Source organism: Cornus florida, unplaced genomic scaffold, assembly GCF_030987335.1.
Source record: "Cornus florida cultivar Cherokee Brave unplaced genomic scaffold, ASM3098733v1 CherokeeBrave_3.0.0_Hap2_Chr11, whole genome shotgun sequence".
Lineage (NCBI taxonomy): Eukaryota > Viridiplantae > Streptophyta > Magnoliopsida > Cornales > Cornaceae > Cornus > Cornus florida.
This window is the reverse complement of record NW_026775581.1, coordinates 7474592-7618770: the sequence shown is the minus strand read 5'-3', so window position 1 is coordinate 7618770 and position 144179 is coordinate 7474592. Positions and strand designations below refer to the sequence as shown.

General features: G+C 36.7%; 3 protein-coding genes across 4 annotated transcripts; 1 reads left to right on the top strand and 2 right to left on the bottom strand.

Moving 5' to 3' along the window:
- Positions 1 to 65837: 65837 nt before the first annotated feature.
- On the top strand, positions 65838 to 76865 carry LOC132283086 (casein kinase 1-like protein HD16). Of its 2 annotated transcripts, none has more exons than XM_059784981.1 (16): positions 65838 to 66636; positions 70004 to 70135; positions 70288 to 70361; positions 70455 to 70524; positions 70643 to 70698; positions 71818 to 71889; positions 72402 to 72496; positions 72593 to 72659; positions 72784 to 72913; positions 72999 to 73217; positions 74894 to 75024; positions 75337 to 75511; positions 75664 to 75754; positions 75836 to 75993; positions 76075 to 76263; positions 76359 to 76865. In XM_059784981.1, the coding sequence occupies exons 1-16, from the start codon at positions 66280 to 66282 to the stop codon at positions 76416 to 76418; spliced, it is 2076 nt and encodes a 691-aa protein (XP_059640964.1). In that variant the 5' UTR covers positions 65838 to 66279; the 3' UTR covers positions 76419 to 76865. The 2 variants fall into 2 exon arrangements, with proteins under 2 accessions (XP_059640964.1, XP_059640963.1); XM_059784980.1 differs by having other exon boundaries at positions 65840 to 66636; positions 74882 to 75024.
- A 2750-nt stretch (positions 76866 to 79615) lies between these two features.
- LOC132283088 (protein SAWADEE HOMEODOMAIN HOMOLOG 1) lies at positions 79616 to 103073 on the bottom strand. The gene is made up of 9 exons (XM_059784982.1): positions 102835 to 103073; positions 84172 to 84257; positions 83983 to 84028; positions 83740 to 83875; positions 82964 to 83027; positions 82728 to 82779; positions 80860 to 81003; positions 80492 to 80611; positions 79616 to 80033 (listed from the first exon to the last, which is right to left on the bottom strand). The coding sequence occupies exons 1-9, from the start codon at positions 102895 to 102897 to the stop codon at positions 79992 to 79994; spliced, it is 753 nt and encodes a 250-aa protein (XP_059640965.1). The 5' UTR covers positions 102898 to 103073; the 3' UTR covers positions 79616 to 79991.
- Positions 103074 to 110106: 7033 nt separating this feature from the next.
- On the bottom strand, positions 110107 to 112809 carry LOC132286141 (jasmonate-induced oxygenase 1). Its single transcript, XM_059788407.1, has 3 exons — positions 112049 to 112809; positions 110970 to 111333; positions 110107 to 110445 (listed from the first exon to the last, which is right to left on the bottom strand). Exons 1-3 carry the CDS (start codon positions 112576 to 112578, stop codon positions 110215 to 110217), a joined length of 1125 nt encoding a protein of 374 aa, XP_059644390.1. The 5' UTR covers positions 112579 to 112809; the 3' UTR covers positions 110107 to 110214.
- Between the last annotated feature and the right edge of the window lie 31370 nt (positions 112810 to 144179).

Sequence of the window (144179 nt, the reverse complement as noted above, 5' to 3'; positions counted from 1 at the left end):
AGGAAAGAGTCTCAGAAACCATTCCCGAGCACTCAAGATGACACTAAGTGATGAGAAACCAAACTCAGAAAAGAAAAGATCAACGGAAAAAAAAAATATCCGTAAAATTTTGAGAAAAGGGAAAAGAAGGAAAATTACTGGGTCATTACAACCTACCCCCCTTAAAGGGATTTCGTCCCCAAAATTCAGAACACACAAAGAGAAACGAACCAGATTAAAGTAAGATCAAACCAGAGGACAGACCATAAGGTGTGAAAGGACAACTTCAAAAGCCTGAAGGCCATCCGAAGGAACGTAAAAACCAAGAACTGAGTAACACTCCCCAAACGAATTGATATATTAACCCAATGTCAATCACTGAGAGAATCCTAAGATGACGACAAGCCAAATCAAGACAGATGGCTAAAAATGATATGACAGTACGAACAATGACCAGAACCTACCCACACTTACTCGTTAGCAAGGTAACATGACAGTATAAGACACTAGTTCATAACATGCCCTCAACAGATCAACTTAGAAAGAAACTTTTCGATACAAATGACATCAATGTCAAAAATGATCATTACGAAAAGTACTACGAAAACCAGGCATCTGTGAGAGTTGGGGTAGCTAATCCCAAAACTCTAACAACAATATCATTAGCACCGTTACACTTAAGGCCTTAAATCCCTAACGCTAGCGTAACAACGACTCCCATAACTGAAAACGTGACAACAACAACACCTGTCCCGAATCCACAGTCTGACAAGTCTGTGCCCTCAAGCCAATGGATTGGACCCACAAAATCGAAAGCCTAAGCACTAATCTGAAGTAGACCTACCGTAAGGCTACATACAGAAGACAAAATGTTGGGTCAAAATCCCTATACTGGACAACTAAAACCTCAAAACACAAGTCTAGACATCCCGACAACCAAGGTCACAAAACCCCAACATAAGTGCAAGAAAGATGAAACAGTATAAACCAAATACTCACATGGTGCATACTCACAAAATGAAATGACATAAACCAAAGAATACCTTATTACTAAGCACACAGTACACATAAGGTAAACCAAATAAACCACCTATTACATAGGGGTCAAACAAACGATAACACGCTATACATCACTAATGGCACTAGCATGTGAAACGGATACAATATATGAAAACGTATCATCTATATCCTCACATGAATTGCCACATAGTCATATATCCTAAACATGTTTCTAAGGTATGCCCGAAAATAATGGGGCTCATAGACATGTAAAAGTGATTTTACAAATAGATTTTTCACAAAATAAGAAGAAATGAATGGAATGCCTCTCAAAAGGACAACCTCTCAGAAAACGTAACACAAAACCTGGATGAGTCCAATCTCCCACTACGAGGAAAGGAATCATTACCCCAATGACCACTAAGGCCCTCGAGACATAGGGTCAACAAGTCATTCCCAAAACCATCTTATACCCTGATGGAATCCCAACACAACACGAAACAAAACACAACGAAATGGATAGCCCCAATGCTAACCGTTATGAGACATCAACAAGAAAACCCCAATCCAGGATACCAACGAGTTCGATAGGAACTGTACAGGATTCTACCAGAACCCTAACACAACGCCCCAAGTCTCCAAAGATAAGGAAGAATAATTAATTGCACCAATGCAATTAATTACATAAAACCACTCACATCCCAACTACAGCTCGCAAGAGATAACCAAGGCAACACAAGAAGGATCCTAGGTCAACACACCCATCCAAATCATGAAACCATCGCCCTAAGAAGGTAAGACACAAGAACCTCGCCCTGAGGCTCACAAGGTAACTTTTGACTCCCTAAGAAAGAACTCGAGTCAATCCTGACTCATCGTCTCATGACGCTAGAAACAAATACCTCAATGACATCATAACGTCAAGAATACTATGAAGTCCTAAGAGATAACACCGATACCTCCAACACCACCATGACTACATCACGAAGAGACAAAAGAAAATGAGACGAAACGGTGCCTCTGTGGCCTACGTCTCATCTCGCCAGACGGAGACTACAACACTACGCTTACCTGAGCCCTAACGAGAAGACTCTCCGTGTGTTGAGACTGTGATGCTAGATGTGTGAAAAGGAAACGAGATCAATAATAACACGAGTTATTATGATTGATTGCAACTTGCACTATGAATGCACGAAACACGAAGCAAAATAAGGTATGCAACAAATGGTCAGGCTAAAGCAATCAAAGAAAGCCCCTTAAACAACTAAGCACTTAAGTAAATAAACATACATGTCAAACAAGGATACTTTCAAACATATAAGCATATAAGCATAAAGACATGTCATAATATCAAGCGTGTTATCACGAAACATGTAAACATGTTATAACCCCAAAACATGTTATCAAAAAGCATGTAAATATATCAAAGTAGATCAATAAAAGCATGATATGCACCCAAAACTTATCGTCCTAAGGTATTCAAACCAAGGAGTTCATATACCACCTATGACGGCCCTGGTTTTTAGGCCAGTGTGTCCTGTGATGAACTGAACGTAGATCCGATAACGAATCCAGAATGCGGAAACAAAAGATAAAACAACGGTCTCTAGAGATACAACACGTCTCTAAGACACCAATATGACCCTCAATGAGGTCATGGAACCCAAAGAAAAAAAAGGCAAAAGCGGCGTTTCAAAAACAGACAAGAATGAACCTAGGGGCAAAAAGGTAATTTCTAAAATAAAAGTGGGTGCCACCATGCACACCATTGGAAAAAAAACCGAAAAATTAATAAACTTAGACTCAAGAATCATTTGCTTCGGAGTCCGAACGCAGAAGATATGACTAACGGAAGAAAAAAGGGATAAAAAGGTCAAAATAGTCAAACCCAAGACCATTTAACTAGTTAGGATACCTTTCTAACCAGTTAGGAGGCAAAAATAGAGGTGACCATATTCTGCCCACGTACAGGTAACCGGTTACGAGATCCACCACCCGTACACTTGACCTGTACACTTGTACTACAGTTCAGCAAAAAACTGACAGCATGGGGTTTCCCAGGAAAAAAATGGGTTTTCGAGGGCCAAGATGACATTTTCTAGAAAAACACGAAGAAGAAACCCCCTCCCCCCCCATTTGAGTTTTCTACCTGATTATGTCGAACAAAATGAAAAAAAACTCACTGTGAAATGCCCAAAATGCCCTCCCAAGAAATCAGGTCAAGAGGGTTAAAAAGCTGCTAAAATATAAAACTAAAAGCTAAACTTCGCGAGGGATTTCCGGTACCAAGATGACATTTTCTGGAAAAACACGAAGAATAACACCCCCCCCCCCCTCCCAAAAAAAAAAAAAAATCACGTTTTCTAAATGACCATATCAAGGTCGGAATTTATTTCTCGATGGAAAACCCCAAAATACCTAAAACCAAATTATGCAATAAAAATGCAAAATGAGTCTATAAAAGGCTCAAATCACCAAGGAAGAGGTTTTTCTTGAAAATGATCATGCACGCAAATGTAACCTACCAATTAGAATGTCCTACAATGATCCCTAGCTTAAAAATACCGCCGATGCAAAATTCGACCCCCCAACGGCTAAAAAGGCGAAATGGACAAGAAATTTAAAAACCAAAATTAACAAATGATTTCAAATTACCGTTTGGCCCTTGGCCACACTTCATACATGATTAATGAGACCTTATGAAAAAAAAAATGGAATTCCCACACCCGATGCAAACATGGTGAAGTAATGACTTGACATTTTTTAATATTTCCATAATAAACCTTGAAAGTAAAAATGCATAGAATACAATTTAGGTGTCATTAGCCTATGCCCTCATCTCATACATGTCAAATACATTGTAAAGAGTGTACTTATGTACACATTACATGTTTAGAATCAAATATACACATATTGACATATAAGGCTACAAGCGGCATTTCAAGCCAACCTTTACAAGAATGGAAATCTTAAAGTCCACAAATCGTCCAAGCATAATGAGAATCTCAACCTTGATTCCTGTACCTGAAAAATGTCCCCGGTAACTTTGGGTTGAGTAACATAAAGTTACTTGTAGGAGATGAGCACCCAAAGACCTAACGTTTTACAAGATTATCACATTAATGTAAAACAATTCAAAAGGTTATATCACCTAACGTCTAAGTCAAAGGTGAGACTCAGGGAGCATCCTAAGCTACCATAGATCATTTCTAGCATAAATCACATCATTCATGCAATTTAAATAGCATAAAAAGCATGTTTTACAAGGCAACAAGATATAGATTCTCAAAGCCATCAACTTGAAATCTAAAACATGAAAACAACTAAAGTGGATCATGCCACCTAACATCTATGTTTCAAATGAATTTATAGGATCGTTCTTAAGCTACATTTGAACATATAGCATAAATGTACTTAACAACATTAAAAACATGTGATGATTCCTTAAAAATCATAAATCATAAATGTACTTAACAATATTAAAAAAAATATGCGATGATTCCTTAAAAATTATAACGCATAAATATACTTAACAACATTAAATCACCAATAACCAAAACCACAAGTCACAATTAAACATTATTGTCAACTTGGAATTGAATGCGAAATCAAATAGTGGAAGACTTAGACATCAAATCTCGGAGTAAACCAAGACCTAAACGGTTTTTCCGGGCACTAACCCGCTGGGAATACCACCCCGTGTGCACAAATGACTTAGAGGACTTTTGTCCCCGTACTAGAGCCAAACTCTAGCCATCTTAAAGTAACAATGTCTCAAGTGACTCCAAAAATAAATAAGTTAACAACTTATATACGAATTTAAATAACGCATAAAACTACCTTCCATGCACAAGTAGGTTGTAACCACACAACGCATGCTCTAAATTCACAACTACTATAGGATGAAAAATGTCAAATCTTCAAAGTGCGATTCGTTACATGCTATAACAACATCACATGTCGAATCTTCAGTGTGCGATTCGTTACACGCTATAACAATATAATTCAACATTGAAAACATAAACTCATGAATCCATTACAAGTCTAAAATCATGATTTAAATATACTACCAATGTCAAACACATGATTAAATTAGTAATGCAATAGAAACGGAAATTAATTAAATAATTAATTAATTTATCTAGGTTTCATATCTCAATCAAATGATTCCCAATTAATATATGTTAAACAACATAGCAAGGTCATTACATATATTCTTTTAAAATCTTAATTAGGCCAATGCTACCATTAAATAGATTTTTATTAATTCTTTTAATTAAAATCTCTAGATTTTCAAACTCATCCAAATGCTCTCAAATTAAAGTATGTCAAAGAACATGCCAAAACTTTATTTAATAGCATATCACAAGTTAATTCCATGTAAGGTAGGACCATGAGAATTAAACTTTCACAAAAGGACATTATTAAATAAAAGTTGCAATTCTTATTCAAATAATCCCAATTTAATATATGTTAACTAACATACCAAGGTCTAATTTATTAGCATGCCATAATTTAATTCTAAGTTGCATACATCATGAGAATTAAATCTTAAACATAGAAAATAATTAAATTAATTTCTAGAACTTAAACTAAAGCATGCATACAAGTTGTGTAAGCTTCTAAAACAATCAATAGAACATTAATATAAACCTAAGACACCCCTACCTCAATTTGAGATGAAAATCTCAAAAGCCACCAAAATGAAACTGCTCTGACTCCGACGATACTTCGAGGTTTTGTCGGGGACAACACGGTGAACAATAAACCCCAAGGATGACATACCAAAATCCTAAATTGGCTTCAAACCTGAGCTCAAAAAATGGCCAAAACGGAATTCCAATCGGTTGGAATCGAAGGCTGTGATACCCCCTGATTTCGGAACACGGGTTGATCAAGTCCACGCACAAAATCAGGGGATATCAAAACAATTAAAGTATTTCAAATAAGCACAGAGTACAAAAAGAAATAAAAATAATAAATAATTCGTTGAAGTAAAATCTATTAATAATTCCAAAAGTTACAACTCGGGAATCCCGTAAGTCAAGGACATCTGATAACATAATCCAATACTCCAATGGTCTCTAAATAAAATCCATTATCTACAATAAGAAAATATCCAACATTGAAACATGAAGAAAGAATAGATAAGTCCTCCAGCTGCGGATCCTCAACCTTGAAACTTGAACTTCTAATAACCTGAAAAATAAATCGCGGGTTAAACCCTACGAGCAAGTTCTCTCTACCAGACCTCTGAAAACCAATAAATAGATCATCTATGATCAAAACCAAACCTAACAAAGTCTTTATCTTTAATGTACATAATTATATACAATATAACTCTCACAACTATTACCAAGTTCATTAATTCCAAACCCATTATCAATGATTAATTAATAATCATACCTAGTCCAATCCACAATTTCTTTTAAAGAAACTCCTCTAACCCTAACTCCATCATAGACAGCAATTTAATAATTTAAACCATAAAATATAATTATAAGAACATTATATTTAATTCCAAAACCAATAATGATTTTTAAGTATTTAAATCACATAGTCAATATCTAGACCTTGACAAATCATCCGTGTCACTACCAGTATTATTTTATTAATATGTGTAAAATAATACACTAACATGTAAGTACTAGACTATTCTACTTTAAGAATATCTAATCCTAATCCAACTTACACAAACAGTAACCATAGATGATATATTTTAATCATCAAACACACAATAATATAATTACACTTTGGCAAATCAGCCATGCCATTATAAATATATTTATTTATATATCGGCAACTCAACCACGCCTCCTTAAGTATGTTTATTTATACATTGGCAATTCAACCATGCCTCCACAAGTATAATTATTTATACTTTTAATTAGCAACTCATCCATACTTTCTATGTATGTATTTTATTCATACAAATATTTAGGTAATATATTTAACCCTTTGGCAATTCATCTATGCCTACACTTTAACCATGAATCAATTTTAAACTTAACCATACGCTAAATCATACATAACCATCTCATGCATATTCTACGTATATCATTAATTTAATAATCAACCTATCAAGATATACCAAATAAGAATGATAATATTAATCATCTTAAATGATATATATATACATACACATATATCATACAATATATATATGTATATTACCTTCCATAATAATTCTTAATTATTTACAACATATACATATATATCAATACATATATATACATATATATGTATATATATTTCCCTCCAAACCAATCACATATTAGTTAATTCATATATATACATATGTAAAATAAATATATATATGTATGTAAAGTTCCTTCCATAACTAATATATTAATTAATTATAATTATGCTAATTAAATGCCTAGTTATCGTAGTAGCATCCTATAACCCTCAAACACCTAAAACACATCCCCTAGTAATTAATTTCAACATTTATAAACTTGAAATCAACTCTGAGACATTACCGAACTCCACAGTATTTTTCGGAACCCCAAACACGTCCACACGCGCCCCCACTTGCCGCCAAATGTTCCTACGCTTGCTGCACGCGCTTCCACGTGCAACCACAAATAGCCACGTGGCCTCACGAGCCCCCATGCGCTCTCACGCACTGTCCACGTGCCTGATTATTCCTCTTGCTGACGTGGTATCTTCTAACTAGCTGTTTTTTTGTGTTCTAGTGCACTCACCCATAGTGGATCAATTTCCGTTGACCAGACCTCATCTACGGTCTAGATGCATCCGCACATCCGATCTCTATGCGTTGCGATGCACTGGATTATTGTGCACTCAACCACTTCACCCAGCGGCTCAGATCATCATCCGCACCCTCACTCCATGCATTGCACCACACTGAATCTTCCCTTAATTATCAGGACCATCCTAAGGTCCTGATTTAAAGCGCATTGTAGCGCTGTATGCCGCGCCGCACAGTAGAACACCTCTTATTAGAGGCGCCGAATTCCCCAGCGTGTATATATATATATAAACCATATATATATTATATATATATATATACAATGTAAATTTCCACATAATTTAATAAATAAAAAAAAAATCAACCTAATTAATTCCAGAAAAATATAAAAAAATACCAGAAAATTTCAAAAAAATACCAGAACATATAGGAACCCTAATTAAACCTCTTGGGTCACAAATTCACCTATACCTTGATTTTTTAAAAAAATATACAACACATAAGTACACCATTAAAATCCAATAAATCCATAAATCAAATATAATAATTTATATTTTTTTATTTAAATTAATTTAATCTAACTATGGTTTAATCAGTAAATTTAATTTAAAATTATGATACTCAAGGTGATAAACTTATGGGTCCTAAGAGGAGAGTTAGAAAATAACTTGTCTGAAGGTTTCGAAACGAGACCGACGCTTCAATCTTTGATTGTCTTTTCAAATTTCGGCACCCTCTTTCTCAAATCCGGCCTACTCCTTGTCAGCTTTTCCTTCTTTTTCTCTCTCTATCTCTCTTATTTTTCTAACGTGTAAAATTTTTTACAATAAAACCTTATATCTATATTTATACACATTAATTACCCTAATCCTATTCCCACTAGGATTACCAAATAAAAAATAATAATAATTATCTTTTAAATAATATAATATATATAAACGTATATTATATTACCTATATATATATATATATATATATATATATATATATATATATATCTTCCATAATTAACTATTGGTTAATTAAATCATGTATCCTATATATGTCCTTCTATAACAGTAATTAATTAATTAATTATATTTATATATAATTAAATATCTAATTATAATTATACCAAAATGATTATTTAAATAATCACAAAACCATGGGCTTAATTAATTAACCCAATAAAGTTTAATTCAAGCCCAAGACCATATCCTTTGGTCCAATTTCCCTTAAACCCAGTACAATTAATTTAAATAAATAAAATAATTAAAAAAACACTTAAGAATGTACAACTAAGTCACATTATACCAATAACATCAACATGCCAACAATTCAATCAATAATTAAACACACAAACAATCAATCATCATACATAATCATGAAATATAACTTAATTAAAATAAGATAATTAATCTAGCACTCAATAAAATAAAATAAATCATTGAAAAATAAAATAAAATAATTAATCCTAACTAATAAATCCTTTAAAAATATCAGGGTATTAGAAAGGCCTCGCCAAGGCAAACATTAAACACTAAGGCACTGCGGCGTTTCACCAAAGGGAGAAGGTTCAAAAGAGGAGGGAGAAGGTAGTAGCCCCTTGGCTGCCATGGAATCTAGCCAAAAGAGGGGTGAGGGAGAGAAAAATCTGATTATTCGTTTTAAGACCCCCTATTTATAAAAAAAACTCAAAAAGTGCCCCGAACGGGCTCCGTTGGGTCTGAAAAAGTGAAATTTAAGCAGACGCGCTCAAACGGGTAAAACTCCATGAACAAAAAGAACTGAGATGAGAAAATATGAACAATGAAAGAAACAACATTGAAAACTGAGTCCCGAGCAGAAAGATATACCCCAAACAAGTTCAGCAGCAACTTGGGTCAGAAACACTGAAATTGGGGAAAAATGACCAGAATGAAATTCTAAGAGTACATAACTCAACAAAAAGTGAAAATGAATCCCATACGAGAATCCCGACTCAAAACGAGGCATTTTTGCAATAACTTTCATTAATTGCACAATAGCCCTTACAAAAAGTGATAACTTCACTAATAACCCAGAATGAAAATATCTTCTAAAAATATTTTCTTAAAATCCCCTGAAATAAAATATCTTCAAAATATATTTACGAAAAACACCCTAAGAAAAAGAAAATGTTTCTGAAGAACTATACATCCATGCCCCTATGGACACCGGGAGTAACTAGAGAGCTTTTTTACAAAAGTAAAGATGCGTATTTTATAGAAACCACTTAGAATGAAGGTACATGAAATCAAAAACCAACTCTGAACACAAAAACTGAGGTTGTGCCAAAAAGTGACCAACAGGGAAAAAGACGAAAAGTGAATAGTGTCCGAAAAGTGAAAACGTGGAAATGACGCGGTCCTTAAAAGAAGTTGTCAATCTACAGGAAAAAGTCTCAGAAAGGAAGGAAAATGACCGAGTCATTACATATACACTCTATTCCAATTATGCTTTTAGTTGGGTTTATTTTTATTTTTAATGTTGTGTTGGACTATACAGGTAATATGATAATAAAATTGAAGCAGGTTATTGCAAAGAACTTGTAAATAGTTTATTTCAATTTTTTTTTTAGGGCTTTTATAGCCACTTATTATATAGTTATATATGAAAAAATATTGATAATATTTGAATTATTAAAATGTACTTTGTAGACATTTTTGTAAATAAATTATAAAATTTAATGACTATTTATACAAATTTACCATTTTATAAAATGTGACATTGAGTTCAAGTTTGAACAAAAAAATTTACAAATGTTGACTCTCATGTAGTATAGTAAAATGTGACTAGAGATGTTTTTATTTTTAATATTGTGTTGGACTATACAGGTAATATGATAATAAAATTGAAGAAGGTTATTGCAAACGACTTGTAAATAGGTTATTGCAAAAATTAATATATATATTATAAATATATATGTTTGTGTGTTCAAATTTCTCCATATCTATTAAAAATATGATAACTATTTATAAATATACTTAATATTTATAAAAACAATGATAACCAAATATGTTTTTTTGTTTTTTTTTTTTTTTTTTGGGCTAGTCCCGAAGAATCTGTGTAATTAGGTGGGCATATGGGAGGAACTTGGGCCGTTGCGGGTTGCTCTTGCTAGTAAAATCATCATACAGCTTCATCATAACATTTTAGTAGAGTGTGGGAACTAAAAACCAATGCCTCGTATCGATGGCATATAAAGCTGCAAGGAAATCTATTCGACGTTGGGTCTTGTGCCCAGCCATGTATACATTTTAGTATAAAATCTAATCAAATAACCATATACTATCATGCAGATAAGTCTGAGTGGCATAAGTGTTGGCGGCAGTAATGGTGCCATGAAGAGCTATGGCCATATCGACATATGATGGCCGCTACAAAGTAGGATAATTAATGCCTAGAGGACAGAGATGTGGGCACTGAGACGTTATCTAGATAGTAATACTGATAAGATGCCCATCAATGGTAGTCCGCAACTTTGCCAGGTTACTCAGAGTTGGCCTGAGGCTCTGGTAGAACAGGCGAACGAGTCTCGGAATACTAGATTGGCCACTGGGGCCAAGATAGGAGAAAGACGGCGGCGGTAAATCTCGTTATTCGACCACTTGGTCGTGGCCGCCTGTGAAAAGAAGTCCTTGTTGAATATGGACTCATGTGCCACGGAGAGGCTCACAAACTTCTGAGTCACTCTATCTTGGATAATCCCAGGCTGAGCCTGTGGTGGCACGAGAGCAGGTAAAGGAGGTGGCGTGGGCTCACCCTCCTGAGATAAAGAAGATGGAGAAGAGGAATGCTCAAACTGTGTAAGAGCTGGCTCCTCTATCCGCTGCCTCACTCGGCGCTCATATGTCCTGTTAACTGTAGTCTTGTACCTAGTCATGGCCTGCAAAAAGAAAGACACTTGCAATTGTAATCAGTAACAGGAAATGGTATGTGAAATATGGAAATGAAAGCACAACAGATAGAAACATATTTGTCAGATTAAGATAAACAACATGATGCTTAAGATGAAGCAAATATCACAGTATGAAAGCATATGAATCCATCTGTGCAGGTGGTAATACAGCTAAGTATAGACAGTGAATGATCAAATAATGTAAAACATGCTAGATATGATAGGCAAAGATTGCAACCAATGTGGAAAACACAGGCATTGGGCACATATATGATAGCATGAAACACGGGAGAGGGTAAAGGGGTATCAATATGCAAAACAATGCAGTTCAAATGATCATAAAAAGAATGTGATTGATGCAAGTTGGATCGATTATGACATGCGTTGGATCGATCAGGCTTTGAACGATCAGAGCAGTGGTGTGATCGATCGAACCTGCTAAAAAACGAAAAGTCACTGATTCATGACGTGGAAGAGGGTGCATCCCAATGGTCACTTCAAGGCTCATGACCCCCTATACACCTCAACAATGCACATATGGTCACTTAAAATGTCATGTTACCCCCGATTCAATTTTGGAAATAAAAACTATATACAAATATATACATATATATACACATGCTTGAAAATTCTAAAGATGGAAACAAATTTAACTTTAAAAACATGGAATCTAAGCATGAAGGGAGAGTATAACATAAATCAACAAAAAAATGAAAATGAAATTCAAAACATTACAAAAATGAAGGAGATAGAGGACCGAGAGAGAAAAGTGGGGAGATCGAGATCTGAGATGGAGTTGTGGAGCTTGGGATCTTGCTAGAGTCTCGCTGGAGATGAGGAAGATAAGTGGAAAGTTCCTGGAGAAAGAGAGCAAGGGCTTTATATTGATGAAATGAACAATCTAAATAACCCTTGGGTCATTTTTTAAAAAACGGTCCGGACATGTGTAATCGATCACATAGTTCATCATATCGATTGAACCTGGATCGATCATGAAGGTGCTCAGATCGATCGAACCTACAAAATGAAAATATTTTTGAAAATTTTTGAATTTTTTAAAATTTTAAAATCTTTTTGAATTTTTTAAATTTTATATATATATAAATTTGAATTTTGAATTTTGAATTTTGAAAAAGTCAAAGTCAAAAGAGAGAACACTGATCGATCAAAGAATGATCGATCGGATTTCGATCAATCCAAAGACTAAAATCCTGCAGAAAACTTCGAACAATGGGACAGAGAGATGAAATTTTCCAAGGATTCAAAAATTTTCTAAGTATAAAACTGTGATCGATCATAGGGATATCCGAATCGATCGAGGTAACTTGGAACGATCGGAGCGATGGTTCAAAAGGTAGACAGACAGAGATCTGAAATATGCAGAGAATCTCGCACGATGGGACAGAGAGGTGAAAATATGTAGAGATAATGTTCAATCGATCAAATCTCTTCTGTGATCGATTGAACAGGGCACTAAAAGCCTAATTTTTAGCTGAAAGTGCATGCATTCCCTATCAAAGTCTCAAACAACAAGTATGATCCTAGATTGTATCTAGACGATGCAAGAAAAGAAAATAAAATAGAAATGAGAGAGGAATAGGGTTGTGAACCCTACGAAGCACACTAGTCTTTAACGTCTCTAATAAGACGTTGGGTTCTTTTAGTCTGGGTCAAAGATATTGTTATGCATCCCCTCCTTAATGGGGTGATTGGAATTTTGAATCCCACCCAATAAACCATTCCCGAAGGAATTTGTTGGATTTGATTTAAATGAGATCGAAGGTCCTTTGTCAACAAAACTTTCGGGCTTCCATGCCTTTTTAACACTTGGTTTAAAAACATTCTTCTTTGAAATCTCTTCGGAAAACAAACCAATGGAAGTTTCAATATCAAGCAAAGACTCATATTTTTCAAATTCACTTTTGTAACGACCCGGAAATTTCCCTCCTTTTCTTTTTCGGTAAATTCATTTTTTCGTCTTTTCCCTATTTCGTCTTTTAGCTGTTTTTTCGTTTTTCCTTGCATAACCTCACTCTTTGTACTTGGATTTGATTCCGGCTTTGCATACATCCATGATTTCATTTCCATGATTTCTACATTCTTTGTAAAAGCCGTGAAAACAAGACTTTTTGTAATTATCCTAAACTTGAGGGGTTTTAGTGTTATTAAGAAAAGTAATTATTTTTCGTCTTAGGGACCATTTAGCAATGTAATTTGGAAGATATTTTCAAAAAGGACTTTTTTGCAATTTTTGAAAATGTGACAAGTGTCACTTTCCCAAGGTGCCATTTGTTGATTTTATAGTGAAGCCACTTGTGGGCTTAATCCTTTAACACATGGAAGGTGGAGATTCAACCATTTGTTGGCCTAGGATTGGAACACATGTTAGTATGGATGGTTGACAAGTGTAGGCTCAATATTTGATCTTGGAAGCTCACTTAGATTCATTACAAGTGTAGGCTTCACAATTAGTCTTGGAAGTGTGTGTGTGAGAGGTAGTGCAAGAGCACCTAGTGAGTGGAGATCCCCACCACTTTTACTTAAGGTTTTCTAATACATTTTAATTGATTCACCACCTTTCTTCTAAGAACCTTAAGAAATCTCTATTGAAGCTAAGCTTGAACTAAAGCTTTGAGCTTCATTTTGAAAACCTTCCACTCACCTTAGAACTTTGAGCTTGGAATACAATAGTATTCTCTCACTCTCCTCTATATAAAACCTAGCTTGGTTTTCCATTTTGAGCTTGTTGCATAGGATTATAGAGATTCTATTCTCTATTGAGGTAGGGGGTGTTATAATTTATCTCCCAATTGATTTAATTGTTCTTATAGTGATATCCATGTTGTATGCATGTCTTGTATTGAAATAAGAAATAAATGAATGAATTGATTTAAATTCTACTTAATTGTACCCTGCTTAAATTCTATTTTTGACTTGATATATGGCATGTCTATGGGTTACTACTTGTCATATATTTAATTGGAATCATTTGGACAACTCTTGAAATCTAGACAAATTACTTAATTAGTTTAATTAATTTCTATCTTATTGCTCTAATGATTTAGTCATTCAATTCATGGAACTTGTTATGTTTTATCACATATCATGACTAGTTGCTCTACTTGTTGATTTTGGAAACTTGGGATATTATCAAGAACATGACTTGGCTAGGACTTGGTTCTAGTACGGGAGATAGAGAGCTCCCTACATTATAGTGCGCACTAGGGGAAAGGTACCCATGGGTTAATAGCCCTAAAGTGATCTCAAGAGTACGGTTTTAATCCGGGCAATATCCAAGTATCCACTTTGGTTTGATTTTGCATTTAAATTCCAAGTTGTTAACTTTGTGAATTTACATCTCATCATGCTATGTTAAAAGTTTTAAGCTCACTTTAATAGCATGGATTAAATTGTATTGAATTGTAAACCTTGTATAAAGATAAACCTATGCATTCCCTACGAGTAAACTTATTTACTCACCCAGAAGTTACCGGGTGTTTTTCAGGTAAGAAGGCCATATTGTGGGATGCACAACAATCTTAGACTTACTAGACTACTTGGAGTATTTTTGCTAAGTTAGAATATGCACTTGTTAGCATATCTTGTTTCATTTTGCTTACTATGTCAAAACTTGTAATTATTGTTCAAGACATGTAATATGCACTTAAGTGCACCTTTTGATACCCTTTAGATGTGTGTGTAACAAGGCCAAGGCTAGACATGTTTAATTTAACACTTATAGTCATGTGGTACCATCTTTTGCTTAAGAATGTATTTTTAACTAACCATGGAGGTTTAGCATATGAAAATCTTGTAAATGATGTGTATGAGGCTATGAGCCGATGTTTTGTATTCATTTAATCATTTCAAGGTTGTCGGCATGTTCACATACTCAAAATCTTCATGAAAATCAGTTTTGAACACTCAGTTTTGAACCAAATCATCATGGGATTCAAGGTAGAGGTTGAACCTTAACACCTAAGACTCATAGCAGCTTTTTCAGCAGGTTTTCGAGGTGTTTCGGTCGACCAAAACTTCATTTCGGTCGACCGATGGCAATTGGAATTGTCATTGCACCAAAAACATCACTTTCCAGTAGCCAAAAGTACTATTCAAGCCTATTTCGGTCGACCGAACCTCTATTTCGGTCTACCGAAATAGCCAACACTTAAAAATCATGTTTTCAGCTCTCAGCACATTCATTTTGGTCATCCGAAACTCCATTTCGGTCGACCGAAATAGCCTGCATACTCCAGTTGCTTCAGTTCAGTTTCAACACTACTGTTCCGACTTTGAAAGGCCATAAATTATTCATTTCTAATCCAAATAGAGTGATTCTTGAGCCTAAACTCAAGGATTTTGAGTCAGCTTTCCAATGGTACCAATACCATCCGCAGATTCAAAACAAAATGAGAGATATTTATGTTTTAGTGAGGTAGGGTCAGTTTTTGCTTAAACCGGGAAAAGGGCATTTTGTGGGATTCTTACCCAAAGTTCTTAGAACCTCTTGGAATGTTAGGAAATGGTTAGATTAGGTTGTATTCACCTTGTTTGACTTGTTTGGAGTCAATTTTCCCCTTTTGATTGTGAGTTGACCATTTTGCCCTTAGTTGACAGATTTGATTCGTTTTAACTCTAGTTCCCTCTTTTGCCTTCTTTAGCTTCCATGACCACATGGAATGTCACATTGGAGTCTTAGAGATGATTTATCTCTCAAAAGACAATGGTTTCATCTTTTGCTTCTGCATCTGGATCCGTTAACGGGTCCATCATCGGTTCATAACTTACCCACCGGGTTGAAGAAAACCCGGGTCGTTACAACTTTTAAGGCATTTTTCAACAACATATACATCTTCATGCTTGTCCATTGAATTCAGGGTTGGATTAAAAATGTTTAACTTCACTTTGATGTGACTGAATGAAATTTTCATTATCCCCGTCCTACAATTAATGTTGGTATTAACAGTTGCCAAGAAAGGATGGCCAAGGATAACGGGAATTTGGCTCTTAGGATTTGAGACTGGCTCCGTGTCAATGACAATGAAATCAACCGGGAAGAAGAACTTGTCAATTTTAATCAATACATCCTCAATAATACCCCGAGGCTTCTTAATTGATAGGTCGGCTAGTTGCAAAACTACCGACGTCGATTTCAAATCACCCAAGCCCAATTGAACATAGACCGAGTAAATGAGAAGATTCACACTCACTCCCAAATCCAAAAGAGCCCGATTAATAACATGATCACCAATTGTGCAAGAAGTAGTAGGTGAACTGGGGTCCTTGAATTTGGGGAGGGTGTTGTGTTGTAAAATTGAGCTTACTTGCTCAGTCAAAATGACTTTCTTTGGTGCTTGGCTTTTGTTCTTCCTCTTAAGGGTGCAAAGATTTTTCAAAAATTTGGCATTGGCCAAAATATGTCGAATCGCATCCAAGAGAGGAAGGTTGATTTTCACTTGCCTAAACACATCGATGATCTCATTGGCTTTGTTTTATTGCTTTTCAAGAGAGGTGGATGCCTTCAAAGCATCCAGAAATGGAGCCTTAGGCTCAAAGACTTTTTTAAAATCATTTTTGGCAACATTTTCATTAAAGATTCTTTCATATGCAATGAAGGAGGAATAGGATGTGAGACGGGACGAGTGTCAATTTTTGGTTGCACCGGTTCACTCTCTTCATTGGGGACACCAACTTGATTATCAACAATTTTTCCACTTCTCAAAGTGGTCACCGCATTCACATATTCAAATGTATGACCTTTCGAAGAGGAATTGGTCTTTACAATAAATTGTTGCTTTGGTGGTGGATTCAAAGGCATTTTTCCTTTTTCCCTAGCATTCAATGTACTAGCTATTTGCCCGACTTGGGTTTCTAGCTTTGCAATCGATTGGGAATTAGAATGAAGTAATTGGGTATTTACCTCCAAAGTACCCAAAGTGGTTAGAACTTTCTCTTCAAATGTGGGACTCCTTGAATTTCCTTAAGGATATGAAAATTAATTTGGAAAATGAGAGTTTGAAAATTGGTTTCCATTTGGTGCTTGGTAGGATGAACGATAACCTTGGGAACCATGGCCTTGCATTGGGGGCGGAACATATTTTCCTTGAAAACCACTTTAGGGAGGGTTTGAGCCTTCCCCTTGGCTTTTCCAAGAGAAATTTGGATAGTTCCTCCACCCGGTATTATAGTGAGTGCCATAAGGATTATTCCCTTGGTTGACAAAGGCGGCATTTACTTGTTCATGGTGTTTATTTTGCACGTCCATGGGGATAATTGGAAGTATAATGTAAAATACTAGAACAAGTCATGTATGATTCATTGGAAGGATAATGAGTATGCTTAGGGGAGGAAGACATTTGGCTCACCGAATTTTGGTTGATCAAACCTTTGGGATAAATATTTCACTTCGGTGACGATATCATTAGAATGGTCAACTTGATATAAGCCGACATTCTTCCTTCCACCAAAATTTCTACCATTTTTAGATGATAAAGATCGATGCATTGAATTCTCACTCATGCTCTCATATAAGCGCCATACATCATCTTCATGCCTATCAAGATAAAAATCACCCATAGAAGCATCAATCATTCCTTTATAAGTATCCGACAAACTTTCAAAGAAGAATTGAAGTAATTGCCATTTAGGGATGTCATAGTGTGGACACTTCCTAAGCAAATCATTCAATCGCTCCCATGCCTCATGAAACATTTCCCCCTCCCCTTGAGAAAATTGTCGAATTGAAGTTCTCATTGCATTGGTCTTTGATACCGGATAGTACTTTTTCAAGAACTCTTAATGCATCTCTACCCAAGAAGTTATCTAAAAAGGCCTCAAATTATTAAATCAGTATTTGCTTTATCTTGAAGGGTGAAAGGGAAGAGTTTTAGCCTCAAAACCTCTTCCAGCATGTCTGTGTATTTTACAGTGGAACACACTTCAAGAAACTGATCCAAATGTTTATAAGGTTCTTCACTTTGCAGCCCATGGTAATTGGGAAGCATTTGAATTGTTTCTGGTTTAATCTCATAATGGTATCTAAATGGAGGTACTTGAATAGATGTTGGTGCATTATACTCATTTGGTACATAATGATCTCTTAAAGCAAGAAGGGGATTCATAACTGGTAACTCTACACGTGCACCATGATTTGTTTGAACAACGAGAGGTGGAGGTTGAACAAAAATTAGCCGAGACATTCCTAATAGAACTTGGCCTTGTTGTTGTGGAATGAAAGGTCTTGGCATGCCTAATGGTACTTAAATGTTATCATGATGCACATTAGGGTGCAAAATACCTTATTAGTCAATGTGACCAAGGTCCTCCACATGGTCCTCATTTTGTTCCTCCATTGATAAAATGGAGTCACTAGAATTACCCCTTCCCCTAGGACTACGAACAACCTATTCAAGATTCAAATTAAGAGGGACAAGAGTAGGATTTAACGACCTAAGACCATGCATGCATAATCAAAATAACAACTAGCAACAAGAACATAACAAATAGCAATCACTTCGCCTCCGCAAAAAATCAATCAACAAATCTCCATATACATTATTCCCATACTTCCATGCTTTCAACAATATGTAAGAAAAATAAATTGCCTCCACGCGGGCTCATGATTTATCTAAGAAATTAAAACTTGCCACCACGCGGGCCGACAATTTAACTAGAGAGAGAGTTAGAAAAGCTCACAAAGGGTCCTTAAGCAACTTCAAATTATTTTTCAATTTTTGCCTTGCTTTGCTTTGCAATTTATTTTATTTTTAGCCTTTTTCTATGCTTTTGCTTAGCTTAGCTTGATCATTGCTTTAGAATTTCCCTTTATTTCACTTACCTTGCTCAATGCACTTAGTTAATCAAGAACAAACACAATAAGTAACCAAAATAAAATAAAATAAAGACACAATCAAAAGAGTACTAATTCCTAATTGGTTCCAAAATATGGTGTTGCCAAATCCCCGGCAACGGCGCCAAAACTTGGTGTCGCTCGAACCTAGTTGCACAATTTAGTGTAGTGTGGCCAAGTTTGAATTTATAGAATGCCACTACCACTACTAATTATTAAAGTAGCTAGAGTAAGTAAAGATCGTCCCAAGGGATTAGAAGTGTATTTTGGAGTCAATGACGGATTAGTAGGTCGAATGATCAAAAGATGGTTTGTTGGTTGAATTATACTACAAATTAAGCTAAATAAATGCAATGTAAAACAACTAAAACAAATGAGGTGTAAAGAATATGAGAGCGTAGTCTTGTGTCATAGAGTTCCCCACTAAGTATTATCTTCTTAGACATTCAATGTTTGATGGATTAAATGGATTGTGTGTTGTAAATGAAAGTGTGTGCCATTAATTGAAATATTAGCATGGATGGTCAAGTAAGTATACATTGTCTAGTCAATCTAGTGAATAGCACAACATATCAAATTAAGCCATAAATCCTTCCATAAGCCCACAATTAATGCACACTCAACAAATTAGAGAAATATACTACTTGCATTCATAAGCATGGAACATTAAACAATAAGAATGGATTGTCCACCTATCTAAGAAAGTAAGGCAATTACATTACGACTAAGCTAGTAACATGAGAATTAAACTAATTAAACTAAGGAGGTGGCACAATCTATCAAGAAATAAGTATGAACCATCAAATAAACTACAAGAGTATTCCATTTAAACACCATACCTTGACTATCACTAGATTCATAATATCAACACACATAGATATGCATCAATGTCACAAAATCTAGAGATAAACACATGAACATCCATTTTAGTATACATAGATATATGGATAGAATTAAATAATCAATTGGAAGTATTAAACTACACCAATCATTGTACAAACAAGATTTATATATAAAAGATGTCAAGATAAGAAATACAACACTAATCCCCATAAATTACAAAACATCAAAGTCTATGAGGCATGCTTAGGGCTATCTCTAGCCCCAAGAAGGTGGTTTAGCCACTTATTAATGTTGTCATCCAACCCTCAAGGGCTATCTCCATGGTAGAATTCATCTTCCTCCTCTTGTGTTCTTGGTAGAAACCCTAGATGAGTAGAAGAACTTTCCCAAATTATATGTTTTCTCTCTCTAATCTCTAGCCAAGTCTCTCTAACTAACCAACTTCCTTACTAAAAATAGCCAAAATTCTTATATAGGTAGCTCAAATGTCACACCCAATGGTTAGACTTCGAGATAAGGACCTCCAAGTGATTGCACCATGAGCACACATTTAATTTGGCTTGAAATCAGCTTTTCACGCAATTTGAGGCAGTTTAGCGATCACATGGTTGCTCGGATTGATCGAACCATGGTGGGGCACTTTTTGTATAAGGACAAGACTAAGATATTTTTGGGAAAAGGACAAAAGTGGTTGGTGAGGATAAAGATCAAAAAGGAAAGGTTTGATCGATTGAACAAGATATTATCCTATGGATAAGGACAAAGGGCTCGATCCATCATGGTAGGGTTGGAATGATCAAAAAGGGTCGGATTGATCGAACCATGGTGTGCTTGGTAGGACCCATATCCTTCTAGAAATTACCATTTTGCCCCTAGAGCCAAACTTATTAGTTTTTAAAACGTCGTTTTCGCACTTTGTTTATTTGTAAGTTCCCTGGCTTCATGAGAAGTCATGTTTTGTGTCTTAGGGATGACGTACATCTCTTGGGAATTTATTTTCGCGTGGAAAGACCATTTTGCCCTTGGGGGCATACTTTATCTATTTTCAGTCTTTTGTTTTCGCTTTCATTCTGGTCAAGTTCTGTGACTTTATGGAAAGTCACCTTGGCATCTTTGGGATGTTGTATATCCCTAGAGACCTTGTTTTTGTTTTTGCTTCTGCATTCTGGATCTGTTATCGAATCAACTTTCAAGCACATTGACACATCCGGGTTTGTAAAACCAGGGCTGTCAGAGATAGTATCAAAGCATCCAGGTTCAAAAACTTTGGACGACAGGGTTTTGGGTGCATATCATGCTTTTGTTGCTATACTTTGATATGCTTACTTGCTTCTTGATAACATGCTTATGTGCTTATATGGCAATCTATTTAGAAGATTTACTTTAACTGTTTTAGCATAACGTATATGCCTAGTTGTTTTAACATGTTGTGTATATTTGTTCACTTTAGCACGTTATATATATGTTGTATGTCTTAACATGTCGTATATTCTTTCTTATTTTAGAATAACTTATGTGTTGCATATATTAATGTGCTATGTATTACATGCATTCATGGTGTGAATTCCCAATAATCGAAATAACTTGTGTTATTATTGACCCATTTCCTTTAATGCGTTCAGCATCATGGTTTTGACATGCGGGGAGACTTCTCACCACGCTAGTGGAAATGAGCAGGTGGCAGACACAGAGGTTGTCAGGGGTCCTCCTAGGGGAGGCAGAGGCCGTGGTCATGGTGCGGGTGCTGACCTACCACCAGTGCTTTCATTTGAGGAGAAGATCACTAATTCTCCTCAAGGGTTGGTGGACCGATAGGTGGCTAGAGTGCAAATTCCAGTATAGCCACCCCCATAGACTCTTATTGCCAATGAGGCACTGGATTATTTTATGCGTCGTCAATGAGTGAAGATTGACTTATTCACAGGCAGTTCAGACCCACTTGTCTCAGACACTTGGCTTAATCTAATAGTACGCAAGCTTGATAGCATGGCAATGTCTATAAACCGATTGAGGATCTCTCTGACAGCCTCTATATTTATGGCAAGGCTGACATCTGGTGGAAGTTTATGACCAACACTCATGACATTGAGACTATAACTTGGGCTGAGTTCAGGGAGTTGTTCTTTGACCGTTTCTTTTTTAGGGCGATGAGGCAGGATATAAGGACGTAGTTTTCTAGCATCCATCAGGGCATAATAAGTGTCATTGAGTATGCGACACGATTCACTTCTCTTTCCCGTTATACTTAAGAGATTGTGGCTACAGATGAGCTCAAGGCACGGAAGTTTCATAATGGACTACATATTGATATCAGGCCTACGGTTTTGTTACTTGACTTGAGGACCTACAGAGAGGTCGTACAGAGGGCCATGCTAGTTGAGGCTGAGGACAGGGATCAGCTCATGATTCGAGGTTCTCAGAAGCAGTTACAGGGAAATGGTTCACCATTTGTTTGGGGATCGTGAAAAAAGGCTTGGACTGGTGATGGTTCTCATTCTCAAAGGCAGCTGCAGCAGGCTAAATATGTGCCTACCATTCCAGTTTCTTTGGGACCAGCCTAAAATGTGGTTTGCCATCACTGCCAGCAGCGAGGACACATCAGGTCTCGCTACCCACAGCTTCAGCCTCAGGGCAGTCGTCCACGGGCTAGTCAGTCTCAAACCAGTAGGTCTTCTACTATAGCGAGGGGTATGCCTAGAGCTTGCAACTATTGCAAGCAGCCCGGGTATTTCAGGAGGGAGTGTCCACATTTACAGGGTAGGGCACCTAGTGGTAGAGGTTCACAGGCAACACCGGCATAGTCTACAGTGGTTCAGTACAATTTTTGGGTTCCATAGACTCCACAGCCAGTGGTATCAGTTGGTTCACATCTCTAGTTAGAGGCTCTACGCCTTCTATTTCTCATCAGTCAGGCTAGTAGGGTAACTTACAGCATATAGGGACTTAGGGATGAGTCTATGCATTGCCTCAGGTCGATACCTCTACTGGGACTTTGACTATACAAGGTATCTATCTAGTCTTCAGTTCTTGGGATACAGTTCTTCTTGATACGGGTGCATCACATTCATTCATTTCTACTTTATTTGCACATTCTTTGGGTCTGGAGGTTACACAGCGGGATAGTTTTCTCTCTGTTGACACACCAGTTGGGGTTCAGTGTCTTTGGACCTTGTTTGTCGGGGTTGTGCTATTAAAATAACTGGGCGGACCTTAGAGTTCAATTTTGTTATTCTCAACATTAAGGGCTTTGACATCATTCTCGGGATGGATTAGTTATCCTTCTTTCATGCTACGATCGATTACTTCTGCGGGAGGGTGACTGTTTGTACTCCTAAGGGAGACTGTTTTCATTTTGTGGGAGATCAGAGCGATTCCCACGCTACGATGATGTGCAGCATTGGTGACTGGAGTCACCACAGGTCCTACTTAGCCAGTCTGTTAGCCGAGGAAGATGGTGGTTTGGACCGTATCTTTCCAGCAGTTGATGAGGAGTTTGTTGATGTATTTCCAGAAGAGTTGACAGAGTTACCTCCTTTACGGGAAGTTATTTTTGCCATTGATGTCATTCCCGGTACTGCGCCTATCTCTATGGCACCGGAAGAGCTTAATTAGCTGAAGGCTCAGTTGGATGATTTGAAAGCCAAGGGCTTTATTTGCCTTAGTGCTTCACCATAGAGAGCACCAGTTCTATTTGCAAAGAAGAAGGATGGGTCTTTGAGACTTTGCATTGATTATTGTAAGTTAAATCATGCTACAATCAAGAATAAGTATCCATTACCTAGGATTGATAACCTGCTTGATCAGCTGAAGGGGGCTACTTGTTTCTCGAAGATTGATTTGAGATCAGGTTATTATCAGTTGAGGGTCAAGGATGAGGATATATCCAAGACTGCTTTTCGCACATAAAATGGACATTATGAGTTCCTGGTGATGCTATTTGGTTTGACCAATGACCCAGCAGCTTTTATGGACTTCATAAATCATGTATTCAGTGATCACCATGATCAGTTCTTCGTGGTCTTTGTTAATGACATTCTCGTGTATTTAGTTACGATGGAGGAGCATGAGTATCATTTGAGGATAATGTTGCAGATCCTTAGGGATAACCGTTTATATGCCAAGTTTGAGAAATGTGAATTTTGGCTACCAAAGGTGAAGTTGGTCCGTCGAAGATTGAGTCTGTGATGGATTGGGAGCATCTGAAGAAAGTGTTTGAGATTTGAAGTTTCCTTAGCCTAGTAGGCTATTACCGGAGATTTGTTCAGGATTTCTCTCGCCTAGTAGTACCTATTACTCGACTTACCCGCAAGGGGGTCAAGTTCGTATGGAGCAAGGCTTATGAGTTGCCATTTCAGGAGTTGAAGGTTAGGTTGACATTGGCTCCAATTTTGATCATACCTGAATGTGGTTTGGGTTATGTGACCTTTTACGATGCTTCTCGGGAAGGCTTAGGTTGTGTTATAATGTAGACAGAGTGGGTAGTTGCTTATTGGTCTAGACAGTTGAAAACTCACGAGTTGAACTATCTGACACATAATTTGGAGTTGGCAACAGTTATCTTTGCCCTGAAGGGATGGAGATATTACTCGTACGGGGAGAAGTTTGAAGTTTTCTCCAATCACAAAAGTCTCAAGTATCTTTTCTCTTAGAAGGATTTGAACTTGAGATAGCATAGATGGGTTGAGTTCATGAAGGACTATAACTTTGAGTTACAGTACCATCCGGGTAAAGCCAATATGGTGGCCGATGCATTGAGTAGAAGGTCACCGGGGACTCTGGCCAGCATTTCCGTTCATAGATGGAAGATGCTAGAGGAGCTTGTTGATCTTAGATTATAGTTATGTGAGGATGATTCTTCGACTATTTTGTTTAGTCTTATGGCCCAACCAGCTCTTGTTAGTAGGGTTATTAAGGCATAATAGGAGGATGAGGAGATAAAATCCATCCACGCATGGATCTCTCATGGTGAGGATATAGAGGGTTAGACCTTACATTCAGACAGTGGTCTCAGGTACAAGGGCATGATGTTTATTCCTCTGTCTTATCATGATGATGTTCTTCAGGATTTTCACCATTCTCGTCTTGCCGTTCATCCTGGTGGTACGAAGATGTATCACAACTTACAGAGACAGTTTTGTTGGAAGGGTATGAAGCGCGATGTTTCACAATTTATGGCTAAGTGCCTTACTTGTCAGCAAGTGAAGGCAGAGCATCAGAGACCGACAGGATTGTTACAACCACTATCAATAGCAGAATGGAAGTGGGAGCATATCACCATGGATTTTGTGACGGGACTTCCGAGATCCAAGGCAGGGAATGATGCCGTTTGGGTCATTGTTTACAGATTGACTAAGACAGCTCACTTCTTGCTGATAACGATGACAGATGGCGCAGAAAGACTGAGTGGACTGTATGTGAAGCAGATTGTTAGGCTTCACGGGGTTCCAATATCCATTGTTTTGGATAGGGATCCCAGGTTCACATCTCACTTTTGGCAGGGCTTTCAGGAGGCTCTTGACACAGGGCTTCATTTCAGTACAGTACTCTATCCTCAACTGATGGTCTGTAAGAATGAACCATTCAGATATTAGAGGATATACTAGAAGCTTGTATCTTGGAATTTAGGGGTAGTTGGAAGGACTACTTGCCTTTGGTTGAGTTTGTCTACAATAACAGTTACCCGACCAGTATTGGCATAATACCTTTTGAGGCGTTGTATGGCAGGCATTGCAGATCTCCAATTAGGTGGACTGAGGTAGGTGATACAGTTGCCTTGGGTCCCAACATAGTCATTGCGACTTCGGAGAAAATTAAGTTGATTCAGCAGCGATTGGCTACAGCTCAGAGCAGACAGAAAAGTTATGCCGACCGGAGGAGAAGATCCTTATCATTTGATGTAAGAGACCATGTCTTTCTCAAGATTTTTCCTCGTAAGAGGCTTCTAAGATTTAGACAGACCGACAAGTTGTCTCCTAGGTTCATTAGACCATTTGAGATTCTGGAGCGCGTCGATGAGGTTGCTTATCGCTTGGCATTCCCGCTAGACCTGGATAGGATTCACGATGTCTTCCATGTTTCTATGCTGAGGAAGTACAAACCAGATCCATCACATGTTTTATAATGAATAGATGTGGTTGTTGATGAAGACGTAACTTACGATAAGGTCCAGTCCAGATTCTTGACTCTCGAGAGCAGGTCTTGCGGACCAAGACTATTCCATTAGTTAAGGTTTTGTGGAGGCATCACGGGGTTGAGGAGGCTACCAGGGAGCTCGAACAGGAGGTTTGCTCTTGGTATCCCAGTTTGTTTTCACTCTCAGGTATGACTTGATTTTGGGGACGAAATCCCCTTAAGGAGAGGAGGTTGTAATGACCCGGTCATTTTCTTTCCTAACTTTTTTCGAGTTTTCTTTTTCCATCATTTTTTTTTTCACTATCTTTTCATTTTGCGTAACCTATCGGGTCATGCTTGGATTTGATCCTGGCTTTGCATACATCCCTAATACTTGATTTCCATGTGATACGCATTTTTACTTTTGTAGAAAAGCATGTTAGATGTTTACTTTTAACCGTAAGGGTGTAAATGCAAAGATTATTAGAAATTGTTTTCTGTACTTGGGGTGTTTCTCGTAATTATATTTTAATGATATTTTATATTTAGGGTAATTATGAATGTATCTTTTGAATGATATTTCATTTTGGGCGATTCACTTTTTGAGTTATTTAGTGGAGGGGTCTTTGCGTAATTATTGAAATGTTTTAGAAAATTTTCTTGTTTCGGGTTCAAATCTTTGTGAGGAGTTCCTTTTCACTTTTTATTGACTTTGGCACTCCTGGATAATTTTTTGGATTTTTATTTCAATTATTTTGGAATTTCTAACCCCGTTAGTCTTCAAACTTGTCCGAGGCATATCTCCTCGCTCGGGACTCGGTTTTCGACGCCGTTTCTTTGGTTGATCTTATAATTTCATTTAAAAACTTTTTCATTTATGAACCATCTTCATTTGAGCCCATCTTGATAGTTTTCACTTTTTGGACCCGGGCAGAGCCCGTTCGGGGCCTCTTTTTGGACTATTATAAATAGGTGGAGGAGAGAGAAACCACCTTTTTCATTTCTTCTCCCCCACTCCAGCTCCAACCGCCATTAATGAAGCTTGGGGATGTCTCTCTCTCTCTCTCTCCTCTTTTGATCATCTTCCTCTATGATTCTCCCCTCACCGATGAAGACTTTTTTTATGGCCTCGATAACGCTGTGATTTCTATTTGTCCGGATTTTGATTTGGAGCACTTTAAGTTTTGGGGTATTGGTTCAAGCTTGGATTTGGGTGTTGTCGCAAGAGGACTTCTTACTTTCCTCGTTGTCCCCGTCATAACCCCGAAGTTTCATCGCATTCGAAGTAGTTTGATTTTGGTCTGATTTGAGGTTTTCACATCAAAGTGAGGTAGGGGTGTTTCATGTTTATAATCTTAGTGTATTGTATATTTTTGAGGTTTATATAACTTGTATACATGTGTTTAGTTTAGATCTAGAAATGGGTTTAATTTTAATTAAATGATGATTTAATTACATGGTTGTAACATGCTTAGATTAAACTAAAAATATGTTATTTAATTAGCCCATCACTTGTTTAACATATATTAATTTTGGAATTTTTGGATGAATTTTGAAATCTAGAGATTTTAATTAAATAAATTAATTAAAATTTAATTAATTGTTTTAGTGGCATAATTAGACTTTTGATTTGATATATGTGATAATCATGGCATGTTTCTTGACATATATTAATTTCATGTCATTTGACCCTATTTTTTAATTTGGAGAAATTAATTAATCTTGTTTAATTAATTTCTATTTAATTGTTCTATGGTTTAATTATATCTTTGATGTTGTTTAATGCTTATTATATTGCATGCCATGGTAGTTGAGGACTTAAAGCATGTCTTGTGTGTTTCCAAAACTTGATTATGCATGGTACTTGGTTAAGTGCATTTGGTATATGTGTATTTACATTGTTGCACAATTGGTTAATTTTGGAAACTTAAGGATGTCGTTATGATTGATTATGGCTAGGGCTCAACTCTAGTACAAGGGATATGAGAGCCTTTATAGTGTGCACTTAAGGGAAGGTACCCACGGGCTAGTAACCTAAAAGTGGCCTTATCTGTCCGATTTTATTTCGGCGTGACATCCAAGTATCCATTTGGTTGATTTTGCATTTTAAATTCCAAGTTGATAACTTTGAAAATTTATATTTCAATGCATGGTATTGGATGTTTCAATGTTATTTAAATTGGATAATTATTTTGGTTTATGATGCGAATGTTCTAATGTAGCTTAGGATGATCCTATAGTCTCACTTTGATTATAGACATTAGGTGGCATGACCGACATGGATTGATTTATATCAATTTGTAAAAACTTGTAAAACTTTAGGTTATATGCATTTTCATTTCCTACGAGTAACTTGTTTACTCACTCTCGTTGTTTAGGATATTTTTCAGGTAAAGAACCATGTTTACAACATCCTTGAACTTGCCTTGTAGCTTGATGAGATTACATGCACTTGTAACATGTTTTCGCTTTATTTCGGTTAAATATGTCAAAACTTGAAATTTCTATTTGGGATAAGTATTAAGTACTTAAGTACATCATTTGAAACCTATTTGACTTGTATGTAATGAGGCCAAGGGCCAAATGCTTTATGTTTTACTTTTATGCTATTTGACTATATGCTTAACTATGAAAAATTAGGAAAATGCGAGGTTTTAATATATCGTTTTCTATTCAGGTTGTGCAAAGTATGCATAAGCACACTCTTTAGTTCTCTTTTAATATATATGATGTGTAGCCAAGGGCCAAACGGTCTTTTGAATGCATTTTTGTCCGGTTGTTTCAAGATTTACTTTTAAATGTCATTTTTAGGCAAATTTGAGGTTTAATAGGTCATATTTTGCATCAGGCATATTTGGGGGTCACGAACCATTCCCACACACTTTAAAACACTTATTACGTTTGCATGTATAATCATTTTAGCACACAACTTCATATTTGATCATTTGAGCACTTGAAGCAAACTTGCATTTTTAGTTTTTTTTGTCAAAATGATCATAAGGGCTTTTTCAAGATTTCACATCAAAAATAAATTTTTCTTTCGATATGGTCAGCTATAAAATATGATTTTAAAGGGGGTTTCTTCTTCGTGTTTTTTCAAAAAATGTAGTTTAGGGCCCCAAAACAGTACACTATTTTCAAATTTTCTATCAAAAAGCACCTAATGTCAGCACACAGTGCCCGCGCGCACAACGCGCATCACGCTCGTGCGGCATCCAACAGGGAGCTCGTGCGCATGGGGTGCCCCCCCTCGGCCGCGACGACGTTCGATTTTGTTTTTGCCCTTTCTTCTCCATCCGGACTCTAAATCAAATGATTTTTAAGTCTAACTTCGTTAATTTTTCGCTATCTATCCAATGGTGTGCTTGTTAACACCCATATCCTTTTGGAAATTACTATTTTTCCCCTAGGACTAAACTTGTCCATATTAAAAATGTCGCTTCGGTACTTTGTTTAGTTTTAAGTTCCGTGACTTCATGGGAAGTCATGCTTGTATCTTAGGGATGACATACATCTCTCAAGACTTTATTTTCGTGTGAAAAGACCATTTTGTCCTTTGGGGCATACTTAGTCTATTTTCAGTCTTTTGCTTCTGCTTTCGTTCGTGTCGAGTTCCATGACTTCAGAGAAAGTCACCTTGGCGTCTTAGGGATGTTGTATATTCCTAGAGACCTTGTTTTTGTTTTCGTTTCCGCATTCTAGGTCCATTATTAGATCAACTTTTTGGTCACATTAACGCATCCAGGTTTGTAAGACCAGGGCTGTCACAGTAGAACTCCCGAATGTCATGGAATGACTAAGACGATCATCATAAACCTTATTTGACTAGCTTAATGTTAGATTATCCATACTTATTGTAAAATGACCATTTTAAGATGACAAGTATGAGGAGTATGGTGACGGCAAGTGGTAGGCATGGTATGTGCATTTTTATTTTAAATGTTAATGTGGAAAATAGTAAGCACGGTATATGTAAGCATGTTTCATATAGTATTGTGACGGTTATTTAGGCATGGTTTATGCATGTATTTTTTTTAAAGGGAAATATGGGGAGTTTAAATTTTAAATGAAGGGACATGATTGTATCATAGTAAGGGGTTTGGTTGTTATATATATGTATATGTGTGTGTGTGTATGTGTATTTATGTGTGTATATACGGTTCAGTATGGGATGGATGCTAGTATAGTAGAGTACTTGTTACGGCATTGATAGTTGTGTGAGTTTTGACCTGAGTAGGCAAGGACCTCAGTTGCTCTAGGATTGTTTGGGTGCCAGTTCTTATTGAACGAATGGCTTGGACTTCTAGCTCGTGGATTGAGCTATTTGGTCTATAGTCAATCTGATCTTCTTGTTGTATTTTGTGCGGTGCGTATAGCACTACTTTAGAATGGGTTTGTATTTCATAGCACGGTGTCTATGTTGTATGTGAGTTTTATACATTGGTGTATGGGTTCTTGTAATCATAGAGGTCAGGTGTACGAGATGGATTTTTTGTGGGAGAAAGGTATGACCTATGGAAACTAGGGTTTGTAACTAAGGTCACGGTTTGGTAAGGAGGTTCTTTTCAAACTGGTTTGCGATAGGTGTAACGGGGATTGCACGATAAGGTAGGTAGTATGTGGTTATTAGTGTGTTTGGTCATTTGCGAATGAAGTGATGATGGTAGTTACGGTGTTACCGAATGGATTGTGTTTTAGAAATTGAAGGATATGGACTAGAGTTGTATTTTAATTGCATCTAAGGTATCAGGAGATAATGCTGGTTATTTGAGGATCCAAAGGGATAGACTGATGATTAGAATGATTAGGACGAGGGTGATCTCGTAGGCCTAGTTGGTAGCCCTATTTGACTTTTTTCGGGGCCAAGAGTATTCTGAGGAACGATGAAGAGGGGTGGTAACGATGTTGAACATAGGGTGTGAAGTTTTCTTGTTTATGCACATAGATTGCCTTAGAAAAAGTGGTTCGAGTAACCAGTTAAGTGGTAATAACTGATTGTGTTGTAGATGGTTTGAGGAGACTGTTGGGTGTTGAGTATTCTAGTTTTGTGCTCATTTTTCCTTTGGGATTTGTTTGCATGACATTGCCGTATAGAGGTTCTTTTCTAGTGGTAAGTAGTGGTCATTGTGAGGAGTATTGAGAATAATGCTTATTCTCTCGTTATGATGGTGTTATCTTAAGGATGTTTAAGGAATAATCACTTGGTAGTGGCTTGATGGTCCGTTGGGATGATAGGTTTGAACTGTTGTTTGGAATGAATGGCAGTAAAGGTGTTATGGAGTGATGTTTAGTGTGGATGATCCAAGGGTGGATTAGAGATGGTGAGTTGTTTGTTGTGTGTTAGCAGGTAGGTGATATGGTTATGCACCAGTTTAGGCGATTATGGATGGTTTAGTCTCTAGAGCCAGTACAGGCGATGTTGCTATATAGGCACCTTTTCTTTTGACAAGTCATTGGTTGCTGTGACTGAGGTCACAGGTCTTGTGTTCACGGTGATCGAAGCAGTGTCACCTAGAAAGGTAGAGATGGAATGGGTGATTATGTGTCATTAGCATAGAGGTTGTCATTTGGGGAGTGACGGGTTCCAAATGGAATGGGACGCGGTGTCTAAAGGCCTGTGATTGTTTCTAGTGTTGGTATGCCATGAGCGTTGATGCTCTTATTTGATAGTCATATTATAAGACATACCCTAGTAGTTGATGAATGGGTTGTATGAATCTGACTTGGTTTAGCTAGTATGGGTATCACGGTATAGCTTATACAAGGTTCCAGTGTTCATGGTGTATGATGGTTCGTTAGTGGCGAGGTTGCCTAGATTTAAGTTCGTAGTTCTGTACGGGTATCCAGTTGGATTCTTCTCCTTGTGTGAAAGGAGTTTAGTTCATCTCGGGTGAGATTGGTGTCTACGGTTGGACAATTAGCCAGTAGCGTGTGAGAGGGTGTCAGGTGTATTCGGGTACGAGTGTCAGTCTCTAGTAAGAGCAGGGTTCATTACCCATCCATTTGTTCTGGTCCTGATAAGGACGTCATTGTCGTATGTTTTGTCCTCCGTCTAAAAGTTGTTTGCATCTGTGGATGGGCGAACCTGTGTGTGATTTTTTTTTTTTTTTTTATGCTATTAGAGTGCACCGGTGGAGGTTTGGTTGTTTTGGTTGACTCACTCCCAGGGAGGGAGGTGGAGTCTTAGGCTTTAGTAGTTCTTATTCTCAGAGTGGTTTTGACCGATGGTGTGTGAGGCACGAGTTACTAAATAAGGATTGTGTGTTTTCGGTGTCTGGTATTAGCAGTGATGGCTAAGGGATGCTTCGTGAATTGGGAGTTCGAGGATAAATAGATGATGTGATGTGAATCATGTACTTGGATGTTTTTATATATGTTTGATTTGAATAGTGTCTTGAGGACAAATGTCGATGTCGCCTTAGAATTACGTGATTAAAGAAGGTGAATATGGGATTTCGTTGAGGAATAATGGGAAAGATTGACCTTGGTTTTGTGATCTCAGGCATGAAATAATTGCATTATGTGTTTGGAGGGTTATGAGGAGATTAAAGATCTTTTATGCTGGTTGATGATTGTAACGTTTGGTGCCGTGTTGTTTTTAGCTTGTTATGGGTTGTGTGATTAAAGCATGATTGGGATTTTTAGAATAGGTATGTGACTGTATAGTCGTTGAGGTTACGTAGAACGATGGATTGGTAATGAGTGGATCTTGTGGTTATCTTGTGGGCTGTGTGAGATTGTGTTTGAGGTTTGGACCCGAGGACAAGAATGGCATCTGTGTTGAGACCGGATCGATAACGAGAATGGCCTGGCTAACCATTTATTCTAAATTAGTCCCTTTCTAACACAATGTTGGGTCAAATGTTAATAATTTTTTTGACTTGTCACGGTCAATGAGAGTATGGTTTTGTGCATTGCATCGGTGTGGTAATGAGGATTCAGGAAGTTGTTTTGGGAGACCAGGTGTGTTAGGTGATAAGTGCTCAAATGTTGCACATTTTAGCACCTAAGCTAGGGTATTTTAGTCCATTCATCTATCTTATTTTCTTGTTTTAGTTCTAATCTTTATTTTTGTCTATTTCAGGTCAATAAGGTTCAAACAGGCTAAAAAGAGCCTATTAGCTCCTTTTTAGAGTTAAGAAGAAAATCCAGAAAAAGTAAAAAAAAAAGTGCACTGGAGTACTTTCGATAAATAGAAGACATAACCACAATTGATTGAAGGTTCTCGATCCATCGAAGTCACATTAGCATACCAACTCAATAAAGGATAAGGCCAGTAGAAGATATTTTCTTGCCACGTCATCTTCGATCCATCGAAGTATCCTTCGATCAATTGAAGCCCCTGCTGGCAGTGAGCTATTTAATTCCCGAGCACGCCCGAACTCCACCTAACTTTTGGCTACGGTATTAGACCAATGAAATGCCTATTTTCTAACTTGTTGCCTACTCAAAAAGGCTTGTATTTAAATCAAACTAGACCATTTTTGTGAGGTTCCTAACTTTTAGCTAAAAGTTGTTGATAGTTTTAGACATAATTTTCTCTCTCTAAATTAGGGTTTTTGGAGCAAAAAGAAGAGGCAAAAAAGGGGAAGAAATGAACTCAACCATGGAGATAGCCCTTGAGGGTTGGACAACAACAACCATGAGTGCCTAGATCACCCTCTTGGGGCTAGAGATAACCCTAAGCTTGCCTTATAAACTTTAGTATTTTGTTATTTTTAGGGGATTCTTGTTGTAAATGATGTTTTGACCTATGATTATATATATAGATCTTGAGTTTCTATATGATTTGTATGGATGAATTTTTCCAATTAATCTTTCATTTTATTCATATGTCTATGTATGATGGAATGGATGATTATGTCTTTACATTAGATTCTACAAATTTGATGCATGTCTATGAGTGTTAGAATTGTGAATTTAATGATGGTCAAGGCATAGAGCTTATTAGTTACTTTTGTGATTTGTTTGATGGATTATACTTATGCTTGAAGGGTTGTTCTACCTCATTAGCTTAATTAGTTTATTTTCCTTGTCATTAGTATAATTGTAGTCTAGTATCTTTAAACTCTAAGATAGGTAGACAATCCATACTTGTGTTTCATGATCCATTCTTATGATTGCAAGTAGTACATTTCTCTAGATTTTTGTGTGCATCAATTATGGGTTTATTGAATGGTTAATGGCTTAGCTTGTTGAGTTGTGCTACACACTAGCTTAGGTAGACAATTTATGCTTGTTTTGTCATCCATGCTTATTGTTTCAATTGTTGGCGTGCGCGAGCGCACGCACACACACACACACACACTTGTTTTACAACATTGAACCCCCCTAAATTGACAAATGTTAGATGTTTAGAAAGGTGTAGCTTAATGGTGAACTCTATGCCCTAAGACCTCTCTCTCATTCTCTACAACCTAATATTTTTAGCTTATTTACTTTATATCTTTTTAATTGAATTGTAGCTTAATTCAACCAACCAAACCTCTCTTTGATCATTCTACCTATTAACCCAAATTTGATTCCAAATACCTTATAAATCCCTTAGGACGATCCCTACTCACTTTGTGCTTCGTTAGTAGTATAAATAGTAGTGGTTTTTATAAATTTAAACTTGACCTCAAAGGTTACTTGAACCACTCTCACACTCATACATTTTGACGTATGCAAGCGGCCTCGTCATTAAGTAGGACCAAGTGTCCAATCCATTTGATTATTAAAGATCTTGTTTTAAGGATTTGTGTCCTAAGTACAAGATAGAACGTTTTATTATTCTGGTGACTCATGATTAGGTAATCTTTGGGAGATCTATTGTTTAGTTATCTTGGAGTTGTTTAGCATGATGATTGATGTATAGTGCAGATAGTAGTCATTGGTGCAGTTATGCGATCGTATGGTTGTGCAGTAGATAGAGAGCGTTTGGTCTAACAGGAATGTGTAAATTTGGGTTTGACCTTGATTGTGAGATGAACAGGGTTCCTTGTCTGGGGTTTTGTGTGTCCTTTAAAGGACAAGTTAAGATCGAACGTTGTCATGTTCAGGTGTCTTGTGACTGTTCTTCTTTCGGGCTCCGAATGCCTTGCATGGCAGTGTAGAGTGGACCGATGTCCGTTTTGAGTCGGGTAAAAAATCCAGTTGGTTTTGTGTTCTAATATTGTGAGTGATGCATACCCTCATAGGGTGGTGAGCATTGTGTTTTAGTGGTAGCGATGTGATGGCCTATTGATGTCCGGTGTCAAAGGCAAGAAGGTTAGCAAGTTCATATTCTTGTGATTTTATGAGGTGTTTCTCAAAAAGGTGTGTGGCTGTGCGCCTCTTTCTTTGAGGAAGGTAGATTTCGGGGATGAAATCTCTTTAAGGAGGGTAGATTGTAATGTCCTGGATTTTTCTAATTTTTTTTTAAAAAAAATTATTTATTTATTTTTCGTACCTCATTTTGTGTGCCACGTAAGTCCCAAGGGTCGTTTTAGTCATTTCTTAAGCCGAGGGTTTTAAAGGTTTATTTTTAATTATTTTGAGTCAGTTAGAGTTGACGGAATCATTTTTAGAATTTTTTGAAAATTGGGACGATTTTCAGACTCAGGAACCTCTCCCAGTTTTGCCGTTTGTATAGAAGGGCATTGTGGACCTTTCATATGCATGTGCACATATGTGTATCTATATGTTGGGAGATATTTATGGGACATAGAGGGAATTTTAATGAAAGATGAAGGTCGTAATTTAGCAAAAAGGTGGAACCTACCAAGTTTTGACAAGTGGCACACTTTTGGCCATAGAACAAAAAGGTAAGACCACCCCACCACCCCCATCCTTCCTCATTTTTTTCGGTAGAACCTCTTCCCTCTCTAGAATTTCTCTCTCTATATATCTATATGCAAACACATATACTTCCATACTTTAATCTAGAAATTGAGAGGTTTAGAGTGAGATAGGGGAGAAGGCCAAGAAGAGAGTTTTGATCTTCACAACAAGGGCTATCATTTGAGACCATGGTTGCTAGGGTTTAGAGGACTTCGGTTTTAGGCTAGGTTTAAGGTCTTGTTTGGCTAGCTTCATGAGGTAGGGGTTTTCTAAGCCTTCAAACTTTGTCTTTTGTTGAGTAATTTCTTCCATAACATCTTAATTATCTTATGTTGAATGTGATTTATGAAAAAAAATGGAAAAGTTGTTTTCTATGATAAATGATAATTATTGAAGTGTTGAGATTATGTGTTTAAAGAATGCTATGTGGAATAAATGGACTATGTTGTGTTGAAAAATGAATTGCTAACATGAGTTGTGATGGGGTGAATTATATAAAGAGCATGCATGTTGTTTCATTGAGAGAAAAACTTTGATTATAATTGGTTATTATAGAATGTTATGTTTATATTCACTGAATTGGACATGCCATGTTGATATTATTATTGCTATTTTGATGAGTTTAATGATTAAGAGAGTGTGAAATGTTACATTGCATGACATGGCAAGGAAAGGTGTTTAAAAAGGTTTTGGAAAGGAAAGTTTTCACAAAAAGAAAGGTTTTTTCCTGAAATGGGAAGCTTTTCTTAAAACGAATCGAATTTCGCGAGTCCAAGGCTAGCTTAACCTAGAAGGAGCATGGCCCGGTGTAGGGTGTGAAAAAGTTTATGCTAGGCCCATTAACGGTTGCCAGGCATTGCTAGAATTGGAACCGAGGATAGCTATCAATCTCGCCTTGTTAAAGTCAATTAGTAATTTTTGAAAAATGGAAGTTGGGTCGGTAGAGACCGAGCCCGGGAAAGGGTGCATTGTATTTCATATCATACATGGACTTTGTTAAAATATGTTGTATGGTTGGGATTAATGCTTGTTTGAATTGTAAATGTTATATGGACTCCCAATGCATGTTCCCAACTTCTGTTATTCTTTTTATGTGCTATGTAGCTCAAGGGAGTCCAAAGTTGATGCCTTAGGCGACTTCTACTGAGCCTAATGCTCATCCCTTAATTTATCATTTTTAGGACATGGAAAAGAAACAGCAAACGACAATCCACCACTAGCTTAGTCGGGTTGCAAGTGACTTGAACATTTGTTTGAGATCAATGTGTATATTACCTTTTCTTGTAAATTATATTTAGTGACATTTTATATCTAGTTCATGGGTGGAAATGGTCCTGAGACCATCCTCTTGTATTTTGTGGTTTTATTATGTTTTCGTTATCGTGTGGTCATAACTTATTCGTTCCGAACCAAAATAAGGTCATTCTTGAGTCTATTCTCGAGGTTTTTAAGTCATCTTTCCAATAACACCAACCTTATCTTCAAATTCTATTTTTGCTAAGAGATATGGTTTTTTAGTGAGACAATGTCGGGATTTCCCTTGAACCGAGTAGGGGCATTTTCGGACAATTATGACCAATGACAGTAGAACTTCCGAATGTCATGGAATGACTAAAATGATCATCATAAACCTTATTTGACTAGATTAATGTTAGATTATACATATGTGGAGGGAAAAAATCCCCCCTCCAGTAAGAATCATCCACGTTATCACACTACAAACTTATATTAGATACAGCAAGGGCCCGATCAGTATTAAGTCCAGATTGGGAAAATCCAATCTGAAACAAGCCCAGGCAAGGTCATTCTTTCATCTAGACTACTGACTTAGGGCATTCGGCCCATTTATTAAGCCCAGATGCATACAATCTCATTTAGGCCCAGTGAAGACATCAACTACCCGGGGGCACTATGGTTAAACTTCAAGCCCAGTTACCGAATCGTCTGGATCGGCCTACGTTCAGCCCAATCTCAATTAAAGGTAAACCAGTCCTACTAGACAAAGGATTCAGCAAAGAGAACAAGTTCTGTGTAAGGAAAGTTTTGCATGGAAAGAATTGTAAAATGGAAAGGATTATAATTGTAAAGAATGTCATATATGGAATGGATTGGAGGACAAGCCAAGCGAGTCCTACCATAATTCCACCACCTTGTTTCTTATAAAAGCATCGAGCATTATACGCTTTTCTTTGAGTATTATAATTGCTTATTTTTTAGTGAGTTGTATTTTTCTTTTTATTTATTTTAATAGAGAGAAATTTTGCACCTACACTTTGGCGCCGTCTGTGGGAATCGTATAGAAATATACTCCCACTTTTGTTTCAAATTTTTTCTATTACTACGATCCGGAATGTCGAACGGAGAATCTGTAACGACAGTTGGTTAACAGATGGAGTTGATGCAAAAGATGCGAAAAGAGTTCTTGCACCCATTTGAAACACTTCGTCAGGCAAACAAAGCCAACGTAGCCCAGATTGCATTGCTTCAACAGCAAAACGACACCCTTCAAATGGCTATAGTTCAGTTGACACCTCAGCCACCACCAGTTGATGTGGCTGCGCCTCCTCCTAACCAAAATGCTCCTCAGGTCAATGGGGTGCGGCCTAATGAAGCTCGGCCCAGCGAAGTTTAGCAAAAGCAGAGGACAAGGTCCAAGGCGGTCGCTTTCGGAAAATCTTCCTCATCGCACGCAGGACAAACAAGCTGAGTCCAACCGTAAGCTTACAGTGTGGTCTAATGGTGTTCCAGATGGTGCAGGAGTAAAAGAGGCCTTTGACGAGAAAAGACTCCTGAGAGTTCAAACGCTTGCCGAGATGGCCAAGGAGCATAAGAATTCTCTAATAAAGACCCTATTCACTGACGATGTATACCTTGTTGACAGACCTAAGAAATTCACCATGCCTTCCTTTACCCAGTTTGATGGTATAAGAGATCATTCTTGGCACCTAGATCACTACGCACAAAAAATGGCTCTCACAATGATCCATGGATGTGCAAAGTTTTCCCTACCAGTCTAACAGGAGCTGCGTTGGAGTGGTTCAGGAATAGGCCACATAAATCTATTCCAGACTATGAAACTCTATGCACTATGTTTCTGGCGTAGTATTGCGGAAATAAGAAGCAAAAGAAGAGTATTGCTAGCCTCTTCACTATAATGCAAAAGAAAGGCAAAACATTACAGGATTTCTTGTCCAGATTTAACATGGAGGCTTCAGAAATAGCAGATTGCCATCCTGCTACCGCAATAGAAACGTTCAAACTTACAATGATTTAGGGAACCAAGTTCCATACATCCCTAGTCAAATATTCCCCTCTGGATATGCAAACTCTCAATGCTAGGGCATAGATTTACATCCAGCTTAAGGAGAATGTAGCCCACCGAGCGCAACATGCCACCCTTGTCACAGTGGAGAACAAGCCTCAAGAAAGGGTTTCAAATCTAAAAAGCCAAAAAAGCCAGCACACTTCAACACCAATCATTTAGGTACCTGAAAAAGGCAAAGGACAAAGGAAAGATTCACAACTCTTTGCACAACCTTGGCTCAGCTATTCCAAGAGAATAAGATGAAGTTTGAAGCCCCTCAGCCAATAAGGCAACCTTTGGAGCAGAGAGACAAGAACAAGCACTGCGCCTACCATAAAGATTACGGGCATACAACTAATGATTGCAGATCCCTTAGGTGGCAGGTGGAAAATATGATAATGAGAGGTGAATTGGCAGACTACCTCACAACAAAGGAGTACTTGAAGCCCCGAGAGGTCAATCCTTGGAAAGTCGAAGGTAATCAAGTGAAAGTCATCCATGCAATACATAAAAGATTGGAGGATGATTAAGAGTCAAAGGAGGTATATAGATCCCAACTGAGGACAGCCCACAAGCTAAGAAGGTTATCCTCAGTGAACACTATCGCTTCGGGAAGCGTCAATATTGGGTTTGGCGATGAAGATCTATCTAGAGTTTAACTCCCCCATGAGGATCCGTTGGTCATCAGTCTCTTGGTGGCGAATTACATGATTAAGAAGGTTTTGATAGATCCAGGTAGTAGTGCCAATATCATCACAAAGGCGGTCTTTAAGCAGCTGGAGATTCCGTCATCATCAATTTGGCCCATCTCCAGCCCCTTGATAGGGTTTGATGGCACAAAGGTGGACCCCCATACTGTAATTAACCTATCCGTGACCGCAGCAAAGAGGACACTGAAGGAGAACTTTGTTCTAACAGAGATCCATCCTTCTTATAATCTTATTATGGGAAGAGGTTGGATCTACCGAATGAACGGGGTTCCATCTACCCTTCATCAAGTGATGTGATGCTTGTCTCCGGACGAAAAAGAGGTTATTGATCTTAGGGGAGATCAAGTCGCTGCCAAAGAATGCTACATATTGACACAGAATGAAGCAAATAAGATAACAAAACAGTCCCAACCAATCGCACCTCCTGGGAGCATGTCTAAATAGCAATTACAGAACCCTCTGCCAAGGTATTTGGAAGCAGAGGATGAAGCCGAAGCTGTAAAGCCTACTGAGGAGTTTCTGGAGGCTGTCGAAGTAATCCTCAGCGATCCTCAGAAGGTCACCTATATAGGTTCTTCCCCCACAGCCGAAGAAAAGAAAGTGTTAATTGATGTCATTCGACGGCACGCAGATGCATTTGCTTGGGAACATTCAGACATGGTGGGAATCAATCCTTTAGTCTCATACCATAGCTTGAAGGTGAATCCGACGTTCAAACCAGTTAAGCAGAGGCACAAAAGGTTCGCTCCTAAGTGCAACCAAATTATAGTTGAAGAAGTAAGCAAATTGCTTCAGGCGGGCTTCATTCGAGAGGTGCACTACCCACAATGGCTCTCTAACGTGGTGGTAGTTCAGAAGAAGAATGGAAAATGGAAGGTGTGCATAGATTTTACCAATCTCAACAAAGCCTGCCCTAAAGATAGCTTTTCATTATCCAAAATAGATGATCAGATGGTTGATGCTACTACTGGTTTTGAAAGGTTCACATTTCTTGATGCATACTCCGGCTATAACCAAAACCCTTTGAGTCCAGCAGATGAAGAGAAAACTGCATTCATAACAGAGAAAAGCACCTACTGTTATAGAGTCATGCCCTTCGGACTCAAGAATGCTGAGGCAACTTACCAGCACCTTGTTAACATGATTTTTGACTAGATGTTAGGAAGGACGGTTGAGGCCTATATCGATGACATGGTGGCCAAAAGTGTGAAGAAGGATGAACATCCTAAGCACCTCCAAGAGGTCTTTGACATTTTGAAAAGATATGATATGAAGCTAAACCCTTCAAAGTGCTCTTTTGCGGTTTCTTCAGGATAGTTCCTCGGCCATATTGTAAACAAAAGGGGAATTGAGGTGAGTCCAGCTCAGGCTCAAGCCCTTATACAAAATCAAGAACCAAAAACCCGCAGGGAATTATAGGTTTTGACTGGTCGAATCGCAGCTCTCAGTCAATTTATCTCTTGATTGTTAGATAAGTGCAAGCCATTCTTTGATGCAATAAGGTCTAAAAATAAAGACATATGGGGACCTCAATAGCAGGCTACTCTCAACCAACTAAAGTGCTACATGGCTGAACCCCAATTCTGTCAGTTCTAAAGCCTGGTTAAACTCTTATTATGTACTTAACAATCTCCAGCATAGCCACGAGTGCAGTGTTGATTAGATAAGAAGGAAGAATCAGTATCCAGTCTTCTACACCAGTAAGACAATGATAGATGCAGAAATATATTAAAGCAAAGCAGAGAAGATCATACTAGCATTAGTGTATGCAAAAAGAAAGCTTCGACACTACTTTGAGTCACACAGCATCAAAGTTCTTACCAACTACCCCACGCGAGTCATTCTTTCTAAGCCAAACTTATCCAGAAGAATAACTAAATGAGCAATCGAACTCAGTTCATTTGATATATCCTACGAACCAAAGGTGTCACATAAAGGACAAGCACTGGCTGACTTCCTCTTGGAGTATGAGGATAAGCCCGAAGAGCCAGGTCTTTCTGAGCCATAATGGGAGCTTCAGGTGGATGGTTCCTCGAACCTGATTAGTGCTAGGGCCGAAATCGTTATCATAACCCCCGAAGGCACCAAGCTACAGCAATTAATCCGTCTGACTTTTCTTGCCACTAACAACGAGGCAGAGTACGAGGCCTTACTCGTAGGGCTTCGGTTAGCAAACCAACTCCAGGTAAGGTGTCTAAAAGTTTTTAGTGATTCTTAACTTGTTGTGAATCAGGTAATAGGCTAGTATCAGCCTAAGAAAGATAGAATGAAAGCCTATAGGGAGGCTGTGGAGAGTGTTACGCGAGGGTTCAATCAAATCGAATTCCATCAGGTACTTTGTGAAAAGAATTCCGAAGCAGATCAGTTGGCTACTGCAGCGTCTTCTTTAGATAAAGATTTGGTCTGGATAGTACCAATTGACATCCTGGACGAACCAAGTAGAAGCCCTCAGCAAGAGATAATGGTGATCCCAGATGTTCCACGTGAACCATGTTGGTTGGATCCATTAGAAGCTTACCTCAAGGAGGGAACTCTTCCGAACCAGAAGGCCGAGGCATGGAAACTCAAGCTCACAGCAGCCAAATATTCTATCATCAATAATCAGTTATATCGGAAGTTATTCTTAGGTCCTTACCTGAAATGTTTAAGTCCCACTGAGGCCCTCACGATTCTAAAACAAATTTATAATGGGGATTATGGCAACCACTCTGGCAATAGATCCTTGGCACACAAGGTCCTGACTCAAGGTTATTTCTAGCCATACTCAGCTCGGAATGCTAAAGAGTATGCCAGAAGGTGTGACAAATGCCAGCGACATGGTCCAATGAAACATCAACCCACCAAAGATTTACACGCAATGGCGAATCCATGGCCATTCACTCAATGGGGGATTGATATGGTCGGTCCTTTACCCAAAACTGTGGAGCAAAAGGAATACGTGTTGCTAGCCATAGATTACTTCACAAAATCGGTTGAGGCCGAAGCTTATTCAAGCATGACCCATGAACAAGTAAAGAGTTTTCTATGGAACAACACAATCTACCAGTTTGGGGTACCGAAGGTTATCATGATGGACAATGGCCCGAACTTGGATAATCGAAGCACAAGAAAATTCTTCGCCGAACATGGGATTAGGCAGAAGCTGGCTGCAGTTAGCCATTCTTAGGGAAATGGGCAGGCTAAAATAACTAACCGAACCATTTTTAGCTGCCTGAAGAAAAAGTTAGAAAAGCTCAAATCAAAATGGTACGAGAATCTACCTCAAGTGTTTTAGGCATATCGAACCACCCCACGAAGACCAACAGGAGAAAGCCCTTTTGCCATGGCCTATGGGTCTGAGGCTGTCATCCCTACGGAGTCAGCAGTACCTACTCTTCGGACCCATTTGGTGCTCGAAGGGAACAATAATCAGCAGCTCGAGCACAACCTTGACCTCTTGGAAGAAAAAAGGGATGCTGTAGCAATTAGACTCACTTCATACCAACAACAGTTATGTAATAGTTATAACAAGCGAGTCCCGTTCAGAAGTTTTGTGGAAGGTGATTAGGTGCTGAAGCAAGAGACAGCCCATGTTAAGAAGTTACAACCAAATTGGATTGGACCTTACAGAGTCACAGAAGTAGTAGGGAAAGGAGCTTACCGGTTGGCTAAAGCTGATGGACGTTGGTATGTCCATCGTCGGGACTGAAGCTTGCAAAGTAGACTAAGATGAGTGTAACCAAGTTTTACATTTATAATTTGCCACTACTACCTTTCATTAAAAATAGAGTTAGGGCGAGTAGGGATCGTCCCAAGGGATTGCTGGGTCGTATTAGGTTGTGGAAGTGAGACTAAGGTAAGTAGGTCGAGTGATCAAAAGATTGGTTGGTGATTGAATTATACTAAGATACAATTTAAACTAAAGTAAACAATTAAATGCAATAAAGAAAAAATAAGATAGAGAGATATTGGGGTTTAGAGATCACCACTAAGCATTGCTTTTCTACACCCTTAATGACTGATTAATGAAGGGGAAAACATGTATTGCAACAATAGTGTGTGTGTGTGGTTGTTTCAACAAGCATGGATGACTAATTAAGTATATATTGTCTAAGCAACATAGTGGATAGCACAATATATCAAACTAAGCCATTAATCCTTTCTTTAAGCTCACAATCCAAACACATCACAAGGTTAGAGACATATGGTACTTGTTTTCATAAGTATAGAACATGGCTGAGATCTATCGAACTTAAGCTGGATCGATCCTCCCATGGCAGCGCCTTTTTAGATAAGGACAGATTTGAGATATTTTGGGGAATGAGACAAAAGTGGTAGGTGTGGTGGTACAACTGGATAAGATGGAATTTTTTCGATCGATCAGAAGAAAGTTGGATCGATCGAACTTTGTGGGATCTTTGTATAAGTGCAAAATAGTTCAGATCCATCTTGAAGTACTGAAATCGATCAAAGTTGGATCGATTGAATATTTCCTGAGATCGATCAAACTTGCTGAATTTCCACCACTTGCTTCCTTTTGCTCCTTTCTTTGATTCATCTCAAGATTACTTCAATTATGCTCTTATTTAGCTGAGTTAGCTTATTTTGGGGATAAGCACCTAAAATGGGCAATAACATGAAAGTAGTCTAAAACGAAAAAGTAAGATAGATAAAGGTCCTAGAATACCTAAGCTTAAGGGGTTTAAATGCGCACTTTTCAGCGCTCATCACACCCCCAAACTCAAATATTGCTAGTCTCTAGCAATGAACTACAGAGTAAGGAAATGAAATGAACAACTATACAACTATGAATTAGAAAGCAATAAATGGATAACACCATTTTCGTAGGGAACACGATTACATTTAGCATATGCAATAAGCCTTTTAAACCCCTAGCTTACCCCTAGTGGACGAGTGAAGTCTCATGAGGGTTTCCAGAAATGATACCCACAAATATTAAGCTCATTCTTTCAAAAGAGGCACCAATATTGCAAACAAGTAGTGGGAGAAAACTACCTCAAGTATGCAATTTTTTAAACATTTCCAAGTAATCTCCCAAAATTTCAACATCAAGCATGCAAGTATGGTCTTCCACACATCAAGAAAATGATCATGTAAATTAAAACAACACTAGAATCCTTTTGAGTGGATCGGCATCAAGTATGTTGCTATCTTAGCCAACTAAAGAAATGATCACATCCTTACCCTCAAACTAGCACACAAATCTAGTACCGATCATCAAGACAAAGAGTGGACCTTTTATTAAAGTTTTATTGTTCTAGGTGCGCTTATTCTTTTCACTCGATTTTTTTTTTTTTTTTTTTTTTAGCTATCCCTAAGGATCAAAGATGGAAGCATAGTGTAATGTGTTGATCTATTAAGCTTTCTAGCGATTCATGAGGTCGAGCGTTAGGTCAATGACTCCCAAACCAAATGGCTTTAGGGCACTGGGTGTTAAAACACCTCTAAGGACTTACAAGCTCAAATCAACTAGGCTACAAATCAAAACAACCTCCATCTAATCATTTCCCACTTTTCACCTTTTGGGAGACGTCCTCACCTTTTTTATTACTTTTTTCAACTTTTTCTTCTTCTTTTTTTTTCAAATTATTAACCTAGAGTTCGGGCCCTCCACCTTTCGGCGCGAGAAATTCAGTGCCTGATGAGGCTAGAATCCCGGCTACTCAATGAAAAGGATTTGTTATCCACCTTTATCAAGAATGAAAGTTTTCAATGCACTACTAGCCCAATTGGGATATAACCAATTCAATAATCAACAAAGCTTGTACCCCACAAATGAATGCTAGTGTGCGCCTATGCTAGTGTAGAATCCTAGAGTGAATCTCAAAATAATCACAAAATCATGATGATATGGGCCACATGTGCAAGCATGATATCGATCTTTCAAAAAATTTACTCCTAAATGGCATCCACAAGGCATACAAGGAGTATTGGACTCTCAAGTCAAGCAATTTTTAAATTTTAAGCAATATAGTCTTCAAAAGATCAAAATTATAGCTAGTTATGGACCAATCATAGAAAATTCCTCAAATACACCAGTCATGCTCAAAATTTTGAATTGAAAGCAAATACTACAATTAACACCATTACCACCCCCCCCCCCCAAACTTAAATGGCACAATGTCCTCAATGTGTAAAGAGAACAAAGGAAAGACTATACTAGTGCAAATAAAACAAAGAATGGCCGGGACAAAAGTATCTGAAGTGGGTGGTGTAATCCCCCCAAACTTGGGATTAACTGTGGTCCTGAAAAGATGGCACTAGATAAAAGTTCATTAGACAACAAAGGAGATAATAGTAGTGCACAATGGACATGCAAATGTAAATGGGATAAGAAATTGAAGTAAAGAGAGAGGAAAAAGGGTGGTCCTGAAAAATTCGGGCAGCACTCTCTCTCACTGAAGTCACTGGGATGTACCTGATAAATGGAGTCAATCACAAACAGATATATCAATATAAAATCCAGATATCCAAAAATATCAAGCATAATATAGAAAATGGAAACAGTATATATAGTACATCGCAGGAATAGGGTCGATAGGCTGGCCTAAAAAATATAACAGTATCAGAAATATAACAGTCAAATCACAGATATAAAATGAGAAGGAGATATAAAAATCATAAAGAGAAGGTAGGACTATAACGACCCAGTCATTTGCCTTCCTTTCATTGTTTTTAAAATTTTATGAATGAATTTTTTTCGTTTAATTTTCTTTTCTGAGCTCTGTTTTGTGTCGCTTAGTGTCATCTCGAGTGCTCAGAATTGGTTTCTGAGACTCTTTCATGTGAATTGACAACTTCTTTTGAGGACCGAGTCATTTTCTCATTTTTCGTTTTTTGGACACTATGCGTTATTTCGTCCTTTTCCCTATTCTGTCTTATCTCCGTTTGTCAGTTTTGGCACAACCTCACTTCTCATACTCGGAGTTGGTTTTTGACTTCACGTGCCTTCATCTTGAGTGGTTTCCTTGAAATACGTATCTTTACTTTTGCAAGAAAGTACTCTGGTTGCTCCTGGTGTCCATAGGGGCATGGATGCACAATTCTTTAGAATCTTTTTCATTTCTTGGGATGTTTTTCATAAATATCTTTTGAAGATATTTTATTTCAGGGGCATCTAAGAAAATATCTTTTGGAAGATATTTTCATTCTAGGGCAGTTGCGCAGTTAACTCTTTTTGTAGGGGCCATTGTGCAATTAATGAAAGTTATTGCAAAATGCCTCGTCTGGAGCTTGGATCCTCATATGGGATTCATTTTCACATTTTGTCAAGTCATGTACTCTTGGAATTTCCTCCTAGTCGATGTTTTCTAGTTTCAGGGTTTTTGGCCCCGGTTTGCGCCAAACTTGTTTTGGGCATAACTTTCTGCTCGGGACTCGGTTTTCAACGCCATTTCTTCTGTTATTCATATTTTATCATTTTGAATCTTTTTTGTTCACAAATTTTTGCATTTGAGCGCGTCTACTCAAATTTTATTTTTTCGGACCCGGCGGGGCCCGTTCGGGGCACTTTTTGAGATTTCTATAAAAGGGGGGTGAGATATTTCATTTTTCATCTTCTCCCCTCTTCATGCACGACCTGGAGCTCCCATGGCAGCCCAAGGGGTGCTTCCATCTTCTCTCTCCTCTTTTGGTTCACTTTTCCTTGATGGAAAGTCTTCGGCCTTAACGTTTGTTGTTTCCCTCGCCGTGCTCAACCTTTCCCCCTTATTAGAATTCAGTTTTGACCATTTCTTAAGTTTGGTTTTGAGGTCAAGTTATGATTTTGATGGGGCTTTCATGGGGGTTATGTTCACGGTGTTGTCTCCGACAAAACCTCTCGGTATCGTCGAATTCGGAGCACTTTTATTTTGGCGGGCCTTTGAGATTTCATCTCAAATTGAGGTAAGGGATGTTTTAAGTTTAAATTCTTGTTATATAGCATGCTTGTGATGCTTATACAACTTGTTGGCATGATTAAATATAAAATCTAGAGATTTTATTATTTATTTTTCTTGTACGGGATCTAATTTTCCCGGTTGCTCATGACTTGGTTTAAACAAGTAGCATGATTTTATATTGCCCCTTGATATGCTCATTGTCGTGTATTAAAATTGGAACATTTGAATAACTATTAAAGATTTTATTTAATATTTATCTTAGGTGAAAGATTAATTCACATGGCCTTAATTAGCTTGAAATTAATATGTGTTAGCATATTATATTAGGCCTTAGTATTCTCTTCAACATAGTTGAATTTGAAAGCAATTGGAGGTGTTTTGAAAATTAGTAATTATTAATTAATTTGATTAATTAATTTGCCCCGAGTGCACTATTCACTCTATTTAAATTCTGACTTGATATTCTTGACTTACATGCCATATAGCTTCACATATATTTGATTTAGAATATTCGGTTAGGTTTTCAAACCATTCATTTAATTAAATTCCTTGTTTAAGGTTTAATCCTCATGGTGATATAGAACTTGGAATTGTATTGTGACATGCTAGAAAATTAAGATTAGGTATAGTTGTTCACATATATTAAATTAGGATTAATTGCATGAGAATTGCAACTTTTAATTTATATTTAACTTTAGTAAAAGTTTAATTCACATGGTCTTAAATTGAATGAAATAAACTTGTAATGTGATATTACATTAGTTCTTAGCATGTTTTCCAACATAGGTTAATTTGAGAGCATTTGGTTAAGTTTTAAAATCAAGAGATTTTAAATCAAAAGAATTAATTAAAATCTATTTTGTGGTCCCATTAGCTTAATTAAGGTTTTAACTTGATATTTGTATTGGCCATGACTTGTTTACTAGTATATATTAATTTGGGACTATTTGAAGTTGTTTTAGAACCTTGGGATTTAAATTAGCATGATTTAATTAAAGTTCTACTTTGTTGTTCTAATAACCTAATTGAGTTTTAGAATGGATATAGGTGATGACCTTGCCATGTCCTTTAACATGTGTTAAATTGAGGTTAATTGGAATTGAATCTGAATCTATAGAATTTAATTGTGTTTATCTATTTAAATTCTATCAATTTGTGTAACGACCCAGATTTCTCAACCCGGTGTGTCGGTGATGAACCGGAAGTTGACCCGATAACGGACCCGAAATGTGGAAGCGAAAGAAGCCAAATGACCTCAAGAGATGTACGTCATCCCTAAGGCCCCAAAATGACTCTCCATGAAGCCACGGAACTCAAATGAGCCAAGCAAATGAAGCAAGAATGCCTAAACCGAAAAGAGATGAACTAAGGGCAAAATGGTCATTTCTCACTGAAAAGGGTGCCACCGTGCACACCATTGGAAGGACAACGAAAAATGAACAAAATTAGACTCAAGAATCGTCTGATTCTGAGTCTGAGCAGAAAAGATATGAAATTCCAACACCCGATGCGAAAGTTATGAAGCAATGACTTAACATTTTCCAATATTTTCAGAATAAACTTTGAAAACAAAAGTGCATAGAAAATGAGATACATGCCATTGGCCTCCGGCCTCATCTCATACATGTTAAATACATTGAAAAGAGTGCACTTACGTACACTTTACATATACGAATCAACGAATACAAGTTTAAACAAATAGAGCTACAAAGAGGCATTTTATGCTAACACTTGCATAAAATAGAAACTTAGAAACTGTAAGCCATCCAAGGAGCAATGGAATCTTCAAATCAGGAGTCCTGTACCTGAAATATACCCCAGTATCATAGGGGTGAGTAACATAAAGCTACTCGTAGGAGATGAGCATGCATTGACCTAGCATTTTACAATTTTATCACCTTATGGTGAAACATGTTAAAGGGGCTCATGCCACCTAACATCTATGTCAAGATGAGATCCAGGGAGCATCCTAAGCTACCTAGATCATCTATATCATAATCATATTGTTCATACAATTCAAACAACATGGAAACATGTTATACAAGGCAACAAGATATAGATTCTCAAAGTCTTCAACTTGAAATCCAAAATACGAAAACAACAAGTGTGGGTCATACCACCTAACGTCTATGTTCAAAATGAATCTATAAGGTCATTCCTAAACTACATTTGAACATCAAAACACAAATTATGATATCGATGCAATTTAACCAACAATGGAACTTCTAATACAACGCATGAAGCATGCTTTCACAAAGCTACATCTTAAGCTCAAAATAGGAAATCAAATAAGGAACAAGAAGTTACGATATCACCTAGTTATCAACTTGAAATGAAATACGAAATCAAACAAAGTGGATACTCGGACGTCACGCCGGATCAGACCGACAACATAGTTACTTTAGGGTTACTAGCCCATGGGTAACCTCCCTATGTGCGCACTAGACTGTATAGAGGGACAATCCCCCGTACTAGAACCAAGTCCTAGCCGTAGCCAAACAACGACATCCTGTGGAGAGGGGAGAAGATGACTTTTTAATTTTAAGTCCCCCTATTTATAGAAAATCTCAAAAAGTGCCCCGAACGGGTCTCGCCGGGTTCGGAAAAGTAAAATTTGAGCATACGTACTCAAACGGCGGAACTCCATGAATGAAAAAGGTTCAAAATGAGAAAATATTTAAAATAATTAATGGTTTAAGTGTAATTGGGTTAATTAAATAGTTTTAATTTTATTATATATTTGTGTTATTTTAATTACTTAAATTAATTGGTTGGGCCGACTATAATTGTAGCTAGACCTATAGTTATGCATGGATTAGGGTTTAATGTCAAAGCCTATAAATATGCATAATACGGTGGGTTAGGGTTTAAAACAAAATAAAACAAAACGTAAGTTGTTCTGTGGAGGCAAAGTGAGAGCAAGCAGAGAGTTCGCCGAAGGATTTTAAGAAGACGTCGGTGTAAGGTAAGTTTTATTACTAACTCTATCTCTTTGGCCTGTGTTCTTTGCATCTCTAATTCAGTTCCAGGAAGAAATAAAGCTAAATTAATCTGGTTGTAATTATTTGTTTCAAACAGTATGGGTTCTTGTATGTATTTTCCGTTCGTGATGAAACTGTTTGTGCTTACTTTGGGACTTAGTTTTAATCCATAGGAAACTTAGGTTGGAGGAACAAAGTTGCCGGAGTTGGAGTAGAAGTTGAACAGTGTTTCCTTGTAGGTGCATGTTAACCATTTTTAAATTATTTTGTTTAATTCCTGTTCCCACTAAATGTGATTATTAGTGAAGGAAGTTAATTAACTTTTGAACACCCAAGGACTTAATTTTAATCAGCAAGAAATTTGGTTTGGAAGATCAACACAGCCGGACACCGCCGGAATTGGAAAAACGACGCACAGGGGAAGGAGCCTGCTCTATTTCAAGTAGAGCAGGCTCAATTAAAAAGTGAAGCAGGCTCTACTTTGTAGTAGAGCCGGTTCTACTTGGTAGTGGAGGCGGCTCCACTTTGGGTGGAGCCAGCTCCTTTGTGGGTTTCCAGTTTTTCCATTTTTCTGAGTTTTGGGCAACCGTTTGGGCTACGAGACTTGGATTTTGGTAATTTCAGATTCTGTTGGAGGCTGTAATGGAGTGTTTAGTGATGTTCTAAAAGCTTATAAAAACTTCAGGGAACAAACTAAAACAAATTAAACAAGTTGAGGTTCATTCTTGAATAATGGGTAAAGTTTAACTAAACTAGATTACAGTTTTCGGATGTAAAAGATGTTAAATTGCTAAGTCTTTTTATGGCAATTCTTGGGAATTGAATACAGATATTATGGTTCAGAAATTCTATATAAGCATGCAAGGTTACAAATATTTAATTTTGCTTACTGTGGATAGATTGACAGTTGCATACATTAGATGTGTTGTCAATTATGAGAGGTTGTTAGAGTAGACTTAAATCAGTATGTTTCTATATATATACTCTGCTCTAGCATGTTTTGTGGCGATAATTGATGTTTGCATGTATGTGATAAATTATCAATTATTGGATCTTGGAAAGTATTAGTTATAAGCCTGTTAAGTTATAGAATTTTAACATGCTTATTATGGAATCATTGATGCTTATACTTGATGTATTATTATCAATTGTGGACTTTCTGGAATAGTTGTATTTTACATATATATGTATATTATCAATTCTGGATGGATGTTTTTGTATGCACCGGTATGGGACGGTGACATACCAGGGGGATTAGCTTAAAAATGCTAAGTCCTACCTACTCTGGAATAAGGGATGGATTAACTACAAAAGTTAAGTCCTACCTGTCTTCTGTGTCAGATCAATAAATAATTGAGTGACACTTTGGTTTGGAATGGAATTTAAATATATTTTTATGATGCCACGATATGAGCCTGAGTCTCAGAGTCGTTGGTTAAGGAGCGTATATGCATTGGGATGCATAGCTGGCTATGATGGTTGGATGTGTACCCTGCTAGGACTAGGTAGTCATGCCCACCTTTTGGGTGCGCTTTCGCATGGTGCCTACTAGTCAGGTTGAGACAGGCCTGTAGTCCAGTGAGAGTCCTGTAGTGTGATTATATATATATATATTTATCTACGGACTATTAGCTATTGTTGGATTGGTTAGGATGTACATGCGTATCGGGTCTCTGCTTGGGTAGTAGTAGTATAGAACTTGCATGTGGGCCTGACCCACTCATCATTTTTTAGATATCGGACATTTCTAGTCTAGAGCTTGTTCGTGCTGAGCAGAGACGATCTTCCATTCTACCGACGACGTAGGACTTCTTTCCAAATATTAGATTTGGATTTTATTTTTCAGTTTTTACTTTCATTTAGTTTGGGATTTTTATTAGGGGTCCACTAGAGATGGATTCCCGAGTTGTTAAACTGATGGAGTTTTGGATTATCAGATTCTAAGTATTTAATTATAAAGGATTTTACTTTTAGTTTCTTCCAGCTTTAATTTCATTTTTTAATTCATTTTGTATTCCGTGTTCATTATAAAATATTAATTGTTTGATATTCCCTCGGATCTGTGCTCGGACTTGATCACCCGTGGCTCTAGAATCGAGGGGTATCATAGTTTAACCTTCATATTTCCAAAAGAAATATCCATCACCCTAGTTCGGTAATTAATTGAAGCATTATTCATAGCTAAGAAAGGCCGACCAAGGATTATGGGCATGTGTTTCTTAGGATTGTAGACCGGTTCGGTATCTAAAACCAAGAAGTCTACCGGGAAGTAGAACTTGTCTACCTTGATGATTACATCTTCAATGATAAGTTGCTTGACAGATCTATCCACAAGTTGCAAGGCAAATGAAATGGGTTTTAGTTTACCCAAGCCAAATTATAAGTAAACTGAATGAGGAATCAAATTTACACTCGCTCCTAAGTCAAAGAGGGCCTTTTTAATCTCGTTGTCTCCAATGACACACGAAATTGTCAGGGTACTTAGATCCTTGAATTTTGGAGGTGTATTGTACTGAATTATGGCACTCACTTCTTCAGTCAACCTCACCTTTTTAGGAATGTTGGTTTTGGAAATGTGTTTCTGTATACACAAATCCTTAAGAAATTTTGCATAAGGTGGAATTTGCTTTATGGCATCGAAAAGAGGAATGTTGATCTTTACTTGCCTAAAGACTTCCAACATATCCTAAATTTTGTCGCCCTTGTTCCCAAAGTGAGTAGACTCTTTGAGATGTTGAGAAAAATATAATCTTAAAGAGTCAGAAAATGAGCCCCTAATTGGTTCAATCTCGCAGCCACTTGGTAGGTAAAATTCAAGTGAAGCCTGGAATAAACCAGCTCACTACCAGTAGAGTTGCGATCGATCGTCAACTTCTGCGATCGATTGTGAATGACGTGGTAATCTTATCTTGACAACTGGCAATCCTATCCGCTGAGCTGGTGCTGACGTGGCATTGCGAACGATAGCAGTTGGTTGCGATTGATCATGAATTGAACGAACGGCAACGTGGCATCCCTATCTAATGCTGATGTGGCTGCGAACGATGACGTCGCCTGCGATCGATCATGAAGAATCTGCGATCGATCGTGAATGCTCTAGTACAATTTTTTAAACTTTTTTTGGATTTTCTGCTTAACTCCAAAAAGGCTTTGATAGGTTGTTTTTAATCCGTTTGAACCTTATTGACCTGAAATAGACAAAAGCATAAATTAGAACTAAAACGAGAAAGTAAGACAGATGAAATGACTAAAATACCTTAACTTAGGTGCTAAAATGTGCAACATTTGAGCACTTATTACCCACCATTTTTCTTCTTTCTTCTCCTTCTTCTTATGTCATTCTTTCTCTCCTCCTCCTCCTCCTCCTCCTCCATTCTTATCTTCCGTTCTTCTCCTCCTTCTCTCTTAATTTCTTTCATGCTAGAGGGAGATTCTTGAGAGGCCGTAGTTAAGGAAGTTGTAGATCTTTGCAAGAGGATCATTTTGACATCGGTCTTGCAAGCTTTTAGGTGGATCTCGAGTTTGGCTCTTGAGCTACGAAGTCTCCATTTGAGGTAGGGAGGTTTAAACTATAAGGTCTTGGGTTTTTGTGAGTTTTCTTTATACGATTTTGTGAGTAGCATATCGTATGGAAAATGTGTTCTTGTTTATATAAGATTTGTTTGCTTCACTTGAGTTCATGCAATATGTATGGGTGAAAATGTATGAGATTATGTGGAAAAGCATGCTATTGTGGTGTTAATGATGTGTATGTCTTATTTTCCTTAAGAAATCCCATGATATCATATGTTGAGTTTCTTGAGAATTTCTATATTGATGATGATAATGCTCATGCTTAAATTCTTGAATAAATGATGTTGAGAAATGCATAGCACGCATATCATGGCCATTAGTTGGGATAGGTTAGAAAGGATGTTTTATGGTTTCCAACATTTTCAAATGATTATTTTGAAAAGTTTTAAAAATGGTTTGGAAATGGTTTTGAAGAAAACGGATGCCATGGAGTCGCTATATGATTCGGGGTTAGCCAACCTAAAAGGGGGCACGAGATGGGTTGGATGTGTATAATTGAACTACCTGGCCCTGAATAATGCTAGGAGATGCCCTAGGTCAGGGATAGCTAGTCAATTCCCTTCGTGATGCCTAGGAGATGCCTAAGGTTGGGTTGTGTTAACATTTTCGATTTGGGTTGTGTTATGATGGAAATGGTTTGGGGAAATGGTGAAAGTGCATTCATGGTATTCATCTCATCATTTAAAAGCATGGAAATGTAATATAGACGCTTACTTATTATTTTCCCCCAATTCATGTATGATCTCTTCCTTCTTGTACCATATGCCTTATATATGATTCATAGGGCTACAAGAAATATATTTTAGGGTATTTCTACTGAGCCATAGTGCTCACCCTATATTTAACATATTTCAGGAAATAGCAAGGATGTGATAGATGATGTGCCACCACAAGCTTAGTTTTAGCTTGACATTACCTTTTTGTAATCATTTAGTAAAGGCATTCTTTTTGGATAGTATGACATATAATGACCTTATTCTTTTGCCAGTTCCAAGCGAAACCGTTGTAATTGTGGCCACGGAGGCCTTGGCATAGAATCCTATTCTTTTAAGTACATTTTATCACGCCAAAGATGTATGAATGTTTAAATATGGATTTGGTTAATGATGAATGTACAAAGTTATTTTGATGATTCAATGACATGTTTCTTGGTTGATGATGTCCATGGAGCTTTATTTACATGCTTAGATGTAACGTCCCGAACCCAGAGGTCCAGACCGTTAACCGGGTCCTTACCCGAACCCGAGATCACCTACGTCTATCCACATCACTTTTAATGTCAAAGCGTCAACATCACACCTCAATTATACTTTAAGAAGGTCTAGAACAACTTCCCAAGACTTAGAATGAATAATACCGGAGAAAAGGGCAAAGAATACCTGAACAGCTTCATTTAGATCGAACAAAGTGGAGCTTCGGTTGGCCAAAATGAGCTCCCTATTCCAGTCGACCGAAGTGGCCAACCGGTAGGCCGAACCCCAAAAGTTCTGAGAGCAAGCAAAGAATCGGTCGACCGAAATGGCTCTGATGAGCCCTGGACCTGATCCTAAGATGTTGCACTTGTAGGAATAAAGATTTATCGTAAGGAGAACCAAAAAAATAATTCAAATCTGCTCTAACAAGTTGTAAGATAACTTTCCACATACCATTCAATTAAAATACAGTTTTTACATGCCCAATATATGATCCCAATATAGTTTACAAGTGTTCTACAACATCAGCTATCATGAAATTACAAATACAACCACAAGTTACAGAAATTACACTTGCTATATAAAGCTCTGCAAAATGGGATTTAATTACAAAAAGGTAGTCAAAATGTTCTTTTAATCCAAGCTAAGGTTGTGGTGGAGTATCGTCCGCCACTTCTTTTCTATGACCTGAAAAATGTTAAAAGGAAGGGGTGAGCAAAAGCTCAGTAGGGGGTGCCTAAGGCACACCTCTTGAGACCCCATGAATCCACACAATGAAGAGGGATAAAGGAATTAGGATCATGCCGCTTCCGGGAAGAATACAACTATATTAGCAATGTCAATAATCCAAGTCATGAATGAACATGTCGTGCAATGAAATGCAATGTTATGCGATGTCGCTCCCTATTTTCAAAACCATTTCTATCATCCTTTCCAAACTGTTAGTGAAACCTATCCCATGGCAACTCCATGGCGGCACAAGAGGAGGACTGGCCACTGTCCCTAACCCATGGCAACTCCATGGGGTCATTTGGGGCCCAGGTGACTCAACCATGCTAAGTAGATCTCCCTAGTCCCCTCTAGGTATCACTAACGCCACGGTCCCTAGGCAACTCCTAGGCGACCGGGTTTTCGTAAAACCATTTTCAAAACTTCTTTCCCAAAATCACACTGTTATTTCTTTCAAATCCATATTCCTATTTCTTTCCCAATGAAGTGCATTGATGCTTCATGCCATGCCAATATTTATCGACACACATCTAATTTCAAGCTTGAATTACATAGCATACTTTACAAGAAATTCAATGAAAATTATCATGCTTTCATTAAACAATAATCTAACATAATAAGCATATAAAACATGAAATTATATATCATACGAGCATGCTATTTCATGTAGTGTCAATTGAAGCACTTAGTCACATACTTAACTCACAATAATTTGATCATTTTAAAGGAAATCATCATAGTTTAGCATGCTAGACAATTAATCAAGTAGGATGATTCACAAAGGAGCAAGAAAAAATGAATTAAACACCCCTACCTCTAAAGATGCAAATATCCCCAATTAAAGCCCTAGAATTCAAAATCCTTAGGGTTGGCCAAAGCTGAAATTGCTTATATCAACTTGAAGATCTCGCCGAGCTCTTCAATTTGCCACAAACGACACCCAAAAATTCCAAGTGGTTAGAGATTAATTGAAATTTGAAGTCTTAAAGCAAAAAGGAAAAAGAAAAGCAAAAAGAAGAGGGGAAGAGAGGTACAGCTGGGGAGAGAGAATGAGAGAAAGAAAATGAGACCAAATGTGGTCTCTTGGCCACTAAAGTGCAATAATGGTGGGTCCCACCACAAAAAAAATCCCATTTTGACTTTTCTTTTCTTTTTCCACCACACACACATGTACATAAACCAAACAAATACTACATAAAGCACATTAATTAAACTAAATAAAATGCAAATGGAACCAACTGACACCCCAGTGCGTGACAATTCCGGTGGCGGGTCCCACACGGAACCATCCAGCCCGAAAAATGAAAAAATGCAAAAATGATAATCCTTGCATTTTCAAGAGTCCTAAACTCAATAGAATGCCTCAACCAACTCTTGGACGCACCCGGCACACCCTACGGTGTCCGGTACGTAAAACGTGAAAAGACGAAAATACCCTTGCCAAAAATAGAAAATTCCAGAAAATGAAAAATGACGGAACATTACATTAGATGCTTAGAGTTACGTTCAAAAGGGGTTTGGGAAGCTTGTATTTCGACCATTTCACCATTGGGCATCATCTAACCGGTTAGAAGGGGTTATCTACCCAGTTAAATGAATGGGGCAGTGAGGGGTTTGATGGATTCATCCATTTAACTAGTTAAATATGCTCATATAACCAGTTAAAAGCTCCTATTTACCCTGTTAGATGAGTGGGGTAGTGAATGGGGTTAAATTGGTTCTTCCATCTAACCGGTTATAAAAACATCTAACCGGTTAGATGGCTATCTACCTGGTTAGATAACCCTATCTACCTGGTTAGATAGCCACTCTATTTTGTGATGTACACTGGACTAGACATCTAACCGGTTAGGGGATTCCCGATTAGATGAACTGGTATTTATTATTTGACCCCAGATTTTTGTATAATTACCTAATGACCCCCAAACTTCAACCAAAGCATAAAATGACCATGGAAAAGACTATTTTACCCTCATTGGGTTCTAAACTAATATTTGACCACAATAAATGACCATTATGCCCCCAGGAACTCTAGAATTATTGTAATGATGTGAAATGAGATGCTTATACAACTTATTTACTTCTTGTAGTTGTGAATGAGATGGTTATGCAATGGTTTTTCATTGAATATAATCTTAGGGTTTTAATAGATTATACTTAGAAAAGATAGACCATATTACACCATAGAGTAGAGCAGTTAGTAGATGGTTTATGCTAATCAAAGATAGTCCATGCTTAGCTTTAATTTTATATTTTCTTCTAAACGAATTAATATGTGCTTGTAGCCATGATTAATTTCTTATGCATGTTTCATATCTCTCTAATAAATTGATGCAATTGACTGGTAATGCAAGTTAGTGGTGAAATCATGTCCCTAGTCTCTTCTCTCATATTTTTCTCATCTAATTTAATTATTGCCTTTAATTTAATTTTTTATCTAGTTTATTAGATTAAATCATCAAAACTTGTTTGTCCTACTTCAAGTTAATTTAGAATTTAAGAAATTTGTTAACAACTTAATTAATACAATTCTATTGGGTACAACACCCCTACAAGAAGCCCTATCTGCAAAGATTCGTGCGCTTGCGAGTTGTTACATCTAAGGTTACAACACAATTGGCTAAGTGCCTCAACGTCATTCGACATACTCATAGGCAAGAAATGGGTTAACTTGGTTAATCTATTAACTATGACCTAAACCGTGTCGTTACCCCTCACTAACCTTGGAAGTCCTGTCACAAAATTCATAGTAACATGTTCCCACTTCCACTATGCTACCTCTAATGGTTGAAGTAAACCAATTGGCCTTTGGTGCCTGGCCTTGTTAACAAGTAAGGCATCTGGCCACAAATTGTGCCACATCATTTTTCGTCCTTTTCCACCAATACTGTCGCTTCAAGTTATGACACATTTTGATACTATCAAGATGTACTGCAAAACGAGAAGTATGAAACTCCCATAAAATATCCTCACAACAAGGCATAGGAACAACTGTCAATCCCTTGAACTGTAATACTTCATCCAAATACAAGGTCCAACCTTCAACTGTCTTACCGCCTAAAATCCGTGACCGGATAACATCAAGATCTTCATCTTACTTCTATGCCTGAATGACTCTACTAAAAAGTGTCGGTTAAGTCACAAGACTAAACAATGTGGCGGGCTCGCCACTATCACTGAAATACAATCCCATTGCTGTGATATCCTCCATCATCTTCCATTCCCGAATAGCAAAACAAACCAAATCGCTACGAGACTTTCTACTCAAAGCATCTGCTACAATATTCGCCTTTCTAGGATGATACTGTTAATCGAAATTATAATCCTCCATAAACTCAACCCATCACCTTTGCCTATTGTTCAAATCCTTTTGCACGAAAAGATACTTGAGGCTTTTATAGTCCAAGAAAAATTCAAATTTCTCACCATACAAATAGTGCCTCCAACTCTTCGAGGCAAAGACAACTGCCATTAACTCCAAATCGTGAGTGGGGTATTTGAGCTCGTGAGTCTTCAACTATCTAAACCCATAAGCAACAACTCTTCCCTCCTACATCAAGACACAACCCAAACCATCATGGAAAGCATCACAATAAATGATATAACCAAAGCCACGCTCGGGTATGACCAGAATCAATGTCATAGTCAACCTCGTCTTCAACTCCTAAAAAGCGGATACACACATTTCATTCCACACAAACTTCACACCCATGCGAGTAAGCCTCATCATAGAAGCGGCTAAGCGAGAAAAATCTTGCACAAACCCTCGATAATATCCCGCTAAGCCCAGAAAGCTCCGTATCTCAAACACATTCTTTAGACTTTCCCAATTCAAAACAGCTTCAATCTTAAAAGGATCAACTGAAACTCCTCCTCCCAAAAGGACATGTCCCAAAAACTTCACCTTTAATAACCAAAACTGATATTTCTCATACTTGGCATACAATCGTTGCTCTCTTAAATTCTACAGTACTGTTCTCAAATGCACTTCATGTTCCTCCTTAGACTGTGAATACACAAGTATGTCATCCACAAACACAACAACAAACTTATCAAGATAGTTGTAGAAAACACGATTCATTAAGTCTACAAATGTCGCTGGTGTATTTATCATACCAAATGGCATGACTAGGAACTTATAATGACCGTACCGTGTACGAAAAGCAGTTTTCGAAATATCCTCCTCTTTGACTTTTAACTGATAGTAACTAGATCTAAAATATATCTTTAAAAAACAACAAGCATCTTTTAGTTGATCGAACAAGTAGTCAATCCTAGACAACAGATACTTATTTTTTATTGTGGCATGATTCAACTTCCGATAATCAATGCACAACTTTAAGGAACCATTTTTCTTCTTCGCAAACAAAACCGGTACTGCCAACGGTGAAACACTAGGTAAAATGAAACCTTTTATCTTCAAATCATCTAACTACTTCTTCAATTCCTCCAACTCCGCCGGTGTCATACAATACGACGCCATAGAAATGGGCGATGTACCAGACATAAGATCAATAGCAAACTCAACTTCCTATTGTGGTGGTAAGTCCGTCAAATCTTCTGGAAACAAATCAAAAAAATCACAAACTACTGCCAGATGCAATTTCCCATGAAACTCATCATCTTCGGCTAAAAGACAATCCAAAAAGAAGTCATGACAATCACGCCATTTAACGCTGTAAAATGATGAAACAAGAGAATCACTCTGATCTCCCACAAAACAAAAATAATCTCCTTCAGAAGTGCAAACCGATACCCTGCCCCTGAAATAATCAATCACCACCTGAAATGATGCAAGCCAATTGATTCCAAAAATGACATCAAAGCTCATCATCTCAAGAAGGAGGAGATCTATAATGAACCGGTCATTTTCTTCCTTTCCTTTTTCCTCAAATTTTGCGGATAAATTTTTTCCGTTGTCTTTTCTATTCTGTGTTTGGTTTTTCATCACTTAGTGTTATCTCGAGTGCTCGGAAATGGTTTCTGAGACTCTTTCCTTTGGACTGACAACTTCTTTTAAGGATCGAGTCATTTCCACATTTTTCGTTTTTCGACATTATTCACTTTTCGTCCTTTTCCCTATTTTGTCTTTTCCCCGTTTGTCACTTTTTGGCACAACCTTTGACTTCACGTATCTTCATTCTAAGTGGTTTCCACGAAATACGTATCTTTACTTTTGCAGTAAAGTACTCTGGTTACTCCCGGTGTCCATAGGGGCTGGATGCATAGTTTTTCAGAATCTTTTTCTTTTCTTAGGGTATTTTTCGTAAATATCTTTTGAAGTTATTTTATTTTAGAGGTTTTTAAGAAAATATTTTTGGAAGATATTTTCATTCTGGGTCATTAGTGTAGTTTTCACTTTTTGGAGGGGCCATTGTGCAATTAATAAAATATTTGTAAAAATGCCTCGTTTTGAGCCTGGATCCTCGTATGGGATTCATTTTCACTTTTTGTCAAGTCGTGTACTCTTATAATTGTCTTCTGGTCGTTTTTCCCCATTTTCAGGGTTTCTGGCCCTAGTTGCTGCCGAACTTGTTCGGGACATATCTCTCTGCTCTAGACTCAGTTTTTTACGGCGTTTCTTCTGTTGTTCATATTTTCTCATTTTGGCTCTTTTTCATTCACGTAGTTTTGCCATTTGAGCGCGTCTGCTCAAATTTCATTTTCCGGACTTGGCGAGACCCTTTCGGGCCACTTTTAGGGTTTTCCTATAAAAGAGGGGTGAGACATTTCATTTTTGTTTCAGGTACGAATACTTGGTTTGTGATGCTTATTATTCCTTGGATGACTCGTAGTTTTTAAATTTCCATTTCATGCAAATGTTCACATGAAATGTCATTTTGTAACCTTGTATATCAAAACTTGTATCTTTGATTCCATATTTGTAATGTGTACATAAGTACACCTTTTTCAATATATTTGACATGTATAAGATGAGGCTAGAGGCCAATGACATGTATCTTGTATTCTATGCACTTTCATTTTTAAGGTTTACTATGAAAAATGTTAAGTCCTTGTTTCACCATGTTTGCATCGGGTGTGGGAATTCTATTCTTTTTCTTTCATAGGGTCTCATTAATCATATATGAGGTGTGGCCAAGGGCCAAACACCATTTGTTATAGGTTTTGCAATTTTGTTTCATTTATTATATTTTAAGGCATTTTTGGCCGTTGAGAGGTCATATTTTGCATTGGGGTTTTTTTTAGGCCGCGGACCATTGGGGCGCGTCTTAAATATCTTTTTACGTTTGTGTGCATGTCCACATTTCACAAAACTCTTAAGTTTCAACTAAGGAACTATTTTTGGGTGATTTTATGAATTTTTATGAAAAATTCATGCATTAGGGTGTCATTTAAGTTCCTCTTTGTTTTGGCATGTTTTGGCTGCTTGCATGAGGCAAGGGAATGTTTTGAAACTTGTTAGGATCATGTAGAATGCATGCATAGCCTTAGAGACGGACCGGACACTTTCCACAGTCATTGCAGCAGTTTTTCATTGCTGCAACAGATGTGTCAGTCGGCTGATGAGGGTCCATCAGTTGGCTGACAAGCCTTGAGACTCAATTCCAGTAGGCTTTTTAGGAAAAACCTCATTTCGTCCGGCCGATGATTGGGCTTCGATCAACCGATCCTTTCTGTAGCCTTCTAATTTTAGCTTTTCTTAGACAGCTTTGTTGCATCAAATTTGAGAGATCATATCTCTTTCATTTTAAATCCAAACTGGGTCGTTCTGTGATCTAAATTTAAGAGTTTGAAGTTAGCTTTCCAATGGTACCAACCACTCATCAAAACTCCATCTATAGTGTGAGTTATTCTAGTTTTAGTGAGATAGGTTCGTGGTAACTCTTAAACGGGGAAGGTCGCTTTGTTTTGATTTCATATCTTTTTCATTCGGACTCAAAATCAGATAATTCTTGAGTCTAAATTTATTCATTTTTTGTTGACCTTCCAATGGTGTGCACGATGGCACTCATTTTAGTATGAAATGACCATTTTGCCCTTGGTACGTTTCTTTTCGGGTTAGGCATTCTTGCTTCATTTGCTTGACTCATTTGAGTTTCATGGCTTCATGGGAAGTCATATTGGTGCCTAAGGGATGACGTACATCTCTAGTGGCCATTTTGTTTCTTTCACTTCCGTATTTTGAATCCGTTAACGGGTCATTCTTTCGGTTCATCATTGGTGCATCGGGTTGAAAAACTTGAGCCGTCACAAGATCAAACTCGAATATCCATGCCGTAATCGTAATAGCACATCTATGACATACTCTATAAAAAATAATCGTGACTCCGACAAGTGTATTAATACTAAGCGATCTATCTAACTGACTCACCTCCAACCCCAATGCATGTGCAAAAGATGATGCAATGAATGAATAGGATACACTAGAATCAAGTAATATTCTAGCCCATAAATGAAACACAAGAAACATACCTCTGACAACTGATGGACCAAAGGATAGCTCAACTAGAACGATAGCCGAAGTAACTGCATACACTCTACCCTGGGTCCTTTGTCCTTGAGATCCACTAGCATAATAGCCTGACTGTTGTGTAGGTGCATTAGAAAGGGCTCCCTTAGCTGGTCGTCAACCCTGAGATGACATAGTGGGTTGTGGTGGTGGTGGTGGTCAAAACCCTGACTGAAATATGGCCGACTGCGCTAGTTTCTACTATGACCCCCTACCATTGACTATACTGCCTTCATGTTGTGGACAATCTCTCTTCATATGGCCCCTACTGACCACACCCAAAACAAGCTCCATTACCGGGTAAGCCTTGAGGACACTGTGACCTGTAATGACCCGGCTGCTAACATCGATAACACACTATCCCCAACCTAAAAGAACTAGTTGGAATGAGAGTGGTAGGTGCAGATCGTGTCAGTTGCTGTCCCTGAAAACCTGACGACTCGCTCTTGTGCTTCTTCTATTGTCGAAGAAGCTTACTCTGTGTTTGTTTCGTCTTCCTCTTTCTCCTTGGTCTTTGATATTTTATTTTGGGTTTGTGAAATTTCTTTGATTATCATCAAATTTATTCCCTTTGTCTGAACAATTGTTGGCTCATTCTAAATTCATGTTGTTTACGTGGTTCAACTTGAATTCCTGTACAGTAAATTTTCTTTACTTTGTCTGAAAATTATTGGTTCATTAATTCATAATTTGTTGTTCTAGAACTGAAGAAGAAGCTCGGTGTATGTTGGTGTTTCTCTTTCTATCTCTTCATGTTTGTTCATAATCATTCTCCTACTCAATTACGTATTGCAATTACTCTCTTCAATAGGATTTTGCTTGAGATTTTACATATAACATAAGTATGAAACAAATTGCGTAATGCTTGGGATGTTAAGTAGATTATAAGTTGAACTAGTATTTCTCCAATTAGAGTCAATGAATATCATCCAATAGGATTATGTTGGGATGTCGCGTACAACTTAGATTGACTTAAATTACAAACTACTTTGGGATGTTATGTACATAAGTATTTGCATAACAAAGAAACTTAAGAGTACAAAAATAATTAAACAAAAAAATCATGCCTTCAAATTGCTCTACAAATTTTTATATCTACTTTAAACTCAAACAATTCACCCATGAAACAAACAAATAAATGGAGGATTACTTTCTTTTTTTCTATTTTCTAGGTATGTCCACTTATTATCTCTGTTCCTTCTTAATAATTATTTTTCTTTTTCTGCCATTAATTTTATGAACACACGTGGACGGAGTAACAGAGTTCTGGTTTTTTTGGGAAATAAATAAAATATTATCAAATATCCCCCGTCCCCGTTAAGTGGCAAACCCAGAAGAGAGGGAAAGAGAGGGAAGGAGACGGCGTATTTGTTATGTATATATCATATATATACGGTTTTAATTTTCGTATATAAAAAATTACAAAAATTTTACCTTTTACAAATTGTACTTTATGACCCGGAAGATGATCTGATCCAAGCGAAGGCCCTGAATAAATCATCCCTCTATCCAGATTCTTATTACAAAAATCATGTTTTGAAAACAAGTCTCTTTTGTCTTTCATACGTTGCAGTACTAGTTAGGTTTGTCGGAAAATTCCCAATTCAAAAGCCCTATCTGGTAATTTCATACTCTTTCGTTCTTAATATCTCAATTTTCTCACACATTTTTTAAAAGCTCTAATACCAACAAACACCGAATCCAATCGTTCATCTCACGATCATCGACGGTTCTCGTTCACTCTTCTCATTGAAAAACCTATTTCTTCGTATTATTTACATATATAAACATATACTCCGTATGTATATATAATTATATATACAATAAACCATATATTCTCTTTTTGAGTCTCCGAAGTGCTCGAAGCCCTCTCTCTGTGCTTCGAAATTGTCTCTCTCTAGAGATCCCTAAATGATTTCAATCTTTGGAACCTTCAATTATCAGCTTCTGCAGTGCCGTTCTTGTTTACTCGGTCTCTGATCGTAAATTGTTGAAGAAAAGTTCAGATTTTGATACATTCATATCATCTTTGTCGTCGTGGGCATTTTTCTCTTCTTCTGATTTTTCTGATACATCTTTCTGTGATCATCAACGCAATAGTTTTATTTTAAAATTTTTGTTCTTGTGATTGTTAGTGTCCTTGTTTGGTTGATCGATTGAGAGGTGTGTTTATCTGAAATTGCACGTGGAAAGGTTTGAGCAAAAATTAGGGTTTAATGGGGATGAAATTTGAACGATGAACGATGCCTGTACTGCGTAGCGGAGTGCGCCGGGGCCGGGCAGCGAAGCAGCAGCCTAATCCTAATCCTAATCCGATTGAAGGTGAGGCGATTGCGACGAGGACTCGGAGAAGGCGAGCAGCCGCAGAGGTGCCCGGGAACGATCAGCCGGTCGATGAAAACGTAGTTGCGGCGGCGGTGGCAGCAGAGGCAAGGCAGGTTGAAGACAGGGTTTTGGAAGAACCAGTCCGTGTAGGAGGTGGCATTCAGGGGGAGGAAGTAGGGGATAAGCCGATGGATGATTACAATAGTGGTGCTCGGAGCGCGGAAAAGGCTCATGCCGGTGAAGATGAGGGAAGCACGGCCCCCCTTCCTGAAAGGGTGAGTTTTTTTACTATATACATTTTGTATCGTCATGTATTTTGGTACTTTATTAGTTGATATTTTGAAATATGTGTTTTTTTTTTTTTGGTGGATTGTGATGGTAAAAGTAAATGGTTCGGGCAGATACTTGGAAAAACTAATTTTTTTCTTGATTCTTTCTGGGATTTATGGTATTATTTGTGTTATTTATGGTATTAAAAATTCTGATATCATTTAGGTGTATTCTTTTCGTGCAGTTTGTTTACGATTGCAAATTAAAAAATAATCATAATAATAGCTATTAAAATAGAAATTTAATGTTTATTAAAGTTCTTATGATACATGTGGTTCTGGTATCGAGGGTGAAAGGAGGATTTGCTTTTTGGTGTTTGTAGGTTGTAAGTTTGATCCGAGTATTTGACCGTTAGGGGCCTTTTGTCTTTCATTATTCTTGTATGGTGTTACTACTGTAGAAAGATTTCTTTAGTGAGATCATGGAGTTTTTAACTGTTACCATTCAATTCAATATTATGTTGGCGTGGCCTAGGTCATATATAATCATTTTGTGCATTTCCTTGATCTTTGAAATTGTACTGCCTTTAGATCTTACCCTTTTTGGATTTATTCCAGGGGACATTAGATATGTTGATGGATTTGGTATCCCTTTTTATATTGTGACGTTTGTTATCACGACCTACCATACATGCTATTGTCCTCGTTTTCCTTAATCATTGGGAGTATTCTCCTGTTAATTAGATGATTAGATGGGCGATATCTTATTAAATGATGGGAGAACTAGTTATTTGGTTATGATAGCAATGAAATAATTACTTTGCACTAAAGCATCTTGTGCAGTGCTACTTTGGTGCTTGCCATTATGGTGTACATAGTGAGAACTAAGACCAACTCTACTTGTACAGAGCAGCGGAATTTTGTGCAGTGTTACATTGGTTTTGACTTTTTGGTTATTTTATAACCAAGCATTATGGGTTTTCTAGTTGCATATCCGTATAATCTGTAGCGTATAATCTAGAAATTTGGAGGATTCCTCACACTAATTAGAAAAAATATAGTATTTTCCCGATTTGGAGGAATATGCAAAAGTATTTCTCGCATGTTCATTTGGCAATTGGCAATTTGTTAGTTTTTGTACTTTTTGGCCGTTCACATTGTGTGGATGGCACATGTCGCCGCATATATGAATGGTCAGAGATCTGATTGTTCTAGTTTTTTTCACCCAGCTTTTCCTCGTGAAAGAATTTATGCCAAGAATATTCCATTCATCTTTTTCCCTTGTCTCCTATATTGGCTGTTTCCCTCACTCCAATGTTATTTTCCATTCCTACTTGGAGGTTCTAACTTAATGTTTCTTTGACAAAATTTGAAATCTGTTGAGATAGAACCTTGAGTTGTGTTGAGACATATTTGATTAGGATTCTTAATTTTTTTAACCTACTGAATGGTTTGTATGACTGGGGAAAAGTCGAAGCAATTATAGTTGTAGAATTACTATATAAAGCGTTGACATAAAGGAGTGACAACTCGATTATTCAATTTTTAACGCGTGGAAAAAAATTTCATTGAATCAATGTGGATTTTTTTTATCGCTTTCCTTTTTTCAATATCTGAACGGTGGATTTTAGGTCAAGCTTGTTTTAATTCTTTGAGCTTGGGGTAAATGCCTCAGGAATGACACCTGTGGACTCGCTGGCGAGGGTAACTGTTTCAACATGGACACGAGATATGCGTCGGATCCTTCACTGTACAGACCGGACATGGCTGTTGACAAAAATGTTGTGTTAGGAAGCTCAGGTTAATAGGTAATGGTGGTTTGGCTGTCTGGTTAGGAACGTAGAGTTTTGGATAGGTATTCACATGTTATATGCTTAGACTTGAGGACCAAGTGGAGTGTGTTATTCACGCTTGTAATTAATGACATACTGTTTTTTATTATTATTGTTATTTTTAATTTTTTACACACATGACACGTGCACGCTTTTCTTACACGATAATGTTTATTTTTACACTCCTGCACGCGTTTCTTACACGATAATGTTTATTTTTAACACGCCTGCATGCATTTGTTTAGCAACCTCCATTCCATATATTGCATTGAGCAAAGTCAGCAAACTTTCCAAATGTGTGTAACCCACCACTGACAGTCACCGCATATCACACAATTAACACTTCTGTGTTACAACTTATGGGTTAGTGGGTTATAGTTGTAACACATATAAATATATACTATATAGCATAATTGCATAGGTTAGTGGGTTACTTGCAACGGTACAGCTATCCTAGACTCGTAGTTACCTATCGTCATATATTCCAAATTCCAAATTAAAAATTACAGAGTACTAGTTTACATAGTCATTCATTTTTCTTTTTCTTTTTGAATTTTTTATTTTATTTTTTATAAAACCGTAAAAAGGCTATGAGTGTAATAGCCGATAGGTATAATAATTATACTTTTTGTAGACCTAATTATTTCTTTAACTTAACCAAAGGAAATAAATATTATCGTGTAAGAAATGCTTGCACACATGTAAAAAAAAATGTATATTATTAATTATTATACAAGTGTGAATAACACACTCCACTTGGTCCTTAAGTCTTGGCATATAACACGTGAATACCAGTACGTCCCTAACCAAATGGCCAAACCACCATTACTGATTAACCCGAGCTTCCTAACTCAGTGTGTTTGTCAACAACCTGTGTCTGGTCAATACAGTGAAGGGTCCGACGCATATCCCGTGTCTTGTCATGTCAACATGGACACCCTCGCCAGTGCCGGTGAGTACAGGTGACGCAGAGGAGAAAGACCAGTTTAGAGCACAATTTTTAATTGGGAGGGTTCAGTTCTCCTTTTAAATATGGGGATGAGAAGGTTATGATATTGGGATCAGAACAAAGGAGTTATTTTCGAAGTGCTTGTGAATCAAGCAACTAGAAAGGGAAAGCATGAGAGGCCATTGTTAGCTTAGGAGGTTGAATACTCCTTGAGAAATTAACTAGCCAACTTTTACTCTTTGGTGTTGTTTACATTGAGTCAACTATTTGCATGTGCTGATTTCATAATTGCACAGCATGGTATCTGATTGAAGTTTCTTTTACTTCTTTGGTGTTTATATATATTGAGTCAACTATTAGCTAGTGCTGATTTCATAATAGCACGACATAATTTCTGATTGTAGTTGTTTGTATTAGAAATTGGAAACATGAAATTTTGAGCTGGAAAATCAAAAATAGAATTGGAACCACATTGAATGCTCTACACACTTAAGTCTTACCCTTTGTTTACTAAGGTTTTTAAAATTTGTGGTAACAAGAAATTTAAGGTTGATATTTACATGTATCTAATTTCGTGGTTTCTTCACTACAGGTTCAAGTTGGTGGTTCCCCTTTGTACAGAATAGAAAAAAAGCTTGGCAAGGGAGGCTTTGGCCAAGTGTATGTAGGTCGCCGTGTTTCTGGTGGTAATATTAATGATAGAACTGGCCCCGGAGCTGCAGAGGTATGTAGAGAATTTTGCATCTTTTGTCCATTAAGTTTGATCTCCTCCTCATCTTCTTCTTCCACAAATAAAAAAAGTTATCGTTTTAAGTGGCCTCACCTCGTCCTTCTTTTCTTCATTCAATAACAATAGAATTTTCCTGTGCATTTTAGGTGGCCTTAAAATTTGAGCATCGAAGTAGCAAAGGATGTAATTATGGACCACCATACGAGTGGCAAGTTTACAAGTATGGTTTTTTGGTTATTGTCATAATTTTGGCTTTCATACAGTACTATCATCATATGCTTGAATAATTACTAGTTTTTTGTCATCCATACAGTACTCTTGGCGGCAGTCATGGTGTACCTCGAGTACACTACAAAGGTAGACACGGTGACTATTACATCATGGTAAGCTATTGTTAATTTTGGTGGTTCTGATTTTATGAAATTCGAGTATTCCATTTGCTCAGTCTGCCTCTGCCTGGTTTTAGATTGGCTGTATAACTGAAGATTTTGACATCTACAGGTCATGGATATGCTGGGACCAAGCTTGTGGGATGTTTGGAACAATAACTCTCATACGTGCGTATATTGAACAATCGACTTATGTTACTTATCTTTACATAATCGACTTATGTTACTTATTTCCCGACTTTCCATTACAGTCAACTCTCTAACAATTATTATTCCGTGAAAAAAGAACTCTCTAATAACTACGTGGGAGACACAATATTTATCAATTAATAGAATTAGAAAGTATTAATCTTTTTCCGTTTCCAATAAGTCAACAATTTTTCACTTCCCATGCAGAAAATTAGAACAAGATTGACGTTACATACATATTCAACATTAAGAACAAAAAGAAAAAGAAAACACAAAATACACTCCTAATGTTATATTATTTAATTATTGACTGAAATATTGAGAACATAGACAACTTAACTCATTTATTTTAACTCATTGAGAATTTCATATATTTGAACTTAGGTGAGAATTTATTAGTATTCCTTCTGTGTGTGCGCTCGCATATCTATGTACATTTCCATTTCAATGATTCATAATTATATAACTTTTTTTTTTTTTCTGAAATAATCCATTATTAGGAAAGAGATCATTAATTATCCACCACGGAATTACTTATTTAAACACATGCATATATATATATATAAATTATTTATACCACCATTGAATGTTTGTTCCTACAATAATTATCAAAACTATTAACTATTTAAGTATTAATTGGGGGAGGGTTTACCATAGTACAATATTTATTTTTCTATTTCCACATTGGCTTAATAACTTGTCAACTTTATTACTCTGAAATTTTTTATTTATAAAAAAAAATTGGCTGTAAAGTTGGAATATTTGGTCACATTCAGAAGAACCTGAATTGGAAGTTCCGAAAAAATGACTCATTTAATATTTTTCAGGCATTCGTACTTGTTAAAAAAAAAAAAAAAAAAAAAAAAAAAAAAAAAAAAAAAACATCTTTTAGTAATTGGGAATAGTTCATCCTATTTTCTTTTTTTTTTTTTGTAAATTTGTTAATATACTCTGAGAAATATAAAACTAAATAAATTTTGTGTGATTTCAAAAAAAATAGTAGGAAAATTTGGATTGAATTAGGTGAAGAAACATGTCATTGTAATCTTGGTTTCCATGTATTTACTATTATATTCTTTTCTTCTTCTGAAATTCCAGGATGTCCATTGAAATGGTAGCATGCATTGCAATTGAAGCAATATCTATATTGGAGAAGATGCACTCTAGAGGGTGAGGTTTTCTACTACAACATTTTGTTTGTCTTTTAAGTCATCTTGATTTGTTTTCTTTTGCGTTTTTCTTTTCTGTTTCATTTTATTTCTGTCAGGTATCTTGTGGAAACATTTAGATTGGTTTTCCTTCTTTGCAATGATTATCTGTACTCTATGGGGGCTGATTTGTTAAATTCTTTCATTTGTCTGAGATGAACCCTATAAATAACTTTTTATCCTCATTAGCCATTATGCTTTCATAAATTTAAAGGTTTGACGTAGGAAAATGGTGTAATCCCTTCAGACTGACCATCCAATTCCCCTTTTTAGGATTTATTTCTATGAATAAGAAATTTATGGTCCAACTATGATTCTTGCCTTTTCGTTTAAAAAAAAAATGATTCTTGCCTTTTCATTTTTTAATAATTGAGTATGAATATGACTGACACCGACTCTTGTTAGAATGTATATATGCTATTTTTGGAAATTGTGAATTATACTCTCTTCAACTAATTTTAAGAAATTTGGCAGGTATGTTCATGGCGATGTAAAGCCTGAGAACTTTTTGCTTGGTCCTGCAGGAACTCCGGATGAGAAAAAGCTGTTTTTGGTAGATTTAGGATTAGGTATTTTTTTTTAATCACATTCTCCTTAATCTTAAACTATTATTCCCATGAAGTGTGAAGTATCCAATTATTGTTGTATTCTGTTTTGGCTATTAGCTACTAGATGGCGAGATGGTTCAACTGGTCTTCATGTTGAGTATGACCAGAAGCCAGATGTTTTCAGGTACAGCAATCATTATGTTTTGTTAGTTTGCAAAAATTTTATGCAGTTTCTTTTATCATTGGTTCTTTATTTTCATTTTTAAATTATTATTACTCCTTGGCCAATATGCTTTCTGCTCTGGCAGGGGAACAGTCCGTTATGCTAGTGTGCATGCTCATTTAGGCAGAACTGGTAGCAGGAGAGATGATCTAGAATCTCTTGCTTACACGCTCATTTTCCTACTCCGTGGTCGTTTGCCTTGGCAAGGATACCAGGTTGAATTTCTGAATTAATTGTTATTAAAGTTTTTATACTATTGTGTATAATTTTTTGACATGATATCAATATTACTTTTCTTAGGGTGAGAACAAAGGGTTTCTTGTTTGCAAAAAGAAGATGGCAACATCTCCAGAAACTCTATGTTGCTTTTGTCCACAACCTTTCAGGCTGTTTGTTGAATATGTGGTGAACTTGAAGTTTGACGAGGAACCTAATTATGCAAAATATATTTCCCTCTTTGATGGGATAGTGGGTCCAAATCCAGATATTAGGCCAATTAACACTGATGGTGCACAGAAGGTACTTTTGAAGTTCTTCTGCATTCTTCAATGTTCCATTATCAAGCTAAACTTCTTATATACTTATGGGTTAAGTGCATTAACGCCCCCCTGAACTATGACCGGATTGCAACAAACGCCCCTGAATTAAAAGTAACCCCCTGAACTATGAGATTGTTGTATTTTATGACATTTGGTCAACCAACCGTTAACAACAAAGTTAATTTACCTTTTTGCCATATATACTCCTATAGATATATATATATATAGACTAAATCATTCCTTGCTAACTTGCGCCTTCACTGCTGTTTGATCCAAACTCAGCCATTGATTTCCTCTTCATCCTTCCAAACTTAGCGGCTGATTTCATATTTAATTACAGTTGTTCAGTTTTATTGATTTGTAGCACTAAACAATCCCTTCCTTCATCTTCACATGGTCTACTGAAAAAGTCTTCAACAAATTATCTATTGGGTGATAGAGAGGGACAAAAATAGCAAACAGAAAAACAGAAAATGGTGTTAAAGAGTCTTGGAATTGGTGTTGGGATTGAACACCCAGTAGCTCTCTGAACTTCACTCATAATTGAATAAAATAATTTAGAAAATCTAAAAAAAAATAAAAATAAAAGAAAGTACAATATAACAAAGGCGTAATTAGTAACACGTGGAAAGTTTGTTTATGGGTCTCGGCCTCATTTTTCTTCATCTTCTCCTTGTTGCTTCTGTAGCTGAATGTCGGTCCCGATGGCATCAGCGATTGGTATTGGATCCCTATTCCATGGCCTGATCCTTTTCGTTCACCTTCCATTCCGAGTTCTTTAATTGGGTTCCAAGAAAAACTCTCTCTAATTCTGTATTGCAGAGAGAAAAAGAACTTTTTGAACCCACACATACACTTGTTGGGATCTCCATTGAAGCTCTGTTCTTTCTATTCCTTCCTTCCTTGAATTAGCCCTTGACTGAACCATAAAAATTGCCACCCGCTGGAGATTCAATCTCAGACCACAAGCACTGAAGCTTCTTATGTGCTATTCTTTCAATTAATTCCCCTCCAAACATCGACCCCTGCAAAATCCTAAGCTTCAACAGTCGTTACCACATCTTTGGCAACGGATCAGAGGTCGGCGGATCTCATCAACAAAAGTAAATCTATGTCGAATGATTTCCACCTCTTCGTCGTTCTTGTAGCCAGAGTTGAGGTCAAATAAATAAAATAAAATAAAATAAAATAAAATAAAGAAAAAAAAGAAAAAGAAAAAGAAAAAAAGAGGGAGGTGGATTGAAGACGGCCGTAGATGGTGGACGTGGTTGTGAGGGAAGAGAATATTTGTGTGGGGGTGGGGGAAGAGAGCGGTGGCGGCCACTGTGGTTGAAGAGAGAGAGAGGGGGGACGGATGTATAACCGTATATGTATTGTATTTATTATAAGGTTATTTTTGTCTTTTAAATTTTTTGCTTTGTAACGTGTCACGTGGCCGTCTTAAACATTAGATTTCAAATTGCTGACTTACGTTTTGCAACAAGATTAGGGGTTAAATGTCTTTTAGATAGTTTGGGGGGTTTTTTGAGAGAGAAAAAGTTTAGGGGGTTTAATGCACTTTAACCCTATACTTATTGATTATTGATTTGATTTATTAAATATAATTCTGAAATGCACCTAATGTTGTAGTTTACCCATATGAAGCTTATCTATCAGGTTGGTCATAAGAGAGGCCGGCTGACTTTAGAGGATGAAGAAGATGAACAACCAAAAAAGAAGGTTCGTATGGGGATGCCTGCAACACAATGGATTAGTGTTTACAATGCCCGTCGACCTATGAAACAAAGGTACATTTTTTCTCACGTCTTGCGTTATATCTATCCTGGTTAAGCAAAATAAAATTTGAGTTCTATGCTTGTTAAGCCTTTGGTTTTCTTTGTTAGTGTCTCTCTCTCTCTCTCTTCTAGTCTTCTCTGTGTACTTTCTATTTTGTATTCATCATTTTTTCTTCTAGTCTTTCGTCTCTCTGTTTCAGTTTTCCTTATTTTTTCTGAAAAACAGAGTTCAGAAATATGAAGTTAATGTGGTGAAGAGTGAGATTGCTTGTGTTGATATCCATGTGGTAAGATGAGGTTGCTCATGTTGCTATCCTGTTGTAGGTATCACTATAATGTGGCTGATGCAAGGCTTGTCCAACACATTGAGAAAGGAAATGAAGATGGCTTGTTTATCAGCAGTGTAGCTTCATGTCAAAATTTGTGGGCGCTAATCATGGATGCAGGCACTGGTTTCACTGCACAAGTTTATGAACTATCACCGTATTTTCTTCACAAGGTGCATGCTTGTGTCACCATTTAAGCTAGTGCAATGACTTATCGTAACCTACTGCAATTCATTCTAGTGATACTGTATTTATTCAACATCAAGACCATTTTTCGTAGTTTGTAGAGCTGTATTTGAGTTGACAAAGTAATACTCTCTCTCAGGAATGGATAATGGAGCAGTGGGAAAAGAATTACTATATCAGTGCAATAGCTGGTGCTACTAATGGGGGCTCATTAGTAGTAATGTCGAAGGGTTAGTGCAAATTTTCCGATTAATATACTTTTCCGACTAGCTTGATAGAAGTTTCTCTTAGTTTTAATTATTTAAATTCAGGTACACAGTATTTGCAGCAGTCCTACAAAGTTAGCGATTCATTTCCTTTCAAGTGGATAAACAAAAAATGGAAGGAGGGTTTCTATGTTACCTCCATGGCCACCTCGGGGAGTAGATGGGGAATTGTGATGTCTCGTGGGGCTGGATTTTCAGATCAGGTTTGGACACTGCATGTTTGCTATCAATATGTCCATTATGTCAAGTTATACACCCTAGGCTGACTATGTTTGTAATTTTAGGTTGTAGAACTAGATTTTCTTTACCCTAGTGAAGGTATTCATCGGCGGTGGGATTCTGGATATCGTATTACTGCTACTGCAGCAACATGGGACCAGGCTGCTTTTGTTCTTAGTGTGCCAAGAAGAAAGCCAACAGATGAAACACAGGAGACACTACGCACTTCTGCCTTTCCTAGTACACATGTAAAGGTGAGTTAATAGTTGTTGTCTTACCGGTTGATTTGTCTCTGCTGCTGATTCTTCGAGTAATTTATGGTCTCTTTTGTTTGGGTTGGTGTTTGCAGGAGAAGTGGGCGAAAAATCTTTACCTTGCATCTGTTTGCTATGGTCGTACAGTTTCGTAAGATTAAAATTGTTGGTGGGTTGATTCCTGATGCCATGGAAAATATGAAACCCGGTTCGGCTCGGTTTGTCACAAGTGGCATACAGGCTTGAGCAATTTTGAGAGGTGCATATTTGAATTAATTGTAGAGTTCTAGCGAAGAAGCTATTATAGGGTCTCATGTTGTGTCTGTTAGTGTTATGTGGATATTCTCTCCTTCTATGGTGTCCATTATCTGTGAGAAAGGATTGTGGATGTCATTACTTAATACCCTTTTAAAGTCCTCTGTATAGTCTTGAACAATAAGTATTAAGTAGTAGTTGGTTGAGGGCTCATGCCTATCTCAAGTTTGGTATAAGCCCCTAATCTGTATCATTTTATTCATGTCTCCGTTCTCCCTTCTTCATGTGTCTTTTGCCTTCCTGCCTGGAGGTTTTTTATTTAATTTATTATTATTTTTATAGGTAAATTACCTTGTCAGATTTTTTGAATTTACTCTCTTTTGTAGGGGTGGGACTAACCCGAGTAACCTGAATTTGCGTGGGCAAGGTATTGGGACCATGGGATTGGAATTGGGTTTAAATTTTAAAACCTAAATTTATTTTGAGCGGGATTTGGGCAAAGATTTTACTAACCTGAAATACAAGAAATATATAGATATATATAATAGGGTATTCAACTTGACACGCTTGCTTTAAAATTTTAAAGTGAAAAAAGAAAAGATATTATACTAATTTTAGTTATAGAAACTTTAGTAAAATAAAATTTTCAGTAAGTTAACAAGTTTTAAGCATCTCCAAGATTATGTAAATAGCATAATTTATCTGATATTGGTTAAAATGGTTAAAAATAATTAGTCGTTTTTTTTTTTTTTTTTTTAGGTGTAAATCTACCCGACACATTAGATTTACACTATATATATATATATATATAGGCAACCATTCGAAATGCTACCGAAGTATCAAAGAGAACCACTTGGTGGCTACCGTTTTAATATTTTCATGCTACTCTTTTCTTTTCTTTTTTTTTGTTGAAATTTACAGTTTTGTAATGTTTATTTATTAGTAATAAGGAATGACCCGAGGAGCTCGAAAAATCAACTCAACCCATGCGGTATGGCATGATTTGAGTTGTGATAGATTTCATGGGACTTGAGTTTGCCGTGGATTAAGATATTAAAACCTTAAATTTGACGTGGGCTAATCCGTTGGCCGACCAATTTACCCAAGTCCCACTCATGCTTTTGTGAAGCTTTCTGAAAACTGATTTACAGTCACCCTTTGTTGAGGTCTCATGAGATCCACTTTAACCACTATTATTATCAATCAATGATCATTTTAATTTTGTGAAATGACAATTTTAACCAAATTCCATATATGCATACCAAACACTAGAAGGGTACCAAACCCTCCACCTTCATTGACGCTACTACACACCACCTATTTCATTCTCTCTCCTCTCCTTGTTCTCTTCCCATCACCGGAATCCTTTGTTGGCTCCCTCTAGGTTCCCACCCTCGTACGCTACCATATCTCCTCTCCGGGTGGTGTATTAAAACTCAAGTATATACAATGTATTTTAATACCCTAATGCTCTATTTGGTAGGAGTGATAGAATGAAGAAAGGGATGAGGTAACCCAAGGGAAAAAAAAATAGCAAAAGAGAACTATGGCGTGACATCTTTTTTATTTGGTTGAAATGATGGGATAAAAGGAATTTTTTTTTTTTTTTTCTATTTTATTTTTTAATATTGGTAAGAAATGCACACTCAATTTGTTCATTTGAGGACTCGAATCCTCACCATTCACTTTTAAAAGTAGAAGAGATACTACTAAATCACAAGACTCTTGATCACTTCCTGTTCGGCAAATCCTTAAGATTGTAAATCTATATACTAATATGTTTTTAAGCAAAATTCAAGTATCGAGTAGGGCTTAAAAAAGTAATTGAAGAGTAAAAATGGTAAAATTTATATTTATTTAGCCGTTTTCGTCCAAATTTGGAGGAACATAAAAAGTTAGACCATAAAGAATGCCTCATCCCTTCCTTTAAACCAAACATAGGAAATAACTTCCATCATTCCTCCCTTACATCCTTCCTTTCTTCCAACAATCTTGGTGGGTGTTTGGTTGGTGCTGTTGAAGTGATGGCTGGCGGAGGAGGGGCACACACAAATATATAAACGTATGTATATTTACTTCTTTATTTTTGGATTACATTAGCAGTCATTTTTCAAAAAGTTGTATTGGAAAGTTATTTCAAAAATCTCTAGAATTTTAATAATAATTTCTTGATTTCATATAATCCTATAATCTAAGCGGTTATGTGCTTTGCATTTGATACTAGAGGAAGTTTAATTCAAATTTTATACTAAATTTTTTTCAATCCCAAATTCAAAACGCCAATTCGATGCTGCTAAACATAGTTAGAGATATACTTCAGATAAACATATGGTTCCAAAAATGAATTTGTGTATGAGTTGAAAGTGCGGGTGGCACTGCAAGTGCACATTAAACGATTTTGGCAATTAAATCAATGGTAAAGAAAACCGTGTTGCATTGAGTTTGGGAGCACTGATTCTCAGTTTCAAAATTGGAATTATAAAAACTTAAATTTAATAAACTAAATTTTCTTTAATTCTAAATACAAAGTACCAACTCAGCACTCCAAACATGACATCTCCGTCTTAACCTTATTTCTTTTCCATATTATTATCATTATTGTTTTCTTCACTGTCTTCAAACGTTTAGATTTGAGAACATCAATATTCAGAAGTGTTGCCTGCTGAATGACTGTCCTTTGGGTGGCATACTGATCTGATTGGTCATCCACTCCGCCGATAACAGAGTAGACATGGCTACACACACGCATAACCGCAATGTGAAAGAAATTGACACATGAATTCTCTTTTTTCATTCTTTTCTATTACAAGTTGTCTCTCTTGCATATAGCCACGACGCAAAGTGCATATGCTTCAACATCCACAGTTGTGAATGCAGTAACATCTATGTCAATGTGTGAGACCTCATTGGTGGAACCGGTGGCTACTATGGTGTTGATATTGACAGTGGCATGAGCTAAAGATAGCTCATAAAAGCAAAATTATGGTTCATCTAATTACAATATGTCGACCCTTCCTAGTTTAATCCACCTCCAACCTGAATGATTTAAAATTAACAGGAATATTTGCTCTTGACAGTAAAATAAGTACTACTGAAGTTTTAACAGGAATATTTGATCTTGACAGTAAAATATGTACTTACAGAAAATTTTAAACCAACACGCAACGATGCTTTGAGCAACACAAGTATTCTGTAAAGAACTAAACATAAAATGTTGTTTTTATATTAGGAACTAGAAGAGAGAACAAACGCGAATTAGCGCAGCTGGTAAGCTGCGAAGACCAATCATCCTTGTTCTCTCGTATTAAGCAACAAGGGTGAAGCTGACACTAATATCGGGTGAAAGGTTGATTCCAGTTTTGGTTCTCATCTCATCCATTTCTTAGTTCTGGAAATAAAAATAGAAAAGGCCGTTACTTACTGCTGGTCACCTCGTGTAGGTGATGGAATTTGAGATAATTTGAAGAATTCCGTTATGTTGGTCTTGCACATATTCTTGTCAAAGAAACTTCTTCCTGGCATAAGAGAAAAAGATCAGGGGAGTACAGTTGTACATAGCTTATTAATAATATCCGCAACTGTGTTCTCTCTAAATCTATTTGAGTTTTCTAAAATTAGTGTTAACTAGGATTATTATATTTCTAAGGATTTTGATATTTGAAAGTAGGGATTTCACTTGCTAAAATAGACATTGTTTAGGGAGTTGATACATTTTGCACTCTTTTGGTAGAAAATAAGACTGGTTCTTTGATCATGTAATGATTGCCGTTGAAGGGGATTTTATAAGGACGATTACCCAACCAAGCGATTAGATCTCTCTCCCTTAATTTTATTTGTATATTTTGATATAGGCACTCACATAACCGGCAAGGGAGGAGTAAAATCAGTTACAACTGGACTCGACTATCAAACACGCACACATATCTGCAAGGAGAGAGATAAGAGTTAAAAAGGCCATATTTAATGGTTTTACCTGGACGTCATCATATTCAAAGCGAACCAAAAAGATGCATCTGCAGCCCTCAAGACCATGTACTCTCCTTTGGATTCCCATAACGTATGCATCTCCGTATAATGCATGATCATCATTCTCCTGAAAGTCAATTTAGAAGGCCAAAATTTAATTGATCATAATGTATTGGAGAAACTTTAGGGCTACTTGGGCTAGAACAATATTTTCCATCTTTATTGCATTAGATGCTGCCAAGGCATTGGATGTTATCCCAATTCTATGTCCAAAAGGCATCTCCTCTCAAAAGGACTAGGAAGATTTTCTTTACCAAGCAGCATTCTATGCTTCAAATTAAATTCATTACTGAGTAAGGGAAAATTAAAACTTACCCTGTAGCATAACACAAGATCTCCGACCTTGACCTTATGACACTCTGAAGGTTCCAAAGGAATAGAACGCTCACGCACTGCCGTTTTAACATTCACCCACTCGTCTTCCACATTTTTAAACCCTGCAAACCTTACACGAACTTCCTATAACATAAACAAAAAGAATTACATCATTATGCACAATGACATCCCCTCGAGGAATACTTTTTGCCTACCATCTATAGAATTCTAAGTGAAGTGTTATCGTACCGAAATGAGATATGTGAGGATGCTATACTGCCCACAAAATCTGGGACTTCACAATCGCTTATCCTCACACTAAATGCAGTTTTTACATTAGTAAAGGTAAAAGTGCACGATAATATTTAATTTGGTATTTGTCCAATATGATTTATATGTCCTTAGCTACCCATGGTAATACAAATGGTCAAAAGAGCATCCATTTTGAAATCTTTTGCTATAGTGTTTCTAGGGTACATTTTTGCCAAACTCTCCAATATCACCACAAAGCTATATCATATGCATGTGTACAATGTCATTCATCATGTCCAGTTTTTAAAATTAGTTTAAAATAAAGTCTCTTGGGAGATCACCTAGTATAATGATTTCAACTATATATTGCAGTCTCTTATGTGACTTGCATATTATGGAATTACTACTACATATGCCTTTGTAAATGATCATAAACAAAAGATATATTGGCAGCCTAATACAGAAGGAAGAGAAAAGCATAGGATGCAGTGGGAGTGGGATCTGAGAAGCTCAAACTTTGATAAGAGTAGGGACTGCCTGTGGAGAAGATAATGGCAGTGTCATGCCTAGGGACATGCTTGTGCAAAAAGGACTCTAGGTGTTTCAACCTTTGCTTGTGTGACACAGCAAGCTATGGTGGCCATTTGGCCTTAGAACCATCATTGACCAACAAGCATTTAAACTTGCTGGCCTTGGATCGGCCAGCTGGGGTGATGCAGCTGCGACAGCATGTCTGACGCTGAGTAGCGTACAATGCTGAACGCGACACACCTGCAGGATGATGTGGTCCCTGCTATCTCCAGCCTGATCAAAACGGTATCCAACTGGCCTCAAGCCGCTCGAGATAAATATGCCTGAGCTATCTCAAACTTTGGCCACCAAGCCAAATACCACATGATTCCATGAGGACTGCATGACACCAAAGTGTCTCTGAACCTCAGGCAATCACCAATAAATCAGTCAGAGCAGATGCACTTAAGCAGTAGATTAGAGGAGCCCAAATATATGGTTGGTACATGTGGTACATGTGACCACCTTGGTCATTGCTCCACCATGTTGAGGTCAACAACTGAGACAGCTCATGTAATGATTGGTGTTCAGTAAGAGCGTTAGGAAGTCCTTGTGAGGTGGACCCAGTGAGGGTTGCCAAATATTCTTGCTCAGGCATGTGACTTGGCATGTTAAATACAAGATTAAGCAAACAAACATATTACTTTCCTGATTTCCAGTGTTTAGAAAATGTACATGAGTAACATATCCTAATGCAACAAATAAAATACAAATATCAATCTCAATAAGTAAAATCACCTCAATTTGATAATCCTATGCCTTAAACACAAAATTGCAGGTCTGAAAAAAAATTACCAGTTAAGAGCTCAAAACTAGGTATCATCTAAAAAGATTCAAGCAAAATTTCATATATCAGTTTGGATCAAATTGAAGCATCAATTAGAGAGGCGAGAAAGCACACAAAAATGGATAGAAAACATGCAATATCATCATAGAGAAACTCTACTCATTTCTTTTCCTTCTAACAAAAATGTTGCTGAGGACTTTATACTCAAATCATCACTGTGATCCCAAAGAAAAATATTTCTAAACTAGAAGAACCTTACAAGTTCGCCTGTACAAAGAATTCTGTAGTTGAGGAATGAAGCAACATCATACCTGGAAAAGCATGAAAATTGGCTATTGATGTTAGTTGGATCTAGAAGGAGATTACAAAATTCAGAACAAAATAGATTCGATGCTGATATCTGCCTTGGTTGATATTAAGTGCTAGGCAATAAATTCGTATGGTTTCAAATAAATAGGAAAAAAAGTTGTGCGTTCATGGAGTGCTAGAGCTCACCAAGCTGAATCCTTTGATGATTTAGCTTCAAATACCAACTCTGAAAGTTCTGCAATCCTTTCAGCTGAAGAAAAAAATGTTGCAAAGATTTGTAAGATTGGTATAAAGGAATGCAAGCGGTTCTATGGACTCTCCTGGTACCTGTGTTAATTGACACATTACTACAGGAGTATCGATACTAGCTATATGTAGGACACAGGAACCCAAATCAGACAAGCTGACCCTCTTGTGATGACAATAGAGAAGAGAGAGAGGCTAATTTGATAGAAGAGAAAGGCTTCCAACTTCTTACATTGAGGGACTGATGGATACTTCTTTTTTAAACATGTCTCATTTTATTTAAATTGTAGTCAAGTATATCCTTAAAAAACAATAATATCATTTATTATTTAAGAAAAAAAGGTAATACCATTCACTAAAATTTTATATAACATACAATATATTTGACTGTGCAAGAGGTGTCTATGGCCCCGGAACCAACTTTTGGACACATTTCAAAGATATAATGAATAGGTGGTAAATTTTTCAAATATATATATTTTTTACATGACAAATTATATTAGGACATGGTCACTTATAAAAAAAAAAAAAATTATATCAGCACATGGACCAAACCAAACTTATGAGAGTGATCATTATTGAAGAGAAACCAAAGTGCAGGGATAAATGACGGACCAAACAATTATACAAGTGTAACCATCTTGAGGAACCACTGTACAACACATATGCAGGTGCATCCTATATTCAGTTCAATTGGCAGGATGAAAAATGATGACCTTTAGTCTTTTGAGAACTTTCAGGTGCATTGATTGTCATTATTGCACATAAAGGAATAACAAATTCCACAGGGGCAAAACGTGATGAAGTGGCCTTAGCTTTCAATTCTTGTTTTTCTTGGAACCAAGATTGCACCTACATATATAAAATAAATAAATAAGAAGAAGAAGAAACTAATGGTTATAAAAGGTTCGAACAAAAAGGATAGAAAAACAACTTGGATGAGAATAAAATTGAGAAACCTGTTCCCATTGAATGGCAGGTTTTCCAGTACGATGTCGTGAGCAACTGTAAATCAGAGCAAGCCAACAAAGAAGATTTAATGTTTAGACAAGCACATTTATATTAAAGAACAAAATTATATTTGAGCCCAAAAAAATAAGATTCATTCATCCAAAGCTAGAAGAAGAAATAAATATACTGGAGTTTACCTAAAATTGGTTGCAAGCTTCTGGCAGAACTCCTGGTTCAGTGATTCTTCACCAACTTCCTTAAAAAAGCTATCAAGTTCCATGATCTATCAAATAATGCAAATTTCAGTTTGATGTTAACACAAAACATGAAGAACAAATTGTTGTCGGTGGCTTATTTGTTATTACTTGTTGAGAGAGAGAGAGAGAGAGAGAGAGAGAGAGAGAATATATGAAAACGTATGTGTTATTGAGTGAGTAATACAATAATACAATGGTGTTTATATAGGAGAAGCTACGGGAGTAGGTGAGTGGAGAACAAGTAAACCCTATACATGGTAATTCTATATGGTAATGAGGGGTAGGTGACAACTCATACAATACTAATTGTACACGTGTGACAACTCGTACAATACTAACTGTACACGTATGATAACTCATACAATACTATACAATGTGACAACTCATACAATACTGTACAACACTCCCCCTTAAGCTGGAGAGTAAATGTCAATAACTCCCAGCTTGCTACATATAGAATCAATAGAGTTTTTGGGAAGTGCCTTAGTGAAGATGTCTGTGAGCTGTCTACCAGGAGGAACAAAAAGGTGTAACAATCTCATTCGAGTCAACTTTAGATCGAATGAAATGGCAATCTACTTCAATGTGTTTAGTCCTCTCATGGTAGACTGGATTGCTAACAATATGAATAGCTGCCTGATTGTCACAATGGAGAGGAATTGGGTACTGGACTGAAATCCCAAATTTCTGTAAAAGAGTTATCAACCAAGTAAGTTTACAAGCAACGTGCTATGGCACGATACTTTGCTTCAGCATTAGAACAAGCCACAACTGACTGTTTCTTACTCCTCCAAGTTACTAGATTTCCTCCTATGAAGGTGCAGTAACCCGTGGTGGACCATCGATCAGAAGTAGAACCGGCCCAATCTGCATCTGTGCATCCCTCAATCCGAAGATGTCCAGAAGATTGATAAAGCAGACCACGTCTCGGAGCATCCTTGAGATACTTCAAGATGCGTACAACTGCCTCCATGTGAGGTACCCGAGGACTGGTTGAATTGGCTCACAACACTGACTCCATAGGAGATGTTTGGATGACTGATTGTAAGGTAAATAAGTTTACCTACAAGTCTCCGATACATCTCTGGATCATTGAGTGGGTCACCATCATCCATCTTAAGTTTTACATTAGTCTCCGTGGATGTAGCTACAAATTTCGAACCAAAATACCCAGTATCCTGTAAAAGATCAGAAGTATACTTCCACTGAGAAAGACTAATGCCTTGCTTCGACCGAGCCACCTCAATTCCTAGAAAATACCGAAGTTTACCCAAATCCTTAGTAAGGAAGCTAGAACTCAAGTGATAAATTAGAACTTGTATCCCATCTTTGTCACTACGAGTGATAACTAATTAATTATATTATCTACATACACCACAAGAATCACAATACCACGTTTCATTTTCTTAAAAAAAAAAAAGAGTGGTCCGCTTGGCTTCTGGTCATACCATAAGGTACCACTGCTTTACTGAACTTATCAAACCATGCACGAGGGGACTGTTTGAGGCCATAGGTAGATTTATTGAGATGACACACACCTCCCCCTTATACTCAAACCCAGGTGGTTGAGTCATATAGACTGTCACAGTAAGGTCACCGTGCAGAAAGGCATTTTTAACATTAAGTTGATGAAGTGGCCAGTCTAGATTAGTTACAAGAGAGATTATCACACGAATAGAATTTAGTTTGGCCACAGGAGAGAACGTCTCAGTATAATCAAGGCCATAAGTCTAAGTGTAGCCTTTAGCAACAAGTCGAGCTTTGAGACGATCAACAGTACCATCAGGCTTTTGTTTAATAATAAAAACCCAACAACAACCAACAACCTGAGTATCAACAGGCTTAGGAACAAGGTCTCAAGTATGATTCAATTTTAAAGCGTTTATTTGTTCTTCCATAGCTTTCCTCCACCCTGGATGAGAAAGTGCCTCCCTCTAGGACTTAGGAAGAGCAATAGAGGATAATGACAAAGAAAAAATTGAGAGGAGGAGGACAATTTATTAAACGATACAAAATTGGAGATAGGGTGATTGGTACAAGACCGTTTACCTTTCCGAACAACAATAGGTTGATCAAGACCAGAGTTTGCAGAGATAGAAGAATCTCCAGGTGTTGAAGCGACTAGTGGAAATGGCAAGGTTGGGTTTACTACTTTAGTCGTTGGAACATGATTTACTACTCTTTTTCGGCGACGAGCATAGACACGAAGAGCTAGTGGGATGTCAGAATAAAAAATGGAGTTGGAAGAACAGACTTTTGAATAACAGAGTCCTCCAGACGACTTGCATTCCTGGGAATAACAAGGAACATCCTCAAAGAAAGTTACATTTGCGCACACAAATTGTTTACGAAGAGTTGGATTGTAACATTTATATCCCTTTTGAGTGCGAAAATAACCCAAGAAAATACATTTGTGAGCACGAGGATCAAGTTTGTCTTGTCTTGGACTTAAATTATGAACAAAACAGACACACCCAAACACCTTTGGAGGAATAGAAAAAGGGTTTTGTCAGAAAACATCATTTGGAAGGGTGATTTTAGTTGAAGGACCCTGAAAGGTATGCGGTTTAAAAGATAAGCAACAACCGGAACTACATCTGCCCAAAAATGTTTTGGAACATGCATTTGAATTATTAAGGCATGAGCGATAGCTAGGAGTGGGCATTCTTCCGTTCAGCAACTCCATTTTGTTACGGGGTATTAACACAAGATGTTTGATGGATAATGCCCCTCGACTCAAGAAACTTTTGAAAAACATTAAGGTTATATTTAAGGGCATTGTCAATTCTAAGAATAAGTAATTTTGCATCAAACTGATTCTGAATTTCAGTATAAAAGGATTGAAAAACAGAGAATACTTGAGAGATATCTTTAAGAATATAAACCCAAGTTAAACGTGAATAATCATCAATAAATGACACAAAATAACGAGCACCAAATAAACCAGTAGTACGAGCTGGTCCCCAAACATCCGAATGTACCAACTCAAAAGGTTTTAAACTTTCATTATCAAAACAAGACTTAAAAGTAGCCTGACAATGTTTACTAAGTTCGCAAGTAGTAACACTAAACTTAGAAAAATCAACTAAAAAAAACTAAAGAAGGGACCGAGACTCGAAGACTATTTGAAGAGGGATGTCCAAGGCGGCAATGCCACTGGTAAGCAGAAGAGGGGGTGGAATGTAGAGCTGTCGGAGCAGTAGTTAGCTGGAAGTAATAAAGACCATCCCTCTGAAACCCCCCACCAATCGTCTTCTTCATCTTGAGATCCTGAAAGACATAACGGGAAGGAAAAAAAGTAACTGAACAAAAAAAAAAAAGTTTTGGGTTTTGGCTTACTCAAACCGAGAGCCAAGATCTATATTTTTATACAAGAATAGGGTACAAAGAAAGGAAACCAAATCAAAGAAAGATAGAAAATCTGCCAAAATCTACGTAATCCCATGATTATAGGGATCTTATCTAAGGGATCTTATAATTATAAGGATTTTATCTACGTGATCCCATGATTATAGGGATCTTACATAAAACACCTAATAAAAGGATAAAAACAACTACTAGAAATAAAAATAATAAAGATATTTCAACACTCCCCTTCAAGCTGGAGTAAAGATATCAATCAAGCCCAACTTGGTAATCGAGGAATGAAGCAAAGATGAACCAACAGATTCGGTGAACACACTGGCCGACTGATTAGAGGAACGATCAAAGCACGGCTTGATAATTTCCGAACGAACCTTCTATCTGATAAAATGAATGTCCACCTCTATATGTTTAGTCCTCCCGTGAAGAACAGAATCTGAAGCAAGCATGATAGTTGACTTATTATCACAAAACAAGTCCGAGGACTGTTTTTCACCTAGCCCTAGCTCCTCCAACACAAGTACCCTGAGCCATGGCACGATACTCAGCCTTTGCTGAAGATCTCGAAACTACAGGTTGTTTCCTACTTTTCCAGGATATAAGATGGTCTCCATAGGAAGTACAGAAGCCAGATGTGGAACGTCTGTCAGTTTTAGACCTAGCATAGTCTGCATCACTAAAACAGGATAACCTAACCTGCTTGCTAGAAGAATAGAATAATCCAAGTCCAGGACAGGACTTAAGATATCGAAGAATATGATATACTGCATCCATATGAGCTGTACGAGGAGCATGCATAAACTGGCTCACAACACTAACCGCAAAAGCCCAATTAGGACGAGTGTTGGTAAGATAAATCAATCTTCCTACCAAGTGCTGATACTGCGGGGGATCAGAAAGGAGATCTCTGGACTCATTCGAGATCTTCAGATTAGGATCCATAGGAGTATCAGCATTTGGTAGGAAGATTGACTTATCTTACCAACACCCGTCCTAATTGGGCTTTTGCGGTTAGTGTTGTGAGCCAGTTTATGCATGCTCCTCGTACAGCTCATATGGATGCAGTATATCATATTCTTCGATATCTTAAGTCCTGTCCTGGACTTGGATTATTCTATTCTTCTAACAAGCAGGTTAGGTTATCCTGTTTTAGTGATGCAGACTATGCTGGGTCTAAAACTGACAGACGTTCCACATCTGGCTTCTGTACTTTTTATGGAGACCATCTTATATCCTGGAAAAGTAGGAAACAACCTGTAGGTTCGAGATCTTCAGCAAAGGCTGCGTATCGTGCCATGGCTCAGGGTACTTGTGTTGGAGGAGCTAGGGCTAGGTGAAAAACAGTCCTCGGACTTGTTTTGACAGGAGAAAGGAGATCTCCGGACTCAGTCGAGATCTTCGGATTAGGATCCATAGGAGTGGAAGCAGGTTTACACCCAAGCATACCCGTGCCTCGAATAAGATCCAAGACATACTTCCTTTGCGATAAGGAGATACCCTGCTTAGATCTAGCAACCTCAATTCCCAAGAAATATCTGAGCTGCCCAAGGTCTTTCACATCAAAAGCTTTAGCCAATTGAAGCTTTACTTGAGCAATCCCAGGGATGTCATTGCCAGTAATGATGATATCATCAACATAGACAAGCAGAATGATACATCGACTAGTGGAGGAACGGTGGATAAAACATGTATGGTCAGAATCGCATATAACAAACTCTATAGATAGAATTACATCACTGAAGCGGCTGAACCAAGCTCTGGGAGATTGTTTTAATCCATACAAAGACTTCCGCAATTAACAGACCTTTCCAGCATACTCCCCCTCAGCCCGAAAACCGGGTGGAGGATCTATGTAAATAGTCTCAAGAAGATCATCGTTAAGGAATGCATTCTTCACATCAAGCTGATGAAGAGGCCAATTGTGAGAGGCAACAAGGGAACTGAGGTCAATTTAGCCACTGGAGCGAAGGTATCATTAAAGTCTTTACCAGGAATCTAAGTAAACCCATTAGCCACCAAACGGCCTTTATACCGATCAATAGAGCCATCAGCCAGATATTTAACACTGAATACCCATTTGCAACCAACAGTCTTTTCACTAGGAGGGAGAGATACGAGCTCCCATGTTTCATTATACTGTAAAGCATCCATTTCTATCTTTATAGCAGACATCCAATTGGGATTCCGGAGAGCCTCAAACAACTTTCTGGGAATGGAAATAGAATCAAGTTTGCCTAGAAAGGCTCGGTAAAACCCTGAAAGACCATCATACGAGATATACTGCGAAATAAGAATATCAGTACTACAAGCGAATCCAAATCTAGCAGGGGGTTTGCGGTCCCAAGTTGGATACTGAGACTCAAGAACAGGAACAAGGTCAGGGCAATGTAAAGGAGACAGAGATGTATCTAAACCTGAGTTTAAGGAGGATGAAGGCCGTGGAGGCGGAGCACGAAGGCATCGTGAATAGACCTGCAAAGGGGGTAAGGAAACAACAAGAGAAGGCTCTTCTTGGAAAATAGGAAGAGGACGAGCAAGTTGGGAAGCCTCTTGATCGAGAGTAGAAGTTTCCTGCAAGACAGTGTTAAAACCATAAAAAGGGGAATGCTCATGAAAGGTGACATCAAGAGAGTGATACATGTGTTTGTGTATTGGATCATAACACCAGTAACCTTTTGACATAGAAGAGTTTCCTAAAAAGATACATTTAATGGCCTTGTCACAAGTTTAGCATGAGAAGGGATACGATTCTGAACAAAACATATACATCCAAACACCTGAGGCATGATGGAAAAAAAAACGTAATATCAGGCTGAAGCACTTGTAAGGGGGCTTTACCATTTAAGACTCTACTAAGGGTACAATTAATGTGAAAAGTAGCTATAAGAACCGCCATGTGCCAAAATGACTTTGGCACATCAATACAACTTAAAAGACATCGAACAACTGACATTAGTTGGCAGTTTTTACGCTCTGCAATACCATTCTGTTCAGGGGTATATGGGCAAGTAAGCTGATGAAGAATACCCTGTTGATTAAGTTGAGACCGAAACTCATTGGAAACATATTCACAACCATTGTCAGACCTAATATTCCCAACAACAAATTTATATTGAGTTTTTTTATCATTTGGAGGAATTGAGTGAACAAGGGAAAAACTTCATATTTCTTTTTAAGTAAATATACCCACGTGCAACGGGAATAATCATCAATGAATGTGACATAATAACGATGCCCTGAAAAAGCAGTAACAGGAGAAGGACCCTACACATCAGAATGTATGAGATCAAACATACTAGGCGCACGATGCATATGAGAAATAACTGGTTCTAGTATGTTTAGAAAGCTCACAAATCTCACATTAAAACTTATTATCCTTACAAGCCATTATTAATGAAGGGAAAAGTAGACATAAATATTGAAAGTTTACATGCCCAAGGCGAGCATGCCATAACCTTAAAGTCTGAAAAGAAAAATCATAAGACCTAGAAACTGGAAGAACATATTGGAAGTTAATTTAAATTTAACATATCACGTTAGTGTTATCTTGTGAGTTAGGTTTTTGAATTTAAATAAAATAATTGATAAGGGTTAAGTTGTTAGAGTTTGAATGATGGTGATTATATATCATTCAGATGATTACATTCTCTGCCTATTTAAAGAAAGTGATTGTAATCATATATGTATCCCAAATTAAAATAATTCACGTGATTTTTTCCTTTCACGTATATTTTCCTTCCTATTCCTGTTGTTACGTGTTGCTTCATTAATAGCCAAAAAGGCTAACAGAGGTATCAGAGTAGTCGACGATTAACCGGGATTACACAAAAGTGTGAAAAAAGGTTGATGTAAAAAAAACGATGGCCGTAACAGGTAATAACAACTCTCATCCAATTGTTCCTACTTTCAAAGGTGAAAATTACGAGTTTTGGAGTATTAAAATGAAAACAATTTTTATTTCTCTTGATTTGTGGGAACTGGTTGAGAGTGGTTATGCAGAAAATGATAATCAGGAAGAGAGAGTTATAGCTGCACAAAGATCAGCATTGAAAGAAAACAAGAAAAAAGATGCCAAGGCCTTATCCTATATCCAACAAGGGTTAGACGACACTTTTTCCAAGAATAATGAGAGCCAAAACATCCAAGGAAGCATAGGAGTTGCTTCAGAATGAGTACGAAGGATCGAGTCAAGTAATTACTTTAAGGTTACAGACTCTCCATCGTGAGTTTGAAACATTGATGATGAAAAGTACCGAGTCAATTCATGCTTACCTAATTAAAGTTACTTCTATTGTTAATCAAGCAAAATCTCTTGGTGAAAATTTGAATGATCAAAAAATCATTGAAAAAGTTTTGAGAAGCCTAACTCCTAAATTCAATAGTGTCGTAGCTGCAATTGAGGAGTCAAAAGATTTATCTAAGTTGTCTTTTACTCAATTGATGGGATCACTAAAAATGCATGAAAAAAGATTAAACAAGTCTACAGAAAGTCAAGTGGAGCAGGCTCTACAAACAAAATTGGAGTTTAAAAGAGGCTCAAATGGAAAAGGGAAAAACAATGATTTCAAGGCAAAAGAAGGAATCAATGTCAATTCAATAAAGGTAATGGTGAAATTCTTATTTGTTTTCATTGTAGGGAGAAGGGTTATATTGAACAGGATTGTTGGTACAAAAATAAGAATCCTAATATCCCTGAGTGTTTCTTTTGTGAAAAATATGAACATAATGAAAAAGACTGTTAGTATAATCCTAAAAATCAAGCTAACTTTCACGAGGAAAGAGTTGATGAAGAAAAAGTTTAAGATGAAAATGCTAATGATGAAAATCTATTCATATCTTGCCTCAATGCCACTGCAAAAAAATATGTGGTCATATGGTTGTAGTAACCATATGACCAGAGATGAATCTATTTTTGTTAAACATGATGAATCTGTAAAGTCTGAGGTGCGTATGGGGAACGACAAAAGGGTGCAAGTTCAAGGCAAAGGAACCGTTGCAGTGAATACAAATTTTGGTAAAAAATTGATTGATGAGGTTTTGTATGTTCCAGGTTTGGCTCAAATTTTGATCAGTTTGGGACAGCTACTCAAGAAAGGTTGTTCAATTATGTTTGAAGATGACAGATGCATGTTGTACAACAAAGGAGATAAAAAATTAATATTGTTTTCAAAAATGTCTGATAACAATATTTATCCTCTTGATTTTTCTAAGCAAAGGGATGATGAGAAGAAGAAAGAAGTGGTTGCATGCACTGCAAAAACAACTCCAGAAAAAGCATTGAGAATTCAAAAGACAAAGAAGAAACCAGTGGAAGACAAGCCTGAAAAGACTAAAATTTCAAGCAAAACAAAGCGTGGAAGAAGCAACAATGCTAGCAGAAGATTCAAAAGAAACAGTAGCAATGATCGTAGTGGAAATTTGAAGACTTATCCGAAAATTTGTTAAAGAAGTTTGAAAATTTGAATTAAGGGGGAGTGTTGGAAGTTAATTCAAATTTAACATATCACGTCAGTGTTATCTTATGAGTTAGGTTTTTGAATTTATATAAAATAATTGATAAGAGTTAGGTTGTTAGAGTTTGAATGATGGTGGTTATATATCATTCAGATGATTACGTTCTCTGCATATTTAAAGAAAGTGATTGTAATCATTTATGTATCACAAATTAAAATAATTCACGTGATTTTTTCCTTTCACGTATATTTTCCTTCCTGTTCCTGTTGTTACGTGTTGCTTCATTAATAGCCAAAAAGGCTAACAAAATAGAGGCTTGAAGGCTTGAAGCAAGTGGAGGAGGTGTCGGTAGAGGATCCCTAAATTAGTAGAGGCCATCGTGCTCATTTCCCCTGCCAAAAAACCTCTTCAAACACAGGTCCTTTAAAACACAGTAATGAGGAAAGAAAATCACTGCACAGTTTAGTGATTTGGCAAGTTTGCTAACCGACAGAAGATTAAATGCAAAGTCAGGAATATAAAGAACAAATGGCAAAATAATATCAGATAGATGAACATTTCCTTTGCTACGAATAATGATGGTTGACCCATCAGCTAGACTAACAGCCTGATTAACAAGGGTAACGGGAGTAGAAAATAATGACAACTCACCAGTCATGTCATCACATTGGCTCCGGAATCAAGAACCCAAGTAAGTTTTCCCGCTTTAACATGATAAGCAGGAGTACCTGTAGCTATAGTAGTCGTGGGAGTAGAAGAGCCGGCCCTGGTAGATAAGGCTTCGAACTGCTCTTGAAGCTGACCAATCTGGGACTATAACTGTTTAAAGTCCTGAAAAGATGGTCTAGGAGGAGTTGAGGCAAGAGGGACAACAATATGTGTAGTAGTATACCCATCAATAGTGTCGGCTACTGCAGCAATGCGGCCACGGCCTAAAGATGAAGTGTCATTTTGGCTACTAGAATCACTCATAGTACCAAACTAAGGCTGGTCCACACGTCAAAGAGGGAGGAAAGAGAAAAACAAGGCCGGAAAAATCGGCGCTTTCCTCCAAATATGCTTCCAAACAAACACCAACAACCCACCAAAAAAAAAAAAATAGAGGACCCTTAGATCATTAAAAAACCTAAGGGAATTCTCCTACAAAAGGAGTCAAAAACAGAGGGTTACCCGATGGGTCCGGCGCAAGGGCTGGGAGGAAATGGAGGTGCGCCGGAGGTGAGGGAAAATGGAGGGAGGGAGAGAGAAGGTGGTAACGTTGGGAAGGAAGATGGGGAGGCAAAGGTTTTTGTTTTGCTCTAATACCAAAAAGAAGAAGTTTTGGGTTTTAGCTTACTCAAACCGAGAGCCAAGATCTATATTTATATACAAGAATAGGGTACAAAGAAAGGAAACCAAATCAGAAGAAAGACAGAAAATATGCCAAAATCTACGTAATCCAGGGATCTTATCTACAGGATCCCATAATTACAGGAATCTTATCTACTTGATCCCATGATTATAGGGATCTTACATAAAACACCCAATAAAAAGATTAAAAACAGCTAATAAAAATAAAAATAATAAAGATATTTCAACAAACAATTTAAATCTGATATGATTTTGCGAACTGACAATAAATTGAAAGAAAATTGAGGGATATATAAAAGTAATGTAAAAGTGAGACCCGAAGTGCGAAAGGTACCAATTCCATGAACAGGTGATTTGGCACCATTCGCTATAGTAACAACTGATGGTTAGAAAACATGAGAAATATCAGAAAGAAGAGATGGGTTACCTGGCATGTGATCGGATGCCCCTGAATCAATGATCCAAGGTGTAGAAGATAAAGCATGGAGACACGTATTACCTGAAGTAATGATAGTAGCAGTGGAGGAGGGCTGATTTACACGCTCACACTTTACCAGAGAATCATATTCGGCTTTGGAGAGAACGACTTGTTCATTCGCAGCAGTGGGAGTTGTCTCCTTCGAAACCGAAGCTTGATTAGCCTAAGCTGGCTTGCCATGAAGAGCCCAGCAGAAGTCAACAGAGTGATTATTTCGGCCACAATGAGTACACTTATTTCTGCTGCAACCCCCTCTGCCACCACGATACCACGACCTTGGTTGGAAGGACCTCTGCCCCCTCGTCCTCCATGGTAAGTATCATGTCGCTCAGTAGGAACAACAAGAGCAGAGTGGTTGTCCTACTCAATCACAGGGACATGAATAGATGCTCTTCGAACTCAAGCAAAAGTCTCACTTGCTGTGGGTATCTCCTTGCAAGATAAAATTTGCGAACTGATCGGAGCGAGTTCGGGTTTAGGTCCAGATAAAAATTTTGCCACCTGAAACTCCTCCCTGTGCCCTTTTTGTTGTTCTATGTCTATAGTCAATGGTTGGTAGACATTCAATTCTTCTCGCATGCCCTTCAGTTCTGAGTAATAATCTTCAACAAAACGATCTCCATGCTGGAGATTACAAATATCTTGATACAACTGATAAATACGAGACATATTCTTCTCTGAAGAATACATGTCCCTGAGATTTTTCCAAATATCTTTGGTAGATTTTAAGAATGACACGTTGTTAAAGATCTCAGGCTCTAAGCTGTTCCATAACCAAGTCATAATTTGAGCATCTTCTTTCTCTCAAGCCTCAAAAATCTTTTCATCACTGGTGGGTTTGGTTGATTTAAGATAGGACAGTTTTCCTCGAGCCCGTAAGAACACCTCTACGGCTCAAGACCGTTGAAGGTAGTTCGAGCCTTTCAGTTTGGTGCTAGTGATTGACCCAAGAAGATGGGATTCGTTAGTATCCACCACAAGAGCTGCCGAACAAATGAGATATACTAGGGAGTGGGAACCGAGATAAAAGAACCAAGATCTAGCTGAGATGAACTCGAGAGAAATTATCGAGGAGAGAGTGGAGGAGAGATTGCCGAGACGAGAACAGAGATCACCGAGGAGAGATCGTTGAGAAGAGATTGCTGAGAGAAAGCAAAGATGGAATCAAGATCGGAGAGTCTGAATAAGACTAAAAAAATTTAAAGAGGGATCGATTTCCGCTCTGATACTATGTTGAAAGAGAGAGAAAATTTATGAAAACGTATATGTTATTGAGTAATACAATAATACAATGGTGTTTATATAGGAAAAGCTACGGGAGTAGGTGAGTGGAGAATAAGTAAACACTATACATGGTAATTCTATATATGGTAATGAGGGATAGGTGACAACTAATACAATACTGTACAACATTACTTAATTAATGTTGGGTGCTTATGTATAATTTCTAAAACTTGTTAGTATAAATAGAATGTGGTGGAATGATGGAAGTATTCTTTCATTCTCTCTCTCTCTCCTTATCTCTCTCTCTTTTCCTCTTATCCTCTTTCTTCTCTTTTTTTTTTTCTTCTTCTTATACTTTACTCTTGATTTGATTATCTCTTAAAGTCAACATGGTATCAGAGCATGGTCTATAAAGCTCTAGGTGTGTAGTTGAAACCCTAGGGCAAGTTTGTGTAAACCCTAGTGGGTGTAAAAGGTTTTGAAGATATTCCAAGATGGGATTTGGTCGCAAGGAAGTAGCGTTAATCACATCCAGACGTACCGCAAATGAAATTTTTTTTTGGACCTGTTGTTTATTAATTGTAGTCTCGATCAGTGTTCTTCTTGTGTTCGCATGGTTCTGTAACTGCGACTTTTTCTTCATCGTTCGCGATTCTGGTATGGTCTACTTTGTTGCCTTTTAGGGTTTGTGTGGTGACTGTGTGGTCGCTTTTTTATGCATCTCACAAGACAGTAATCTTTTAGTTGCAGCTGTTTGTGTGTTATGAGGTGGTTCTCTACGTATTTTATTGTCGTTTTTGTTTCTGAGGAGTGTATAACCAGAAACTATTTAATAAAATGCCTGGCTCAAAGGTGACTGAAGCTGGGTCTTCTCCTAGTCTGACTCCAGTATTGGGAGGCAGTAGTGATCACCATCTAGGCCTTTATATTACAACTGTTAAGCTGGATGAGACGAACTATATGGAGTAGGTTCAATCTGCTCGTATGCATATCACTGGTTGTAGGATGATCGACCATATCGAAGGGATTGTCACCTATCCCTCCAAGAGTGATCCTAAATTCAAAGAGTGGAGTGCAAATAATGCATTAGTTATGACGTGGTTGTTGCAGTCAATGCAGCCACAGATCAGCAAAGGGGTTCTGTTTGTGAAAACAACTAAAGAACTAAGGTTGGTTGTGGAAGAGACGTATTCCTCGGTTGGTAATTTTGCAAAACTGTATGAACTCCAACAACAGATTTCAAGATTCAAGCAGGAAAACCAAACTGTTGCTACATATTACCACACCTTACGTGGTAAATAGGAAAAGTTAGATCACTACCGCATTCCTGTGTGTGCAGCTGATGTTAAAGCATTTTGTGTTATGGTAGAAAGGAATCAAATCTATGAGTTCTTGGGGGTCTGCATTCGAGGTACGAGCATGCTAGGGTGCAAGTGTTAGGCAGGTATCCAACTCCTACTTTTATTAGAGATGTGTTTTCGTATATCCAAGCTAAGGAGAGTAGAATGAAGGCTATATTTGAACCTGTATACACTAAGCATGAGCCAGAAGTACCATTGTTTGAGAGGTTTGCTCTTGCCACACAATAATGGAACATACCCAATCCTCCAAAAGGAGGGAAGCAGGATAACAATAGCAAGATGAGGTGTGATTATTGTAGGCGTACGCGCCACACTAGGGAAACATGCTGGAATCTACACGGCCGCCCTACTTCAGCTCCTGCTCATGCGCATGCTAGGCCAATGCCTGGTCCATTTAAAGGGTTATGTACGGCACATATTGCAGAGCATGAGACTGCTTCTACTGGTTATGCCTCCTCAGGGCCATCGAGTTCTTTGTCCGGGGCTGAACTTAATGCTCTTCGACATCTACTAGCTCAAAATGCCTCCACTTCCACCTCTAACTTCGCTCAGACAGGTACCTCTCATTCAACACATCAGGTTTTCACATTATCTGGTGGGCCACCCTAGTTCATTGATTCAGAAGCCACTGATCACATGACTGGTATGACATGATTTTTTTTTCGTACAATTTATAATTTGGTAAAGATAAGGCTAGAGCGGCTGATGGCACCTTCACCTCCATTGTGGGGAAGAGCACTTTTTCTGCCTCTCCTAATCTTATCCTATCCTCTGTTCTTCATGTCCCAAAGTTTACCAATAACCTCCTATATGTCAGTCACATTACGAAAGGCTTGAATTGTAGTGTAACCTTTTTTCCATCTCACTGTGTGTTTCAGGACTTGGACACGGGGAAGATGATTGGAAGTGGACATGAGGACAATGGCTTGTATTTGCTTAACACAAGGCCAAATTCTTATTATGTTGCAAATCAATCTAATATTAGGAATAGTAATGTCAATAAAGATCTGTTATGCGATGGCAAAATAGACTAGGTCATTTACCTCTTCCCGTTTTGAAGCATATGCTTCCCTAGTTTGCTTCTGTCGAATCTTTTGAGTTAAATTGTGAAACATGTGTTCTTGCCAAACAATGTCGTATTTCTTATCCTATTAGTATTAATAAAAGTACAGAAGCTTTGCAGCTTGTTCATTCTGATGTGTGGGGTCCTGAATCTACTACTTTGTTACTTGGTTTTCGTGACTTTGTTGTGTTTGTTGATGACTTTAGTCGATATACTTGGCTTTATCTTATGAAAGCCAAAGATAAAGTTCATTCCATTTTTAAAACCTTTCATAAGATGATATGTACTCATTTTGGTTGTCCCCTCAAAATCCTTCGATCTGATAATGGAGGAGAGTTTATGCATGGCGGTCTTGCCTCCCTTTTTGATGATAATGGGATTGTCCATCAAACCTCCTGTGTCGATACACCACAACAGAACGATGTAGCTGAAAGAAAACACTGTCATATTACGTAGGTGACCCGTTCTCTTCTAATTAGGATGGGAGTGCCTAAAATTTATTGGGCTGATGCAACCTTAACAGCTACATACCTTATTAATCGCATGCCTTCTAAGGTTCTTGACTATTAATCCCCCCTTCTCTATCTTACACCATCACACTACCTTGTTTACTGTTCCTCCGAAAGTGTTTGGTTGTGTTTGTTATGTTCACATTCATCATCGCAAGGACAAAATGGACCCTAAGGCAATCCGATGTGTCTTTCTTGGATACTTCGCCACTTAGAAAGGTATCGGTGTTATAACCCTACCACTCGTCATCGGTTTGTCTCTATGGATGTTACATTCTTTGAGCCTGTTCCTTTTTATTCCACTACGCGGGATTCTCTACAGGGGGAGACTACTATACAGGTAGAGAATCCGTCGTCCATTCAGAGGGAATGCCCCCTTCCTTTGCATTTTCCCATTCATAGGGAGGTTCCCATTCAGGGGGAGCTTCTTACTGAGGTGCCTATGTCTAGTCCTCCTAACACTAATGATTTGCAGCAGGGAAAGCAGCCGATTGTGTACACTAGGAGGGCAAAACAAGTCATTGACTCACCCCAGGACCACGAAGTATCCCTTGATCCAAGTAATTCCTCAGTTGACATTGATACTCCCGATTCTTTTCCCAATAGCATTCATGTTGATCTTTATGTCCCTACTGCCTATCGTAAGGGTGTTCGTAGTTGTACAAAACATCCCATATCTCATTTTGTATCTTATGATGCCTTATCTCCAACATTTCGTGCTTTCACTTCATGTATCTCCTTTGTATCAGTTCCTTTTAGTGTTTCAGATGCTCTTAGTCAAACTCCATGGAAGGAAGCCATGCTTGAAGAGATTAGGGCCCTTGAGAAGAATGGTACTTGGGATATTGTTCCATTACCTAGGGGTAAGAAACCAATAGGCTGCAAATGGGTCTACTAAATAAAGTATCATGCAGACGGAAGAATAGAGAGATATAAAGCCAAGTTAGTTGCAAAGGGCTTCACTCAGACCTATGGGATTGATTATCTGGAAACATTTACTCCAATTGCCAAGATGAACTCTATACGTGTCCTTTCTTTGACAGCTAATTTGAATTAGCCTTTACATCGGCTGGATGTAAAGAATGCTTTCATTTATGGTGACTTGGAGGAAGAGGTGTGTATGACTATGCCACCAGGTTTTAAGCTTGCCAATGGACAGAATTTAGTGTGCAAGCTAAACAAAGCGTTGTATGGGTTAAAGCAGTTGCCACGTGTTTGGTTTGAGAGGTTCACCACTGCTGTGAAAAAAGTAGGGTACACACACAGTCAAGCATATCATACTCTCTTCATCAAGAAGCACCAGGGTTGCACCACTGCCCTTATTGTATATGTTGATGATATTGTTGGGGACAGAGTTCGAGGTTAAAGACCTCGGATCATTAAGATACTTTATTGGCATTGAGGTGTGCAGATCGAAGAAAGGGGTTTTCATTTCTCAACGGAAGTATGTGTTAGATTTGTTGGCTGAAACAAGCATGCTTGGAGCTAGACCTATTGATATTCCCATTGAGCAAAACCATAGGCTTAATGATGTGGATGGAGACCCATTAGAATATTAGATGATGTGGGAAGATTTCAGCGATTAGTTGGGAGACTGATATACCTATCTCTCACGTGCCCAGATATTGCTTATGCAGTTAGTGTGATTAGTCAGTTTATGCATGCTCCACGTGCACCTCACCTTAAGGCAGCTCATCATGTTCTTCGCTACCTCAAGGGTTCATCTTGTAAGGGGATATTGTTTAGCCGTCATGACCACTTGCGTGTTGAAGCCTTTACTGATGTTAGGGTATATGACAGATCGACGATCTACTTTAGGATATTGCCCATTTGTTGGAGGTAATCTTATTTCAAGGCGAATCTGTAGTAGCTAGATATAGTGCAGATGCTAACTTCAAATCCATGGCACATGGAGTTTGTGAGTTGTTATGGCTACGAACTATGTTGGGTGAGTTAGGTTATCATGTCCGCAAGTCAATGAAGTTGTATTGTAACAACAAGGCTGCTATTAGCATTGCCCACAATCCAGTTCAACATAGCACGACAAAGCACATTGAAATCGATCAACAGTTCATTAAGGAAAAGCTTTGTCTTAGGCTGATTTGTACTCCATACGTCAACACACATGATCAAGTTGCTGATATTTTGACTAAGGGTATGAGCAAGACTTGCTTGCAAAATATGTTAGTCAAATTGCGTATGATAGATATCTTTGCACCAGCTTGAGGGGGAGTATTGTCAGGAGCTTATTCGTTATTACTTATATAATGTTGGGTGATTATGTGTACTTTTTGAAACTTGTTAGTATAAATAGAATGTGGTGGAAGGATGAAACTATTCTTTCATTCTCTCTTTCCCCATCTCTCTCTCTTTTTCTCTCATCCTCTTTCTTCTCTTTTTCTTTTTCTTCTTCTTATACTTTACTCATGATTTGATTATCTCTTAAAGTCAACACAAATTAAATAAGACAATCTTATTCTCCAAAAACTTGGTTCAGCTAATGGGAACACTTGAGCTTGAATCCTAAATCAAAGTGATAGAATTAAATATCATGAACAGCAATAGGCAGGATGAATGTGCACACCAGTTTACATATTGTGATGCGTCCAAATCTTCCGCTCCTTTAAGATTTTTTTTCTTCTTCTTAATTCTTATATTTGACACCGGTAAACCGGGAACAACAATAACAAGTTGAAAGTCCCTTTTTCATGCATGGTTTCAACTGGCAAACTCATATTTTCATTAAAAGCAGCTATTAATTGGAAATAAAAAGCAACTCGAAGCTCATGCCACACTTTAATTAACAAAAAAATGGTGAAGAGGCACATGAGATTAAGGAAGACAAAGAGCAAGGAGATGAAGGAGAAAAGAATGAAAAGGGCATCAGACAATTAGTCAGTTACATATGAACGGAAGTTGACTGAATTCGCAGATACATTACATTATGTAAAACAATGCAGTCCAGTTATTTGTTAAGACAGCATTTCAGCAGAGCTCTCAAGGTGCTTTAACAAAAAATTCATTACTGATAAAAAATGAACACCCTAGATATTCAAGGAATCATCCAACATAAATTCTCAATACATTCCTAAATTATGACTGCTAGAAGAAAAGATAATATAAATCATTTTCTTTATTAACACAACAACTACCAGCAACTGAATTTCAACCTCTATGCATACAAAAGTTTTGAAAGAGATGCTTTTTCCAATTTAACTGGAATTTCGAAGGTCAAAATATGCCAGAGTAGATGATTCCTAATATTGCTTACCATTCACAAGTCAAAAGGATGAAACTACTGCAAATATATACTGTTAGAATATATTCTAATATATTCAAACATATACAAATGAAAAAATCTGGGTATGGAAATGAAAATTTTGTCCATAAAATACAGTTATGCAAATTTACTTCTTAATTGCATTATTTCAACATTGAGCTATACGATTACATCATAGTTCAACAAATGCATAAACAAATATAACTTATCGAGAAAAAAAAAATCCATAAACAAATATACAAAAGCAATTGAATTAACATAGCAAATATATAAGTTGAGCACACCCATCAAATTAGAAAGCAACCCATTAAACTAATATAATTAACCGAGAGAGAGAGTTCATCACAACCCCACCAAAAGAAGAGCAAGAATATCAAAACAATATTTTGTATACCAAAAGATAGATAGTTCAGTGATACGAAAGGAATTCAAAGGCACAGTCTTCACAGAGAGAGAGAGAGAGCTAATTCACGAAACTTTATGCACATTCAGGTAATAAAAAGAGTCGGGATTGAACTCACCTCAGCTAGTGTAAATTCAGGAAGATCATCATTCATTTCCATTGACTCAAACCCAACATCCATTTCACCAAAAAAACACACACACACACACACACACACACACAGATTTGGGGCTTTTACAGGGTTTTTCTGCTTGTAAAGAAGAAAGAAAGAAAAAAGAAACGTGGATTCTATCTGTGAGAGAAGTACAATGAGTACTCACTCAAATCATGCCACATTTTCTGATTTAAAAGTTCACTTAAACGAACCCTAAAGCAGGCCTATGAAATATGATCAGGGTCCGGTCCTCTGGGCTTTCGCTGTCTTATCCAATCTGGGCCCAGTGAATTTTTTTAATTTTTTTTGACAATATTTAACCAAAAAAAAAGATAGAGTGGCTGTATTTACTCCAAAAACTAAAAAATTATTATTTATTACTTGACTATGTGTGCATTTGTGATTCGACAAATAGTCAATTAGAATCACCTACTCATTAGTGAGTAAGTAAGTATTTTTTTGTTTTAAATATATTTTTCGGAAAAACAATCTATATTCAGCTACCGTTGAGATACAATTCGAGAAGGAGATACCACTTGAATTAAACCATTGGTCAAACGTCTATTTTAATTATAAATAAAAAATAAAAAATTTAACTCCAAGAAGTGAAAATATAATTGCAAAATATATACTTCAAACACCAAGTAAAAGTTTGCTCGAGTAGTGTTCCTCCCTGGTGCGTAAAGAGAAATATACTCACTTTAAATTATAGCCTTGAGATTTAATCCTAGAGCTAATTGAAGAGATAGTTATTTTAAGAAATTATCATTCTTTTAATTAATATTACTTGTAAATTACTATAAGGAATAGTTTCTTAAAACGAAAAAAAAATTGATATTCTATTTTAATTAACTCACAAATCACAATCGTCCCCTTCTCAACCTTACAATTAATTTATGTCTATAAAACAACTACTTACTGAATCATCCAATTATAAAGGAATGTTGTACTCTCAAAATATATTTATTTGTAACGACCCTGGATTTTACAAACCCAGTGTGTCATGTGATGACCCAAAACGAATCCAAAATGCGGAAGCTAAATAGAAACATAATCTCTAGAGATATACATCATTCCTAAGACACAAAAGTGGCTTCCTGAGGAGTCCCGAGGCTTAACGGAAGCAAGGAGAAAACGAAAGTTTTAAAACCCTACAAGAATTAGACCAAGGGTAAAATGGTAATTTTATCCAGAAATGGGTGCTACCATGCACCCAATTGGAAAGACAACGAAAAATTAAAAAGTTTAGGCTCAAGAATCACTTGATTCAGAGTCCGGACAGAAAAAATATGAAGATAGAACAAAGTGACATCCTTCGATTAAGAGATACTACAACCCTATCTCACTAAAACTATCATAACTCTCACTACGGTTATATTTTTTGTGCTTAGTTAGTACCATTGGAAAGCTAACTTCAAGCTCTTGAATTTAAGCTCAAAAATGATCTGATTTGGATTTAAAATGAGTGAGATATGACCCTCTAAAGTTGACTCAAGAAAGCTATCCAAGAAACTGAAAAGAAATCAAGTTTCAGGGAGGATCAGCTGGCTGACGACAAGGATCAACCGGCCGAAATGCCCTATCCAGGTTCCAACTCACTAGAATTGGCTTCAAAAGGCTATCAGTCAGCTAACAGTTCTTATCAACCGACCGACGCATCAGATAGCAGCAAAAGCTACTGTTGCTAAGTGTGGGGAAGGTGCTCGGTCCACTCCTAATGCCGTATATGCATCCCAAGTGTCCCAAAACAAGTTTAAAAACATCCCATAGCTTCATGCAAGCATCCACAATATGATAAACCAAGAGAAAACGTTTATTCATACTCCAATGCATGAATTTTGAATAAAAACACATAAATCACCCTATGAAAAGTTCCAAAACATAAATTTAAAGGTTTTGTGAGATGTGGACATGCACGCAAACGTAAAAAGATATTTAAGACGCGTCCCAATAGCCCACGACTTCAAAATACCCTCAATGCAAAATATGACCTCTCAAACCTCAATTTTTCATAAAATTGCCTAAAAAGGGTAAAATGCAACACCATGGCATATAAATGAAAACAAAATGGTGTTCGGCCCTTGGCCACACCTCATACATATTAAATGAGTCCTAGTGAATGTGCTCGTGCACACTTTACACTACCCGATTTGGAAATGAACCCTTAAAGGCTTGGATTTTTCTATTTTAGCCAAAAATGCAACATATGAAACTAGAATGTAAAATGTAAAACAAAATGATGTTTGGCTCTTGGCCACATCTCATACATGGTAAATGAATGCCAAATGATGACTTTTATACACAATGCACACTCTGGTGCAAAAATGACATGTTACGCCCTTGATTTTCATATTATTCACATTAAAGGCAAATTTCTACGTTTATGAGTATACATGGATTTCAAATGAAGTTTGGCCCTTGGCCACATATCATATGCATAGAATGAATATCAAAAAGTGTGCTTAGGCACACATTACAAGTTCCAAGGCAAAAATGACATTTTGGTCTAACTTTACAATATAACTTAAAAAGTAAAACTCAAGCATGCTAATACTTGCATGTAAACAAAATACATTTAAAAGAACTTCAACTCATCGAAACGACCTAGAGATATTGTGCATCCTAAACCAAGGTATCCGTACCTGAAAACAACCCAATAACTTTGGGGTGAGTAAACAAGTTACTCATAGAGAATGAGCATACATAGACCTAACATTTTACAAGATTATCACATTAACTTGAAACAATTCAAAAGGGGTCATGCCACTTAACGTCTATGTTAAAAGTGGGACAATGGATCATTCCAAGCTACTCATGCAATTGAAATGAACTACGACACACAAGTATACATGCCCAAGTATATGCAAAAAAAAAAAAAAAAAAAAAAAAAAGCGAAATGAATTCACAAGAGGCTCAAATCACCAAGGATGAGGTTTTACCCGGAAACGACCATGCACACAAACGTAACTTACCTATTAGGACGTGCTACAATGGTCCACAACTTAAAAATACCACTGATGCAAAATCCGACCCCCAACAGGCAAAAAGGCAAAAATGGAACTTGGAATGAAAACTCGGAATCCAAAAATACAAAACGGGGTCAAATGACCGTTTGGGCCTTGGCCACACTTCAAACATGATTTATAAGACCCTATGAAAGAATGAAAACGGAATTCCCACACCCAATGCAACCATGGTGAGACAATGACTTGGCGTTTTTCAATATTTTCCTAATATTTCAAGAAGTTAGAAGTTACAAAAAATTCAATATACATGTCAATGGCCTCCGGTCTCATCTCATACATGTTGAATACATTGAAAGGAGTGCACTTAAGTACACATTACATACATGGAATCAAAGAATACAAGTTTTACATATAAGTCTACAAAATGACATTTCATGCTAACATTTGCATGAAGTGGAAACTTGAAGCTACGCGACATTCAAGGAATGCTAAGTATCACGAACCAAGTCTTCTTACCTGAAATATGCCCCAGTAACGTAGGGGTGAGCAACATAAAGTTACTCGTAGGAGATGAGCATGCATCGACCTAGCATTTTACAATTTTATCACCTTAAGGTGAAACATGTCAAAGGGGCTCATGCCACCTAACGTCTATGTCAAAGTGAGACTCAGGGCGCATCCTAAGCTATCATGGAGCATAAGGAACAAGAATCATGATACATATACACATATGAAACAAGTCAAGTTTGGGATAATCCAAAGAACACGATAAGAAAGATACTTGAATACAGATCAACATAACAAGTTTACCATCTTCCATGAATCATATTATCTATGCAATTGAACAAGGTTAGGGACAATCCATACAACACGACACGAAAACAATGGAATATAAGGATCACATTATCAATGCAATTTACATGACTGGAATTAAACCAATTAACACGATGAGAATTATACACGGAATCAAGAACAAGGCATAATATATATGCAAGTATACAAGGATGGAACAATCTATATAACATGACAACAAGTATACTCGGACATATGTTAACAAGAATTACATTATCGATGCAATTAACAGGACAAGGAGTATACTTGAAATCACGAATGGGGCATAATATCTATGCAATGAAACAAGATTGGAGCATTTCACATAACATGACAAGTTTAAATCTTCAAGGAATAGCAACTTGAAATTTAAAGAGTGAAATCAATCAATGTGGAAACTCGGATATCGTCCGGATTAAAACCGTACTCTTGAGATCGCTTTAGGGCTCCAAACCCATGGGTACCTTTCCCCTAGTGCGCACTATAGTTGTAGGAGGACATTCCCCCGTACTAGAACCAAGTCCTAGCCATGACAATTCTTGATTGATATCCCAAGTCCCAAAATCAAGAAGTTGTGCAAGTCAAGATTGTATCAAATACAAGAAATGCATTAACCACGTTTCATGCACAACCAAGATTTTGGAACATACAAGTCATGCCCTAAGTACTCAACAATGATGGCATGTGAAATGTCAAGAAATCATAATATGCATCTATATACATTATAACCAAGGTACATAGCATAAGGATTCCATTGAAGTAGATATACCACGAGTATAAGATACATGATTCAAGTACTCACTAAGCAACACATGTGTAAGTAAACCATTTCAAGACAAATGAGCAAGTTCATTAAATATATTAATGAAACCAAGATACAAAGGATCACGATGCTTGATAAAATGTACAAGTTCTTGAAATGCAAGTCAAATTCAAAAGCTTAATAAGAATTCAATAACAAGGCATAATTAACTCGATAGAAGCATACAAGGAAATTTAATCTACTTAAGAGATTAAATTATCAAAGTTACAAGGCAAGTCAAGGATTATGTCATGGACGAATTTAATGTCAAATTACAAGTTCATTGCATGCAAGACACCACCGTGTGAGTTAAGTCCATGGAACCATTGAATGGATTTTAATTAATTCCATTAATTAAAATCTCTAGTTTTTGAAAGTCTTCCAAATGATCTCAATTTTAAATATGTTATACAACATACCAAGACATGATTTAAAAATACGACACAAGTGAATTCCATGCAATGAATGGCCATGAGCATTAAACTTTAATACTAGAAAAATAATAAATGATAGATTTCAAAACCTAACCAAATATTCTAGATTTAATATATGTGAAACCATATAGCATGCGTACCAAGAATGTCAAGCCGGAATTCCAATGGGGTGAATAGTACACCCGGAATAAATTAATTAATCAAATTAATTAAATATTACTAGATTTCAAAACAATTCCGATTTCTCTCAATTTAATCTATGTTGAAGAGTATGCTAGGGCCTAATATAATATGCTAACACATATTGATTTCAAGTTAGTTAAGACCATGTGAATTAATCTTTCACCTAAGATAAATATTAAATAAAAACTTTAGTACTTATTTAAATGCTCTAATTTTAATACACGATAATGAGCATATCATGGGGCAATATAATATCATGCTACATGTTTAAACCAAGTCACGAGCAACCGGAAAAATTAGATCCCGTATAAGAAAAATAAATAATAAAATCTCTAGATTTTATATTTAATCATGAAAACAAGTAGTATTAGCATCACAAGCATACTATATAACAAGAATTTAAACCTAGAACATCCCCTACCTCAATTTGAGATGAAAATAATCCCCACCGAAACGAAAGTGCTCCGAATCCGACGATACCGAGAGGTTTTGTCGGGGACAACACTGTGAACAAGAATCCGCAAGAAGCCCCATGAAAATCCCAACTTGACTCCAAACCCGAACTCAAAAAATCGTCGAAAATGGATTCTAATAAGGGCATAAGATGCGCGGCGTCAAGACAAGCATTAAACGTTAAGGCCGAAGATTTTTCATCAAAGAAAAGTGAACCAAAAGAGGAGAGAGAAGATGGCAGCCATGGAAGGCTGTGGAATCTGGTCCAGAACGTGTGGGGAAGAAGAAGAAAATTATGTTTTAATTTTTCAAACCCCCTATTTATAGAAAATCACAAAAAGTGCCCTTAAAGGGCCCCGCCGAGTCTGGAAAAGTGGATTTTGAGTAGACGCACTCAAACGGCAAAACTCCATGAACGAAAAAGATTCAAAATGAGAAAATATGAACAACGGAAGAAACGGCGTCGAAAACTAAGTTCCGAGTATAACGTTATGCCCCGAACAAGTTCGGCGGTAACCGGGTCCAGAAACTTTAAAACTGGAGAAAAACGATCAAAACAGAATTCTAAGAGTCCACGACTCGACGAAATGTGAAAATGAATCCCGTACGAGGATTCAGGCTCCAGACGAGACATTTTGCAATAACTTTCGTTAATTGCACAATGGCCTCTACAAAAAGGGTTAACTGCGAAACTGCCCCAGAATGAAAATATCTTCCAAAAGATATTTTCTTAGATACACTTGAAATAAAATATCTTCAAAAGATATTTATGAAAAATACCCCAAGAAATGAAAAAGATTCTAAAGAATTGTGCATCCATGCTCTTGTGGGCACCGGGAGTAATCAGAGTACTTTTTTACAAAAGTAAAGATACGTATTTCGAGAAAATCACTCAAGATGAAGGTACGTGAAGTCAAAAACCAACTCCGAGAATGAGAAGTGAGGTTGTGCCAAAAACTGACAAACGAAGATAAGACAGAATAGGGAAAAGGACGAAATAGCGCATAGTGTCTGAAAGTGAAAATACAGAAATGACTCGGTCGTCAAAGGAAGTTGTCAATTCACATGAAAGAGTCTCAGAAACCAATTCCGAGCACTCGAGATGACACTAAGCGACACGAAACAGAGCTCAGAAAAGAGAATGAAACGAAAAAAAATTATCCGTAAAATTTCAGGAAAAAGGAAAGAAAGACAAATGACCGGGTCCTTACACATTGATTCCACTTATTTTCCTCCTCTTTTGTCAAACTTGTTTCAATTTAGTCATACTTTCTCTATTATAATTTTTGCATTTTTCTTAAGTGTTTTGGTGTAAAAGTTTACACCTACAGCTATGTTTTTTGAAGCTTTGATTGTAGGCATACTCTGTATTGCTTCTTGTGGTTCTGTTTTCTTTTGCTTGTTGCCTTTTTGGCTTGCTATGTCAGATAGGGACTCTTTTGTACATTCTGTCTCCTTATGCATACAAGCTCACCCTTTAATTAAAAAATAAAATAACATTTTGGTACAAAATCAATTATAAGTTCTCCTTAATTAATGCAAAAGAGAAAGCCAATTTAAATAAAAATGAATTAAAAAAGAAGTGTTATTGCATGGATCTGAAAATGAGTTTGCATATAATCTTGTTGATAACTCAAATTAACAAAGATTATAGGTAATATGGATGTCATGCTCTTCAGAAATAGTTATATATATACACCAAAAAATGATAAACAAGTGTGAAAAGTATAGCCAATATAGCTTGTTGGCCAAGTGAAATAGTTTTTTCCTTGTTTGTGTTGAAGCCATTGTTGTTGACTTCTGGAGGAGAATAGAGGAAGGCCATAGAGATACGGTAGTCCTCATCATCTTCACCTTTATAGATTGGCCTTCCTATGACATGCTTGTACTGCCCACCACTCCATGCCTGAGAGAGAAAAAGGAAAAAGTTTACATGGTTGTAAAGATGGAATCATCAATAATATGTATGTAAACAAAGAGAGCTAGGTAGTACAAGATTGTCATCATTCTCTCCATTGTAATGGATTATATTATATCATGTGGAATGATTACATTCATAGCCCTTCCACACAGTTTCACTTCAAAAACCAAAAATGACAGCTCATGACCCTTCCACAATATTCCATTTTAATTAGACAGGTTTATGATTTAAGATGTGTAAATTGTGGGATCTACATGTTAGAGGAAATCATATATATATGTGTGCGCGCGCTATATATTGCACAAGAAACATTCTCCGCACTAAGTATTGTAATTGTTAGATATGATTTGAGAGTAAAAAAAATAATAATAATAAAAAAGATAGCTATTAGAAAAATATAACAATCTTATTGGAAATAGTTTCTTGCTCCAAAGTTACCTGTAAGAGATGATATATATATATACACACACACACACACACACTCGGCCAAAACTGAGATCCAAAGTTACCTGTATTTGATCCCCAACTGTGATTATTAAGGCATCTTTATCTGGGCAAAAGGAAACCCAACCCTTCTTGGAGTAAACATGGAACTCTGAAGACCCATTGCATATATGTAAACATATTGCATGAGAGTAATCTGAACCCCTAACTAGCATTCTAATCACATCATATCTCAGTGAATTTACCCATTGGTCCTCGGTGGTACTCTTGGAGTGCTTGTAGAGATAGCAGACTGAGGCAGCAAGGTCTTGCCCTTGGATCACATTGTTTCCGAGTTTTGATTTTGTTAGAGGACTTTTCTCCTTCAGAATTATCAGAATTTTTTCACCAACTTTCTCTATGTCTGACAAGAGTCTTTCCATTTTATCACTGAAATACATTGATTTTTTCGCATTAGAGATTTGTAGACTGTTCAATTTGGTTAGGTTTTTAGATAAATCAGAATCAAATCAGTCCCTACAGTTTTAAAAATATTAAAATCGAGCTCAACCATTAGAATCAGTAAAATTAAAACAAAGTGTGTGTGTGTGTGGATTTTTTGTAATAATAATGAAATCTCCAAGGGAATAGAACTAGGAGCGAGATCATCAATGTCATTGGATTGACTATCTTCTAGGACTCAGAAATTCGTGTTAGGGGATAATAGTGTGAATTTTTTGTAATTTCAGGGGGATATAAAATTTTCATTAGTATATATAGCTCAGAAAGGAAAAATCAGTAGTATTAATGCTTAAAAAAAAAAAAAAACACAGTGGGGTCAATTGTCCCCGGATGTATACTTGGATCCGTCCCTGCATAGAATCAACTCTCTATAAATATATGTAATATACTTGCTCTTGCTTAAAACATGTCTTAACAGAAATAATTTATATCTAACCGATGCTCAATTATTACCCAAAATTAATAATAATAGTGCTATGGCATTTTCAACAAAATGTAGAATTATTTGGAATTTTACTATTGGATAAATTATAATTAGTGAGATTTTTTTTTCTGTCAAAAAAAAAAAAAAAAAAAAAAAAAAAATTGTAGAGATTTACGATAAACACCAAAACACTCGCTCAAAAGGTGACGGTTTTTATACCTGAAATTTGAATATCCAAGTGGCCATATTCCCTCCATTTCCAGCTTTAAACTTTCATCTCTGCACCAAACAAATTCTTCACTCATTTCTCTCTCCTCTTCGCCGTGAAACTCCTCGAACCCAAATGAATTCTCCGGCAACCTTGACATCACCGCCTTCTTCTCGGGCGGTATCTGGAATATTCCGGCACCGGCTACCAAAGCCGATCGGATCACATCGCACGGAATTCCGTGGTTAACAACCTGAAAGCAACCGATTCCGGCAATCGAGTCCAGAATTCCAGTGATCGTATCAATTTTGAGCGAGTTCAGTAATTCGAAGTCAATTTTAGGAGGGTTTTCTGTCGATTTTTGGCGAGGGAAGACTCGATCCGGTAAAATGAGGTCCGGAACGCGGAGAGAGTGTTCGAGAAAATCGGTGAGAACGTCGGCGTTTGTGACCGATGATCTGCGACTGGAGCCGATCGGAGATGGAGGCGGTGCTCGGAAATCGACAACATTTTCTGGCAAGAGTTGAGGCGAAATTGCCATAATTGGAGATAGTAGTTAAGAGCTGAGTGATGATGTTTAATTACTTGGCTGTCTCAAGTTCAATTATATATATATGTGTGTGTGAATAAACACACTATTTTGGTAATATTTTCTCTCTCTATAACTTTATTTTTCTCTCTCTCTATCTGCCTGTAAAGAGAAAGAGGATGAAGCAGCAATGATGGCTATGTCCCGGTGGTCTCCTGAGTGACATTCCCAAGTATCATCACATCCTTTCCTTTTCCTCTTTCCTGTGCTTTCGTTTTCTTTTTCCTTTGTCCTCTCTCTCTCTGTGAGTCCGTGACTCTCTTTTTAAATGGGCCAGGCTGATGTGTGCTCATAAGAATTGGGCTTGTTCAACTAGATTAGCCTTATTTTAGGGTCAAAGATTCAAAGGGCAGTTTAGGTTCATGGGCCAGATAATGTTGTTTTGATTTGTAACTTTACGAATATCAATTTAATCCACTTGTCGGCCAGTCCTTCTTGGGACGGGTATGAGAACACTCGGATTAAGAGGGGACTTGAGAAGACTTAAAATTGAAGGTGTTGGCACCAAAATTTGGCAGCCACCTCAATAATGATGTGGACGAATTGAAGAGTAACCAATGGGTTTGATATGGCACAATAATATTGTTATTGACTCAAAAATTGTTGGAGATGATCGATCTTCAACGTGATGATAATGAAATACTGATGTCAACTTCTTGATTGTAATAACCCAAACAAAATATAGACTCTGAGGTGTATGTTCACTTTCCTTAAAGTGTTATTTGCCCCAACTCAAATTGAGTTTACTAACGGGTTCTGTAGCAAAACACTCCCAGGATATAACAAAGTTTGAATTTCTGCAGTTAGCAATACTAAAGGAATTCCCTAAACACCCGTTGAAACTATTATGACTAGATACAACACAAGAAAGAGAACAAAAAAAAAAAAATGTAAATCATATTGTGCAGCACACATCACTATTTAGAAACTTCTAAAAGGTGCAAAGCAGAAGTCACGTATCATTTGAATTATTGCAACCTATTCAGAAGGTGCAAATCAAAAGTCACGTACCTTCTTCAACAGTCACCTTCTAAAAATATGGTAGTTATTATCATCTAAATAGTTGCAACTATTCAGATCAATTTTAATAAACACAGTCTAAAAACATGTATGTTGTCTTACCGGTTTTTTTATGTATCTCACATGTATAACGTGTGTGTGTGTGTGTGTGTGTGTGTGTGTGTCTATATATATATATATATATATATTACAATATATTCAACAATCCCCCACTATATTATAATATATTAAGTATCCAGTCAATGCGATATTATCACCCAGACATGAAGGTATCTTTCGATTTAAACCTTCAATTAGTGTAAGTTTTTCAAAGTTTTAATGAAGAACAATGGTACTCTTAGCTTAAACCAAGTCTCCTTAATATTAAAACCGGAAATACCACACACATGATTGTATCCAGTTTCTATGACATGTTCATATTTTCTTTAGCACTATTATTGTTATGTGCTTATCCTGGTTTCATGAACATTTACAAGAGTAAACCCTAATAACCCTTGCTAGAAGCGGCACCACTTCTTTTGTTTATAGAGGAGAAGTTCTAATATGTGTCCGTACTACTATAAACATTTCAAAATTTTGAACTTCTTTAAGAGTATATAACTCATCCTTAAAACATAGCAATTTACACTGAACATCCTGGAAGGGATAGAACATAGCAGTCTACACTGAACATCCTGGAAGGGATAGTTTATATATATATATTCAGTGTTTATACAACCATATATCAGTAACTTGTTATTACCCATTAAACTTTGGACTAGTGGTAATCTAGTTCAAAGTCGGGTTACTATTATTCGTGATTTTGAAGAAAGGGTTTCAGCCCCATTCCACTAGACGTAATTTTTACCAAATCTCTCGAAAGTCCCTTAGTTAGAGAATTTGCCTAAGTTATTACTTTACTTCACATATATTATGTGAATAACTCTATCAATTATTAATTGTCTAATATACTCATGTCTCAAACTGATATGTCTAGACTTTCCATTATATATTTTATTATATGCTCTAGACATAGTTGTCTCACTATCACAGTGCAAAGAAATAGATGACATCGGTTGTGGCCATAACTCTATATCTAATAACAAATTTCAAAACCATTCTGTTTCCTTGCCGGTTGCCGCTAATGCAATAAACTCATATTCCATTGTTGAATATGTTATGCACGTTTGTTTCTTAGATGCCCAACAAATGGCTCATCCACTAATTGTAAATATCCATCCAGATGTGGACTTATTATCACTCGCACTAGTAATCCAATTAGCATCTGAGTGTCTTTCTAGTACTGTTAGAAAATCATAATAAAATAGTCCTTGGTCCACTGTTCCCTTAAGATATCCAAGGATTCTAATCATTGCTTTCCAATGAACTGTACTATGATTATTTCTGTACCTAGAAAGTTTGCACACAGCAAATGCTATATTTGGCCTTGTAGAATGCATAACATATATCATACTACCTATAACACTAACATACTCTAGCTGTACAATTGCTCTGCTAGAATTAGCTTCTTTAATTCCCAAATAATTATATTTAAGAAACATCTTTTCAATATAATGAGATTGACACAATGCATACCCCTTTTCATGTTTCTTTACTTTAATTCCTAAGATAGTATTTACTTCATTAAGATCTTTCATTTTTAAGCATGAAGTTAGATACTTCTTAGTTTTAGAAACACCTCTCATATTTGTTTAAAAAATTAGCAAGTCATCAACAAAAAGACAAATAATAACACCATAATCATTTGTGAATTTAGAATAAATGCATTTATCAGCATTATTATGCTTAAAATCAAATTATAGTATCACATAATCAAATTTCTCATGCCATTGCTTTGATGCTTGTTTTAAACCATAGAGTGACTTTATTAATTTGCAAACTTTCCTTTCATTTCTAGGTAGGACAAAACCTTCTGGTTGTTCCATATATATTTCTTTCTCAAGATCACCATTTAAAAATGCAATTTTTACATCCATTTGATGCACATGTAAATGATAAATAGAAGCCAAAGCCATAAGAACTCTAATAGATGCAATTCTGGTCACGGATGCATAAGTATCAAAATAATCATTACCTTTCTTCTGTTTAAAACCCTTGGCTACTAATCTGGCTTTAAAGGTTTGAATAGACCCTTTTGTGTTATACTTTCTCTAAATACCCATTTATAACTCACCGGTTTTGATCCTTGTGGTAATTCAACCAAAATCCAAGTTTGGTTTGACAACAATGAATCCATTTCATCATTTATAACTTCTTTCCAATAAGTTGCATCTATTGAAGCCATTACTTCAGCAAATGTTTTAGGATCATTTTCTATGTTCAATAAAATAGGTATTTTATTAAGAACTTTATTTCTATCTCTTTCTACTAGAAATATTATACCTTGAGAGGAAATAAAATCAGGATCTAAAGCCTTTTCTTTTCTAATTCTTTGACTTTTCCTAGGTACAGTTATTTCATCATTTATTTTCTTTTTGTCTCTAAGAGTTGTATTAGATTCTAAATCATTAGATTTTCTTTGAATAGGTTCAGACAAAAAATCATGACAAATTTTATTTTCTATAAATTCAACATCTCTAGATTTAACAATGACATTAAAATTTAAGTCTAATAGTCTATAGGCTTTAGAATTTTCAACATAACCTATAAAAATACTTTTTATTCCTCTTGGACCAAATTTAGTTCTCTTTGGATTAGAAATTCTATAAAAAGCTAAACACCCCCACACTCTAAGATACTCTAAGTTTGGTTTTCTTCCTTTCCAAATCTCATAAGGTGAAATATGTATTTTGCTAGATGGAATTCTATTATGCACATGACAAGTAGTAAGTAAAGTTTTGATCACCCCAGAGATTTATAGGTAATTTAGCATTCAACAACATAGAATTAATCATATCAACAAGTGTCTTATTTTTTCTTTTAGCCAAACCATTCTATTGTAGAGTGTAAGGTGCACTTTTCTGATGTATTATTCCATATTCTTTACAATAAGCAGAAAAAGCATTAGAAAAATATTCACTACCCCTATCATTATGAAGAATTTTTATTTTCTTTTCCTTTTGATTTTCAATCTCAGCCTTATAATGTTTAAACATGTCAAAAGTTTGATATTTACTAGCCATTAGATATACATAAGTAAATCTAGAACAGTCGTCAATAAAAGTTATAAAATATCTTTTTCCTCCTCTAGTTAATTTTCCATTTAATTTACAAATGTCATAATGAATTATTTCTAATAGTTGTGAATTTCGATTATCTTTAAGAAAATGTTTCTTAATTATTTTTGATTCAATGTAAATTTTATATTTATCATTACAATCATCACTACAAGAAATAAAACCATACTTTGACATATATTTTAAAGATTTAAAATTTAAATGTGCTAAACGTGCATGCCAGATAGAAGAAGAACAAACAATATAAGCAGAGTGACTTATTTTATTAATACTTAGTTTAAACATTCCATTACAAGTATAACCCTTCCCAACAAAATTTCGTTCTTAGACAGAATTAACTTATCAGCCTCTAACACAGCTTTAATGCCACTCTTACACAATAAATTTGCAGATAAAAGATTCTTTCTAATTTCTGGAACATGAAGAACATTTGTAATGTCAACTTCTTTCCTGAAGTAAATTGAATTTCAACATTCATTTTTCCCAAAACTTTGGCAGAGTTATGATTTGTCATCATAACTTCTTGATTATCCACAGATTCATAAGTTTTGTAATGTGATTTATCATTACAAACATGGATAGTAGCCTCAGAATCAAACCACCAATCTAAAGGCTTAGTTGTTGTTGCCAAGTTCAATTAAGTTATCATGCTAATTTGCATTGTAGACACCATAGCAACAAGATCGCAAATCTTCTCTTCCATTACATTAGCACTATTTGAATTGTTGACTTCCTCTTTCTTTTCATACTTTTTGTACCTACAATCACGAATAAAATGTCCTTTCTTTCCACAATAGAAACATGGTCCATTAGGATTTTTATTCTTATAAGGATGACTCATTTTGAAAGTCCCTTTATTTTGCAACTTGAGACTTTTCTGATATTTATTTGATTTGTCTCCATCTACATAATTCGCTTTGGAAGAATCTTCAACATAATATTTCTTATCACGAATTCGAGTTTCTTCTTCAATTCGCAAATGCTTCTGTATTTCTTCCAAAGTAAATTCTTCTGTCTTATGCAGAAGTTTCTTTTTATAATCATTTCAACTAGGAGGCAACTTTGAAATGATAGCCCCCACTTGGAAGGATTCTAGAAGTACAATTTTCACTTCACGAAACTTTGTGACTAGAACTTGTAATTCATGAACTTGATCTAAAACTGACAGATTATCAACCATTGAGAATTCAAAGTACTTAAATATTAAAAATTTATCCGTACCTAGTTTCTCAGTTTTGTACTTGAATTCTAGTGCATTCCAAATTTTTCGAGACTTCATAGGAGTACAGAGATCGTAAAATCGGTCTAAAAGTGTGTTCAGAATGTGACCTCTGCAGACTAATTCATCTTCCTCTCGTTTCTTCCTATCTTCAATCATCTTCTATGTATCTTTATCTATTGGCTCTGGGAATGGTTCGAGATTTGGATCCAGAACATATAAGATTTTAAGAACAGTGAGTAGAAACATTAATTTATCCTTCCAACGGGTAAAGTTAGATCCATCAAATTGATCTAACTTCACAAAATCTTGATTCATAACCTTGAATGTAGTATTGTCTGATATAGTCTCCATCCAAATAACACTTTAAGATTGTTACATCAATTGACTCATAAATTGTTGTAGATGATCAGACCCTTAACGTGATGATAATGAAACACTGATGTCAACTCTTTGATCGTGATAACCCAAACAAAATACCAACTTTGAGGCGTGTATTCACTTTCTTTAAAGTGTTATTTGCCCCTACCCAAATTGAGTTCGCTAACAGGTTCTATAGGAAAACACTCCCAGGATACAACAAAGTCTGAATTCCTGCAGTTAGCATTAAAATTGAAGGAATTCCCTAAACAACCATTGAAACTATTATGACTAGATACAACACAAGAAAGAGAGCATAAAAAAAAAAATGTGCAGCACCCATCATTTTTTAGAAACTTCCAAAAGGTGCAAACTAGAAGTCACGTATCATTTGAATGGTTGCAACTTATTCAGAAAGTGTAAACCAAAAGTCACGTTCCTTCTTCAACAATCACCTTCTAGAAACATGGTAGTTATTATCATCTGAATAGTTGCAACTATTCAGTTCAATTTTAATAGACACAATCTAGAAGCATGTATGTTGTATTACCGTTATTTTTGTATCTCACATGTATAATGTGTGTGTGTGTGTATTATAATATATTCAACAAATATTGGTCACTTAAGAAATAATGGAGAACAATGAAATTACACGTAATTTCCAAAATTTGAAGATACTAATTCAAAAGAGAGGTAATGTGTCAGCAAAGAAGATACGGTAAGCTGAGGAAGTCAAAGATAAGAAGGATGATGCGTCACTCAAGAAGTATATTTTGATAGAAATTGACTTTATTCAAATTCAAAGAGAAAGAAATCAAGGCTGGAGACATTTTTCAAATAAAAAGTTAGGAACATAAGTTTGAGAGAAAATTTTATAAATAGAAAAGTCTGTAATATTTCCAAACCCTCCAGCACCATCTCACAAAAATGCAATTCAATTGACCCTACGTCATTTATCTTTTCATTCATATCAATTTCCTTTCTAGCATTTTAGTTACAATGGCAATTTTCATTTAAGTAATCCAGCAATTTGCAATGTTTAATTAATCCAGCAACTTGCAATGTTTAAAAAAAGAATCTGCAATCGCCTACACAATCGCCTGCAATCAGCTATCAATTAAAAAGGGATAGTTGATGCTCAATTCATTCAAGTTTTCTAGACTCTAGCACGCCCGCAAATCAATTAGTTGTGAGAGTCAAAACGCGAGTGAACAGAAGGAAAAAAAAATTTTAGCCTAATTTTTGACATGTGAAGAATTTGTTTATATTTACCTTTTTAATCAAAAAATTATCCAATATGTAGGGTAGGGGCTTGGGATAGCAGCGTCCGGTCTTGAACTCGTGTTGTTGTTGAAATTTCCAAATTTATTATGCATCTTTTGTTGTCTTTGTTAAAAAAAAATAATAATAAAAAAATTTTAAAAAGCTCTACTATGAATGTTATTTTAAAATCTAATATCGAAAAATATATTTCAAAATCAGCAATGTGCAATTGATGGTTGTACTTATAGATACTCCGTATATATTATTACTTTATATGTATGATGCTTTATCGTTTCTAATGCATATTTATTTATCAATTCTTCTAATCCTTCTTCATTATAGCTTTATCATAATAATGTTAAATGAAATATTTTTGTTTTAATCAAAACCTAGTAAGAGCTATTACATTCATAAAAAAAATTTAAATGTATTAAGTCTATGTTATTTGAATCCTTGAAGATTTTGGTTGAAGTAAAATTTGGTTTTCTGATGTGCCAAAAAAAAAAATAGTTTTCCAATATATTTTTTTGTAAACACAATTTGATTTTCCAATTGAACATGCTGAAATTTAATCATCTAATACTTCTTTCTTTTTTCTTTTTCTTTTTTTTTTTCATAGTTCTTACAATTGAAAAATATAACGTGTAAAATTTTTACTTACCAAAAAATATAACAAAAAGTTAATGGACCGATCAGAGTTCAAAGTGATACTGCATTAGGGGTTGGGCCACTTCTGTCCTAAATTAATGAGCCCCGGTGGTGGGTTGGGATTAGAACATAGCATTAGAATGGATACAATTATACACATATAATCCTAAATTACGCTATTGGACTAAAATGTACGTAGTAGTAATTATTTCACAATAACACTTGGGTGCCGTTGATTACTCTGCTTCATTAATCAATTTGAATAATGATACGATCATATAAAATGAGATACAATTTTAAATGTTATCACGTGAGTAAGACTATACCTCACTCAATAAGTCTCCCTCACTCAATAATTCCTGTTAATACATGCGTATCACAAATGGTTCGAAACTCCAATCCTTTTAGAGTAGGAATAAATGGCGCATTATTACGACGTCGTTTTCGGTCACCAATCAATCACTTCTTTTGTGTACCTCCTGAGTAAAAAGGTCAGCAAATCTTAACTACTGCATGATTTTGAAACACCTCCTCCTTGGTTGTTCGTTTTTTCTTCAAAATATTTGACGTTTTGCAATGGTTTTTCTCAATAGGCGACCACCAACTTTACAGGAATAGGTCCCACCTGTAGGGCTTACAATTTTTGACTAATGAATCCTTGGTCCTTGTGCGTGGTCCCACTGATATCACGGAGTATTAGAAACAAAAACCTCTCGTGTGAACGAACAGTAGCTCGGTTCGTGTAATTTTTTATATGGAGAATTCCATTCAATCTATACTAATTCTAAGAATAAAATGTTAGATATGTTTTTAATATTTTTATTATTCTACTTGATTAGCTCTAGGGATCCAAAATTTAAAAAATGGTTAGTATATTTAAGATAATAAACGTTTTAATTCATCCTATTTCATTAAATTTGGGATGTGATAAGCATATCCTTTAATGAAAAAGAGAGAAGAAAAAAAAAATTAAAATATCGTATGGTTTAAAAATTCAATACCAATAGTTGTTTATGAGCCGCACTGTCTAACCAAATTCAATTGTTATAATTAAAAAAATAAAAATTTTTATAACTGGAGTGTCTAGTGTTTCGCATCGACTAATCTACTGCACTTGTACAAAGTGAATTCTTCACACGTATAATGTGGTCCCTAAAAAATTGATCGTACTCAATAAGATTCAAACGTAAAATTTAATATTTTGTGAGACACTAAATTCTAAATAAAATAGTTTATTTATTTATTTAGTTATTAAAGTGTCAATTTAATTTAATTTTTTTTCTTTTTTAAAACAAACAGAGAAATCTTAACATCTTCTTATACGTTCACTTTGGGAGGTGGAAGGCAGGAGAGATATCAATGATTTTCAATAATTGTCTAGATATGAACTTATGATGATGCTTTGTTTGCAAATTGTAATTTAGATTGGCATTATCATCCCATTTAACCGATTTGGTAAGTGTTATGATCATCCTCGCATGATCGAGTGGTTCGTTGATCATGAATGTTTTGTCATTTCAGTAACATCACGGGTGCCCATCTGATTTTGGGTATTAATTTTGTGTCATGTGGAAAGTGTGTATGACCTTATATTTCAAACGTAGTATTTCAGATTTAGGTTCCCCTCATTTCAAATCACTACTCTGAAACTTCTTACATATATTTTGAAAAACATTTTGGATCACAACTTTTAAACATATTCTTACACGTGTTTCGCGATTCCATTCAATGAATACCAGATCTAATGGATTGGTACTTTGCAATTTGATCCAATGAATACTAAATATGACGTATTTCGTTATTCGATTCAATGAATTCAGATCACAACTTTTAAAAACACATTCTCACATGCATTTCACGATTGTGTTTCGCAATTCAATCCAATGAATTTAGTTTCTTTTATAGGGATATTTAAAAATAAGATAAAAGTAATGAATTGCTAGGTTGGGGTTAACACCCAACTCATATAATACTATCTACTTTTTCATTTTGATCTGATATAAGACAAATTTCATTTAAAATATTTTCTTTCAGCCAAGCGCATTGAATTGTTTTCATTACGATTGGATCACCCTGCCTACCAAGATGTTGCAGCAGAATGCATCGAATTATTTATATATCTTCGTTTAGTGGTTATGCAATGAAATCGTTTGGGTGATGAGAGCTTCCGGAAGAAAATACCAATTGAATGACCTAGAAAGTATGTTTTTCTTCACCAAGAGACTCAAAAATATAAACAATACATTATATTAATGACATGAGAAAGGATCATGCCATAGAAGTGATACTAGCTCGGCACATCATCATCAATTAATTTCAATCCCACCAATATTTCATGTTTATTTTAAGTTTATATGTATAAAGTCACTGTTTACACCTTTTGCAGATTATTGAAATAGAGTAAGGTGGACCTATCTAACAACTCTTTTTCTCCTCCTTTCAACCAGGAAGACCCCAGTGGTCTGTATTTAAAGACCTTGATTTAGATTTGGTGTCTATTAATTAGCTATTATCAAATTGTTTACCTACCTTTAAAATGAAGACTTTGGAGGGAAGTTGAAATGAATATTGAATTTTATTCCCCTTTTTCACACCAATATTAGTGAGGTTTAGGGGGCTGAGGGTAGGTGAACAATAGGTTTAATCCACTACTTGTTTTAAATTTCACCAATGGCTTTATGACTTGATCTCCATTGTTGTTGCTCCTCCTCTCATAGATGATATATGTAACATTATTATAGTCTTTGTTTTGCTCATGTGTATACTCATTCTATTAGGCTCCGTTTGAATACACCACGGAGAAAAGACATGAAAGGATAGTATAAATTATGAGAGAAAAGAAATGAACGAAAATGATAATAATAATTTTTATTCATGTTTCGATAAATATGAGAGAGAAGAAAAAAAAAAAATGATAGTATTTTTATTTGGATATGATAAAGGAGAGGAAAAAAAAGGCAAAACATCCGGTCTTGTTTCATTTAGAATGGTTATCAGAATTGATAAATAGTTATGGGGCTGGAATGGAGGTTAGGATTAAAAACCAGCACAATTGTGGAGCAAGGATGGAAAAATGAAGACTTTGGAGGGAAGTTGAAATGAATATTGAGTTTTATTGCCCTTTTTCACACCAATATTAATGAGGTTTAGGGTAGGTGAACAATATGATTAATCCACTACTGGTTTTAAATTTCACCAATGGCTTTATGACTTGATCTCCATTGTTGTTGCTCCTCCTCTCATAGATGATACAACATTATTATTGTCTTTGTTTTGCTCATGTGTATACTCATTCTATTAGGCTCCGTTTGGATACACAATTGAGAAAAGACGTAGTATTAGTTTTGAGAGAAATAAAATGATAACAATAATTTTTATTCATGTTTCAATAGATAAGATAGAAAAGAAAAAAAAAAAAAATGATGGTATTTTTTTTTGGATATAATAGAAGAGAGAAAAGAAAGGCAAAGTATTCATTCTCGTTCCGTTTAAAATGGTTATCGGAGTTGGTAAATAGTTTTGGGGCAATAATAGAGTTTAGGATTAAAAACTAACACAGTTGCGGAGCAAGGATGGGAAAAGGTCATCTCATCCCGTCCCGCCACGTTTATATTAATAAATCACAATTTTGTCTTTATAATTTATTTTATAATAAAAAAATTAGATACATATTAAGCAAATCATAAATTATCCGATTCTAATCACTAGATATCATTTTGTATTATTTTTATTTGAGAAAATATTATTTTGATTATTCTACAATAATATTAAATATCAAGATTTAATTGAGAATTTGAATCAAGAAAATGAATTATTACCATGGTTAAAAAATAATTTTTTATTTTTTACTTCATTAGATTTGTGTAGTACAATTACAAAAGTGTTTTTTCAAACCTGTCCTCACCCTAACCCCCACACCTTAATAAACGGTTTTGGACGGTGATGCGAGAGCTCTATTAAACTGAGACAAAAATTAGGGTTGGTGTCACCTATATCCCAAACAAAAAGATGTACAGTGCAGCATTGGATCATGAAAGATTACTTTCACGCAATAATAAAATTTACTAGAATAAATACATTTTTATTGGTGTGACATCATATAATTAGTCGATAATGTCACTTTCAGTGCACTAAACTCTTTCAGGAACAAAAGGACTTAAGACGGGGGACCAACGTAGGTGGCTAACCAGCCCTCTAGGGTACTAAAATAGTAACTTTTATGCATAATTAATTATATATATAAATACTACTCTTCTCTAACAAATCAATTTGAGGGACCAAATGTTGTTGTCATTTGAACTTCCAAGCAGTGACCATTTGCAGACAGACAAACATTCAATATTGACTTGTGTTGAACACCAAGCCATGTGGGTGTTTGAATATCATAATCCAAATAAATTGCTGGCTGGACTAGAATTGAATTTTCTTGCATTGAGTTTGGATTCTTATGCTTGTGAAGTTATTGCTTTAGGGTCAATCAAAAGAGAGGACCAAAGAGTTCATATTTGAAACGCAAACAATTAAAACAATCCCGTACATGACTCAGCTTGACTATAATATAATTGTGAATAACTCAATAAAAATTATTTAATCAGATATTTGAATTTGAGAGTTGATAATTTATGAGACACCATGATTCAAGTTCTCACCCGTTAAGTCAATTTTGTGAAAATCATAATATTTTTATTTACAAATCAAGAAAATTTAAAATAAGATGAAGAATTTACAAAATAAGATTTTCAAAAATAATTATGAAATAGTTGAGAGATTATGTTATGTTAATGTCGGTTCATTATAAAAATTTTATCACAACGTCATTCTTCAATAATATAAATTCAATCAAATGTATCTAACTTTTGGAGTTTTTATGGTTACAAAATGCGGATTTGAAATCTAAAATTGGGTAACAATGAATATGTATAACTTAAGTCACACAATTTTTCTCAACAGGTGTCGCTCTTACGCTTCGAGCGCGCTCCTAATCTTACACTCCGCACACGCTCTGATTCAAATTCTCACTATTTATGATTTAATTATGTCACTCTCACGCTTCCACTCATGAATTCGCTCTTACTCCCGTTCTTATTTTTTATGATTTAGTATAATAAGTATTGAGGTTTCATTTTAAGTAAGAAATAAGAGAAAAATGAAAAGACCAATTTACTTGGAAATAAATAAGACAAAAATGAAATTTAGGGTCGAAGGAAATCCAGCACAATGTTTTTGGCGATAAACATTACTCATGTTCAAAAAAAAAAAAAAAAAAAAAAACTCGACACCTTTTCATATCATTGAATTGCCAAAAGTCTTGCTAAATACAGAAAAAGTCTTGCTAAATACAGTATAAGTGTAATTGGACTCGTTCAGTTTGATTTACTTCATCCCGAGACCTCTCATATCATTGAATTGCCAAAAAGTCCCAAAACACGTGCTAGTCCAATAAACCTAGAGGAAAAAATGCGACCCCATTGTGAAACTATAGATATATATTGCCAAAAGTCCCAAAACACTAGTACAGTTTGTTGTTTTTGTTTCCCTTTGTTTTTATTAATAAATTCACTTACCCAAAAAAAATATATAGGTATATAGTGACCCCATATTCAGATTAACATTCAACACTGATAATTGACTATATATATACATATATATACACACACAGCAATATACTCACTTTCACTCACACTCTTAGGATCTAATCTTACGGCTAATTGAAACAATAATTATTTTAAGTAATTATCTTTCTTTTAATTAGTCATTATAATTATGAAATGATTATATTGGATACTTTTTTTTAAAAAAATAATAATAATTTTTTTAATCTGATTAAACTTTAACTATACCATTTTCCATCACTATCGGTCCGTCACCACCACCCACCTCCTCCCCCACTGCCACGACCACCTCCCCCAACTACACCACAACACTGTCACCTCCATCACCACCATACTGCCACCCACCACCACCACATACTCTAATAATTATAAGGACGCCAATTAATTCGTAGATTTGATAATTCTTAGTCAAAAGTAGCCATCAAATATGTCTGGGTAGATGTGATGTGGTGTAGGTGGTGGTGGTGGAGGTGGTGTGGCGGGGGAGGTGGTGGCGGGTAGAGGTGATAGTGGCGGGGGAGGTGGTGGCATATCATGGTTAAATTTATTTATTTATTTTTTATTTTTCTTTAAGAATGTATTCAATATAGTCATTTCATAATTAATGACTAATTAAAATAATGTTAATTTCCTAAAATAATTATTCTCCCCACTAGTCGTTCGATTAAATCCTAAGGTTACGAGTAAAAGTGAGTATATTGCTCACTGCTCACCAGGGAACAATTAAACACTACTGTATATATATATATATTACATATACATATATTTTCCATGACAAGAAACTCATGTACTCTTTTTCTTTTCTTTTTTTAAAGTAGGATTTGAACTTTGGACTTTTAACTTTAAAATGTAGAGGAGACATTACTAATGTTTTGTTTGGTTGAAGGGATTAAAAAATGGATCGAACAATAATGAAAGATGGATGAAACATCCTTGATGAAGGGAATAAAAGGCATCTCTTCGATTTTCTTTCTTTTTTTGGTTGAATTAAATAGATAGTAGAAAAATTGAATACAATTTTTTTTTTTTTTTTTTTTTTTTTTTTTTTTTTGTTGGAAGGAAGAGAAAATTTTTTTATATTCTTTTTATTAATAATACACCCATATTATATAAAATTATAAAAAGATACATATCCAGTTCAATTTTTTTTTAAAAAAGGTTAAAATTAAAAATTATATATTTGTAGATAGTTATCCCTTCTTTCTATCCTCTCTTTCTATCAAAATTAAGCGGAATATAAAGATATGATAGATATTTTATTCCTCCTTACTTTCTCCCTCCCTTTCTTTTCTTCCCTCTAACCGAATACGAAAAACTTCTTTCCTTCCTTCCATCATCCATCCTTCCTTAATAACTTATCTCCAACCAAACATAGCGTGTTAGACTGAGCAATAATAAATATAATGCTTATATGCCATCATAGGATTCTGGAAGAGGTAGACTATATACTTATATAGATGCCTACAATTTTTATATTACTAAAAAATAAATTAAATAATACATGCATTTACTTTGTCAACATGCAAATTTAACCTTCAGTCTTTCAAAAAAACAGCTACTTTTAATGAATTACAAATTTACATTCCTTTATGGTGCACTAAAATGACGTTAGTTTATTTGTTTTTATACTTATTTTTATTATCTTTTATCTTTTATGTTGACTCGAGAATAGGTAAAAAGTTCAACTCCCCTCCCCAAATATATATTGTAGAGGGAAAAATCCGCCTCCAGTAAGAGTCGTCCACGTCATCACAATACAAATTTATACTTTCGATCCTTTAATAGATTGTGGAAGCCCAGGGTCGAGCCCAAATTAAGCCTTCTTTTAGCCCACTGTAACGACCCGGTCATTTGCTTCCCTTTCCTTTTTCTTGAAATTTTACGAATGAATTTTTGTCGTTTAATTTTCTTTTCTGAACTCTGTTCCATGTCGCTTAGTGTCATCTGAAGTGCTCAGAATTGGTTTCTGAGACTCTTTCATGTGAATTGACAATTTCCTTTGAGGACCGAGTCATTTTCGTATTTTTTGTTTTTCGGACACTATGCGCTATTTCGTCTTTTCCCTATTCTGTCATTTTCCCTATTTCGTCTTATCTTTGTTTGTCAGTTTTTGGCACAACCTCACTTCTCATGCTCAGAGTTGGTATTTGACTTCACGTGCCTTCATCTTGAGTGGTTTCCTCGAAATACGTATCTTTACTTTTGCAAGAAAATACTCTGGTTGCTCCCGGTGTCCATAAGGGCATGGATGCAAAGTTTTTTGAAATTATTTTCTTTACTTGGGGTGTTTTTCATCAATGTCTTTTGAAGATATTTTATTTTAGGGGGTTTTTAAGAAAATATTTTTGGAAGATATTTTCATTCTGGGCCATAAGTGCAGTTTTCACTTTTTGGAGGGGCCATTGTGCAATTAATGAAAGTTATTGCAAAATGTCTTATTTTGAGCCTGGATCCTCGTACGGGATTCATTTTCACATTTCGTCGAGTTGTGTACTCTTGGAATTTCCTCCTAGTCGATGTTTTCCAGTTTCAGGGTTTCTGGCCCCAGTTTTTGCCAAATTTGTTTTGGGCAAAACTTTCTGGTCGGGACTCGGTTTTTGACGCTGTTTCTTCCGTTGTTCATATTTTATCATTTTGAATCTTTTTCGTTCACAAAGTTTTGCCATTTGAGCGCGTCTGCTCAAATTTTACTTTTTCATCTTCTCCCCTCTTCATGCACGACCTGGAGCTCCCATGGCAGCCCAAGGGGTGCTGCCATCTTCTCTCTCCTCTTTTGGTTCACTTTTCCTTGATTGAAAGTATTCGGCCTTAACGTTTGTTGTTCCCCTCGCCGTGCTCTACCTTTCCCCCTTATTAGAATTCAGTTTTGATCATTTCTTGAGTTTGGTTTTGAGGTCAAGTTATGATTTTGATGGGGCTTTCATGGGGGTTATGTTCACGGCGTTGTCCCCGACAAAACCTAGTAGTTTCGTCGGATTCGGAGCCGTTCCATTTTGATGGCATTTGAGATTTTCATCTCAAATTGAGGTAGGAGATGTTCTAGGTTTAAATTCTTGTTATATAGCATGCTTGTGATACTTATACTACTTGTTTACATGATTAAATATAAAATTTAGAGATTTTATTATTTATTTTTCTTGTACGGGATCTAATTTTTCCGGTTGCTCATGACTTGGTTTAAACATGTAGCATGATTTTATATTGCCCCTTGATATGCTCATTGTCGTGTATTAAAATTGGAACATTTGAATAAGTATTAAAGATTTTATTTAATATTTATCTTAGGTGAAAGATTAATTCACATGGCCTTAACTAGCTTGAAATTAATATGTGTTAGCATATTACATTAGGCCTTAGCATGCTCTTCAACATAGTTGAATTTGAAAGTAATTGGAGGTGTTTTGAAAATTACTAATTATTAATTAATTTGATTAATTAATTTGCCCTGAGTGCACTATTCACTCCATTCGAATTCCGACTTGATATTCTTGATCTACATGCCATATAGCTTCACATATATTTGATTTAGAATATTCGGTGAGGTTTTGAAACCTTTCATTTAATTAATTTCCTTATTTAAGATTTAATCCTCATGGTGATATATAACTTGGAATTGAATTGTGGCATGCTAGAAAATTAAGTTTTGGTATGATTGTTCACATGTATTAAATTGGGATTAATTGCATGAGAATTGCAACCTTTATTTTATATTTAACTTTAGTGAAAGTTTAATTTACATAGGTGTAACTTGCATGAAATAAGTTTGAAATGTGATATTACATTAGTCCTTGGTATGTTCTCTAAGATATGTTAAATTGAGAGCATTTGGTTAAGTTTGAAAAATCTAGAGATTTTAATTAAAAGAATTAATTAAAATCTATTTCGTGGTCCCATTAGCTTAATTAAGGTTTTAACTTGATATTTGTATTGGCCATGACTTGTTTACTAGTATATATTAATTTGGGACTATTAGAAGTTGTTTTAGAACCTTGTGATTTAAATTAGCATAATTTAATTAAAGTTCTACTTTGTTGTTCTAACAACCTAATTAAGTTTTAGAATGAATATAGGTGATGACCTTGCCATGCCCTTTAACATGTATTAAATTGAGGTTAATTGAAATTGAATCGGAAATCTAGAGAATTTAATTGTATTTATCTATTTAAATTCTATCAATTTGTTCCATGATCTAGTTGTGTTTTAGAAGTGGTTTCTATATTCAAATCATGGACTTAGACTTGTTGTATATTCATTTGGTTATGTTTTGAACATTGGATAACATAGTTGCTATGTTTGTATTCATGAGAATATGTTTTCCTTATTGAATATATTGTTGCCTTGTGTAATGATTTGCACACTTCGTGTTTAACATCTTTCATGCATAGCGTGTAACGAATCGCACACTGAAGATTCGACATTCATCATATCATATTAGTTGTGGATTTAGAGCATGTATTGTATAGGTTTCCAAATTTGGTTGTGCTTAGTAGATAGTTGATTATCTTGCATATTCCTGTTGATATATGCGTTGTTGCACAACTTGTTGATTTTGGAAACTTGGGGATGTCGTTGTTTGACTATGGCTAGGACGTGGTTCTAGTACGGGGGATAGTCCCTCTATATATAGTCTAGTGCACACATAGGGAAGTTACCCATGGGCTAGTAACCCTAAAGTAACTATGTTGTCGGTCTGACTCGGCGTGACGTCCGAGTATCCACTTTGTTTGATTTCGTATTTCATTTTCAAGTTGATAACTAGATGATGTTGTAACTTGTTGTTTCTTATTTGTCGTTCCATTTTAAGTTACAGGATGTTAACTTTGCGAAATTGTGCTTTATGCGTTGTATTGGAAGTTCCAATGTTGGTTAAATTGCATCGATATTGAAAATCGTGTTTTGATATTCTAATAAAGCTTAGGATTGATCCTATTGATTCTTTTATAACATAGACGTTAGGTGGCATGAACCACTACTGTTATTTTGTGTTTTAGATTCTAAGTTAATGGCTTTGAGAACTTAAACCTAGTTGCATTGTATAACATGCTTTTTTGTTGTTGAATTGCATGGATAATGTTATTCTTGTTAACTTGTATTCAAATATGCTTTTGTCATGTTGTATGGATTACTCTAGACCTAGTTCAATTGTATTGAAAATGCAATTCATGTTAATCTATGCTCAAGCATTCTTCTTATCGTGTTCTTTGGATTATCCCAACCATGATTCGTTTCATACACGTATGTATATCATGATTCTTGTTGCTTAGACTCTAAGGTAGCTTAGGATGCTCCCCGAGTCTCACTTGGACATAGACGTTAGGTGGCATGAGCCCCTTTAACATGTTTCACCTTAAGGTGATAAATTTGTAAAATGCTAGGTCGATGCATGCTCATCTCCTACGAGTAGCTTTATGTTACTCACCCCTACGATACTGGGGCATATTTCAGGTACGAAGACTTGGTTCATGAAGCCTAGCATTCCTTGGATGTCGTGTAGCTTTCAAGTTTCCATTTCATGCAAATTTTAGCATGAAATGCCATTTTGTAGGCTTATATGTCAAAATATGTATATTTGATTCCATGTATGTAATGTGTACATAAGTGCACTCCTTTCAATGTATTTGACATGTATGAGATGAGGCCGGAGGCCAATGACATGTGTATTGTATTCTATACAACTTTAACTTCATGAAATATTATGAAAACCTTGAAAAATCGCAAGTCATTGCTTCACCACGGTTGCATCGGGTGTGGGAATTCCATTTTCATTCTTTTATAGGGTCTTATTAATCTTGTATGAAGTGTGGCCAAGGGCCAAACGGTCATTTGATCCCGTTTTGCATTTTTGGACTCCATGTTTTCCATTCCAAGTCCATTTTTGCCTTTTTGCCCGTTGGGGGGTCGGATTTTGTATCGGCTATATTTTTAAGCCATGGACCATTGTAACGCGTCTAAATAGGTAAGTTACGTTTGTGTGCATGGTCGTTTCCGGGCAAAACCTTATCGTTTGTGTTTTGAGCCTCTTGTGAATTCATTTCGCATTTTTTTTGCATATTCTGATCTAGGGGCATTATGGACCTTTCACATCAGTTTTATTTTCTTCTTTTGACATGGTTGAATAGAAAACATGATTTTAGGGGGGGCTTCTTCTTCGTGTTTTTCCAGAAAATGTCGTCTTGGTACCAGAAATCCCTCGTGAAGTTTCAGCTTCCAGTTTTTATTTAGCAGCTTTATAACCCTCTTGTTCAGTTCTGATCTAGGGGCATTTTCGGGATTTCACAGTGAGTTTTTTTCAATTCCGTCTACATTGTCGGGTAGAAAACTCGATTTTAGGGGGGGTTTCTTCTTCGTGTTTTTCCAGAAAAACTCGTCTTGACCTCCGTTTCAAGCCTCAGTTCTGAGCCAAAAAAAAAAAAAAAAATGTAGCAGCAGCCAAGGGCTGCCACCAGCCATGTCTTGGGCGCCGACGTGCACGCTGGTGGGCTCGCGCATGGGCGCCGTGTGCGCCATGGCCCCTCGTCGGGCCGCCGCGACGTCAATTCTTCTTTTGGGCTTTTCTCCTTCGTCCGGACTCCGATTCAAGTGATTTTTTTTTGAACTTGACTAATTTTTCGCTGTCTTTCCAACGGTGTGCTCGGTTGCACCCTGTTCTTCCTGGATAATTACCAGTTTACCCTTTTTGCTTTAAGTGCTTGTTTTTTTTTCGTCATGCCGTTTGTCCTTCGTTCGGATTCCGAATCATGCAATTCTTGAGTCCATCTTGATTAGTTTTTCGTTGTCCTTCCAGCGGTGTGCTCGGTGGCACCCGAATCTACAGTTTTTAGAAATGATTATTTTGCCCCTGGGGGCTTATTTGTCATATTTTCGATCTTTTGTTTCCGCATCAGTTCTTGTTGAGTTCCACGACCTCATGGAAGGTCACTTTGACTTCTTAGAGTCTTGTTTTCTGTTTTCGCTTCCTCATTCGGATCCGTTATCGGATCATCTTTACGGTTCATCACAGGACACGCTGGCCTAAAAACTAGGGTCGTCACACCCACGATCGTTGGTACAAGACTTCTAACCCGTCAATCTAGCTCAGCTAGCCCAAGATGTATTCAGCCCAAGTTATTTGGGAGTGAATGAGTCCTACTAAGCAAAGGATCTTGCATGAAAGGAAAGTTCTACAAAAGGAAGAATCTGACATGGAGATAACTGTAAAAGGCAGTAATTTAATTAGTAAAGAATTGTATATGGAATTAATTGGAGGACAAGTAAGGCAAGTCCTACCATAATTCCACCACGTTTTTGCATATAAATAAAGGCCTAGTCCACCAATAAAGAGCATCGATCAATATACGCTTTTCTCTGATTAATTCTTATTACTTATTATTTTATTTTGAGTGAGTTGTATTATTTCTTTTAATTTCTTTTATAGAGAGAAATTTTGCACCTACACTTTGGCGTCGTCTATGGGAAACGTATAGAAATATACTCCCACAAGTGATTCAAATCGTTTATGTTACTACGATCTAGAATGTCAATTAGAGGATCCACAGCAGCAGTTGATCAACAGATGGAGTTAATGCATAAGATGCGATAAGAGTTCTTGCACTAGTTCCAAACGCTTCGTCAAGTAAACAAGGCCAACACGGCCCAGATTGCGATGCTTCAACAAAGGAACGATGCTCTTCAAGCAGCTATGGCCTAGATAGCACCATAACCACCACCAGGTGATGCAACAGCACCTCCCCTCAAACAAAACATTCCTCCGGTTAACGAACCTCAAGCTAATGAGGTTAGGCCCAATGAGGTTCGACCTAACGAATTTGAGCAAGAGCAGAGGAGAAGGACCTAAGTGGTCGCTTCGGACAACCATCATCATCGCATGTAGGACGAATAGGCCGAGTCCAACCATAAGCTTACAGTATGGTCTAATGGCATTCCGGATGGTGCTGGCATCCAGGAGGCCTTTGACGAGAAGAGGCTCCTGAGGATTCAGAAACCTGCTGAGATGGCTAGAGAGTATAAGAACTCTTTAGTAAAGACCCCGTTCACCGATGATATATACTATGTTGACAGACCTAAAAAATTTACCATGCCTTCTTTTACTTAATTTGATGGCACAGGGGATCCTTCCGGTCATCTCGATCACTATTCATAGAAGATGGCTATAGATAATCACAACGATGCGTTCATGTGTAAAGTCTTCCCAACCAGTTTAACGAGAGCTGCATTGGAATGGTTCAAGAATAAGCCGCACAAGTCCATTCCGAACTACGAAACTTTGTGCGCCATGTTCCTAGCTCAATATTGCGAAAACAAGAAGTAGAAGAAGACCATCGCAAGTCTCTTCACTATAAGACAGAAGAGAAGAGAATCGTTATAGGATTTCCTGTCCAGGTTTAACATGGAGGCCTTGGAGATAACAGATTATCATCCTGAGACGGCAATAGAAACGTTCAAGATCGGCATGATCCAGGGAACCAAGTTCCATACTTCCCTAGTCAAATATTCACCCCCAGACATGCAGACTCTCAATGATAGGGCACAGATCTACATTTGACTTAAGGAGAATGTAGCCCACCGAGCACAGTATGCCATTCTCGTTACAGTGGAAAATAAGCCTCGGAAAAAAACTTCAATCACAGAAAGTCAAAGGAGATAGCTTGCTTCAACGCTGGTCTCCCAGGTACCTAAGAAGAGGCAAAGGACAGAGGAGAGGTTCACACCTTTCCGTACAACCCTGGCTCGGTTATTCCAAGAAAACAAGGTGAGATTCACAGCTCTTTAGCCAATGAGGCAACCCTTGGAGCAAATGGACAGAAGCAAACACTGTGCCTATCATAAGGATTACGGGCATACAACCAATGATTGCAGATCCCTTAGGCGGCAAGTGGAAAACATGATAACTAGAGGTGAGTTGGCAGACTACCTTACACCAAAAGAACACGTGAAGCCTCGGGAGGTCAATCCTCGGAAAGTAGAAGGAAGTCAAGTGAAGGTTATACATGGGAGGTTAGAAGACGACCAAGAGTCGGAAGAGGTGTATCGATCCAGGCTGAGGGCAGCCCACAAATTAAGAAAGTTATCCTCGGTGAACACCATCGCTTTGGGCAGTATCAGTATTAGGTTCGGCGATGGAGATTTATCCAGAGTTTAGCTTCCCCACAAGGATCCACTAGTCATCAGTCTTTTGGTGGCAAATTATATGATCAAAAGAGTTTTGGTAGACCCGGGTAGCAGTGCCAATATTATCACAAAGACGGTCTTTGAGCAACTGGAGATGTAATACCTCTAATTTTAAAAGGACAGTCCTGGCATTGAATTTAATTATTTAAGTACGTTTTACTAAATTATTTGTTTAATTGTTTATTCTTTTTTTTCATTGAATTGTGTGTTTTACTTATTTTATTTAACTGGCATTTTGTTTAATTTGTGACTGGTTTAATTATGTGCTTATGTGGCTATTTAAATATATTGTTTTTTTTTTTAAATTAACTGTTATCCGTGTTTTGGTTGCTATGTATATTAGATGTAGGGTTTTATTTTATTTTATTTTATTTTAGTTTTTAATTAATTATATGAGGGATTTAGCCAACTTAGGGTTGGTTTTGATTAGAATTAGGGTAGTGCTGAAGCCTATAAATACAATATTATACGTTGGTTTAGGGTTACAAACAAAACCCTATTCACTACGGTGAGACAAAGAGAACTTTGAGAAATTTCCAGAGAGGTTCAAGGATAACTGGACGGAGTGCTTCTGGGTTGAACCAAGAGCACCGAAGGTGTAGAACAGGAGTCTCGGACGTGGACGGAAGCTTCAGAGACGGTGGTTTAGAGTTTCAAAACTAAAACTCAAGGCAAGTCGTTGTTCTATTCCTACCCTTTAATTCGTGTTCTGTGCATGCCTAGTTAGACTCCAGGGATTAATCAAGCATTAAAACAGATTAAATTGAAGTTAATATTAATCTTGTAAGCGTGTTTGAATCAATTTTTAAATCGTTACATAAATCTGTTTTTGTGTTGAAAGTTGTTCTCGCTTAAGAATCTATTTGCATTGGTTTTAATCTTGCTTAACCTTGGTGTATTTAGGATTAGATGCATACTTATAATTAATTCTAGGATCAATTGAACCCTAAAATAAGTTATAAAAACTGTACAGTGACTTTGAACTTCGCCGGAGGCGAAGAAGACGAACAGGTTAGGGTATACGGCTCTCAAAAGAGGAGAGCCGGCTCTAGGGCTTGGAGAGCTGGCTTTACAAGGGGTAGAGCCGGCTCTACCAAGGGGAGAGCCGGCTCCTTTGTTTTAGGAGGCGGCTCTACCCTATTTTCTTGGTTTTTCCGTGTTCTGGGTTTGGTTTGGACAGTAAGGGTTGGTTCTAAGTGTTTCCAGATGCTGTGAATGAAGAATAGACCCGTTATAGACTTGTAAAAACTCTTAAAAAGCATGTTAATGCTAATATGTTGAAGCATGAAAAATTAGAAGGTTAAACAATAAACCTGTATGTGAGAAGTTGGATAATCAATTGAAACTGCTTACTATTTTTCTAAAGCAATTTGGTTTCTTCGCATGATTTAATATTGTTAATCATGTCTTAGTTGTGTTATAAGCATATAGTTATTTATCTGGAAAAATAAGTATGCTTAGATGGAATTAATTGATGTTTATTTCTACTGTTTGTTTGCATCAATTATGGTACTGTTTGGAGGAGTTAAATGTGTAGTCTTATTTCATTTATATAAAAGACTGGAATATGATTTCTAAATCTTATGTTGGATGCATAATTTGTCATACACATGTTAAACTATATTTATGCTAATCTGGAGTATGGTTGATAAGTATCGATTACTGTTTTGTCAACTTTGTTAACTGGAGGATTGTATGTACTAGTATGGGATGGTGACGTACTAGGTATAGACTAGTTCAAACACTAAGTCCTACCTAATTTGGATTAAGTTACGGATTAACCATATAGGTTAAGTCTATCATTTACTTGTGTTATGTCAACAAAATAGTTGAATGACTTAATATGGTTTTAGGACGGATGATTATACATATATCAGACCACTACACAGATGGATGGTATTTTGTATTAGAAGGAGTACGGACTTTATATATTTATTATATGGTGCCATGGTATGAGCTTGAGTCTCAGGACCACGGTTAGAGCGCGTATATCGTCTAGGATGGATAACTGGACATAGGTGTTATTCCCTGATAGGTCTAGGTACACATGTCCACATTATGTGCGATTTACGTGGTATCTCTACTCAGGCTGAGACAGACCTATTGGACTAGTGAGCGTCCTATAGTGTGTACTATATATACATATGGACTACTCTAGATATTGTTGGACCATCTAAGATGTATCTGCGTATTGGATTACTGAATGGATCGTAGTAGAATAAGACTTGCATGTGGGCTATTTTTCAGGTGTTCATTAGTTCCAGGGTTAGAGCTTGGACGTGCAGTGCAGATACAGACATTCATTCCTCCGACTACGTTGGAATCCTTTCTATGTTTAGCTTTAGATTCTATTTATGATGTTTTAGTTTCTATTGGGATTTTTAATAAAGGGTCCATTGGATGGATTCCCGAGTTGTTAAACTTATGGAGTTTTGGAGTATCGGATTTGAATAATTTTAATTCGAGGATTTTTAATTTAGTTTCTTTCAGCTTAAATTTCATTTCTCAAATTTATTTTTGTACTCCGTGTTCGTTTTTAAATATTAATTGTTTGATATTCCCTCGGGTTTGGGCCTGGGCCTGATCAACCCGTGCCTCGGATCTGAGGGGTATCGCAGTTGGTATCAGAGCACTCCAGGTTCAAGTGTCTCTAGGATTCTATCGTTTAAGACTTCTGCGTAGCGTTATCTCTTAATTAGAGCTTAAGTGTAGGATTCGTTGTATTCTTTACGGTCCTAGTAGATTGCACTGATGTCTGATTTTATGTGTTAACAGCATGGTTAACGCAAGAACCAGACGGAACAATCGTCGGCGAAGGGAGGAGGTACGTAGGTAGCAAGAGTTCCTACGGCGTCAGCAAATGGAGGACGAGCAGCAAATTCCTGAGTTTCAGGATGTTGACGGTCAGTTTCATGACGAGCAGGAGGACGTTCAGTAGACTCCGGATCAGGTCAGAGATCCAGAGTTTCCTCCTCATATCAAGGACCTTGTTGCTCGGGCTATAAAAGCAGGAGTTACAACTGCACTCCGGAATCAACCACAGGTTCAGCAGGCACCTGTACTAGCACCAGTGGTTTAGACTGATTCATGGGAAAAGTTAGGAGTTCTTTCACAAAGGGGAGCCCACCTAAGTTCACAGGTTCCACCGATACGAAATCAGCTCACCAGTGGAAACATGACATTGAGCGACATCTTCACTTGGTTCAGTGCATAGAGGTTCAGAAGCAGATGTTTGCTACCTTCAAGCTAGTTGGGGATGCACTACAGTGGTGGGAGTCAGTTACCACCATAGAGGAGAAGATGACATTGACTTATGATCAGTTCAGTGTACGCTTTGATGAGAAATACTTCCCTTATGCAGGCAGGGAAGCCATGAAGACTGAGTTTCTTAATCTGCAGCAGGGAAACATGACAGTGGCGGAGTATGAGCAGCAGTTCATACGTTTATCTCTTTTTGCATCGGAGAAGGTGGATACAGAAGAGAAGAAGCGCAACAGTTTTGTTGAGGGACTGATGTGGTCTATCAAGAGAGCCATTACAGGTAGTCCAGCCTATACTACGTATGCTCAGGTGGTAGACGCCGCTCTACAGCAGTATCAGTTGACTATGGACTTCAGACAGGCCAAGGGTGAGAAGCGGGGTGACAGAGATTCTGCTAACCAGTCAGCTGAGAAAGGGAATGGGAATGGACACTAACAGAATGACAAGGGCAAGTTCCAGGGACAACAGCCTTAGAAAAAGCACAAGGGTGGTTCAGATGTTCCCAGGGATGTGACACCTATTCAGCGATAGCAGAATGGGGGATCACAGGCAGACAGGGTCAGGTAGTGTCTTAGAGGAAGACAGGGACAGGGACAGGGACAACATGTGCAGCAGGGGTAGAGGGCGCCAGTGCCTTTACCAGCTCCACAGGTTCCACGAATTCAGGGACAGACATATCCAGCTTTACCGGCACCGTCGTAGCCTCAGGGACAGGCATCACAGCAGTTACATTATGGTAGGGTGTACAACCCCAGGCCACAGGATATACAGGCACCTCAGGCTGTTGAGGGTAAGTTTCCTATTCATGGTTTACTTGGACGTGTTTTATTTGATACGAATGCTACACACTCATTTGTAGCTAGGTCTTTTGTTGCTTTGTCTAGGATGACGACTCGGTTATGTAGTAGACCTCAGGGTATTTCTATACCGTTGGGCAATACAGCCATATGACATAGGAGTGATGGGCCTGTGACACTAAATATTGGTAGACTCAGATTTTTAGCTAATCTATTGGTCCTGGACATGCACACTTATGATGTGATACTTGGGATGGATTGGTTATCGCATTACCATGCCCAAGTTGATTGTTATTATAGGTTAGTTGTTTTCACCATACCTGGTCAGGATATGTACGTCGTCGCTATGCCGCGTTCTAGCGGGGTCACTAACACCTATTTGTTTCATATGGAGGAGGAAATGGAGGAGGGGACTACTGTATCATTGGATAATATACCAATTGTATAGGATTTTCCAGATGTATTTAAGGAGATTCCAAGGTTGCCACCTAGTCGAGAGATCGACTTTGTGATTGACTTAGCTCCAGGCACTACGCCTATTACTAGGGCACCATATAGGATGGCACCGGTGGAAATGCGAGAACTGAGGGATCAGATTCAGCAGTTACTCAGCTAGGGTTTTTGTGATACCCCTCGATTCTAGAGCTACAGGTGATCAAGTCCGAGCACAGATCCGAGGGATACAAAACAATCAATATGTAATTGAACACAGAATATAAAAAAAATGAAATAAGATAAAATAATAATAAGCTGATAAGAATTCTAAATACGAAAAATCCTTCAAATAAATTTTTAATATAATTTAAACCTTCCAATCCTTACAACTTGGGAATCCACCAAGTGGACCCTTAATAATCCTCAACTGTAAATGAAATACAGAATTAAAACCCAAAACTAAAATAAGAAAGAAATTCCTATATAGTCGGAAGAGTGAGTGTCTGTATTTGCATCACCCCGATCAAGCCCTAAGCCTGGTACTCACGAACACCTGAAAAATAAGGGTGGGTCAGGCCCACAAGCAAGTTCCATACTACTACAATCCATACATAAACCCGATACGCAGATACATCCTAGATAGCTCGGCAATAGCTAAAATAGTCCATATAGATATAGATACACACTATAGGACGTTCACTAGTCCAATAGGTCTGTCTCAGCCTGAGTAGAGATACCATGCAAATCGCACATACTGTGGTCATGTGTATCTAGACCTACCAGGGAACAACACCTATGTTCAGTTATCCGTCCAAGGCGATATATGCACCCTAACCATGGTCCTGAGACTCAAGCTCATACCATGGCACCATAATGATATGTATATAAAGTCCGTATACTCCTAATACAAAATATCATCCATCTTTTGTAGTGGTCTGATATAAGTATAACAATCCATCCAGAAACCTAAGTAGGTCATTCAATTCATAATTGATATGACACAAATATAAGTGGGATTGAACCTTTATGGTAAATTCACACCTCAATCCAGAATAGGTAGGTTATAGTGTTTGAACGAATCCATACCTAGTATGCCACCGTCCCATACCGGTGCATACCATCCTCCATCAAATATGGTTGACAAATTAATAATAAATACTCATCAACCATACTCCAAAATAAACATAAATACAGTCTATTATATGTATAACCAAATTATGCATCCAGTATATGATTATAATCATAAAACTTCCATTTAAATTGTTAAAGCATTGATAGACAATTTAAACCATACATATCCATCCAATTGACAAAACAGAAATTTAAATAGTTCATTAATTAACACCCACACCATGGTATAATGACTATCAGAAATATGAGCTGAGCACATTATACTAGACATCCCTAACCATACTCTCATACTAGTTCATTTAAATTATTAAAACAAAAACTAGTAATGAAAATCCTCCTTAATCCCTGACGGCATGAAAATTATCGTTTCATTACATGACGTCCTTTATAATCCTCCATGTTAAAACCTGTGCTTGACATAATATGTCAACTAAGAAGTCTCAAAACACATTATATACAACCCCAATGGTATTTTATACTTACCAAAATAAACTGGTTAAAACAAACCGGCAAATAAAAACTTTTCCACTCCTGATAGCATGCAACAATGTATTTAAATTACATGACGTCCACAACCACAATCCCTCATGGAACTTAAATATATCAAAAATATCTTTGGTACAACATCCCTAAAATATCTTTCAATTCAGTCCATTCAATTGGCTAACCAAACTAGAAATTTAAGACTTTCTCCTTCCTGGACAACATGCACATTAATCTTTTTTTAAAAATTCATGATGTCCATTTATATTAACACACTAGCATATCCTAACTATTTTATGGTTTTAATAGGTTAATTTTAAACATCTAAAACCCCACACCACTTTCCATTAATTTCATTTAAGCCCCTGAAATCAAAAAAACCACAAAAACGCACTTACTGTGCATTAGCAAAAGTGGAGCCGGCTCCATAATAGTTTATAGCCTACTCCATCTCAATGGAGCCGGCTCCATAATAGTTTATAGCCTGCTCCATCTCAATGGAGCCAGCTCCTTTGAAGAATGGAGCCTGCTCCATTATCTGAACCTCCGTCTTCTTCAATTCCGGACACTTTCTGACTTTCCGGTTGCCCCTGTTCAAGTTCCTAACCCACTGTTTTAAGTTCCAGACCATCCCAACTAATTATAAGAAGTAATTTTGCATCATTACATGAATCAAAACAAGTGTACATTCAAGAGAAATCATGGTTAAAACAGGTACATAATCCAACCATAAAAGCAGTCCTAAAACAAATTCAATTTCATGCAATTAAATTCTTTTAAATTCAAGCACGTTAATTAAATAAATTTTATTGTCCATTTAAGTCCTAACAATCATAGAAGCTTCTCCAATTCCAATATGAATTAATTGACAAAACATAAACCATAAACGAAACAGTTTATGCTTCCCCTGTTTGCCCTCTCAGCTACCGGCGAACTCCGTCCTTTGGTTCTGAATTTTTTTTTTAAAGTTTACAAGGTTCAATCAGAGTCTAAACACCCCTAGAAGCCCTTCATGTTCCAATGTAAATCAATTGACAAAAATCTAAATAAAAAATAACACAATTTATGCAAGAGAACTGAGACCAGTTAATTAAGCATGCAACAGGTTACAGTCCGATAATCTTGTATCAACCTTCCATTTTAAAGTTAAATTAATTTCCTGGAGACCATATAGAATGCACAGAACACAAGTGTAACACCCCCACATTTTCCACGCATAAGTTGATCAGGCTTATACACGAAAAACGAGGGATATCAAAAACAATTGGCAATATACAAGCATGGAATACAAAATGATGGAAATAAAAGAATTTAGACAGGAAAGAAACATTAAATAATACAACATCCATCCATCCTTTATTTAATACGGTACTTCATTACAACTTGGAAATCCTACGTCAGGGATCCCTAAATATAACCCTGAGAGTTCAACGTCAAAAGTAAATAAAAACTGAAACTGAAGTATTACATAAAACTTCTACCCTGCACTGGATCGTAAGAGTAGATGAGTTCGGATGATGGTCCCACACTGCTAACCTCAGCCTTGAAACGGATACTGACCGTATCCTGAAATAACAACAATGGTGGGTCAACCCCACGAGCAAGTCCTCTCTACTATGACCCAAATCAGAGAATCAAATAAATTAATCATTATGAATCGGATGAGTACTATATCTGTATACATCCTACGGGAACTATCCGACGTATAACATGACCTCAACCAGAATAGACGGTGATCACTTAGACTCACACTAGGTGGTCAAGTGTCGCCTTTCCCTACCCGGGAAATCAGCTATTATACATGGTGCACGGTACTGACAACACAGACTATAACGAACTACACAGTGATAACACCTCGCAAAGTACTGATGAATATACTGAGCATATAAATTAGGCAACACATGCCAACAATATTAATAAATATACCGAGAATGTCAATTTAGGCAACACATGCCAATAATATTAATAAATATACCGAGTATGTCAATTAGGCAACACATGCCAATAATATTAAACCACATACCCCGACAGCCACACATCTGTCTATCGCAACGAATGCATAAGGTATAAATGAGTCTAAACTTATTAGTCAGCTCACATGGTTCTATATGGCAACACATCCATATAATATAAATGCGACATAATAAACAGTCCATTTATTCCCTGCAATGCACACAGCATAATAATCATGGTTTATATACGATTAACAGTATAAACATCCCATAAGATATCATGGATAATTTATCTGACTAAAACCATGGCCTTATTTAATTTAACAGTAATGTTTGATACCATTTAATACGATAATAACACTATTTATATTTAACAATGTCGTTAAATAAACCACATTAGTATCCGTACTGAGAACGAGCCAATAAATGCTTAGAAAAGATTAATCGGTCATAAGAATAAGTAACGGGTGTTAAAATAATAATTTCGTGGCCCGTTAAACCCGTAATTACCAACACAGTACCTAAAAATCCAAGTTTAAGGTTCTGGAATTTACAAAACAGGCCCTAGGGGTATTCTGGTAATTTCCAGCAGCTGTAGGGACCCCACACGCGCCCTCACGCGCCTCCCAGAGCCTCCCCACGCGCAGCCCAACCTTCCCCACTCTCCCACGCGCCTCCACGCGCGTCTGGCATCAGCCACGCGCTCCCACGCGCGTCTGGAGAGTCCCACGCGCGCGCACGCGCTGCCACGCGCGCGTTGATGGCTTCTCGCTGACGTGGCGTCCTCCGGTTGGTTGGCTGCATCACCTTTCCTACATGCGCGTCACACCGGATCATCTCACCCTATCTTCCCTCCATCCAACGCCCACAGATTCGGGTGTACCGCGGTATCATGGACCGCGATGCACCGGATAAATCAGACTCCACTAATGGCCAGGATGCGCGCGTACACCCTCCTATGGTGCGCCGCGTCGCACCGGATCACTCCGGTCGTCTCCCCCACTGCCGGCGACCGGAAAACTCGCCGG

Excerpts from the sequence above, each read along its gene's own strand:
- LOC132283086 (XM_059784980.1), top strand. The coding sequence starts at position 66,280 with ATGCCTGTACTGCGTAGCGGAGTGCGCCGGGGCCGGGCAGCGAAGCAG. Across the intron at positions 70,362-70,454 it reads TACGAGTGGCAAGTTTACAA|TACTCTTGGCGGCAGTCATG; the intron begins GTATGGTTTTTT and ends TCATCCATACAG. Across the intron at positions 71,890-72,401 it reads GAGAAGATGCACTCTAGAGG|GTATGTTCATGGCGATGTAA; the intron begins GTGAGGTTTTCT and ends GAAATTTGGCAG.
- LOC132283088 (XM_059784982.1), bottom strand. The coding sequence starts at position 102,897 with ATGGATGTTGGGTTTGAGTCAATGGAAATGAATGATGATCTTCCTGAA. Across the intron at positions 83,876-83,982 it reads CTGCCATTCAATGGGAACAG|GTGCAATCTTGGTTCCAAGA; the intron begins GTTTCTCAATTT and ends TTATATATGTAG. Across the intron at positions 82,780-82,963 it reads TCATCAAAGGATTCAGCTTG|GTATGATGTTGCTTCATTCC; the intron begins GTGAGCTCTAGC and ends ATGCTTTTCCAG.
- LOC132286141 (XM_059788407.1), bottom strand. The coding sequence starts at position 112,578 with ATGGCAATTTCGCCTCAACTCTTGCCAGAAAATGTTGTCGATTTCCGA. Across the intron at positions 111,334-112,048 it reads CTTGGATATTCAAATTTCAG|TGATAAAATGGAAAGACTCT; the intron begins GTATAAAAACCG and ends AATGTATTTCAG. Across the intron at positions 110,446-110,969 it reads CAGTTGGGGATCAAATACAG|GCATGGAGTGGTGGGCAGTA; the intron begins GTAACTTTGGAT and ends TTTCTCTCTCAG.